This window comes from Vicugna pacos, chromosome X (assembly GCF_048564905.1).
Source record: "Vicugna pacos chromosome X, VicPac4, whole genome shotgun sequence".
NCBI classification, from domain to species: domain Eukaryota; kingdom Metazoa; phylum Chordata; class Mammalia; order Artiodactyla; family Camelidae; genus Vicugna; species Vicugna pacos.
The window spans coordinates 72,034,823-72,179,001 of NC_133023.1; the positions used below are offsets into that span (position 1 = coordinate 72,034,823).

General features: G+C 35.0%; 1 pseudogene; it reads right to left on the reverse strand.

The window, feature by feature from the left end:
* Positions 1–23,274: 23,274 nt before the first annotated feature.
* Positions 23,275–27,117, reverse strand: LOC102535766 (large ribosomal subunit protein uL11-like; annotated as a pseudogene).
* Positions 27,118–144,179: the final 117,062 nt, after the last annotated feature.

A 144,179-nucleotide genomic window follows, 5' to 3' on the forward strand; every position in this document is an offset into this window, starting at 1 on the left:
GAAAAAACAAAACCAATCTCTGACAATAAAAATCAGAATAGTGGTTTTCCAGGAGCAGTTCTGAGTGTGGTGAGAATTGACTAATTCAAGTGATCATGATGAGGTTTCCTGGAGTGATAGGAAATATTCTATATCTTGATTAGGGTATTTGTTATGCACTTGTATTCCTTAGTCAAAACTCTTTGAATTAAACATTTCAGGTCAATACATTTCACTTTATGAAAAATTTACCTCATGGGAAAAAATAAATAAAAACAATCCTGTGGTGTTTATAAAGATACAGACTTAAGTTCTAATTTTCTACCATATCCAAATAGATTTACTTTCAACAGATTTAAAATTAGGATACAAGTTTGTAAGTGTGTGTGTTTCTGTATTTTTGTGTACGTCTTCAACCTGAAAATGGAATTAGACTCCACACACTGTTCGACAGTTTTCTTTTATAGCTAAAACATATACACAGTGAACATATTTTCTGTTTCACTGCATTAAGTTCCACTTCACTCTTTTCAAAGAGCTGCATAGTATGTCATCATTTGTGTCTACAATATTTGATTTCACAGTTGCCAAACTAGTGGACATTTTAGATCATCTCTGTTTTTTGACAGAGACAAACATAGCTGCAGTAAAAATCCTTGCAAATTTCTTATTACATACCTGGTTTGGGTAGGATAAATTCATAGAAGTGGCATTGCTCAGTAGAAGATAATGCTTCTTAAAAATATTGAATGGTTATTGTCAAACTGCCCCTAATAGGATCATATCATTTTGCATTTTGACCAAAATATTAATAGTGCTCTTTTCCTCACACCTTAACTAGTACTAAATATTATTACAATTTAACATCTTCCCACTTTAGTAGGTGAAAAGTTTTATCTCTTTGTGATTTGCGTTTCTATTGTCAGTTAGAGAGATTGTGAACCATGGCTATATTTATTGAAGGTTTTAATTCTATGTATTGCCTGCTTTTCTTTTACTTTTTTCCCTATGTCTTTTGTCTTTTTCTGAATTGATTTGTAGGCGATATCTGTATATAGGGTTAGTATCTCTAATATACAATGTGTCATTTGCCTTCTGTTTATATGTAATATCTTTTGCTGGGTAGATGTTTTACAATTTTATGTAACCAAATATGCCATCCTTTACCTTTATGACATGTATGCTTTTTGTATCGTTATTAGGAAAGCCTTCTCCATTCTGATATTATAGATATTTCATATATATTAATATCTTATAGCCACAAATTATCCCCTTTTGAAAATACTTAGAAGCACCGTAAATGATTTAAGAAATCCTATGCTGAAGAACTGTTTAACTCTGTCATGATATTTTACATATATTTGGATTTTATAGCACTTAAAATGTACACACTTACATTTAAAGCATCTAGAATTACTTTTGCATACACAAGCATCTATTTTGTTTTTCCAAATGGATATTAAGGTGTATTAACAAAATGTATTGAATAGTCTGTTTCCAACTTTAAATAGAAGCATGGACCTATGTTTGAACTCTGTTTTTAAACAATGGTTTTCTCTGTTTCTGTGCCACATTTTCTAATATATACTGAAATACATTTTTTCTATTATGCTTTTTTTTTTCTATTAGAGTAAGTCTCACATAACTCTTTTACTTTACCAAAAATATTTTGCTTACTCTTCCAGAAGAAATCATAAAGGGTTTTTAAAAGGAAAATGTCTTTTAGAGTTTTGTAATTAATCCTTTATATTCATGCTTGATTTAGGAAGATGTCAGCTGGGACATAAAGACAGTTAAAACAGGTTTCTTCTTCTTTTTTTTTTTTGTATTGCATCAACTTAAATCATTACTATGTTGCTCTTTTTCTTCTATTAAATGTAGTGGAGAGAGCAGTGTGCCTTTTAGGTCTTTCTAAGGAAGAGCTGGAGGTTTTCTGTATCGTGGGAGACCCTCAGATTTAACTCCGCCACTCCAGTACTAATCAAGTGTTATCTTTTTTGAGCAACATCTTTATATAACACATTATGCTTTAGAGTGGGTTTTGTAAAAGGAACATACACTTAAGTTAACAAGAAGGAGAGATTCAGTGGCAATCACAGTTACCTGTCTGCCAAAAGAAAGGCTTCAGTGGAGGAAGTTGTAGGCATTTGACCTATGAAGTATTTCACATCTCTCTCATCAAACACCCCTCTCCATACTGTGGGTGAGATTAGGTGACTTGGAGTGTTGCAATAAAGCCAAATGATTATAGGATTTTAAAAATTATCTCTCCCAGATGTTCAGAGATTCAAGTGAGCAGAAGTAAGCACATAAACGAAATTGCAAGCAGAAGCAGCAATTATTCAAAATGAACTCCTCCGGATGGAGATGTAAAGAAGAGAGAATACGAAACGACTATCAAAGAAAGTTCCACAAAAGCTCTCAGAGGAGGCATTTTTGATAGCCAAACGAAGGAAACAAGTTGCCTAAATCGTAGGTCTAATTAAACCACCATCCCATAACCTCATCCTTTTGGCACAATTACTAGTCTATTCGATTTTAAGTTCCGAGTGAAGCCGAGTAATTTTTGAAGCTGTCATTCTCATATATTTGTACTACACTGAGCTCATAGTTAACATTCATAGATTTACTATTACTTTGTATATGTCCTCGACATTTCCCGAACATTCAGAAACTAATTTTATAATGTAAGAGGGTTGAGTGTGGAGATACACTATCAGCAATTAAGCAAAACAAAACAAAGTGGGTGTTACTACTGCCTGTCAATTTGATTTAATTAGACCTCTCCTGAGTTCCTTCAGATTTTCAAATACTTCATGCCAAAATCAGAAATAAGACAAACGCACAAAAAACCCAAGATGAAGGTCACGGGAGACATGTTGTTTTCATGCCTTGTTAGTAATGGGCAGACTGCTCCCTGCTACATTAGTGTTTCAGAAATATTAACCTATCTTCCAAGATAAAAAGGGAGGGTTTACATACCACATTCTATGGCCTTCCTCGAAATACTTAGTAGCACTCTAAATGCCTTATGAAGTCCTGTGTTAAAGAACTGTTTAACTTTGTCACGCAATGTTTCTCCTTTTTGAGAAACACATAGTTTTAGCTTCAGAACAAAGTTTGGGAAATCTTGTCACAGAGGCATGTATTATCCATATGCAAAGAAGCATTTTTTTTATTCATCTCCCAAACGGGAAGAGGTAAATCACTGATGTGAAAAAAAATAAAGCTCTCTAGAAAACATGAGCCGATTCTTAACATATACCAGGAAAATATTTTGTGGTTAATTGGGGGAATCATTTGAGTCTTATTTGATTCTAAGGCTAAGTGGGATGTAGCATGAAAGAGTGAAGGGCAATTTATTTTAAAAGTGGATCTCAATCGAAAGCAGTAGGAAAAAAATATGTAAGAGAGAGATGGGCTCTCATTACCTCATCTCATATAGCTAAAACAGTATTTCTCATCATTCTGAAAGAGGCACATTTTTTTCATTATCCATCACTGCAGCAGCCACTCTCTCCTGCACTACAGATAAGAACAACATTTTAAACAAATATCATTCCTGCTAACATACAGGTGCAAGTACATTAACCTCTCAGCTCTTAGGTAGTAGGAAAATATTTTCTCATTGTAAGTCTTAAAACACAGGCAGAGTTTTCCACAACTATGATATTAGCCTTAAAGCACTTTTACAAAAGTACCTTTTGTGATTCTTTGGGGGAAAAAATGATAATTACTAAATATATTAGCTGGAAAATATCTACTAAGTTCTAAATACGGCTGCATTCAAAGTGTATGCTGGGTTTCAAGAAAAAGCAAGATTTGGGGTGGAAAATATAGGAGTGAGAACAAGATTTTGGGGGGAATGTGTAGCTCAGTGGTAGAGTGAATGCTTAGCATGCACAAGGTCCTGGGTTCAATCCCCAGTACCTCCATTTAAAAAAAAATAAAGAAACAAAGACAAGATTTTGAATTTAGGAATGTGAGTGGGGGTGGGGTTGCCAAAGAAGATGCCATATTTTTGCCCTGATTCAAACACGAATTACAGGCTTCAATGAGATGAGAATTATTTAAGCAATTTTTTACACTCGGCTCGGCACAAGATAGTTGTTTTAGTTTTATATCGAATCCACCACACTCTAAAATTCCTACAATGGTAGCACCTCAAACTCCCCAGGTGAATTGTTCTTCTACAACACTGTCCTTGCCCTTAAGAATCATTGTCTAATATAACCCTTTTCCACAAAGGCAGGAATATAGGTTCCCGAGGTGAATCTGATGCAAACAAATCACAGAACTACTTTCAGGAGCACTTGAGGAACTTGTTCCGATTGACACAGAAATACTTTAGTGGATTCCTGAATTTCAAGTTATTCATTTAAGTGGCAATCCTGTGTTTGAAAATCCCCTTTGGGAATTCCAGATGAGAAAATTTTACTGCATAGACATAATACCCTTTCCATCACTCTTCCTGGAGGTCAGTCACAGTATCTTTTCTGAAGAAAAATCTTGCTTCAGTAATTGTTTCTTGTTTCTCATTTTGTATATAATGTTTAATTTTTAAAATATGTATATAATAAAAGTCTGATAGATCTCATAAAGTTTCTTTGGAGGGAGAAAAATGTAGACAAAAATAAATTAATATTAATAAACTTGATAAATTTTGTGAAGAGCCAAGTGAAATGTTTCCCAAAAGTATACACATTTCTTAGGCTCACCTAGATTTATAAAATTAAATGTTATCTGCTAGTCTCCCCAGAAACATCTACTGCAACATACTAAAACGTTCATATGGATTCTGAGGTAATATCTGATTAATGATTGCCACATAAAATGATACAACTGAAACGTAAAATGTAAAACACTATATTTCTCAATAAAGGAAGTTTTGAAGTGGGAGGAGAGGGGGCAGGGCACAACCACTGAAGGCATGACAGCCACTGAGAACAGGACAAACTGGCTAGAACCAAGATGGCGGAAAGTTTGACTTCCAGTAGACCTTGAGCCTCATGATGCACCCACAGGCACCATGACAGTTCCTAGGCTGACCATAAAAGGTCAGAAAGTGGGCGAGGGGGGCGTTTCCTGGAAATCCTTGCCCTTTCCCCAAAGCAGTTGGAATAATTCTCCTACTCATTAGCATATGAAATTACCAGGCCCATAAAACCCAACAACCCCGTACTTCACAGTCGCTCTCTGTCTTGCCTTCTCAGGCGGCCTGCACTCTGTCTATGGAGTGTGTATCTACTTTTACTTTTAACTAAACACCGCACCTCTCAGCTTCTCTCCCTCTCACCTCTCTGAGATGGCCCATAACTCTGCCTGTGGAGTGTGTATCTCCTAAGCCGCTTTCCCTTCTGAGTGAGACAGACTGTACTCTGTCTATGGAGTGTGTATGTCTCTAAATAAATTTGCTTTCACTTTACCATGCCTTGCTCTTGAATTCTTTTCTGCATGAGGCAAGAACCTATTCTCCCATAACAGTTTCAGTCAGTTTGCCTATAGTCAGAAATGATAGGTTTGGAGTGATAGCTTCTTAGAGAGTCTTCTGATCCCCAAGATATCTGGGCAAAAATGCATGTTGGTGCCTTTCTGAAAAGTACAGGGAAAATTATTAGTGGAATTAAGGTAATTTTCTATTGCTATTTAGACATGATGTTCTAGGAAGAGTGTTCAAAAATGGAAATAAACCCCAATTCTTCATCAACCTATTAATAGAATAAAATAACCTACTGAGGTAGAATAAAAGTAAGTCTACTAAATATTGTGTCTTATAGGACATAACAAAATGACGACAGGACATGAGCTTTATGTTTTGTTTTTCTGATATGGTGAAGAATTTTCAAAGAGCATTGATCTGATTGTGACTCAAAGTCCTTATTTGCGACTTACTTTGTCAAGAGTAGGGCAAAAGTTGTGAAACAGTTTTCTGCAAAAGCAACTGCATGATATAGCACTCAAATCTGCAAATTTTGCATTACAAACACTATAAGCACAGGCTACCTCAAGACAAAACAGAAACAAAAACAATAATGGGGAAATCAATAGTTTCGATCAGCGAAAGTTAACAAAAGAAAAAAAAAAGAAAATCAAATAGATTGAACTAATGTATTACTTCAGTTTTTAACAGATTACTAGGAAAATATATATGCATATGCACATACAAGTGTTCTATTCACCACACTTTGTTCTTCCTGGCTATTGATTTATATTGATTTTTTTTAGTGTTCATATGTACAATAAAATGTGCCTGAATTCCGGTATGTTTTGCATATTCAAAGCATGCAAGTAATTGAGAAATATAAATATCTAAGTCCAATGGAAGATCAAGTTATTAAGCAAACAAGGGCTGGTAAAGCAGCATTTGAGAATGCAGTTGAGGCCAGAATGGGACTTCCTGCCATTAAATTTCTCTCCACTGTCACTAGAAACCGCAACTGCTTATCACATACATGAGTCTCAGATCCCCAGGGCAGGAGGCTACCCTGAATGAGAAAGACAAATGAATCTTAGTGCAATCAAGTGTGTGTGGATTCTCTTTCCAATCTCACCAATAAAATCAATTACTCTGTCTTCCTTGGGATGGTCTTCATGAGGAGATTGAAAGAAAGAATGAAAGTTACCTTCCAAAACTGTAATTCTGTTGGAAATGGACACTACCCCATGGGAACGTGAAAAAGAGGTAATTGATGCTGGCAGAGATCCAGGTTCTGCCAATTAATACTGATGCCTGGAATTGAGACATAATGCTTTAAGCCTTTACTACTTAAAGTGTGGACAACAGACCAGCAGCACTGGCATCATAAGGGAGGTTGTTAGAAATGCATCATATCACTTCTCACCCAGGACCTACTGAATCAGGATCTGAATTTTAAGATTTTCAATTTGCAACACTGCCTTAATTAGAGGCATGATTCTCAAAGTTCACTGTGCATAATAATCACTCGGGGAGTTTAAAAAATACCAAACTGATATCTAGGTCTCACCCCCATGTACATAGTCCGTGGTGTATTGTAGATGAAAGCCACGCAGTAATTTGAAATAATTTTAGGTCATGGAGGCTGTTAAAAACTTCAATAATTTTCATCATATGTAACAAGAGCTTCAAAGTGGAATACAAGTCATATCTAATAGGCTGATTGCAGGATTCTAGAAAGACATAGGGATACGCAACAGAGGCAGGTGGGTTTCAGCTGTGACACAAGTGTGCTGCCAGAATGCTATCTGAAGGACAGTACAGAGAATTAGATATTGGTCCTCTGGCCAACCCTTTAGAGACTGATGTTTGATTATTCAGAAAATGAGAGGATGAAATAGAAGCAGAAATGGTGTGTTTGCGCACAATATCGTAAAAACTTTGGGAATGTTAGGGAATAGCCTAGGTATGTGTGTTATTAAGGAGTTTCTCCTTATTTTAGTAGAGCTTTTCAGCACATGGTGGCTTTTTCAGAGCGGGCCTTTCAGTGGCCATCATGAAGAAGCCATGTCAATAGCAGAAGGTGTTGAAAGAGTAGGAAACTAACAAAATGGCTTCCCAATGCTAAAGCTGTTTGCTGATTTATTCTGACAAAATTCTCCCAACTTTTTTTCTCTTTTCTCTGTCAAACCTCCATCTTTGCCTCACTTGCTTAACTGCTATGGTGCTAAACAGCCCCCAACTTTTCCATTACACTCACTGCTCCCTATACGTTCCTTACCCTGAATAGCTTTTCCTTTAACCCAGAAGCTGTATTCCAAGAAGATGGTCACCGGCTCATAGCCTTAGAAGAATGAACAGACCCTCCCAAGTTTCTCTGTGACCCCAGGTGGATTCATCAAGATTAAGAAGAATACAGCACCCTGAAAAATGCCCTGATTGTTGTCACTTTTCTGTTGTTCCACCCAGTTTTTCTATAAAACTTCAAGACCCCAACCCCAAGACGGATTCACAGTCTCCAAGGCACTTGCCTGCTGTGACTCCCCTTTGCCTGGCAAAGCAATAAATCTGCTGTTTTCTAATTATCCCCAAACTCTGCCTCCAAGTTTCAATTTGGCCACTGGGGTACAGAGGCCGGTTTTTTGGCAACAGCATCACCTGAAGCAATGACAAAGGCAAGATAGCTTCCATTTCCACTGGGGACATTCAGGGTGTAGGAAAACTGAAGGACCTCTATTGGAGCAGGGAATGATGACATGCATGTGACAAAAGCTGTGTCACTTTTAAAACTAAAATTCACCAGATTGAAAAAGAAGATCTATGTATCAAACTGTGCCATTTAAGATAACTCAATTTTTTCAAAAAAAACATAAACTATGGAATGTCAGGCTATAAACAGATGTATTTTGGAGAGTATTATTTTCTGATTCAAACTGAATCTAAACTATGGATTAAACCCTCTACTAAACCCTGTTTAGTTACTAAACAGTGGTAATCTAGCTTCTGCAGTGGAGTTAGTCTGTACTCTTATCTCCACTCTTCCGTGGTGATGTGGTTTCTCTAGTGACAACACAATCTTAATGATTGTTGTAATATAGACTCGCATGGCATCAAGCCTGAAGCAAGTGTCTTTCTGTTTTAAGGCTGAGTTCTCATTTGTTTTGTCCTCTAAATTCGGTAACTCCTCCCCTTGGCTCCCTCAAGGACTCTCCATTATTTACTCACCGACAGAGCAAAACTGACTAATAGACACTGAAGTCGCAGTACTGTCAACTCAGTTTAAGTCATTTCCATTCCTTTCTGTTAGTTCTTTTTGATGACATCTATCCAGAGAAAGTGGTTTTCCAGGTAGGATCATTCATCTTTCATCAAATAAAAAAATTTCCAACATATTAAGCATGAAATAAATACTAAAGGGTGGAGAGCATTTTATCTCATAGGACTCTCAAGGGATTAAGAAGTATATGTGGTGCAATAAACAAGAATTTAAAGACAATATAAAGTAAAAGAAAAAATACATAAACTTAGAACAGTTTAGCCTGCAGTATAAAAGTATTGTGAGCATAAAGGTAAATATTAGCTAATGAGTGAAAGGGCTGAAATAAATGTTTATATCTAATTAGATCTTTGTTGTAATCTGAAATTGTAATAAAAGATAACTAGTTGTAATAATGTCCTATCAGTGCCATAACAAATTACCTACTAATTTAGCAGCTTAAAACAACATTCATTAGTTAACTTGCTGTTCTATAAGTCAGAAGTCTGCCCCAGCATGGCTGGATTTTCTCCTCAGGGCTCATAATGTTCAAATCCTGGTGTTTTCCAGGGCTGAACTTCACATCCAGGGCTCAGAGTCTTCTAAGCTTACTGGTTGTTGGCAGAATTTCCTTCTTGTGTTGTCCGCATGGCATCTTTTGTCTCCAAGTCAATAATGACGTATTGAGCCATTCTCATTCTTCACATATCTCTAAATTCCCTTTATGCTTTTAATGGTTCATGAGATTACACTGGGCTCCCTTGGGTAACCCAAAATAATCTCCTGATTTTAAAATCAAATAATTACTAATTTAAATTACATCTTCAAATTCCCTTGTGCCATGTATTATAACCATAACTATGAGAGTAACATAAGGAATGAAATTCAAGAGGACCAAAATTCTACCTGTCACACTGGACAAATCTCAGTGCTGGCAAATATATCACGATAGTAGTATAATGTAATGATTGACAGGTTAAGTTCTGCAGGTCTAAGTCCAGGCTATGCCACTTCTTAGCTAATCTCTCTAAGCTTTATTTTCCTAACTTATAGAATGATGATAATAATAGAAACTAACTCATAATATTACTGCAAGGATTAAATCATAAATATATTTCAGCATCTGTCACATAGTGCATACCCAGTATATGTTAATTATCATTAGTATCACTTCTATTTTATTTTTCAGTATATTTTATTTAATTTTTTTCATGAAACTTACAAGTGCATGTGGAAAATGACATGTAATACAGATCAGATTGTAATGGAGAATCAGTTCACATCTCCATTCTCATTCCCCAAACTGTTTTTAATCAGTTCTGTTTTTAGTTATTTTGGTAGTTACCTCCATACTCTAAATGTATATATGTAATTATTCCTTGACACTATCTGTTGACTCCATGTTATGAAAAATAGAGATTTAGATCAATAGCACTACTCGTATCTCTTTTTTTCCCCCCTTCCAATTCCTGATAGTTTTGTTATTTATATTTCTTCTGTTGGTTACTTTGGTAATTCTTAATAAATATTTACTTCTTCTTATTTTCGCTTTAGACACTATAACTCCCCAAGATTAGAGCCCTAATCTTCTCTTTCATCACATCTTCCCACCTCAGATCTCACATTTTCTGTCAACTGTAATTTACTTTGCATTGTCTATATTGATGTTCATACTGATATCATTTACAGTCTACTTTGAAGTCATAATTAAATATTTGATTCTCTGTCTGAATCTGGATGCTAACTGAAAAACCAATAAACAGCCTTTATGATATCATGGTTATATAATTGTTATTTACTAGAGAGGCAAGTAATGTGATAGGGTTATATTTCCTTCTCTAGGGGCTCAATGTCATGACCTCTGTGCCACTCAAAGAAGCATATTACTCCTGCCTTTAATGAAGGGAGTTTACTCTTCATAATGTGGAATTATTATTTTGAAATGGAATTCATATATGATGTTGTAAAACTCATGGACAAACTTAACACTTTAATTATTGAATTGGCAAAAGTTGCTTTTTTCAATAACCATACTATGAAGCAAAAGTCATGTTAAGTACTATGAAAATATAGAATCTAAATTTTCTCACTAAACAATAAAGTTTAAGCCTCAATAAACGCAGTTAAAATTATACTTATTTCTTAGCTACCATTTGAATTCTGACATGATGGGTGTAATTTGTCATTTTGATAAAATGAGCAAGTAGCAGCGATCAAATGAACTATTTTTTAAAAGTCGATTTCTTCCTATTCCATTCTTGTTCATTCTTTGATTTCGTTTGAATGTTCTTTCTTCCACAGCATTTTTTTTTATTCAGGCTATGAGCATATTACAAAATAGACTGTCAACTTTTAATTTATGCAGTGAATTGAGCAACGAATTATTTAATACAGACAGAATTACTTTGTAATGTCACAGTGATGTACACAATGTTTCTTATGAAAATGCACACGGGTGAGGAAACAATAGTGCTGAACTACTAGCTAAATTCCAGGGCTATTTGCTATATTTGTCATACACCACAGAAAATAGGAAAAGCAAAAATGAATTTGTTCCCCCCAAACACAACATGAAAATGAAAATGACTTGGTTATGGTAAACTATATTTGTTTCTTTCAAGGCAGTGTTTCTTTCAAGTGTTTGTTCCTTTCAAGACAGTGGATCTGGAATTGTATATTATGAGAAGTGCATATTCAAAAATGAGGTAACCAAAGAGGTGTTCCCACCTAATCTCATTCATCTATGTGGCCCCATGGAAAATAAAGGGAAAATAATGGGAACACATGATCACTGGCTTATAAATATTTCTTTTGTAATGCTCAGTAAAAATTGAGCCAGAAAATATTTTGGTTGTGTCCAGTTCTGTGGTTGTTATGTAGACTATGATATATAGTTAGTTCTTTGTTAAGAGGAAAATGGCAAACTCGTCAATGATAAATTTGCTTATTGTCTAATTTATCTGCATCAAATGATTTTATATATAATAATTCAGAGTCAGCACAGTCACTTCTCTTCTCTGAATATGATAATAGTTTGCAAAAGCAAACCAACTAGCTAGCCAGCCATATGACCAAGGAGTGTAAGACTCCATTCTGGTGTTGGAGTCTTTATATTTTGTAGAGTAAAACTGCTGTAAAACTGTTGTATTTCTTTATATTTTGTACAAAACCTAAACCAAGCAATAACTTTTAAGAAAGAATTATACTAAAAACTCTTGTCTTAAATAAAAGCAGTGATTTCAACCAATGGATCTTGAGAAAGGAGATTATATCATTTTCATTATGTGAAAAATAGAAAGCAACACTATCATTCTGTTTTTTCAGTTCTAATTATGATTACGCAATTGAATTAGGAAAAACGGAAAGCCTCAATTAGCTCTGAAAACGGTGCTGTAGCGATCACAAATTCCCTGACAAACCTCTCCCTTTACTTTATTTTCAGAATAAGGTTCAGATACTAGCCTTAAAGTTGCCATCCAAATCTTGATGGAATAACGCTACTAACATTGCATAACTTTATAAAGAGATAACTCATTTTTTTTCTATTTAGTGCCTGCAAGAGCTAGTATGCTCCATTTCTAAGATGAGATGCTCTCATATGTTCTAAATAGAGTGATTTCAAGGAGAAGAACGACTAGTGTTGCCACAGATGTTTGTAGAATGTTAAATGTTGGTAATTAATGAAGAGAATAAGACCAATGCTGTGAACAAAAACACAAAACAAAACAAAACTCCCACTGTGATTGTTTCACCATTCATTACCCCAGGACACCAGCATCTCTTCTACAAGTTGTATTCCAGCATGGTGGGGATGGTGATTAAAGGGTCCATATGGTAGCAATATGGATACCCTGCTGAGCAACAGAGGAGTGAATTCTACAGGTCAAGTGATAAGTTTATTTTGTCATGGTGAATAACTTCAAACTTTGGAGTTTTCTAAACATTTAAATGAGTGAAGTAATATTTGATTTAAACAATACAGTCAAGGGCTTTGATTATTTTAAGAATAAATGTGAAAAGGCAATGCCTTTGTACACTGAAGTCATTTGTAATCTTGACTCAGTAATAAGTTTTTAATCAAAAACCTCAATTTAGCACCTGACTGTGCAGATCCCCATCCCCAGTGGTTTATACACATTACCAACATCATCAGCATAACCATCAAAACAAAATTGAAAGTGGGATATGGTCCCTATGTTTTAGAAAGTTTACAGACTATATTGGAAGCAAATACGATGAAATTAGACCAGATAAAGCAATATAGACACAAAAGCAAATATAATATAAACATTGAGGGGAAGTAGAGCCATGAAATGGGAGGACGTAACCCTGTTTATCTTCTTAGTGGCCGTCTCTCTGACACAACCCTCAAATCTCCATTTTGCATCCTGATTTCCCACCCTGTTTCTGTTCCCTTATGTCCTATTGCTCAAATAATCTCATTACTTCTGTTTTCCTTTGATACCAGAGCACTGCATCTGTATAGCCCTAACAGGGAAAGAACCTTACTCAATTCTTCATGCCACGTACTGGTTTTGCATGGTTTTCTCTTTCTCCGGCTAACAATCTGGGAAGATTTCTTTGACAAATTTTTCTCTATTCTTTCTAACACACAACAAATCCTTTTTTTTTTTTAATATTAAGGTCTCCTTCGCAACATCTCTTAAATTCATTCCATAATTTACATTTCCATGTTGACCACGCTAAGCCTCTCTTTCATGGCTGGATTAAGTCCAGCCTCTACATTCCTCAGATGATGTCACCTCCCTCTCCCTCATCCTCAATTTAAGAATTTGTACTGATTCCCTCTTGCCTACACTATCAGGTAGAAACACATAGCTTGGCATTCAAGGTCTTCCAATCCTGCTACAGTTGCTTCTCCACTGTTTTTAAAAATTTCTTTGCCACTCAAATAATTCCTCTAATCTAGGATATCTGAATTCCTTTGCATTTACACAGGTAGTTTATAAGATTTCAGATTTGTGCTTGCTCCTATGGTTCTCCTTGCTTGGGGTATCTGGCCTGCTAATCATGTTCTCTTAACTAAACTAGTTGAATGTGTTCATATTTATCCAAATTTAGCTGCACTATACAAGGCCCTTTCTCGATGAAACTTTCACCAACCCCGACACACCCTAAACATTCCTGTTCTTTATGTCCCGTCAACATTTAGATATGTAATTTATAGGCTGATTCCCCATCTTTATGGGGATTGTGTTACAAATCCCAGGAAGAGGAAAATCCTCCAATGATGTACCGAGACATAGTGACTAAGCTGAAGAGAGAGGGGATGTGGGATGCATAGGTCTACTTTTTCTCTTTGATCTCTTTTTCCTTCTTGCCCTCTTTTCCTCCTTTGCAAAGTAGGTTGTGGCACAGAGAGATGGTGCCACTGTCACCCGTCTGCTAGGTTATACTAGCAGTAATAGACCGAATGGAGAAGCCAAAATGGAAAGCCTGGTGGAGAGAGGTGGGTTGTGATTATTCTTAACCCGGAGAAAGTTGAGATTTGAAGACTTCAAACATTTGTTCGGAATTCTTAATGTGGTCTTTTTCAAAGGACAGCAGATTTTCAACACTGTTGACACTGCAAAGGAGACAGAATTTGTCTTTGTCACTCCCACTTCCTGTGTGGCTCTCCTCAGTCCCCGACTTCAGTGCCTGTATCTGCTTTCTAGCTATCCTTCAAAACACACCCCCACCATCTTTTCCACCCCAGTCAAAAATCCCAGTTTTTCAGAGCTACAAAGCCCTCAGTGAGGTGGTTACAATTAAGATATGAATGAGGCACAACCCTCCATTTGCATTTTATAAAAGGAGCTTGTTAACCCAAATGAGTCTCTAATTAGTAAAATGTGAAGGAGAGTTATTTTTGCACAAGTTTAATGGTGAAGAGTCTTCACATGTATCTTTGTCTATACATCCCTTCCCTTTTCCCTTAGATGGCTAAAGAATAATGTTCATGGGATCTCTGCAGGCAGATAGAACCTACTCTCACTGCCATCCTTAGGTTTGCAAAGCAGTTTCATTCTTAACTTGGGCACAATAAAATCTATTTTGAGAGCAATTATGGGTCGAATTGTAAATATTCTAAAAAGTGGACTTTTAATACTTTCTATTTTGTGGTTATTAATGATGTTTTATGTTTTCTTCAGTCATTTCATGTATTTTCTTACTCTCCCCTACAACAGGATGAAAATACTAAAGGAGAGGGCTATTCTATAAGTATGTGTGTGGTAGCATGTTGAGGGAAAGATGCAGAATCAAACATTTCCTGATTGGAATCCTAGCATCTGCCACTATTAGCTATATCATATGGTGATTTACTTAAGTCCGAAGAGTCTTATTTTACCAATCCATGAATCAGTGATAATATCATCATCAAACAGTTGTCACAGGGTTAAATAAAATAGTGTTGAAAGTCAAAGCAGAATGAGGTAACATGCCCTTACTAGGGATTCAATAAATGGTAGTATTCTCAATGTTCCCCTACCTCAAAGCAGTCATCATGTCTCCACAACCTCCCTCCAAAATCTCTCCTGCACTTTTGCAACCCTTCTTTTTTTCTCTCTCTTCTTTCTTGAGGAGACAGTGTGGTGCTGCAGAAAATATGTTGACCTTAGAAGCAAATATACCAGAGTGTGAATTCTAGGTATGCCATTTACCATTTGTGAATGGTGGAGAGCTGTAACATTAGTTCAATGATATCACCTAACAGAGTTGCTATAAGAAACACACACACACAACACACACACACACACACACACACACACTTCCTGGTACATAGCTGAAGTTCATAAATGGTAGTTATAATCATTGACATTACCTGGAGGCCCTTTCCTTTTTATGCTGCAGTTTCTTTGACAGTTTCTGCAGCCTTTGTGACTCTACTCTTTTCACCTCTAATCATCCTGCTTAAAACTCTTCAGTGGCTTCTATGACACCCAGAAGAAAATGCAAACTCTGTATCATGGCTTACGAGGCACTGCATGATCTGATCTTTGCCTACTTCTGCTGCATCGTCTCTTGCCACTCTCTTCTTTGCTATTTATGCTCTAGGCACAGAGACCTTCTTTTATTTTCAGCAATAAACTAAGCCATTTCCCTCCCTAGGGCCTTGGGAGACACCATTCCTTCTGGCTATAACACTACCCTTCCTCCTCGGTCCAGACCTTTGTGCATTCCTGGAGCTTCATCTTTCTGGTCTCATCATAAACACCCTCTTCCGGGATGTATACCTGATTGCTTAAACTATATTGAATATCTCTGTTATTTATTTCATTTTTTTCTCATATCAAAATATTATTTAATTTCATGACACTTCAGTTTTATAGCAATGCATTTTATCTTTGTTTTCTGTCTGTCTTCCCCTAGTACTGTTTCTCTGGCTGAAATTCCCATCATTGGTCTAAGTTTGAGTCACAGGGGACAAAGAGAAGTCTATTCAATCATCTTGACGGCAGATCTCAAAATATTTTAAGAAAAATATCCTGCCTTTCCTGAGTAGTCTCCTCTAGGCTGAATATCTCCTGTTCCACGAACTGCCTCTTTTTTGACATGGCTTTGTGTCTTTTCAGTACTTCTTCCACTGTTCCTTCCCCCCCAGCTCTTATCCAAATTCCATTCATCCATCAAGTACCAGCTCCTCCTAGAAATAATTCATTCCTATTCCTGTCTGCCCTAATCCCGCGACCCTCACATTTATAGAATATATATATTAATATGAGAAAGAAGGAATATTTTCCATATTTGATTTCAATGTTAAGAGTTCTAAAATGTAAGAGCTTGGTGGTTGCTTGGTGGTTTTTGCTGATTTAATGCTATGATGTTAAAACACCAGATGAATAGCTTAACGTTGCAATGAGAAGAGGAGAGCCATCAAACCAAATCAGAGTGATGTAGTGAAACTTATCAAAATAATGTCTTGACTTTTACGTTATTTCTTTCATATATTCATTCACCAGAATCGTCCACCTCTTTCTGTATCCAATTTAAAACTCCAGTTCCAAACAGAATTTAGTGGGAACTCAACTAGCTGTGAGAAAAGAATGGCTTCTGGGTACACAGCAATGTTCACAGATTATCTTGCTGACCTATTCATTATAGAGTTACCTAGGGGAATCCCACAATAAAACATATAAGACGATAATTTCATTGTACTTCATATGCTAAATGTAGTCTCCATGAGATACGCAGGAATACCTTAACAATATGTAAAGTGCAAAGAATTAGATGCCTCTCTTGTAACATGATTATTCTAAAAGAGCTGTTTAAAATCATGTTTTTCTTATATCCTACATCACTGTACCCAATTAGAAAATTTCCCTTTGTGTGATTGCATTCAAAATTTTGGTGTATCTCCTTTTCAACTGTCAACTCAAAGGACTTTGGTTAAAGCAATACTCCTAAAATTAGTTTTTAAAAATGCCATTTCCTCCATCAACTGACAGTAAAGGAAGGGAAATATTCATTTTCTTTTCAGTGGGCCTCTACCCTTCAAGTTATGAGAAAATTCAAAGCATTTCAGGGGATGCCTTCCATCTTCCCCTCCACTTCCCTCTCAATAGAATGAAGATACAGATAAGCAGGGGATTGGGAAATCTTTCCATATATTCACACACACGCACACACACACACATGTGCACACACACAGCAGAATATCTGATACACTCATAGATGACAGAGATCAAAAGGGATAAATATAAACTAAATTCAAACCATCTTATCCCTGCAGTTTCTTCAATGAGACAGTTCAAATTAGATTATTAAAATATTTATTTCTGCTTATAAAAATAGTAAGTCCATTGGAGAATATTATGAAAATATGAAGAAACACAGTCAACATATTAAAAAATCTATAGTTCCACCAAAGTTAACTAATATTCACAAACAACTGTATTCTACATGATTTTTAAGTGTCTTATGGACATACACTTAAAAAACATCAACAAATTAAGATCAACTGGTATTTTGTACTTCATAACATGTCTTTTTAAAAATCATTTAACAGTACATGGTGAGCATTTTTAGGTTGACGTTTTTAAAAGGATGATACGGAGGGAAATGAGTTGAAATTATACTCAAGATCTGATTCTAAAATTGACAAATCACAAGAAACTTAGTTTAGGATGTTTACCTTCCATAGGAATCTCAGGGTCGTGATAACTTCCCTATTCTTTTTTATTTATCACAGTACATAGTGAAGAATGTTAAATCCGATTAACCTTTTCACAAAACATTGACTGTAATTGGTGATTTCATCTGAGGGGTTACGGAAACACTATTTCAAGCTTCTCCTTTCTCTAACACACCCTGTACCTGGGTTGACAGTCAGTTGGTATGTGTGTCAGAACAATGGAAAATGAAACTAAAATTTATTTAAAATGAGTTTAAAGTGAAAATGAAATATACAATTTTATTTATGAAAATAAGTTGACTTAATGTTTCCTTTAGCAAAATCAGGTTTATAGTTTTGCTTATTTTTAGCAGAAGCTTTTTTTTAACAAAATTGTCTGATAACCTAGCATGTTTTACCTTTTAACTTCAGATCAAAAAAGAAAAAATCAGGAGGAATACATCCTTGCAATAATGTTTGATGCTTCATAAATTTTCCCAAAGAACTCTGATTCCTTTGAAGCTGAAACACTCTTTTTGCAGCATCTACTGTTAGAGCCTTGTAGCTTCTCTCTTCCAGCTCAGCCAGATCCTCATTTTGCCTTTGTTTGTCAGTAGTTTCGCAATAAGACTCATGCGGTTCTGCAACATAACATTCATTACATTTTGCATCTTTTGTAAGATCTGCAACCTCATCCTGCAACCAATTTGTATTATAGTTATACTATACGATCAGACATTTTCAATGCCTTACATTTAGCAGGAGACTGATTAATAAAGTGCTTGACAATTAAACCAAAACATTTTTAGCCAAGAATTTGCTACAGGCAGGGCTGATGTAAGATTGGATCCATTTAGATACTATCCAAGTTGGCTTTGTAATTGAAATACAAAAATTACATCAAGTCACTTTTAGTGTCAGAGAATGAGATATGAAATTTCAGTACATTCAATTTTATTTCATGTCTAAACAAATACATAATTTGTGGCAAAAGTTTATTCAACACTTACAAACGATAGAATAATGAGTATAAAAGATTACTTTTGGGCAAGATAAACGGAAGACCTAAAGGCTAAACAAAGAATGGTAATCTTGCCCTTAAGAAAATAGTTTGTTCTTTTCAAAATATGGTTGAAATTCTATTTCTAAGAACCAAATTGCATGTGTGTATAATGTTTTCAGTCCATCCCTCTTTTAATAAAATGTATCAGAAATTTATTCTGAGCAGTTACATGTATCTATGCAACCATTAATTAAAAGCCCTATGAAAATGCACACAAATACCTCAGTTTCACAAATAAAGGAGTGGAGAAATTAATAAAAAGATTTTATTGATGAATGACATTTCATGTAAGTCAAGCTCAAATGGTTTAATCCTGCAGTTGAGAGAAAAACCACAGATAGCCACAGGGGAAGTACAGCAGAGAACAAGGCAAATGCTTTACAGCTAAATCAAGCATCTCAAGCAAGTCATAGAAATACTAGCAAAATCAGATTAGCAATTACCATTCAATGTGGAAAGCCGCTAAAGAAGCAAAATTTAGAGCTCTGTATTTATTACATTAAGTCTTTGTGCCTCATCAGGCTTATTCCACCTCTAAAGTTCCATAAATAAGATTGATTGTTATTTTTCAAGTTAAAAAAAATCCATTCTCCTTTCCTTTAGCTTTATCTTTCGCTACTGAAGGAATCTGGGCATTACTTATATGAGCTTTAAGAAGGAATTTAGCATGGTTATCCCATTTTAGAGTGAAGTAAATGGGTTAATCACCATTGGAGGTCACAGATCTATGCATGCAATTATTTTGAAATGGTTCTGTTCTCCTGTAGCAGTACTATGGTGGTTAATTCTGTGTGTCAACGTGGCTGGGCCACAGGGTGCCCAGATATTGGATCAAAAATTATTCTTTCCCTGAGGGTGGTTAGGATGAGATTACCATATAAATCGGTGAAATCTGGGTAAAGCAGATTGTCCTCCAAAATGTAGGTGGGGCTCATCCAATTAGTTGAAGGCTTGAATAGAACAAAAAGACCAGCCTTCTTGGAGCAAGAGAGAATTCTTTAGCAGATTGCCTTCAGGCTTTATCTGCAACTGGCTGTTTCTGGATCTCTAGCAGATGGCCTTCAGACTGGAACTGGAACATCTATTCTCCTAGGTCTCCAGCTGGCTGGCTTTCAGACAAGAACTGCAGCAGTGGCTTTACTGGGTCTCCAACTCATTGACCCCACCCTTCAGATTTTGGACTTGCCAATGTACATAATCCTGTGAGCAAATTCCTTAGAATAAATCATATATATATCTCCTACTGGTCTTGAAGAAACCTGACTACCACACCTCCTCTCTCCCAAGTAGCCCTGGGTACAGAGGATGAAATCATTGAGTATTGACTCCTGTATGGACACTAGCTCGGTGACCAGATGCCTCTTCACCCAAGTCAAGCCAATTATTCTGTTCTCTTGGTTTTGACAATTCTATTTTTGAATCGTATAGTTATCTGGGTCATCCAAGCTTGCTATTACTGTTCCTTGTGGTGTCTCTGCCCATACGACTTACCATTTTGGAATTGGCTTTGTTTCCCTCTTCAGGTATCAAAAGTGTAGCTGGTTGTATTACTGCTTGGGTTTGTAGCACTTGCTATTAATCTCCATATACCATCGCTGTGTTTCTTCTTCTCTTTTTCCTTTCTACTTTTCTGATGCTTTCTATCATGTGCCTCTTTTAAACTTTTCCCATGTGTCTGTGCACTAAGAATAAGTTCCACGTTATGGTCTGTTGCTCCTTTTGCTACAACTTTTTGCCATGCAGCTTAACATTCTTACGTTCTTATTCTCATTTTGCACTTACTCTGTAGATCTAGGAAACTCCAGTGGGTACATCAGCCTGGCTCCTAGAAGGAAAACAAAATGAAAATGTCACTGAAAACCCTCCCTCCCTCCAGTGCTTCCTGTGCCTTTGTAGGGGAGCGAAATTTGCCCCTCCAAAATGTGTCTCTTTGGCCTGATGGCTAATTTAGGCTGATTATTTTTAAGAAACAGAAGCCTCAGGAAGTCTTTCATGTTACCTCCCCCTTAACTGCCTATCAGAATTTGGATAGAAGTCCTGTTCCTGGAATAGAGCTGCCACCAGAGATCTCTGTAAATAATATGGGCTAGGTGAGGGGAGCAGGGTTCACCCGCTGTGTCTGCTTGGCCCAGCAGACATTTGTTTTTCCATCTTCATGTATATTGCCCTCCTCCCCTTTAAAGTTCCAAAGCACTACTGCTCAACATCCTGTTTTGTCTTTTGCTGAGATGATATTTAAGGTGAGGGTTTCAGACATTTTGGTGAGTTACTAAGTTTTCTGAGCTTTTCCCATATATGTATATGTTATTAAACTTTTGTGTGATTATCTCCTGTTAATCTGTCCCATCAATTTAATTCTGAGACCAGACAGAGGAACCTCGAAGGGTTAAAGGAGACTTTCTTCCTCCAGACACCTTTACTTTATTTTATTTCATTTTATTTTTTATTTATTATTTTTTTATTGATGTGTACTTAGTTTACAATGTTGTGTTAGTTTCTGGTTCTGGTTCAATTATACTATATATATTCCTTTTTATATTCTTTTTCATTATAGGCTATTATAAGGTATTGAATATAGTTCCCTGTGCTATACAGTAGGACCTTACTGTTTATCTATTTTAAATATAGTAATTTGTATCTGCAAATCCCAAACTCTCAATTTATCCCTCCACCCCCCTCCTTCTTTCCCCCCTGGTAACCACAAGTTTGTTTTCTATGCCTGTGAGTCTGTTTCTGTTTTGTAAAGAAGTTCATTTGCAGACATCTTCACTTTAAAATGTCCACTTCTTAAAGATTCAATAGATAGCTTTGCTATATCAGTACTTTCTCCTTTGTTCGTTTAATGGCCATTTTGTGTGGGTTACTTCTGCGCAGTATAGGGTCGAAAATTAAGGTATACCATTGTTTTTTTATACTGGCAAAGGTATTTCCTTTGTTCTAGGCCTCAGTTTCTTTATATGCAAGATGAGAGATTAGCCTAAATATTCTCTAAGGAAACTTTCAAGTCTTGTGTTCTTTGGTTCCATGATTTTCACTATTCAGATATGTATGTATGTTTGGCGCAAAATTAATTTTATATTAGATATTATAGATCTTCACCCAGATTATTATCTTTGTTTAGATTTATCCAGATTTCGTGAAAGTATATGCTTGATTGTACACTGGAAGTGAACACCATAGAGGGGAGAGCAGAACTGAAAAATAGTAGCATAAAATGTACTAGCTCTTGGTTTTAAACTGTTTGCTCATCCTTGAGTTGATAAATTCGAGAAATCTCTGTATTATTAAATATAAACAGTTGCCATATTTCACAGGAGCAAAATGAACTATTTTCCTCCATAGTGTTTTAAGGAGGACATTTTCTAAGTACACTCTGAAATGCCAACTCTAGCTCTAATATGCTACAGGTCATGAGAATATAACTTAATATATCGGCGGATTTTGCACATTCCATAGTCACAATGATTCTTACACTCAGAATACATTTATTTCCTAAAGGCATTCTACCCCAACTTGCACATCTTCATGATAAACATACATTACTCAAAGAAAGACGCATGACTGAGTTTATTTTTTAAGCTTATATGTATCATATGGACTAGAAACACAATAAAGCTTACTTTAATCATTTTTAATTTTGAAGACCTCTTGATGAAAATGTATGAAAACTGCATACATTATGTTCATAATTTAATCTAATCATGCACATCGATGGCAGCAACATTCCCATATTTTTTTTAAATCTTCAGTTGCAGAGCATCGCGTAGGACTCCAAATCTTCTGTCAGTTTACTGCAACCAATAAAGATTAATGATAAACTATGAAAATGCATTTTATGGTCGTGAATAAGTTGAGCTTTGAAAAAGACTAGAATAATTCTCTCCCCCAAATACTCTTTTGCAGTGTGACCTTGAAATCCTAATCATCGAGGACTCTCTCACACAGAAGCACTAAACTGTGTAGACGACACAGTTTAACTGTGGTTTTTAATATTTCTGTCTCGTCAATGGAATCTTTTGTTGTATAAATCAAGGGAGGGTGCAAATCCTATGAGATTTAAAATTATACCCATTGGCTTTTTAAACAAGCATCTTAAGTAGAAAAGTCCTATTGCATTTATAAGATTTCAGAATAAAGTAGCCTGTGTATCATGCTAGCAGTGTGCAGGGCTGGGCTGAAAAGAGAAGCTGCTTTTTGCTGCGCTTGCTAAAGACAAAAAATACACGATATCACACTTTCTCACTTCATCATGGCCAAGTCATAAAAATGCATTTCAATACTTAGGGTTATTTATTCATCTACCATTACTAGTAGCTACTAAGGAAGATTTTAGGATATGGAATTCCAGGTTTTTTTCTGTTTTAGCATTTCTGAGATTTCCATAGCATCTTTTGGTGGTGGTGGTTGTCAGATAACCCTTTATTAAATCTTTTTCCTGGTAATTCTTAACTAGCTGAGCATTCCACCGCACCACTGTTGATGTCATCTCGATGTCCTGAGGGTGGCGGCCATCAACATTGCAGCCCACAGACTGGGCAGTCCCCAGGATCTCTTTAATGGTTCCAGAGAGTTCTCTAGCTAAATACCGGTGCTGCATCTGTTGGGCAATGTTGACCATCTCTTCAAAAATGATACTTCCACTGAGCTTAATGTTTTTCTGCTTCTTTCTGTCTCTTGGTGGTTCCTTGAGGGCTTTGATGATCAGAGCAGAGACAGAAGGTACAACTTCAAACTGGGCCTGTCTGTTCTGAATGGTCAGTTTCACTGTCATCCTCAGACCCTTCCAATCACCAGTTGCCTTGGTGATGTCATCACCAACCAGACTTTTTTGGAGACAAACCCAGGGGGCTGATCTTGGGGGCCATGGCAGATGTGGCAATGGTTTCCCCACCCGTGCACCTCATGTATATGACTTTGATCTCATTGGGGTGGAACTTAGGTGGCAGGTGGCAGATGAACCCAGATTCCAGACAATCAGAGATAGTTTCACCTTGGCTTCCTCCGAGCCAAAAGCCAAAAGCTCTATAACATCTTTTTTTTTTTAATCGGAGTACAGTCAGTTACAATGTGTTCATCTTTGGTGTACAGCACAATGTCCCAGTTATGCATATCCATATATATATTCATTTTCATATTTTTCCATTAAAGGTTAGTAGGACATACTGAACAGAGTTCCCTGCACTATACAAAAGAAACTTTTTAAAAATGTATTTTTATATATAGTGGCTAACATTTATAAATCTCAAACTCCCAAATTTATCCCCCCATAACATTTTTATAGCCCGTCAAAGCACTGTGGCAATCGTTTCATATAGTGAAAGGTTAATAACTTTTTAGCACATCTCCTTTGTTGAAATAAATGTTGTTGCCGGGATTTGTTTGTTTGTTTGTTTGTTTGTATATCTATTTGCAAAGTTTGGTTTGTGTTTGATTCTGAGGAAGTCAAGTTCTTGCTTTGGAAGTATCTAGATCTGCTCTGAACTAACAGAGCTATTTCATGGTGTCTAGAGATTTGTGAATATCTCTTCGTATCCGTCTTTACTATGCCTTCTGGACTCTTAAAGGAAGATTAGCATCTAGTTGAAGGTGAGTGTGGAATGATACTAATCAAAATCACTAGTCAGTTCCCTCCACAGAGTGATCACTCATGTACCGGATCAATATGGGGCCTCCGACTGTGAAATATGAATCTAATAAAAATAATTACTTCGTAACCTTTGATCTAGTGGGATGCTGCTAACCATCCTACAATGGACAGGCCAGCCTGCTACAACAAAGAACAATCCTTCCCATAGCGCCAGGAGTGCTGAGGTTGAGAAATTCTGCCTTAGAAAAAGGCTCACATCACCTGTTCAATGTGATCTGGTGTCTCCTGTGTGAAAACACTGTATTTTTCCTTAATATTTACTGAGCATATACCAGATACCTGGAAATATACTAAATAATTTACAAAAATCAGTTTATTTCATCCTCATATTAAACTTGGGGGGAAACCCAAGTTGAGGAGTCATATAATTTACGTGTATCACATATTTCCTAGGTGGTCTGGCTGAATCTGGGTTTGTGTTCTTAACACTGAGCTATACAAAATTCAAAGTGTGGTAGGGGTACTTCTTGTGGTACATGGCACCTTTTGAAAATCTGATGAAGGCTGTAGAACCTCTGTCCAGAAAATGAACATATGTTCAAACATATAAAATGTTGCATACAGCCTCCAGAAATTTCATCACACACCCTCATCCATCTATAGGTTCCTGGGTAAGACCTGGTCTAATAGGAGAGAAAGACAAGCAAACACATTGGTTTAAATAGGCTAGTGTTATGGATGCCAGCATTATGCCTGACTGAGAGTGAATATTCAATAAATATTTACTGGGTGAATCAGGAAATGTTTGTCAAGGGTGAGAAGCATGGAGAGAAGAGGGAGTACACAGAACTACTATTACCTAAGGAAATAAGAGCAACTTAGATAGTATTTTGTTTTGTTAGGACCTAATACAAATACAATTTTAACTGGGCATATGCCAAGAGTTCAAATGCTGGGAAAATCTCTATTAACAGTCAACTCTCTCCTGTGTCATCATACTTTATCTTATTTCCAGTGATTTGGACAGTGTTTTATTCTTATATTAAGCTATCCACTCCTTGTATTCAAGGACTCTCCAACTCGTCCTGATTTTTCTATACTGTGTGACCTTTTAGAATAGGTTCTTGCACATAGTGAGCACTAAATAATATTTGCTGAATTATTTAAGGACTAGAAAAATCTTAAACAACATTCAATATGGTGGTTTACACATCTTTTTTTTCTTGAGTAGCAGAACCTTCTTTAAATATGGGACATACTATGGAAGAAAAACATAAGAGATTAAACAAGAGAAGGAGAGAGAAATAAAAGCAACAGAAGAGATACAAGAGAGGGAGGGAAGAAAGGGGAGGAAGAATGGTGGGGGTGGAAAGAAAGAAAGAAGGACATGAAGATATGAGAATAAAATTGAGAGGAGATGAGAGACTTTGAATCCCAGCTCTGTGGAAGCTTGGGCAAGTCATTTAACATTTCTGTGTTTCAGTTGCCTTAATTTAAGCTGGAGATGATGATCTTAATATGTCATAGGACTGCGGAGGATTTTAAATATGTTAATACTTGTGAAGTGCTTAGAACAGGGCCTGACCTATAGGAAGTGCCTGTCATTATTGCTCTTATTCAGCTGTACTCACTTAGATGCTGTGGGTACACAGTCTAGCTTGCCAGGGACCTGGAAAAAACTAACCCTCCCCTCCTAGTCATTCTTCTAATTATTGCCAATCAGGGATATGAACTTGCATGGGACGAGTTCCGGTTTTTGCATGTTATCATACCATTACAGCTAATTGACTATCTGTTCATTTTCCAAAATGTCCCATTCTAGACAATACATTTGGCGATAATTCTACTTATGTGTATGGTGAAAACTGTGTCAGACTCAACACTTCAGATAACATTATACTCCTAAAAGTCAGAGAAGTAAAACCAGCACATATATTGTAATAAAGCTGCTCTGTCTTCTTAAATGTTTAGGAAAGGTTGATATGCCTTTAAACTAATTCCATTAAAGATGTTCCTTTCATGTAACTTTCAGAACAGAAGTGATAGTCCCAGGCCTTTTGCCTGCTTTTAAGAAGGACTGTACCCTGTGCTGTATAGTAGGACCTTGTTGTTTATCTATTTTATATGTAGTAGTTTATATCTGCTAACTGAATCACTATGCTGTACACCAGAAACTAACACAACATTGTGCATCAACTATACTTCAATAAAAGACTGTACCTAATAGCAACTCAAAGGGTCATTGAAACATGTATATCTATGTAACATTTATCATTTTCACTGATATAGTATATTTACTTCACTCTCCACACACACACACACACACACACACACACACACATACATGAGTTAAAGGGATTTTAAATTCACTTACTACTTTCCCATCACGAGATAAAAATTATTCATTCAACACATATGGAGATAATACTGATAAGGCCACCCTTTTGTGTGAGCATTCTCTTTCCTGAAATAAGTAGCTGCCATCCTCCTAATTTTTCTTGTAGAATTTATTTCCAATCCCTTAATCATTGTTTTCCTTCGGGCATCTTCCTACATCTTGCTTACATTGCTGAGCCCCAAAATAGACCCCACATTCCGATAAAGGTCTGAGCAAGGCTGAAGATAGAGTCAGGAATAACTTGTGATCATAAGAGGGTGAAAATGTTGCCAGCATTTCATAAAGTTCTCACTTTTCAGTCATGGTGGGCAAATGGATAAAGGACACGCAGAAACTTTCTTTATTTCGAGGAATACAAAACTGAGATGGTTCAGTTAATGCTGCAAAAATCCATCATTAAAATTACTTAAAAATCAGTCCCCATTTTCAGATGAGCAGAACCTAGGATGGCTCCGTGATTCCTGCCTCTCGGTGTTGACATCTTTGTGGAATTCTCTCCCCACTGAATGTTGCCAGGGCCTGTAACTTGATTACAACTTTTAGAATATGGCAAAATACATATCACGCCACTTTTGTGATGATTTAGGTTACATAAAATTCTGTTTTGCTAACAGACTTACTCTAGAGTTTCTTCATTGTTAGCTTTGGAGAAATAACCATTTTAGGAGGCCTGCATGGAATAGACTCTAGGATCTGAGAGTGGTTTCAAGCCAGTAACCAGGAAGAAGCCTCTACATCTACAAAAACAAACAAAATATGCCAACAATCTGAATGAGCTTGGAAGGGTATTTTCCTCCAGTTGGGGGTCCAGATGAGAATGTAGCCCTGGACACCTTGATTTCCAGTCTTGTGAGACCCTAAGCAGAAGGGACAGCTTAGTCCTTCCCAGACTCCGTGCCACAGAAACTGTGACAAAATACAATGTTATTCTGAGCCTCTGAATTTATGATTTTTAAAAAATTAAGCAATAAGTAATGGTGAATGTTACTGCCTGGGTCATAGTTATTGGTCAGATTGTTAATATCCATCAACAATCAGCAGATTTCTAGATTATTGCTGTGTTGGCACTTGTGTCCTAATTTTTTAATCACACTATTCCTACAAGGAGCCTAAAAGATGGTAAATTAAAAAGACAATGTTGACTTGGCAAATGTTGGAGGACATCAGCCATGACACAGCATTCTGTCAATTTGGCTCGAACAGTCATTAGGTACCAGAGGAAATTCTTAATGAGATTCTTAAGTATTTAAGAATCCTGTAGATGTTGTCTGCATCCCTGGTTGATCAGTTCCACATGGGTTTCAATCCTAGGGTAGGACTGTTTATAGTCAGACCTGTTCCCTATGTTATTCTTTGTCTAGATACTAATTAATGTATTTCTTTATCCTTGGTTGGCTTTTCCCTTCTAGTCTGGCTGCTATCTCCTCAACCATGTTCTTTCTACTTCCGAACTACCTTGAAGACCTGCACCCAGGTGAGAGAGAGAGAGAGAGAGAGAGAAAGAGAGATTTTTCACTGCTAATCACTAGGGGAAACACAAAAAGCAAGACAAAAAATATTGGACTGGGGAAGTGGTAATGTTTCCAAAACAAGTTCCTCTTCTATAATTTCTGACTGTCCTATTTTTTTTGTTTTGTGTTATAATTCAAATGCCACATAATGCACTCTTTCAAAGTGTACAATTCAGTGATGTTTTGTATATTCACAAAGTTAAGTAAACATCACCACAATCTAATTCTGAAACATTTTTTATCACCCCTCCAAAAAGAAACACCATACCTATTAGCCATAATTCTCTAACTTGCCTCACTTTCCCTCAGCCCCTGGCAACCACTAATCTACTCTGTCTCTGTGTATTTGCCTTTCCAAGATATTTCATATAAATGGAATTATTAAAAATGTGACTTTTCCTGTCTGCTTTCTTTCACTCAGCATAGTATTTCAAGATTCAGCCATATTGTAGCATGTATCATTACATCATTCTTTTTTATTGTCAAATAATATCCCACTGTATGGATGTGCCACATTTTAAAATTCATTAATTACTTGATAGATATTTGGATTGTGACTGTTATGAACAGTGCTATTGTAAATATTGTGTATGGATATTTGTTTAAATATCTGTTTACAATTCTTTTGGGTATACACCCAGGAGTGGTATTGATAGGCTATATGCTAATTCTATATTTACAGATTTTTTTTCTTTTTTTTTTTGAGGAACAGTCTGACAGCTTTCTGAGATGGTAAATGAAAGGATCTTTGGGTTCTCTCCATGTTTATTTAAGGATCCAGCACTCTAATTTTTTTTTACTCCCAAATTTTAATTTGGTGAGATCCATGTAGCCCCTTCCCAAGGCTGGAGAATAGGAAAATAAATGATATGCTTATTTTTCTCCTGAAACAATTAGTACTGCTGAGAAACTTTATCTTGGGTGATGCTCATTTCTTTAACATTCTACCTACTATAATCATATAATTTATTACACAAAGCGGGATACTTTGAGAGTGAAAGTTGGAGCTATTAAAGTGTTTCTAGGACAATGGTTGTAAACTAGTGCTATCCTCAGAAAATAATAAGTGCCCTCCTCTTGACTCTGACGCCTCAGAAAGGACAGTTGGGTGTTTTGTACATCTTGTTGTTCATAATTTGCTCCAACTGTGCATGTCTGCAATAGTTTTTGACCCCTTGTGATTTCCTTGTATCCTGTTGTTTGATCTGCATTACTGTCTAACAAAAACAAGAATTTGGAATCATTCCCTCAAACCCAGCAAAGCTGAAAAAGGTAAACGTTTGCCATGGAAACAACCACTTGAACATTCGGCATAGATTACCAAGGGTGAAATATTTTAGGCCTTTATTTGCTTCACTGCATGTGTGCCATTGAATTGGAGTGGGGTGCTTCCTGAGGAAGAGAGAAACATTTGGTAATCATTTTCTTACCAGGTCTTACGTGGAGTTTTTCATGGTGCTTTTCATATTTCAATTTAGCATTTACTAATTTTTAAAGCTGTTTTTGTCCAAAAATAACTTAGTCCTAGACAAGTACTAAATCCACTTCACCTCATGCAAGGCAGGGACTAAAAACTGACTTGCAGTAATAACCATAGATTTCAAGCATCTGTTTGTTTGTCTGCTTGTTTTCTTTCACTTTGGTACTGGAATCTAAATTAACCCCTCACTTCCCTAAACGGTATAAAAAATAATCTTCAGAATCTGAATAACATTTAAACCAGGACATTTTCATTTTTGTATCATTTAGCCATATAATTACCACAGACATTTATACACTTGAGCTAATGTGTGTTTGCCCTTAGGAAATACACTTATGTATGTATGTATGCATGTATACATGAATTCCTAATGAAGCTGGAGGCAGGAGTATTAGTTTTCCACTTTGCATTTTAGGACAGAAGAAGTTCACATTGTCAATTTCTGGAGTCCTTACTTAACCATGTGATTAGAAATGAGATATATCGATAGATAGATAGATAGACAGACAGACAGATAGATAGATAGATAGTTTTATATTCCTGGAGGAAAAAAAAAATCTGTCACCTAAAGTCACTTATTTACACAAATGATTTCATAGCACTAAGCAAGTATTTTCTTTCATTAGGGAGGCAATGAGAATGCTGAATAAGAGAGGAGGACCCTTTTTGATGCCTTTATACAAATCTTGTAACCTTGATATCATCTCTAAGCAGAAAGAAAAAATATTATGGAGGCTATTACTAACATTGTGTGGCATGGCTCATAGAAATCTTAAGATATTTTGTTTGTTTGTTTCTATATATGTTGAATTAGATATTAAATGAATCCATATATGAGAAATTACCATCCTTTTCTTCTGCAAGCTAGAAAGCTCAACTGGTAAAGCAATCCAGAAAATGCATTTCATCTTCCTGCCTCCCCAAATAACAAGGATGTTAGAAAAAGTAGCTGAAACTGGCCTCATTTAAGGGAAGAAAGTGCTCTTCAGAAATATGACAGAATTTCATCATTCCGCAACAGATAGGCAGACTCAGAGAGTTCAGTTGACAATATATGGAGGGAGAGAAAAACACATATGATTTGATCTCTTCTTTCTTATAATTGTCTCGTTTGCTTAGTTATTACTGCTAAACAATAGATACTGCTGTCTGATCTGATATAGATTAACTAAGAATTTAAACCAGTAATAAATACTTTTGGTTAGCTGTTTATCTAAAAGATAAATATTCTTGAAGGTAAATATTCTTTAAGAAAATATTCAGGAAAGAGGAATACATGATATTAGTGAAGCTGATAATGGTAATAATAATGATAATAATAACAACTAATTTCATTGAGTGCCTATAATGGGTCTAATATCATCTGAAGCACTATACATGCATAAATTTATTTAAAACTTACATCAAATTTATGAGAGGGTATAATTTCATAGATTCATCCATTTTATAGCTTGACAAATTGACTTGCCCATCTTCACCCAGCTTGTTCGTGGCAGATTTGGGATTCAAATTCAGAACAATTTTACTCTATTGCACCAGCCCTATGCAGAGTACATTCATGGAGCTATCTGAGACATTCCAGGTTAAGCATTCCTTCCAGACATAAAACTCCAATATACTAATGTATCCTTTTTTCATTTGAGGAACCTCGGTTATAAAGTTGGAAGATGATTAGGAAAACAGGAAAGAAACCACCAGGGTTACTTTTTGAGGACGAGATCAAGCAAATTTAAATGAAAGTTCTCCTTGAGGCAAATTCACCTCAGACTAGAATCGTGCTAGCTATATCTTCAGCCAAGAGTGGGCTTCAGATGACAAAAAAAGAAGGTGAATTGTAATTTGTGGTCTAACACTGAGCGTTTAGTCACTGGAGGAAAACTTGGGAAGCTGGTTTGGGTGCACAATGTTGTCAAGTCAACTGCAGCATATTCACATATTCATGATGATACCAAGTAAGCTCACTATTTTTAACATTCTGATTCTGTCACCATCTTTGTTTGAAGTTCTTCTTTGCTGACTTTTTAGCTGTTAAAATTGGCAAGCTACTTAGGCTGCCTAGGGTGTTATTTCAAATCAGCCCTTCCTATTTTATCAATAGCCTTTATTTCTATTATTAGTGTGGACTGCCATCCAGTGTTCAATTTGATTAATAACAACTAGCTCTTCTAGATTCAAGCACCTACAAATTCCAAATACTGCACTTAAAAAAAAAACAGTTAATACCAAGGTACATTTAGAAATAAATAGGTGGCCATGAGAGAGACCAAAGTCTAAAGTACAATCTCTGAAAGTCCTTGATATTATAAGCCAGACGAGGCTAAAAAGAGGGCTGAGGGAAAGGAAATACCAATACAGTGGTATATGTAGCCTACATTTTTATACTTGGATGCTCTTGAGAAAATTAAGTTTAATAACACTTCCGTGCTTCCCAATAAATTCACAGCCAAGATGTTATAAGACTTAAGATATAAACCGAGGGAAATGTCTTGGCAATTGAAAGCCAAGATTTAGCTCTTTTTTCACTTTCTTCTTTATAACCTTGAGCATTGTTGTTGTAGAGAAAGAACAGATTCAAAGATTTAGCATTACAATAAAACCTTTCTAAATCTGAATAATTGCTGGGTTGGAACACTTTGGATTTTTAAACAAACGTGGCTATTACAATGCACCCTCAGAAATTGGAATTACTTGAGATTGAATTTAAGCTGCATGCAAAGAAATGTAGAGCGCTTGGAGAAAGCATCCTCTCATGGATTTACCTAAAGAACATCTCTTTATATAAGGGGATTTAACGAGATCTCTTTGGGTCTTCTTTAAAGTAAATTCATCTTGCGTTTAAATGAGATGTTAGAGAGGATTTGAATTATAAGGCTTACAAAGCAGGGTAGTTTAGTAAATCAGGCTCTCAGATAAGTGATCATTGTATACATAAATCTGCACTGTGTTTCAAGTTCATATAACAATTTAACTTAGCTCTTTATAGTGTTTACAAATATAGGCCTTACTGTAATGAATAGATGAAACTTATACATGAGGAAAAACATCTGCTTTCAGGCTTATTTTTTTTTTTTTACTAATAGACTAAATATCTTAAACCATTTGTTCTTTTTAATGGGTTAAATATGCTTTGTAGTATTGCATAATATATTAATGGGTTTGATAAACTCTTTCTTAATGAGAGACAATGGAGAATGTGATTCAGTGTGTTGGTTCTGGAGTCAGACACACTGCCAGGGTCCAAATTATGGCTCTGTTTCTTACTGTGAATATCAGAAAAATTACTTAACTTCTTTGTGCTTCCATTTATTCATCTGATATATGAACCTTACCTCCTAAGGTTATTGTGACATTGAGTTAATTCACATACAGTTTTTAAAACAGTTACTGGCATGTAGTAAGTGTTTAATAAGTATTACTGGTTATTACCCATTTATGTAGAGCAAAGAACCACTTCAGCCCAAGTCAGAGTATGCCGTGTCGTGTGAAGTGACATGAAGTGAAACATAAAGACCATGTTAATTGGGTTTTCCTGTATACTATGGAACTGAAGGAAATCGATTCATTCTTTCTCTGAACATAAGATCTGTACAGAGAAGTACATGTGTAGCGCTAGAACCCACATTCACATCCAGAGCCAAATGTTGCTGGAGCATTACTGATGCTTGGCTTTATATGCATTGTCTCATTTAATTGTAATGTCAACTAAAAAAAAAAACAGGACAACCTAAAAGTTGAGAGTTACGTTTTATTTGGCGGACATTTCTGAGGACTTACGTCCAGGATGCAATCTCTCAGATCGCTCTGAGACACTGCTCCAAAGAGGTAGGGGAGGAGCTAAGATATATATAGGAGTTTTTGCCACAAAGATCAGGTAGTCAGAACCTCAAAAGATTACTGTTAATTAAAGAGAGCCAGATATCTCAAATTCAGGAATTTAGCGCTTTTCTATGTATGGGAAGGTGCAAATGTCTGGGCTCATTGAAATCATTCCTTTGATATGCACTGGCTATCTAGGGCCAGTATCCTGGTCTTTCCCATCCTGAGTTTCTTCAGGGGGCACCACTGTGGGTGGCAGAGGCTGGGCTGCCTGCTTGTCTGCATCCTGAGTTCCCTCAGCTCGCTTTCAGGGGTGCTGATAGTGGCTGATGACTTGATGGCCACAACAGCATCCTTTGTTTACTGATATGGCTGGCAGTATTTTTCACTCACAGTAACAATACCCCATATAAGGTAGATACTGTTACTGTTTACTACTACTATTATTCTCATTGTAAAGATTAAAAAAATTAGGTCCAAAGGGGTTAATTAAAAATTGCCTGAAGTCACACATAATAAATGACGGAGAGAGAAATTTAAACCGAACAGCCTGACTCCAGAGGCTGCCCTATTAGCCATTTGGCTTTAAAAGTAGCTATCATCATTATTATCAGTATGTCCTCCTACTATAAACTGAAACATTAAATAGCCATCGTCTTGGTTGCTATTTCTCTGCCTTCTAATTCTTAGTGACTTGCCAACATGAATCACAGTTCTATTCAGGTAATGAAGGCTTAAGCAATTTCATTACATACTGTTAAAATATGAATCTATCTAAGCATTCCATTAAAATCGACTCTGTCAGAGCATAAAGTGCGCTTCCTGGAAATCAGTATTGAGCTTTAGTTGAGAACTTTCACTCCCTAATCCAATTCATTTTCTTGGCCAGAATTGTCAGGAGAAACTACCAAATTTTCAATAGCTCCTTCAACCACAAAAATATTTAACTGCAACTATTTGTTCCATTCCTTAAGTGTTTTGTCTTTGGGATGGTTAGTTGTTTGAAATACTTTTGCTAGTAGGTCTATAGTATATATGTAATCATGTTACCAAACTCAGATCCAGCTGCTTGCTGCTCAGAAATCAATACTTTAGAGAGGCAATGTTGATAGAAAGGAAAGTTGCTTTTAATCAGCACGCTGGCAACCTGGGGAGATGGTGGACTCGGTGTCTCCCGAAGACCATCTCCAAAAATTCTGCTTGGCTGTGAAAATTTTAAAGGGAAAAAGGGAAGTAATCTCAGTTAATCATTGAGATGAGGGGGTCAGAGTCGTCGCATGCCCCACTGCATGCAGGCATGTGGATTTCTCGTGATCTTTTCCTAGATGCTGTCTTGTTCACGCAGTTTGTGTGTAAGATTACTGAAGGGGAAGCGAGGGATGAGATCTAGTCATCTGTTAATTACCTATACTCCATTTCTACTTCTTTGATCTATGGAGAAAACCAAGAGTTTAGGCAAGGTATTGTGTGATCAAGATTTGAAAGGTATGCTAGGGCTGGAGATGAGTAGAGCATTGGGGTGCCTGGTTTAAGGTTAGTAACAAGACAAAAGGGGTTTCCTGCTGAGGACGGTTTCCTGCAACAAGCTGCTTACAAATATAGCACTTGTTGAAAACAGGAATTGTTTTTCAGTATTTCTCTTCAAAGCCTCCTCTTTAACTTTCTTTTTTCTTTCTTTCTTTCCTTCACAGATCCATCATTTCTTAGTAACACTAACCTAAAACCTCAGAATCATTTTATTTCTGCCTTTTTAGCATCTCCTACAGCCAATCAGTTGTCAGATCCTGTAGTTTCTACTACCGTAAAATTTCTCAGATGTACCCTCTTCTTTCCAGTCTCACTGCAACCGCTCTATTTCATGTGTTCTTTATCCCTTGATTGAGCTACTGCCATTTCATGGGGTGTCTCTCTCTGTCAGTCAATTTTACTCATTACTTATATAGATTTAATTGTCCCAAAATACACTTTAAAAACAGTTTTTTTCTATTTTTATAAACAAATCAAACATTTTCAATGGCTTCCCATATCCTTTCCAGTCATTGTATACCTTTGACTCTGGTTTTCAAAATATAGCACCAGTGGTCCCAATGTACATTCAATAATCTATTCTTACAAAACTTTACTACATGATGTTGCTAACCATCCACCATGACTTCACTCCTCCAAACTTCTTCCACTGTGTGAAATGTCCCTCTCTGTTTCTGCATGTCAATTACCAATGCATCTTTCAAAATTCATCTAAAATGAAACTTCCACTGTGAAATTTTTCTCTTTCCCAAACAGGATATGATTTCTCTGTCTCCTAAATCATAATAGCAGACTGTATGTATAGAGTTTTTTATCTTTACAATCCTTTCATAAATTGTTCAGGGAATGTTTGTTGAATTGAGGAAATCTCAAATGTTAGGCGAAGGGGACCAATGTCTTACAAACAGCAATTTGTACAAACTATGCACGGACAATTAAGTACTACTTTGATGTTTACTTTTATTTTGATTATATGAACATTTTTATTCTTTTAAAGAATTAAACTATGACTTTCATAAGCTACATTGATGATAATCTTATTTATAATGTTGTAAATATATATAGTGCAAATTTAATTAATATGCATCAAGAAGCACCAATCAATGTCATCTGATTTAGAACTTAGTCCATTTTTTAATATATCTTTCCCCAAAGGCTTAATTATGGCATTTCCTCCAATGAAAAAATAGGCAAGTTGGTGACAAAATATGAAAGGATGGTAACTGAAATGTATGTAATACAGTTCACTTTACTGTGGGATGCTGTGAAAGACAAAGAAGTAGAAGGCTAAAAGAGACAAAAAAAAAAAAAAGAAATGAAACACATCATTTAGTATTGTGGAAAATTCTAGAAATCTAAATAACATATTGATCATATACGAATTCCAGGCTGTTAACCTTTAACACTAAAATACCCTCCTCAGTATTCAGTTGAGAATAGGTTTTCTGTTCAAAAGATTTCATGAATTACATCCAGGAGCTCTATCTACTGATTATTTTTGCTCTTTGATTGTAATGAGAGCTAGTCAAGCTCTGCAGATCCATGTCTGAGATTCCTTCACTGCAATGGCAGTCACCAGGTTCTCCCCAGGAGCAAAAGTAGACTGAGTTTGATTGGCTTTTTAAGCTCTGCCTAATTACCAGTCTCCTGAAACATTTTCAGTCGTTATGCATTCCTGACCAAGGCCAAGGAGGTCTGGAGAAGTATATTTCATGCTATTTAAAGAAAACATAAATTTTAATCAGAAACAGCAGTATCAGCAACTCTGCATAGAAGATGTTCACCTGTAGGCTTCAAAGGCTATTTCAAGAAGAAAAGCACAATGAAAAATTTAAAATAAACAGATAAGAGCTAACAAAGGTCACTAAAATTCTATCTCACGTTGCCATCTTAACTAGAAATCTTATTTAATACATAACTATAACCAATACTGTGTTCTTTCTTCTTAAAGAAATGAGGAACTCTTAGGCTTCTTGTGAAGGTCATGTGGGCCAAGATCTTTTTAATTTCAAATTTGGCTGCAATTCAAAAACTCATTCATGAGGAAACATAATTGACAGCTAAAATGGTGTGGTTCTGTTTGTGAACTTCATTGCTCTCTGGTTCTATTGAAGGATTCTTTTGCTGTAATATTCTCTCTCAAGAGGATAGTAGTGAAATTGAATTAAGTTGCGCCATCTGGGACTTGTGATATAAACTGAAGAGAATGCCATGTTAGGACTCAGGTGTGCATCATAGAATCTCATAATATAGTGCTTACAGAAGTTGTTGCAGAGTAAGCAGTGTCCTCTGGATGTGCACAGAAGTCATAAGGAATATAGCAAAGCAAGCTACAGAGTCATTTATTAAATCTACAGTTTAGGAGAGAACAGCACTAAAGGGTTTTACACTATTTAAAATCATTGGATTTTCTAGCAGTCCTACATAGGGGCTCTAAACTTGGTGATCAAGTTCAGAGGATCTCAAAGCAAAATAAGTTATCTCAACTTAATCTACCTTGAGGCAAGGGTAACAAAAAGAATGCATAGATGTAACCCTGTTTTATTCAAACATAACCTTCCTGTATATAGACTTGTAACCTTTTTTGGTTTAAAAAAAGACTATAGAAAAAAAGAGAATATTTTGTTCTGAGCACATGATAGAATAATAAAGAGCTTTGCTTAATTTTTTAAAGAAATACCTAATCTTCCTGTTACAAAATTTCAGACATACCATCTTACGTTTATTTCACTTACAAGTAAACGGTATCCATAAAAGGCTTTGGACAATAATGAATTTGAATATATTTTCACGTTCATTTATGTGTACTAAAATTATATTAACAGTGTCAATTTCAGTGACATATAAGATTAGCTTCAAATTGAACTGGTATAATAATCCTTATAATCCTGTTTAAAGAAGATGTTTAATTGAGATCACCAACTTAATCACTGACCACAAAGATAAAAGTTTCGTATTTGTTCATCTTCATTTTAATAAGAAGATAGAACAGTATAACAAAGCTCATTTAACTCAAAGCCCTATGCATAAAATTAAACACTTAAATTTGATTTTATTTGTTTAGAGGAGGGGACACATACAGATTAAATTTTGCATATGATGTGACTTTATCCTCTTTTTGTTTACTTAGTAACAGTCCAACAGAATCACGGCAGATCATCTCCCTTATGTTCCCCAATTAATCTTATCTATCTCTAGCATATTTCAAATATCTACTTTAGCTTTTGGAGTTACCATAAACATCTGTTTGTGTGCAATGCATGCATTAGACAAATAAAAGAGAAGAGCTGTCATGTCTTTCCTATACAAAAATAATCCCACTGGAAATAAATGGAATTTGTTTTATAACTGGCTAAGGGGCTGAACATATGGGAACGAGGAGGAAGAAAATTATAAGTTGGAGAAAAAATGCAAGCAAAATTGCAGTAGGAAAAATTTATGACACACTACGCTTTCATTCATCTCTGGGTCTTTGATTGGAACACTTTCCTTACCTGTCCCATTCCCGACCCCATTCCCTTTACCTGGCAAACTCTTGCTCATCCTCAGGTCTCAATTTGGGAGCCACTTGTTGAGAAGATTTGGCCCAGTAATTTGGTCCCATGGATGTTTGGTTTCCTCTGTTCATGTTCTTTGCCTTAAGATATATAATCTATACATATGATGACTATTACTCAATACAAAATAAAATTGACAGCAGCTAAAATAGTTGTTTTTGCATAGTAAGATTTATTACTGAGTATAAACTGAAGTTAAAACTTCAGTATTGATCCATGAAAAATTAAAGTTGGTAAACCAGGCTGAATACCACCAACAAAGGCTAATATTGCACACAGCTTAATTGTACTATATAAACAATGTACAAGATCTTAACATGGCTAAATAGAGCTTATCCTTGAAATTACTTTTCTATTAAAAATTCCTGCATGTGGATAAAATTTTTATTAAAATTGTAAGATTTCTAAACTTGAAGTCAGAATATCCTTTTGTCAAAACAATAAGGTCTGAACATCAACTCAACTAAAATACATTAGAATCCAACCTTTTATATATTTACCTCTTTGTTCGCAAAACACCTCATTGTCCTGTGATAGAATGTATCATAAGATTCTGCAGTTGCATGTTTATCTGTATACTATACTCAAATGTAAGCTTTTTGAAGGGAAGGACAGTGTTACCAATTTTTTTTCTCCACTATATCTTGAGCATTCTAGCAAAGTAACTGGCACATACCAAGCATTCAGTAAAGATTTTCTAAATGAATGACAGAATGAATGAATGAATGAATAAATCATCAATCAAAGAAAAAGTTCAGGGAACATTTGTAGCAAGACAAAAATTCAAGAGTTCAAGTGTAGTGGGTATAAGATGAGTTGAGAGGCTTGGAGGGAAGGGATGTACCAGGAAACAAGATTGGAAAGGGGTTTGGAAACAGTGTGCTGGGGCTTGAATGTCATTCTCATGAGTTTGGATATATTTTGTATGCATTGAGGAACTACTGAGTTTGGTTTTTGTTTTTTAAGAAGAGAGAAAAATGTTCAAAGGCATTATAGCAGGGATTGACAGAAGCTGTAGCCTATGGGCTAAATCCAACCTACTGGCTTTTGTAAATCAACTTTTACTGGAACCCAGCTGTGCTCACATGTTTTTGTATTGTCTGTTGCTCCTTTGGCACCTCAACAGCAGAGACGATCAGTTGCAACTGAGACTATGTGACCCACAAAGCCTAAAATATTTACTATCTGGCCTTTTCTAGAAGAAGTTTGCCAATTTCTGATCTTGTAGATCATCCCTTCCAAAACCAATAATTGAAAAGACAGACACAGATCCTGAAATATTGATCTTGCAAATTATTCAGTCATGAAGTGAAATTTGACTGCTCTTTTAATATTAAAATTTATGTAAAGTTAGGCTATCATAATCTGTGACTTCAACAACATGTATATCTGGGTGCTGGTGTTCAATTGTCTATAGTTTCCTCCAGTTATTTTTTCTACTTTATTTTGGTTAAGTTTATTTTTATATGCTTTTTAGTTCTGTTTGCGATTGTGATTTTTTTTTTTTTTTTTTTTTACTTTCCTTTGATTGTTTCTGGAAAGAAAACAGAAACTTAAGGATTTTTGTACAGTAGTCATGTGTCTGGCCAAAACATTGAACTCTGTTATTAATTATAGTAGATGTTATTTAATTTTCTTGAACTTTCTTGGTAAAAGATCATACTGTCTGCAAATAGTGACAGTTTAGTCCTTTCCTTTCCTATCTTTATACCTGACTTTTCTTTTTAATGCACAGCCTTAAATTCACCTGAGAAAATGAAAGATTGGGAAAAGTGGACTGTCTCAACACAAGAAGCTGGATGAATGCTAAAAAATTAACAAAATAAAATAAAAAGCAATTATTAATAAAAATAAAATATTAAAAATTTAACTGTGACCCTTCAATTTAGATATGGTTTTTTATTCATTTTCAAATGTATTGTTATTTCCATCAGGATGTACTCTTTAATTCTTGAATTATTTGGATATGTATGTGTGAGTATGTGTGTTTAATTTATGGATAGATGGCTTATTTTTGACTATCTTTATGTTATTGATATCTAGGATTTATTTAATTATGATCAGCAATTTTAGCATGTTTAACAGCACATTTCATTTAAAAATGTATATAGGTATAGGATTTTTAAAAATATTGTGCTTGAAACTCTTTCTTTAGGTCTGGAAAATTCTTGGCCATTATTTCTTCAAATGGTGTGTCATTTCCATTCCTATTATTCTCCCCTACTAGATTTCCTTTTATATAAATATTAAGATTAATGGAGCTGGTCTTCATGTCTCTTTACTTTTATTAATTATTTTCAATCTCTCCATTCCTTTCTGCCACATTATAGCAGAAGTTCTCAAGATATTGCAGCTCAATTTTGTTTATTTACTTTTTGCCCTTCGGAGATCTTTTGTCTCCTATTGAGCCCTTCTGTTGATGTTTTCAATTCAAAAATTTTCAAGGTCTTTAATCATTTTATAGCCATTTATTTTTGTCTCACAAATTTACTCCTTCATTTCGATGGGGATATTAAGTTCACTAATGTTAAGGTCCTTTTTGATATATATGTGTATGTTTCCTCAGGTTCAAGATTTGTGGAGTTGAGGTGATTCCATTTCCTAGGGTTAGTTTTCCTTAGATGTTTATTGCTAGATTTTGGATTCTTTTTCTGTGACATAATCCTCTTGTGTGTGTTCTAGGCTATGTTGGTGTTTCAGTGACTATGTTTGTTTCCCACAGTGATGTAGTGACGATACCTATCTAGAACCCTCTATGCTTCCTTCTGTTAGGGAGGGCACACCTTGTCTGCTCAACAGAGATTTTACTTTTGGTTTCCAACTGTGGAAATATTTTTATTGATTTTCTTTTATGACATCTGATTTTTATTTGGTTTTCATGTGGGTGAGAGACAGTAGATTTTAGTATGTCCCAGTATGTCATCTTGAAACTGGATGTCTCCAAGTGTCCATTTGCTATTGGATAATACCTCCTACTCAATGGAAAAAGATATTTTTTGTTTGTATAGATAATATTAGTCATTATCTTCAAGCTCAGGCAAGAAACATACCTTTATTTTTCTATAATTAAACAAAATCCAGTTTTAATGATCCATTTCCCAGGGTGATCATCATGTAAGGTCAATTTTTAAAAAATTCTTTCCACTTTTTCTTTCAGTTGTGTGTAATCGCTATGGAGTTCATATTTGAACAAGATAATCGGGGAAAATCTTTGGTATCATTTCTTCATGTTGGCATCTCTTGAGATCCCCAGTATCACTATTAAAACATATAGGTCACAGCTGCATTCTCTAAATTCCTTCACCACAAGGCTTCTTCACATGTTAGCTCTCGGTACCATGTCTGTGCTGCTTTTGGGGTTGTTTCTTATCACATTTTACCACAATATATTCTAAGACTTTCTTAAGCTATTCTCCCTCAAATAGAGGTCACTCACTGGTGAACTATGAGTTGCATCTAACCCATGGACCAATTTGTTTGGCTTACGTTGAGTTTTAAAAATTGAGACATTTAACAGAAGAAATCAGATTTCTGTCTTTTTCTATTAAATGGCAAGGGCAGGCATTTCAGTATGTACATACTGAGTATATATTCTTGTTTGACAACAGCTGACTGAATCTGAGTAGCTACTTCTACTTTAGATAGAACATATGATTTAAATTTAACATAGTCTTACCACACTTTAGTGTCTTAGGCGAGCTCACCTTACACATTTTTATTACCTTGCCTACCCCTCTATGTGTTTGAATTTGTGAACACTGGTCCAGATTCACAGTGCTGATGTATATTATTCCTGTTACAAGGTGTAAATGATAGAAAGCCTTGGTGTCTTGTTGCTTTTTCAGAATTTAACTGAGAAGAGTTACATATATTGCCTCTGCTCTTGAATTCCAACTCCACGTGGAATTTTGATCACTTATGTTGCATCTTGGTCCAAAATTAATCTGGGAAATAACAAAGAAGAAATCTCCATCCCAAGGACCATCTTGTGTCTTTCCCTCTGACTTTTAACCCTACTTCTTGTTTTCTTTTCTGATATGGAAAAAAAAAATAGTAGATTAGCAATCTAAATCTTCTGCGACTTGAGTCTTATGAAATTCTAGAATTTTAAAATTTGAAAACTTAAGTATTGCCTCTTTTTTTCTTCCTTCATTCCTGCTGTGCCATTCCTTTCCCTGAGGCAATGACGATAGAATTCTCCACCTAACAAGCAGCAGAATTAGAGAGAAAAACAATTACATAATGTTAGTACATCAAGAATGCTAGCCTGCCACAATTATACAACAAGGAATGAACAGGCCTTCAAGAAAATGATCAGTTATTTACTACAAAAATCTGCTCTGTAACATCTGAGTAAAATGCAGAGGCGGCACACAGATATACTCAAATCTAAACTGAATTCAGCTACTAATACTGGACCATAGTACAAACAATATATCAAATTAGATGGACTCAGAGTACACAAACGCAACTTGTTTTGAAGTCTTTTGACTTTGTGTGATAAGGACTGTTAGTGGACTACTTGAATTTCAAGAAGCAAGAAAAAGATTATGTGTTTTGTGTTCGAAGAGTGGTCTAAATAGGTACTAAACTTGGATGTCAGTCAGTCCCTCTTTCATACTTAGAAAGACTCTTCAACAATTGATTAAAAAAAATCGATGTACAAACACCTAGAGGATTTCAAGTTGTTAAGCAGCAAAGTCAAACCATGTTAAAGAGGATTGTTACTCTTTGACCTTTATGTGGGAAAATGATGCTGCAAGTTTATTTCTGAAGTAGTTTCAACATGCCTGGATACAAGATAGTAGCACCAACAGTAGTTACCATGCTGAACACCTAAAGGTAATTTCTGACAGTGCTACTTTGCAAGAATGCAGATATGACTTTTTGATAAAAGTTGGGAGAGGGCCTTTAATGCTTACGTCAGATGAATCCATGGAAAGACTACTCTTAACCATGTTTCCTTTATTCAGAGAGATGGCAATAATGGGTTTCCTTTTATTTATTGATGAATTCTGTCTTTCCAGTACACTGTAGCTTATGCCACTTCACTATATACAGGCTATTCTTTTAGTCCTCAGCATCAAAATCATTGATTCCAAACAGTCACCAGGTTTGCAACAGTTATTTTTCCTTAAAGTTTTGCATGTATTTTTCTCACTAAAAAGGTGTTCATTTTAGAAAATCTGGGGAAAACAGAAAAGTGCACAGCATATCACCTGTTGGTCTACCACCTGGGGATGACATTGTTAGCAGTTAGCGCATTTGTATCCAGTCCTTAATATATGCATAATATGTACATTTGCATGTATATGTGTGTGCTTATGTGTATATGTGTGTATACTACAAAACTGGGATCATATAAATGTATAGTTTTGTATCCTGCTCTTTTCACTAAATGTTATGTTGCATACTTTCATGTATTAAGACATGCTTAATAGCTGCAGTTTTCTGGAGTACGACTGTATCAAATAAACCCTATTGCTGACCAGTTAGCTTCTCTCCAGCCTTTTGATATTTTCCAAGTTTCCTTAATGAATATCCTTGTACACAAATATTTGCATTTCTGATTATCTCCTTAGGCTTAATATCAATAAATCAAACTGCTGGGACAATGGATATATTCATTTATAACGTCTGTGATATGTTTTTGCAATAATGTTATCATTGTATTCCTTTCCGCCATCTGTGAAAGGCCTATTTCATCAAATTCTTACCAAGATGAAGCATTTTCGATGCTTTCATCATTGTGTCTCTAATTGGAAAAAATATTTTCTAATTATAGTTTTATTTTGCATTTCTTTGGATAGTTGGTCTTATTTAATAGCCATTTGATTTCTTTCTTTTATGAATTTCCTGTTTATTGCTAAGAAAATCATTTTATAGCACTCCTCTCTCCCTCCCATTCTTAATATATGAGAAAGAGATAATACTACTTACTTCATAGTGTTTCGTGAATGAAAAATTACATATGAAATACTTAAAATAGTGGGTATCACGTAGTGTATTGAATGTTAGCCATTTTTATTATCGTTAATATTATTATCAAGTTATTCATCTTTTACCTTATTTGTAAGAAGTTTTCATATATTTAGAATGCTCACATTTTATCTGCATACTTCATATTTGTCAGATTGTTTAATTTGGTTTTATTTGTTTCCCCATGCTATTAAATCTATAGAACTTTTACCTTTCCATGAAGCCAAATCTGTTATCCAATGTATTTTGTTTTCTTTCATGTAGATGTACCATAAAGGATTAACCTCGAACAAAGGGAGGTTTGCACAAAGAGAGGTTTGGTCTTTGCTCCCGGGAGGTACTCTCTTAGTCCTTGGAATATCCTGCCTGATAAGGGTGTCTTTGCTTATTTGAGAACCTTAAGCCACACCAGATAGTCTATGCTAATAATATGATATATGGGGGAGGGGTGTGTGTACTCGAGCCATATGGTATCAGCTCAACCTCTGGAAGGGCTGAAGACTAAGGTCATTCATGCAGGCAGTCAGCCATGTCTACGTTTCTGGGGCCCCAGTAAAATCTCTGAATACCAAGGTTTGGGTGAGCTTCTGTGATTGACAGTGCTCCTTACATATTGTCACACATCATTCCTAGGAGAATACAGCAATGTCCACAGGACTCCACTGGGAGAGTATAGTGGGAAGCTCATGCCTGGAACTCTCCTGGACCTTGCCCTGTGAGCCTCTTTCTTTTTCTGATTTTAATCAGTAACCTTTCACTGGAATATTCTACATGTAATCATGAGTATAGTAGCCATTCCAAGTTCTGTGAGTCGTTTTAGTGAATCATTGAATCGATGGTAGTCTTGGGGAGCTCCAAACTTGTAATTGATGCCAGAAGTAAGGGTGATCTTAGAGACTCCTGAATTTTGGGGTAGAGAAATACCTTCTCCACCCTGAGACAAATACGTATTCACATATACCTGCATTGAAAGCATCGAAAATTCACATATACTTTCTTTCATTAATTTTTTCCATTAATTACATCTATCTCTTTAAGTTTCTTTTTCTATTTATTTTGGGACACTTTGTGAAGTAGAGACCTAAGTTTATTTTTGTTTAATGTATTTAATCAGTTTGCCAGCCCTGTCAATTGACTAAATCATTCCTTACTCACTGATATGAGATGCTTCAGTTAGCAAATACCTTTAGACTTTCTGTGCTATTCTATTGACCTATTTTTAGGGTGATCTCACATTATTTTACTTATTGTTACTTTATATCTATATATGTTATTTTTTGGTAGTGTGCACCACCCCTCATTACTGTTTTCCTGATGTCGATGATTATAATAATGACAACTCTAACTTTTACTATTTATTGGCTGCTTACTACGAGCCTAATACTTCTGTAAGTGCCTTACGTGTATTAGTATATTACATGCCTTCCAAATAGCATAATGAAGAAGGTTCTATTTTTTCCCCCATTCACAGATGAAGAAACACAGGCACAGGGAGGATAACTGACTTGGCAACGAGCACACAGCTCGTTATTGATAAAACAGATTCAAACCCCAGCAGTCTGCCTTCAGAGCGTTTGCTTTATATTGTCCTTGGATTTTCTTCCCTACTAATTCTCCCAGATGAATTTCTTTCCATAGCTCTTAGGGGCTTCCATGCAAATGTACTTCTTGATTTGAATAACTTCTACTAAAAGTTATCCATATACAGCCTGCCTGGCATCCAGGGGGCTTAAATAGTATTTACTTAGACTTGAGTGTTTTATCTTTCTAGGCACATACCCTTTCATTTGTTTGACTATTAGAATTAGGGCTAACCAGCTGCTGAATATTTACCAATTTGAGATGATTGCTCTCCCCGGCCCTATTACCCAAGGAAAAACGACCTCCATTTTTCTCCTGTGTTTAAAGAACTAAACTAAAGCTCAAAGGACATGACTACATATGCTCTAGCATTGTAATTCTATCAGACAAGTCCAAATCTATGTCATTGGCCATAAGGTTATGAAATGTTAAGACCCAGAGCTTCTATGCCGAGAGAACGGCATTAAAAAGAAAGTGTCAAGGCAGCATGCAAATGTGTGTGCATGGCCCCAGTGTGGTTCTGTGTAGGGTGGGAGGATGTTGAATTTCAGTTTGAATTCCTCGCAGGATGGTACTCTTCTCATAAAAAGGGGTGGGGTGGTTAAAACTGTTTCTGTCTTCACAGCACGAAGACAGAATGCAGCTGGCAGAGCAGTAGAAAGCTGATCCCTGCAGAGAGAGCAAAGATGGAGTGTGGGTTCAAAGGAGCTGCAATATTACATACTCAGAGTTCACAAATGAAGACTCAGTCCTTAAGAATGCACTTCAAGAAAGTGCATAAAGTGAGACTAAGGCTTAATAATCAGGGCTGTCTATCTAGGAAGATGTGGGAAATCTCAATGCAAACAAAGCCACAAGGGGCCAGGAATATTCAGGACACAGAGAAGATTTCAAGCAGACCAGAACCAGACACTTTCCCTACTTACACAAGTAAGGACAATTGCCAGAGAGATTCAGGTATCAGAACCCACTTATATATCCTTTATCCTGTATAGCTTGTTCAATGTAAGTATTCATAGCAGTTCACATTTATAATTGTTCTTATTACGAATGTGGGGCTCCTAGGTACTGAAGAACACGTCTAGCTATTGTAATATATAAAGAACTCCTCTAGGCATATAAAGATACCAGGATAAGGAAATAGAATCACAATGCTGCTGTCCAAAATGGGCAGGAACATATAATTAGGACCCCTTTCTCTCTTTCCTACTTGGGAAAATATTGACTGGATGTGCTACACATTGAACTAAAAATGCCTAATACATGTCACAGGGGTAGGTGTCCCTTTGTGAGGCACAATTTCCTTAACTTCTGCTCCTTCATCAATAAATATTCCTTTTTTTTTGGTAGATAAGCATTCATTCCATAGGATCTTTGCTTTGAGTTACAAATCCAGTTTTATTCCTCTTAAAATGGACATTGATCTACATCCTCTTGTGCACTTTAATACATTTTGCTAATGTGAATAATGCTGCTGTGAACATTGGTGTACAAAGGTATTTTCAAGTCCCTGCTCTCAATTATGTTGGGTATATACCTAGAAGTAGCATTACTAGATCATATAGTAATACTGTCTTTAATTTTCAAGGAATTGCCATACTATTTCAATAGAGAATGCACCATTTTAAATTCTCATCAGCAAAGCAGAAGGGTTTCGATTTCTCCACATCATCACCAATGCTTGTTATTTAAAAAATTTTTTTTCCTTGATAACTATCCTAATGGGTATGAAATGGCATCTCATTGTGGTTTTATTTTTTAAATTTTTTCCACTGTGGTTTTAATTTGCATTTCCCGAATGATTAGTGATGTTGAGCATATTTTCAGGTGCTTCTTGGCCATTTGTATGTTTTCTTTGCAGAAATGTCTATTCAAACTCTTTACCCATTTTTAAATTGGGTTGTGTATATGTTGTTGATGAGATCACATATTCTTTACCCATTCATCTGTTGCCAGACATTTAGGTTGTTTCCAGTCTTGGCTATTGTGAATAATGCTACAATAAACATGGGAAATCAGATATCTCTTCGGTATCCAGTTTTCACTTCCTTTGCTTATATACCCAGGAGTGCAATTGCTGGATCATATGGTAGTTCTAGTTTTAATTTTTTAAGGAAACTCTACATTGTTTTCCATTGTGGCTATACCAATTTACATTCCCAAAATAGTGCATAAGGGTTTCTTTTTTTCTACATCTTCACCAACACTTATCTCTTATCTTTTGATGATAGCCATTCTAAGAGCTGTGAGGTGATTATCTCACTGTTTTTTTGATTTGCATTTCCCTGATGATTAGTGATCATCACCTTTCATGTACCTATTTGCCATTTGTATGTCTCCTTTACAAAAATGTCTATTTAGCTCCTCTGTCCATTTTTAAATCGGATTGTTCACTTTTTCTGTTCTTCACATATACTTATATTAACTTCCTATCTGATACATGGTAAGTAAATATGTTCTAACAGTCTGTAGGTTACTGTTTCATTTTGTTGATTGTTTCTTTTGATGCACAGAAGCTTTTTAGCTTGATGTAGTCCCGCTTGTTAATTTTTGCTTTTGGTGTTTGTGCTTTCAGTGTCATATCCAAAATTTCATTGTCAAGACCAGAGTCAAGGAGCTCCTTCCCTGTGTTTTATTCTAGGAGTTTTGTCATGTCAGGTCTTATGTTTAAGGCTTTAATTCACATTTTTTGTTATTTTTTGTGAGTAGTATAACATAGGGGTCAAATTTCTTTTCTGCATGTGGTTATCCAGCTTCCCCAGCACCATTTGTTAGAGACTAGCCTTTTTCCCCATTGAGTATTCTTTGCTCCCATGTCAAATATTAGTTGACCATATATATGGGGGTTTGTTTCTGTGCTCTTGATCGTTTTCCACTGATCTAAGTGTCTATATTTTTATGCCAGTACAATACTGTTTTTATTACCATAGATTTGCAGTATAGTTGGAAATCAGGAAGTGCAATGCCTCCGACTTTGTTCTTCTTTCTCAGGATTGCTGGGACTATTTGGAATATTTTGTGGCACCATAAAAAATTTAGATTGTTTTTACTATTTATTTATATAAAAAATGCAATTAGAATTTTGTTAAGGACTGCATTGAATCTATAGATAGTTTTGGGTAGGATTGGCACTTTAACAATATCAATTCTTGTGATCCACGAATATGGGATTTTGTTTGTCTTCATCAATTTCTTGATGTCTTGTAGTATTAAGTATACAGATCTTTTACCTCCTGTATTACATTGATTCCTAAGTATTTTATTGTTTCAGATACTATCCTAAGTGGAATTATTTCTTTATGTCCTTTCCAGATATTTTGTTGTTAGTGTATAGAAGCACAACAGATCTATATATGTAGGATTTATATCCTGCAACTTTTGATTAGTTCTAGAAGTTTTGGTGGTATCTTTAGGATTTTCTGTATATAAGATTACATACTCTGTAAACAAAAGCAATTTTACTTCTTCCTTGTCAATTAGATGTCTTTTACTTCTTTGTCTTGCTTGATTGTTCTGGCTAGTATTTCCACGGCTATGTTGAACAGGAGTGGTAGAGTGGGAATCCTTGCATCCTAGGAATGAATTCTACTTGAAAATGGTATATGATCTTTTTAATGTATTATTGAATTTGGTTCGCTAATATTTTGTTTATAACTTTTACAATTATCTTCATCAGGGATAAGTGCCTGTAGTTTTTTTCTTTCTTGTTGTGGCCTTAGCTGATTTGATATCACTGTAATGCTGGCCTTGTAAAATAAATTTGGAAGTGTTCTTTTGTCTTTAGATTTTTGGAAAACTGAGAAAGACTCATATTAAATTATCTTGAAATAGTTAGAATTCACCAGTGAAATCATCTAATCCTGGGCTTTTCTTTGTTGGGGAGGGGTTTGGTTATGTATTCAATCTCCTTGCTTGTTATTAGTTTCTTCAGATTTTTTATTTATTTATGATTCTGTCTTGGTACTTTGGATGTTTCCAGGAATCCATTAATTTCTTTTAAGTTACTCAATTTGCTGTCATATAGTTGTTCATAGTAGTCACATAATCTTTTGCATTTCTGTGCTATCAATTGTAATGTCTCTTTCTTCATTTCTGATTTTACTTATTTGCATCTTCTCTCCTTTTTCATTACTTGGTGTGGCTAAAGGTTTTCAATTTTGTTTATCTTTTCAAAAAAGTAGCTCTTACTTCTGTTGTTCTTTTGTATTGTTTTTGGTGTTTATTCCTGCTCTGATTGTTATCTCCTTCTTTATGCTAATGTTGGGCTTCATTATTCTTTTTCTAGTTCCTTGAGGTATAAAGTTAGGTTGCTTATTTCAGATCTTTCTTTTTAGTTAATATAGATTTTTTTTATCCCTATAAACTTCCCTTAGGTTTGGTATCATTGGTTTCCATTTTCATTTGTTTTTATATATATTTTTTTTTCTTTTGATTTCTTTGACCCATTGGTTGTTTAGGAGTAGGTTGTTTAATTTCTATGTATCTACAAATTTCCAAGCTTTCCTCCTGTCGATGATTTCTTGTTTCATACTAGTGTGGTTAGGAAAGATACTTGGTATGATTTCAATGTTCTTAAATTGGCTAAGATTTGTTTGTGACCTATTGGATGATCTATCCTGGAGAACATTCCCTGAATGCTTGAGGAGAGCATATATTTTGCTCCTGTTGGGTGGAATTTCTATACAGATCTTTCAGGTGTGTTTGGTCTAAAGTATGGTTTGAATCCATTGTTTCTGCATTGATTTTCTGTCTGGATGATATATCCTTCTTGAAAGTGGAGTATTGAAGTTCCCTAGTATTATTGTATTGTTGTCTCTTTCACTTTTTAGATCAATTAGTATTTGCTTCATATATTTTAGTGTTTCAGTGTTGGGTGCATATATATTTATGATTGTTATATCCTCTTGAGGACTTGATCCCTTTTTTATTGAAGCTCCTTTATTATTGTAGTGCTTTGTATTTCTCCTTTCAGTTGTCAGTGAATTATCTCTGAGTGATAATAAATAATTTTATGGAAAGATTACCCTATTTATATGATAATTGATTTTATATAATAACCTCCTCAACACCTGTTTACTGGGAATTTTAGATTAAGTTGGCTCATTTATGGACTTGCATTTAATTTAATCACAACCTGAATATTTTAAGAACATTGATTAGAATAGTCTCTCTTTCAAAGTTTGTTTGCAATAAACATGAATTAAGCAGTGTCAGGTAAGTATAATTAAAAAAAGACACTGTTGTTTCACTTCAACTTAGCAAAGCTATTTCAGTGTTATAGAAGACTAAAAATATTTTTTATCTAAATTTTTTTTCTGAGTGTATGTATTTTACTAAATGCCTTCCTTTTAAAATGTCTATTTAAATAAGACAGTGATTATTTTATTAAGTTAAAAAGCCTAATAGTCAGAAAAAAATCTCCTTAATTTTGAGAAGCAAACTAATATTGTGCCATTTCTGGAAAGAAAGAAAAGAATCATTTCTTCTTTCCATATATTAGTCTAAAAAACATTTTAATTAATCTGTCTAGTATTACATGGAAAACATATTAATGGCCACTCCCTACAGTCTTGTTCAGTGAAACTTCAAATGTTTATTTGGCCATCTCTGACTTGACTTTACAATTATTTAATTTGGAGAAAGTCAGGGGTGAAATAAATGAAGTTAAAAAATGACTCTGTGTCCCAAACAATGCCAGACTCAAAGTCACATTCTCTGTTAAGAGCTCCTATCCACAATCTGTATTCATGTTTCAGGTACAGTCATTACTTAGTACCCACAAGGGTTCAATTCCAAGACCCCCTTTGAATACAAAAATCTGCAGAAGCCCAAGTGACAAAAAAAAATGGCAGTAGTATTTGCATATAACTTCAACACACCCTCCATATACTTTAAATCATCTCTAGATTACTTATAGTACCTAATACAATGTAAATGCTATGTAAATAGTTGCTGTGTTGCAGCAAGCTCAAGATTTTTTCTGGAACTTTCTGGAATTTTTCTTTTAACTATTTTCAATCAACAGTTGTCTAAATCTGTGGATGCACAACCCATGCATATGGAGGGCCTACTGCATTATGTATATGTGTGTGTGTGCACATGTGTGCACAAGTGTGTGTGTTTCATAAAGAGAAAGAGTTAGATGAAAGGCTAAACTGCAGGGCAGATCACGTTATCCTGCTGCTTGAGTGGAAGGTAGTTGTAATACAGATCAGGCAGAAAATTTTAAGAAAGGAAATGTTTTGGATTTTCAGCTTCTCTTTCCACATCTTTTCCTTCTATTTTTCTCTTTTTTTACCATTGCTATTTCTAGATTTCTTTTCTGTAATCTGCATTTGAATGTTCTATCTTAAAGTTTGTCTGCATAGAATCTTTAGCTTTCAAGAAGAGTTTATTCTTTATTTTTACATAGTCATAATTGCTTTACTCTAATTTCTAGTTGAACTGACCTACCTTCATTTGAAGTTCTTTTTAGTTTTGGCTCCATGGATGAATACTAACCGAACTCACACCACCAGTACCTTGCTTCAGTTACTGTTGACATTCTCCACTAAATATGATGTGTTTAATGTCCGTTGTAGATAATCATTCTTGCACTTTTTTATGTGTCATTATAAATATACATTTGTTTGTGATCAACCTCAGAGTAGAATAAAATAAAAAACATGGGAGTGGCATTGCACAGAGAAAAATCTATAGGTTAATATTAACAGAGATGTGTCATTAATCAGTCTTTTTGAAGCTGTGGAAGAGATTTAAAAATGATTATTTTACATTGTCAAATAACGGTCACCTTATTGAACAATTCCATTCCTTAAAGAGATAACTAACTCATTAGCATTTCTATTGGCTTAGCTAATGAAACTCTGAACTCTAATCTTCACATCAACCAAAAAAATCCCCACTATTTAGAAACATTGATTATTTTTAACAACCTGCATTATATCTACTATTTTGACTTTTTTTTTTTTTTTTTTTTTTTTTTTTTTTTTTTTTTTAGATTTTAGAGGGAACAAAACTGGTCAATGATTTCCATGAGATAAAGATTTTAAAAACCAAACAGCTTTTTAAACTTTAGGGCTAATATATAATTTCTTTGGTTTTGAGTTTGAAAATTGGGGCTCCATATAAATAACTCAACTCTGCTATGAAAAACATCTTGTATTCTGAAAGCCTTAGGCGTGTGGTTTATTATACATGCTCCTGTAACAGGGTAAACAAGAGAAAGACTGCCTCCCATTCTGTCATCCCTACAGGCAGTGACCTCCCTGTGCCCATGAGATAGCTGTTGTCAGGCTTCCCTGCAAAGAAGACTGGACAACAAATGCAGGTGCTGTTTTTCTCCCCCTTCTTTCTGATTCTGGTGTACTTTAAAATCTTTTCTTTAAAAATGTGTACAAATAACAAGCTCATCACTGAATTAATAGTTCTTGAGGCAGAGTGGGCTACCACCAACTGAAGAGTTTTGGGGGCCATTGTCTTGAAAGAAGGTACTTCTGTTACACAGTCTTCTTCAGGGTCATTAAGAAAAAAACTTGCCAAAAACTTGCTAACGCTGGTGTCTGATGGATTCAAGGCTTTATATGTCATGCACAGACAGTTGTAATTGGTTTTATTGTGCAATGTGATCAGTTATTTTAACATAGATTGCCCTATCATTTCCACACAATGAAACAGACTTCCTTTGTTTGGCATTCACACCTTATTTATGTCACTTTTAAAAATAATGAATCCTGTGTTCACAAATCTTATATGTGGTTTACATTAATTGCTGGGCTAAATACTCTATATTAACTTTCAAAAATGACTTTAGAAGAATTTCAGGAGAGTGTCATACTGAAATAATAAAGCTCAGAAATATTTTCAAGAAAACCTGTAGTTCTAGGTGTTATAATATCTTCCCCATGAGATAAGAAAACATGAAGACTGTGCGTGTCTGAATCTGAAAATGCTGTCATTATCCATAGGCTAAAATCTGATTTACTTTGCCTGCTACAAGGACACCTCACTATTTAGTTCCTGCTATTACCTAACAGAACCCTATATTTATTTTTTTATTTAAGTATTTATGCCATGCTAAACCTTACATTATTTACCAAACATACACTATTTTATGTCTGTACCTTTTTAGCATGCTGTTCCCTTTGCATGGAATAGTTTTGCCATATCTGATTCACCTGGTGAAGTCCCACCCAGTTCACAAAACTCCATTCAACCATTAACTGCTACCATAACTTCAAGTGAAATGTCTTAGTTTGGGTTCTTCCAAAAGAAAGTCCTTGGACAAAGATTCAAGGGAAAGTAGTTTATTTTGGTGATGATCCTGAGAAATTCTGGTAAGGAAGCAAAGAAATGAGACAGAGAGGGGAAAAAGAAGGGAAAGAAGTCATTAAACATGCATTGTCAACCAAGTTAGCATCAATGGCAGTCGGAACTTAATAGCACCAGGGAACCCTGAAAGCGAGTGTAGAATTTCAGAATATGAATGGAATTACACAAAATGCAACCATTTGTGTCTAGTATGTTTTTTTTCACTTAGCATGATTTCAAGGTTAGCCATGTTGTAGCATGTATCAGAATTTCATTTCTTTTGAAGGTTTAATCATCCATTGTATGTATATATATACCACATTTAGATTATCCTTTCAGCAGATGATGGCCATTTGGGTTGTTTCCATTTTGGAGGAGGCTATTTTGAATAATGCACTATGGATATTCATGTATGTGTTTTTGTGTGGACATGTGTTTTCAAATTTCTTGAGTATATACCTAAGAGTGGAATTGTTGGGTTATATGGTGACTATATATACATATATACGTATACATATATATATGAGTGTTTGAGGGATTGTCAGACTGTTTTGCAAAGCAGCTACACCATTTTACATTAACGTCAGCAATATATGGTGTTTTAAACTTCTCCACATACTTGCCAACAATTGTTAATGTCTGCCTTTTTTGTTTTAGTTATCCTAGTTTATTTGAATTGATATCACATTGTGGTTTTAAAATGACTAATGATATTGGGCATCTTTTCATGTCATTATTGGCCATCAGTATATCTTCTTGGAAAAATGTCTACTCCAGCTCTTTGCCCATTTTTGAATTGGATTATTGTCTTTATATTGTTGATTTATAAGAGTGCTTTATATAATCTGAATGCTAGTCTCTTAAAATATATGATTTGCAAACATTTTCTCTCATTTTGTAAGTTGTCTGAACTTTCTTGATAATATAATTTGCATCATAAAAGTTTTAATGACATCTAATTAATCTATTTTATCTTTTATTGCTTGTGCCTTTAATGGCATATTTAAGAAACCAATGCATATACAAGTCACATAGATTTATGCCTAAATTTTTTTCTCAGAGTTTTATAGTATTAGTTCTTATATTTATATCTTTGTTCCATTTTAAATAATTTTAAATTATCATGTTGTGAAGCAAGGGTCCAACATCATTCTCTGGCACGTTGATATGATCAGTTTTCCCTGCTCAATTTGTTGAAAATGAATTAAACATATTTAAGGGCTTATTTTTAGATTCTTGATAGTATTACATTGACCTATATGTCTGTACATATGCCAGTACTGTCTAGTCTTGATTGCTGTGGCACTCTAGTAAATTTTGAAATTGGAATGTGTGAATCCTCCAACTTTGTTCTTGTTTTTCAAGATTGTCTATTCTGGCTTTCTTGTATTTCAAATGAATTTTAGGATTAGGTTGTCGATTTCTGCAAAGAGATCAGTTGGACTTTTGATAGGGATTGTGTTGGATCTGTAGATCACTTTGGGAAGTATTGCCATATTAACAATATTAAATCTGATTCATAGCACAAGATGTATGTCCATCATTCAGGTCTTTTATTTCTTTCAATAATATTCTGTAGTTTTAGTGTACAAGTTAAATTTACTTCATTCTTTTAGAATATATTGTGAGTGGATTTTTTTCTTAATTTGTTTTACTGATTAATCATTGCTAATGTATAGAAATATAGATTTTAAAATAATGATATTGCTTCCTGCTAACTTGCTGAGCTCACTTATTAGTTCTAATAGCTTTTCAGTGGAGCCCTTAAGATTTCCTATTTCATTTGCAAATGGAGATCATTTTAATTCTTTCTCTACTATCTGGGTGCCTTTTATTTCTTTTTCTTGCCTAATAGCCCTGGCTAGAACCTTCTGTTCTATATATTTTTAAATGTTGAATAGAAATGATGAGGGTGAAACTGCTTGTTTTATTCCTGATTTTGGAGAAAGAGCTGTCAGTATTTTACCATTATAATGTGAACTGTTGGTTTTTCAAAGATGTCTTCACAGGTTGAGAAACTTCCCTTCTAGTAATGGTTTGTTGAGTGTTTGTTTTTATCATGAAATGGTGTTGGGTTTTGAGCAACTTGTCTGTTGACTGATTTTCCCCCGTGTGAGACAATCATGTGGTTTATGTCCTTTATTTTATTAATTGATATGTTATATTGATTTTAACATGCTGAACTTGAAATCCTGGGTCAAACTCCCTTGGTGATGGTATGTGATACTTTTTGTATGATGCTGGATTCAGTGTTCCAGTATTTTATTGAGCAGTCTTATGTCTATACTCATAAACTATTGTTCTGTAGTTTTCTTGTGATGCCTTTGTCTGGTTTTAGTATCAGGATGATACTGGCCTAAAAGAATACATTGAGAAGTGTTCTTTCCTTTTTCTTTTTTGTGAAGAGCCTTTAAGGGATTATTGTTTTCTTCTTTAAATGTTTTTTAGAATTTACCACAGAAGCCATCTGGACCTGGGTTCTTTAGTGAGAAGTTTTAAAGTACTGTTTCAATCATATTACTCGTTATAGGCTTATTCAGATTTTCTATTAATTCTTGAGTCAGTTTCAGTAATTTGTGTCTCCCTGGTAATTTACTTCTTTCAAGTAGATATTCCAATTTGTTCACAGTATTACCTTGTAATATACATATTTTTTGGTAAGATTTGTCATAATGGGTCCCTTGTCATTTCTAATTTTGGTAATTTGAATGTTTTCTATTTATTTGTCAGTCTAGGTAAAGGTTTGTCAATTTCATTTATCTTTTCTAAGAACCAACTTCTGGTTTTGTTGATTTTTTTTCCCATTGTTTTTCTATTTATTTGATTTTATTTCCTTTCTAATGTTTGTTATTCCATTCTTTCCACTTGCTTAGGGGTTAGTTCGCTATTGTTTTTCTAATTTATTAATGCTATTGATTTATGTCTTCTTATTTAAATATAAGTCCTTATAGCTACAAATCATTGCTTTAGTGGAATCCTGTGTTTTATTACACTGTGTCTACATTTTTATTCAACTCAGAGTAATTTCAAATTTCTCTTCTGACTTCTTAATTGACCTATTGGTTTATTCATATTGTTTTGTTTAATATCCATGTGCTTATGAATTTCCCACATTTTTTCTGAGTTTAATTTCCAATTTCACTTCTTTTTGGTTGTAGGATATACTCTGTAAGCTTTTTAAATGTATTAATGCTTTGTTCATAACCCAACATATGGTCTATCCTGGAGAATGTTCCACCCACACTTTGGAAGAATATGCTTTCTGCTATTGTTGAGTGGAGTATTCTCTAGGTATAATTTAGGGCCAGTTGTTCTATAGCATTTTTCAAGTCTTCTATTTTCTTCTTGATCTTCTAACTAGTTCCATCCATTGTCAAAAGTTGGATATTAAAGGCTCCAACTATTATTGTTAAATTTTCTATTTATCTCTTTAATTCTTGAAGCTTTTGCTTCATGTATTTTGGGACTGTTTTATGGTGATACATGTTTATCATTATTATATTTTCTTGATGTATGTATGCTCCCGCCATGACAAAATGTTTTTTGTCTCTAGTAAAAAAATTTTGTCATAAAGTCGGTGATGTGTAATATTAATGTAGTCACGTAGCTCTCTTTCGGTTGCTTTTTCCATGATATATCTTTTTCCATCCTTAGACTTTCAATCTATTTATGTCTTTGAATCCATTGTGTGTCTGTTGTAGACTGCGTATAGTTGGCTCACATTTATTTTCATCTATTCTTTCAATGTACACTTTTTAATTGAGATGCTTCTAATCCATTTACCTTTAATGTAACTACCAATAAAGTAGGGTTTATAGCTGAAATTTTGTTATTTGTTTTCTATATGCCTTATGTTCTTTTTGTTTCACCATTTCTGCATTACTTCTTTGTATTAAATAGGTATTTTCTAGCATACTATTTTAATTCTTTTGTCAGTTGTTTTACTATATTTTCTGAGTTTTTTAATGTGCTTGTCCTGGGAAATATAATTAGTATTTTAATTTGTAAAACTCTAGTTTAGATTAATACCAACTTAATTTCAGTCATATACAAATACTCTTCCTTTTTATAACTCCATTCACTCCCTCTTCCTTCATACAGCTATTGGCCTACAGATTACAACTTTATACATTGTGTCACCTTAGCACTGATTTATAATTAGTGCCTTATATAGTTGTCTTTCAAATCAAATAGAAGAAAAGTGTTCCAAATAAAAATATGTATTTATACTGTCCTTTATATTTATCTGTGAAGTTACCTTAATTGGTGTTCTTTATTTCTTCAGGTGGTTTTGAGTTATTGTTCAACCTTGTCTTTTCATTTCAGTCTAAGGGAATCCCTTTGATATTTCTTGGAGAGCTGGATTGCTAATGAAGAATTCTCTCTTTTCGTTTATCTGGGAATGACATAAGCTTTTCTTTATTTTGGAAACACGATTTGCTGGATATAGAATTTGTTTCTGTCTTTTCCCCCAAGCACTTTGAATATGTCCCATAGGTCTGTGAAACTCTGTTCATTTTTCTTCGTTTTTTTTCCTTTTGGCTCCTCAGTGTGCAATCTCAATTGAACTGTCATCAAATCTGCTGATTATTTTTCTGCCTGCTCAAAACAGTGTTTAATCGCTCTAGAGAATTTTGCATTTCAACTATTACAGTTGTCAATTCCAAAATGTATATATTTTTAAGTAACAATTTTTATCTATTTATTGATATTCTCTATTTGATGAGAAATAATTCTCAGAATTTTCTTTAGTTTTTTTAAACATTGTTTTCTTCATCTCTGAGCATTTTAAAAACAGCTAAATTAAGTCTATTCTAGTTAGTCAAGCCTATGGGCTTCTTTAGAGGCAGTTTCTATTGACCTTTTATCTTTCCCTGTATATGGGCTGTGCTACATTATTTCTTTGCATGTCTTAAATTTTTTGGTTGAAATTGGACACTTCAAATAAGGTGAAAGTTATGTAAATCACTATCACCCTTCCCAGGTTTTGTTGTTTCTGTTGTTGCTGTTTGTTTAGTGACTTTTTTCAACTAATTTTATTAAGTCTGTTTTCTTGTCATGTGTAATCACTGAAGTTTCAGCTCAGTTAGCTTAGTGCTTAGCTAATGACTACACAGAGATTCCTTAGATTTCTGGAACTAATAAAGTCTCCTAGTTTTTGTGAAGTTGCTGTGTGTGTGTTGAGACACAACTTTTAACACTCAGCCAGGCAGTTTACATGTTTGCCTTAGCCTTTACTTTCTGTTTGTTCAGAGCCTCAATGTTAGCTTGAGTTGATAGTTTAGGGTCTTGCCAATTTTATCCCGAGACTGTACATAGTCATGGTTGTGTGTACAGCCAATACATGTTTATGGCTGCCTAGGTCTCTGGAGTATATGAGATGAGAAATTTTCAAAGACATTTCATGTTCCAGTATTTCCTTGTAAGCTTTTAATTAGCTTATTGTTTTCCCCAACACTTACCCACTGCCTCAGCCAGCCATGATGGTTACCAATTGCCTCTGATTGTTTTTGACAAACACCCCAGTGGAAGCTTGCACTGGGCGAGCTCTGAATCACATCAAATATAAGAGCCTTGTGATTGGAGTCTTCCAGAAATCTGTTGGACAAGTAAAAAAATTCTTTTGGAATATGGTTTTAAAAGTGCTCCAGTTCCTTTCTGCCCTTTCTATCAGCTGTCAGGCTACTGGCTTTAATCATGATTTCAGGTTGTTAATTTTTAAGGCTATTACAGAGCTGAGGAATGAAATAGTAATAATGCAAGTTAAAACGTGACAGTTTGCTGTTCTTACTGATACTCAGGTGTTTTTCATGAATTAATGCTCACCAGATTGCTGCAACTCTTTGGCTAATTTCCAGAGTTCTGTAAAAGTTGATTCTGTCCATGTTTAACAGTGTTCTTGCTGCTTTTATGAAAGGGGGAATTTTGTAAGTTCTTACTCCACCATTTTTTGCTGACATCACGTTACCATTTCTTCTTGAGTCTGCTTTGATATGATAAAAATTTTCTAAGAATTGATGCATAAAGTTGTTCATAATTTCTTCTATTACTTTAAATCTTACCTGTGTCTGCAGTCATGTAGCCTTTTCCTTTCATAATACTGTTAATTTTTGCTGTCTTTTGGTTTGGTTTTTTTTCTCATTGATTTTGCAATTTTATTAGTTTGTTTTTTTAAAAAAATCTTTTAACTATTTGATCTTATCTATTGCATTTTTTGTTTTCTATTTTATTAATGTCTGCTATTATTTTCTTCATTTTATACCCTCTGCTTTCTTAGGTATTATTCTGTGTTTTTGTCTTTAATGGCTTTTATTAGATTCTCAGCTTATAAATTTCAGTATTTTTCATTTTTGATATACATACTATATCTAATAACTTAATCCCAAATATTGCTTTAAACTTTACTCCAAAAGTTTTGACAATTAATATTTTATCAGTTTAAATTATTTTTTATTAAATCAATGCATGAATTACTTTAACATGCAAAGTTTTTTCTTTTAAGTTATTTTTCATTGTTAGTTTCTAAGTAATTGTGATATTGTCAGAAAGTATCATTTTTGTGATTTCAATTCTTTGAAATTTGTGGATACTTAATTTTTGTCTCTATATTCTATCTTAGAATTTTTTGTGTGTGTGCATGAAAAGAGTAAGTTTCTTGCATCTACTGGGTAGAGATTTCTATATATATTTATTAAATTAACCTTGTTTTCTTTAATCTTATGTATCCTTACTAAATTTTTTATACTACTGGATAAAACTGTTATTTACATCATTGTTGACAATTTTTTTTTCTCTAAAGGGTCTGATAATAGATATTTTAGGTTTATGGTCTCTCTTACAACTAGCCAATTCTGCCACTGTAGCATGAAAGCAGCCAAAGATAAAACAAAGATAAAATAGACATGGCTGTTTTCCAATAAATCTTTGTTTACAACAGGCAGCAGGCTGAATTTGGCCTGTATGCCATAATTTCATGATCCCTTCTTTAAAAGAAGCACCTCTCATTATGATAGTGCCTAATTTTCCTAACATTTTGTCTATTTTTGTTTCATACACTTTATACCATAAAAAGGTACATATAAGTTTGGAGTCATCACATTTTTCTGCGGATTACACCTTACATTTCAATAAGTTAATGATCTCTTACTTCCAATAGTCTTTTCTTTGATGTATAATTTTTCTAATATTAGTATAGCTGCATCAATTTTCTTTAATCTTTTTTTAAAATCTTTTTTTTAATCTTTTCTTTTTAATTATTATTCAGAAAGTTTTAGTACAGAATGTATTTCAGCTTTTTGAATTTGTCGAGGATAATATTTATGCTTTATTCATTTTGGATCCCACCGTGGAACCTTCACTTTTTCTGTTATTATGTACACATCACATGGGATTCATTGTAGGACACTCAACGTTAGGCTGTATGTCAAAAACAAATATACAGTACAAATACATAAGTGAGTCCATTTATCATCATCCTTTAACAATGGAAGCCTTAATAGAATCAATTCTACAATCCTAGTACAACGATACCCCCAAACTTTGTTGAGCCAGCTTTCTGGTTCCTCACAATAATGTAGCTTACTTTAAAACCTACATTAAACAAATCAACAAATATTTTCATTCTGCTATACCTGTTGGATTATAATTTTTCCTGTTTATTCTCTTTAAATGTTTTTATTCTTTTTTATTGAAGTATAATAATTTTCAATATTTGTTTTAGGTGTACAACATATTGATTCAATGTTTTTATAGATTATACTTCATTAAAGTTATCCCAAAATAATGGCTGTATTTCCCTATGCTGTACAATATATCTTTATTGCTTTTCTGTTTTTTACATAGTAGTTTATATCTCTTAATCCCATACTCCTATCTTGCCCCACCCTCTTCCCTCTCCTTACTGGTAACCACTAGTTCATTTTCTATATCTCTGAGTCTGTTTCTGTTTTGTTATATACATTTGTTTTCTTTTTAGATTCCACATATAAGTGATAACATAGAGCACTTTTCCTACTCTGTCTGAGTTGTTTCACTTAGCATAATACTTTACAGGTCCATCCACATTGTTGTAAATGACAGAATTTCATTTGTGTTTCTGGCTGAGTAATATTTCATTTTGTATGTGTGTATGTATATATATATATCATGTTCTTTATCCATTCATCTGTTGAATGACACTTGGACTGCTTCCATATCTTGGGTATTGTTAATAATGCTAATACTGCTGTGAACATTGGGTAGCATGTATCATTTGGACTTACTCTTTTCATTTTCTTCAGCTGTATAACCAGAAGTGGAGTTACTGGATCATATATATGGTAGTTCTATTTTTAGTTTTTTGAGAAACCTCCATGCTGTTTTCCATAGTAACTGAACCAATTTACATTCTCATTAACAGTGGACAACCGTTCCCTTTTCTCCACACCTTTGCCAACATTTGTTATTTGTGGTCATTTCGATGAGAGCCATTCTGACAGGTGTGAGAGATCTCATTGTGATTTTGCTGTGCATTTCTCTGATGATTAGCAATATTAAGGACTTTTTCTTGTGCCTTTTGGCCATCTATATGTATTCATTGGAAAAAACCAGTCTATTCAGGTCTTCTGCCCATTTTTAATTGGGTTGTTCATCTTTTTGGTATTGAGTTGTATGAGGTGTTTATATATTTCGAATATTAACCCTTTATTGGTCATATCACTTGAAATATTTTTTCCCATTCAGTAGGTTGCCTTTTTTTGTTGAGGATTTCCTCTAACTTTAATTAGGTCCTATTTAAATAGTTTTGCTTTTATCAATTTTGTCTTAGGAGTCGGATCCAAAAAAAATATTGCTATGATCCATGGCAGAGTGTTTTGCCTATGTTCTCTTCTAGGAGTTTCATGGTTTCATATATTACATTTAGGTCTATATCTATTTTTCAAAACACCCACACTTTTATTTTTAATTTATTATTATTATTTTTTTAATGAAGGTACTGGGGATTGAACCCAGGACCCTGTGCATGCTAAGCACATGCTCTACTACTAAGCTATACCCACCTCCAGGTCTTTATGCATTTTGAGTTCACTTTTATACATGTTGTGAGGAAATGTTTTAATCTCATTCTTTTACATGTAGCTGTCCAGTTTTCCTAGCACCACTTATTGAAGAGATTATCTTGTCACCATTGTATATTCTTTCCTCTGTTATAGATTAATTGACCATAAGTGTGTGGATTTATTTCTGGGCTCTCTATTCTGTTCCACTGATCTATGTGTCTATTTTTGTGCCAGTATTGTGCTGTTTTGGTTAGTGTGATGCTGTTATATGGTCTGAAGTCAGGAAGTGTGATACGTCCTGTTTTGTTCTTTTTTCTCAAGATTGCTTTCAAGAGTCTGTGTCTTTTGTGATTCTATATAAATTTTGGAATTGTTTGTTCTAGTTCTGTGAAAAATGTCATGAATATTTTGACAGGGGTTGCACTGGATCTGTAGATTACTTTGAGTAGTATGGCCATTTTGATAATGTTGATTCTTCCAATCCAAGAGCACAAGATATCTTTCCATTTCTTTGTAACATCTTCAATTTCCTTCATCAATGTTTTACAGTTTTCAGAGTATAGGTAACCTCCTTGGTTAAGTTTATATCTAGGTGTTTTGTTGTTTTTGATGCAATAGAAATGTTTATGCCAGTTACAGAATTCTGGTTTTTGAAATAGGAAAAAAAAGTGAATGAAGGGCTACAATGACAAAATATCCTTCTTTCTTATGGGTGAGTTGTATTCCGATACATATGTATGCTGCATCTTCTTTATCCATTCATCTATTGATGTACACTTAGGATGCTTCCATATTTCGGCAATTATAAATAATGTTGCTGTTAATAGCGGGGTGTACGTATCTTTTTGAATTAATTCTTATTTTGTGGTTGGCTTTATTCCTTTGATAACTACGTAAGTTTAAAAAGCTAAAGCTCTAAACATTCTTAGAAACAATGAACAGTACATATATGTAAATTTTTAAAATATGTACAGTATATTGTGTATATGGATTTACTTGCAATATATTGTATATGTGCAGTCAAATTGTAACAATTCTACCTAATAAAACTGAAAAATAAAAAAACCAAAAAAACTAAAAAAGAAAACTTTAATTATGATAATGTCCCAGCTTACATGATTTGATCGCTTATATTTTAATTACATATTGTTCTCCCTTCTCTTTTTAAAAATCATAGAATGTATTATTATTTTTATTTTGTGCCATCAGTTTTTCTTCAGGTTCACATAAATTAACCTCATATTTATAATAATGTGCTTGAGATAATTTCTTTTCTGCCTAAAGTGAATCCTTTAGAATTTCCTATGGAGTCTTTTGTTTGCAAAAATCTCTATTTTTTATTGGTCTGCAGATATCTTTATTTACCCCTTGTTTTTGAAAGATTTTCAGTGGATATGTAAATTTAGTTTACTGTTATTTTCTCTCAGCATATTGATGATATTCTACAATCTTCTGGCTTTCATATTTGCTATTGAGAAATCGGCTATGTCTTTTTTAAAAAAATGATATTCTGTCTTTTTTCTGACTACTTTTAAGATCCTCTTTTTGTGTGGGGGGCAGTTTTACTCTGCTATATCCAATCATACATTTCTTTTAAAAATTTTTTTATTTTGCATAATTTCCTAACATATGCAAAGTAGAGATGATGATTTAATTAACCTCCATACATAAACACCATCACTATCATTTTATAAAATAAAATTAATATATCTAATAGATAAGTACTCTTTTATAAAAACGTAATGATAATAGCATTTTACACAAATTTTAATAATAATTTCTCAATATGTTCAAATATCCAATGAGTGTGAGTTTCTCAGATTGTCTTTGAAATGTGCCTTTTCTCTTAAACAGTTTATGTGACTTGGCATCAAATAGCAACCACATATATAATTGGCTGATATATTCCTTAAGTCTATTCTAATATATAGGTCCTCCTGTCCTTTTAAAATTTTCTTTACAATTTGTTTGTTCAATAAAGCAGGTTGTTCATACTTAGATTTTTCTGTAGTCTGAATTGTATATTTCCTTTAATTATCATGTTTGGGATTCACTGGGCTGCCTGAATCTGTAGATGATTATCTTTCATCAGTTTGGGGAAAATATCAGCAGTTATCTCTTTAAATATCTCTTTTGCCACATCTGCTCTTTCCTCACCTTCTAAAACTTTGACATTTTTATAGTAATCTCCAAGTCTTTTAGCCTCTCCTCCTTCCAAAGAAGATTTGGAATTGATTCTGCCAGGCACCTAGCTGGAAACATTACCAATTAGAGACAATTTAATTAAATTCCAAACTTGATTTTTTTTTGGATCACCCAAGTAGTGCCAAATTTAGGCTGCAAGGTCATATGAAAGTGGGGTTGTTATTATAAATTATCAGAAGAAATAGACTTTTTCTTTCAATCAACATGATTATTCAAGACAGGCAAGTTTCCTTTGTAGTCCCTGGGAGGTAGACGTTTATTTCTAGTACACACTTAATACTAAGGATGAAACACTTGGGAACCCCAACTTTATTTGGACTGGGAGGGATTATTGTATTAGACTCCAATCTCTGATGGTTCTAGGATTTATTCCTATACTTTTTTTTTTTCCCTATGAGTTACTGAAAACTAAAGCACAAGTTCCTCTGGTATGGCAAGTATCCCAGTAGCAGGCCAGTTTCAGTTCCCTGCTTCTCTCTCTGATTTTCTGCCTTTATTTTCTAGAATTCGAATATTCTTGATTTCTTACCAGTTCGTGGATGAGTTTAGGATTTTTTAAATAGCATATTTCATCTAGTTTATTTAGTTATTTTCAGAGAAATGTAGGTCAGGATGTGTGTGTGTGTGTGTATGAATGAAGAGTAAATGGTGAATGGTGGATGCTGGTCTTGCATATCAGCCTTTGCTTTGAAATGCCTTTTATCTTTCAAGGGATTGGCATTTTCTCTTGCTTTCAGTTGCCTGGATTGCCCTGTAATAAGCATCTCAGATACAAAATGTCACACAACTGTATCTACAGGGTTCTGTAAAATGCTCTGCATGAAAAATGGGTGAACGCATCACCCTACTGACAAAAATTCACTTCACAAATATCAATTTGCTCCCCATTGCTGTATTTTTGTGCCTTGATGCATATATAATAGATGTCTGCTTTAATGCTGAATCATATATATATACAGTTTTTCCTTTGGTGGTGGCTTTTTAAATCATACAGGTGCAAAACCTAGGGCTCCACTTCAAATCTTATTGTTATCATCCTTTCCAACAGTTCATTTGGTTCATTTATATTATCAAGCCTATACAAAAGAATTTATACTTCTTAAAAAGATTATGTGTTTCAAAATTTTCACATTGCTTCATTATACATCTCACATTTATCAGTTACGTGATCTTGAGTGAGTAACTTAACCACTGAGCTTTATTTTTCTTTTGTGTAAAATGGAAATATTAATCTTAGCAGACAATCGTTGAAGACTGTGCAGAGCACATGATAATGAGATATGCAAATGTGTTTTGTAAACTAAATTATTATGGTAATGCTAATACTACTAAACAGATCACTTTTCTATCTCCAGTTGGGCACCCTATTTAACAGAGTGTTCTCTTCCCGTATTAAATAGATTTTGGCAACATTTTAAAAATCAATGCTAGTTATTTAATTTTTTGCCACAATGGTCTGTATTCTTTCTTACATAACTAATGTTCTGGCCTAGATTTATATATTACCTTTCCATGTGAAAAGATCAATCAATAATTGTGAATTTTACAACAGATTCTAATCTACTGTATTTGAGTACATTCCATACAGTGAAAAATCACAATTATCTTCTTCAAGCATATAAAGTGCATAAAGATGACCAAACACCTACCTTGCATATCTCAGAAAGTTTATATTACTATTTACCAATTCTTTCCTTTTGGATTATATCTCTGGATTTCCAACTTACCTATGACATACTGTGAATTACCTTGAGCTTTGTTTTTGATGAGTATATTTATGTATCACTCTTAAAATATCAACCTTAAAGTTAAATTATCATGCTTATAATGAGTCCAATACCCCTATATGCTCACTCTGACAGATTATTCAAAGTGTTTTCTAATGATAAGGCACATTTCTAATTAAATACACAAATTTCTTTACAGAGCAGAACTGATGAGCTTGCTGAAGCAAAAATTAACAATTTTAAGATTGACCAAAACTGTGGTATATATTGACTGTGCCATGCATAATAAAACTTAAAATATTAGCTTAAACTAAGATGGAAAAATGAGAGAATCTCCTCATTGTGTTCCTACTTCCAAAATATAATACCTACAGGGTGATTTATTACTTCAAATAGTTTCACTTTGCTCCTATGCCTTTGGAAACATAAATACAATTCTGAAGCCTATCACTATTCAGAGTCTAGAAAATTATCAGTTATCTAATGAATCAAATATAGCTTTCAGAAGTGACAAGATAGGAATATTTAGTGTGATAATTTATTGAGCTCAAAATATACATGTTAAGAAAAGTGGAAGCACAGCTGACGTGCCTCGATCACGGTAGCTAAAAACGTCAAAAAAAATTGTAGATCTTTAAAGAATAAGCATAGCTTCAAGCTATGAAGTTAAAGAAAATAAAAAGGAATTCAATTGTATTTGAACACAATTTGAAGAGGGAGCAGTTTTACTCCATCCTGTTTTTAATAGTGGTTTAATCGATGAAGTCTCCTCTGTAAGTTGAAAAAAGTACCAAGCATGGCGTCAGTCAATTCAATTCAAATCAATTCAATTCAAGACATTTATTGAGAGTTTAGTATGTAAAATAGAGCTTTCCAGGAGTTGAGTGCTGCAGTGATGAATATGAGATAACTCTTAACGTCCAGGGCTCTAAACTAGTATGGAAGTCAGACAGGTACAGAAACCCCTCTCATTCATGAAAGGATAAAATGAATACAGTAATAGGGGCACAGAATATCATGGGAATATGGTGGAAGGAAAAATCAGTTCTGACTGAAATTTACCAGTTGTGAGTGAGAAATCAGCGGTGACTGATATATTCTTACCTCTATGTGATATAAATATCCTGAATAAAGCAATCAGGACCTAATATTCCAAACCGGAGGCACAATTAACACTCTTGTAAATTATTTTCCCATGTGTAGTTGCTGTGCGTACGTCATAAACATTTTACATTATCTGAAACATCAGGTAATGCTTATGGATAGATAGATCTCTGTGGGTGAAAAAATACAGGAAAAAAACCTAGATCCCATTTGCAAAATGCTAGACAAGAGCAACAGGTAGTTTTATTATAGAAACTGAAGCATGCTGTCATTTCAGACAATAATAATTCATATTTCTAGAAAATTAGACATGGAAGGACCTTAGAGATCATTCTTACATGAGGACTGAGACCCAGAGAGGTGAATTGATTTAGTGAAGGTGGCACGATGAGTTAGTGGGTTAGAATTAGAGTTAGTATCCCAGTTAGGTGCTGCCACCAAGCTGTTTTACATGAGCAAGGCAAGTGTGGTTAACGAAACAATTTAATATATTTCACAATTAATGATAATGATGAATTTTAAATGAAAAATTAAAGATTATTTCATATAAATAGAATTTCAACATTTAACTCAAACATTAAATTGTGTGGAGCAGAACATCAAAACTCTGAGACAGTACCTAAAAGTTATCTGTGTATTCTTATGGCAATTTGTTAGGAAGTATTTTTGAAAAATTTTAGTAGCATTTTGTAATATGTGCTGGCAGGTGTCTGATTAAACTGTCAAAAGAGGCCAGTTGAAGAAAGTATACAGAACTTGAGTTTCTGAAAAACTTGTAAAGAAATCCATACCTTTAAATTCAGTTATCTTCACCTAACCCTACAATTTAAATATATATATTTATTTAAAACTCTAGGCATTTATAGTTTCTGAATAAGAATGGGCACTGCCCAGTAAAACACAAGAAAGTGACATGTTTAAGGTCAAGCTTGCAAAAAAAGATGCTATTATGACTAGATTACTCAGAAGTAGTTTTCAAGGTAGACAAGATCTCAGTTCTCATGAAACTTATGTAACAATGAAGAGTAATAGGCAATAAGCGAACAAAAAAATATATTAGATAGTGATAAATGTTACACAGAAAATAAAAATAAGTTCCTTAAAAGTGTGAGTGTGCTACTTTAGATGGTTAGAATGTTTCTTTAAGAGTAATATTTGCATTAAGTTTTGGATGACAAGAAAGATATAGATTGATATACAGTCAGGGATCTAATCTTCTTGATGGGCCTCAAATAAAAAATAAATATAAGCAGTGCAGTATGGTTGCAGATATATGTCTTAATACACACCATCTAAGAATATGCTCTTTCTCTTTTATTAGAATGAGTCAGCCACTGAATATCTGTAAAGTGTCATTATTAGTCAACATGCCTTTTGACCTAAAAAATTACAATATATGAATTAAACTTTCACAGAAATAAAACAGACTGTTTGAAACCGGGGCTTAATTTTATCAGAAAAAATCAAAATTTTTATTATACATATTCCTATGAGATACTCATCCATTTTATTAATGGTCTATGGGAAATAATTTTAGAAAGAGAAAATACAGCGATCTAGTACTAAATTTCTTCATATTGAATTCATGTTGGTTTATATGTATGCTAAAGATATTGAAATACTCATAGATTAAAATGAACAGTTTTTTTTAAATGAAGGACTATTCAGAATCTTTGTTATGATAAAGTTTTGATAAATTTATTTGACTACTAGAAACACATACATGTTCAAGTCTGAGTCCTTAACATCTCCCAGAATAGTGTTCCATGGAACCCCAGATTAGCTGATACCGATGTGGTCCAACTAGTTCACCTAGCAGAAGTGGACATGGAGATTCACAGAAGTTATATAACTCACTTCATCTCTTAGCAACTGTAATAGTTTTTTTTAAATTGATGCTATAACAAATGTATGAGCTTAATGTAGCATCCATTTTTTGCATCAATTTATTATATCACAGTTTCTGTAGGTCAGAAGCCTAGGTAGGTTCAACTGGGATCTCTGCTTAGGGTTCTTACAAGACTGAAATCAATATGGGGGCAGATCTGGGCTCTTATCTAAAGCCTCAGTAGGAAAATATGCTTCCAAGTTTATTTGGGCCAATTGTAGAATTCATTCCCTGTGGTTGTAGAACTAAAGTCCTTATTTCTTTGCTGATTGCCAACTGGGACTGGCTCTTCATTCCTAGAGGCTGCACATATCCCTTCTAACATCTCTTCCATCTTCAAAGCAACAGCAGCACATCAAGTTCTTTTTGTGCTTTGAGTCTTTTCAACCTCCTTTTCTGCCAGAGAAAGCTCTCTGTTTTTAAGTACTAGTGTGATTACATTGGGCATACCTGGACAATTAATGATATTCCCACTATCTCAAGGTCAACTGTGGCATATAACAAAACAATTACAGGATGGATATCTCATCATATCCAGATGCTTCAGGGATTAGGGCAGGAAATCTTTGGGAGGCCATTTTAGAACTCTGCTTATCACAGCAGCAGAGCTGAAACTCAAATCAAAGTCTCTTTGCTATGAATCCAGTATTTTCTCTTACCCTGTTTGAAATCAGTAAATGGGCTTTTGCAAATATTTAAGTCACCGAATTAATATTGAAAGTGTAATTTATGTTACACTTAATATATTCTTAATATTTGCATATTTAATTTGAAGAATTGTGATCAACAGCATGTTATCTCTCAAAGAGTCTTGCTCTTTTATTATAAACAGATTTGTAAACAGATTATCAGTTCGTCATTTTTGATAATCACATTATGTTTTCTTTCTTATTTTAAGGAAAATGAAGTGGCATATTATTTGCATTACTGTAAGGAAAAGCAATTCCAATAATAACCACAATGCGTTTTATTCTTTTGTATGCATGAAAATTTAAAGTAATTAGTTTCTTTATCTGCTCCAGTAGAATTGCTAATGGATTAATTATTGTAAAATAAAAAGTAACATAATATAAGTGGTAATTAAGCACCCAAATGCTGCTCTATGCTCTATGATCATTTGCCAGACCACAGTAATTTTTATAATTTTCTTAATTAACAGTATTATTTTTGGATATAGTATTGCAGTTGTGAATTAGTTCTTCCATTAAAAATAATAATGAAGTTTTTATTATAGGTTTTAATATTTTTCTAAAGTGGAAAGTATCTTCTCCAAAGGAAACTGAAGGATAATTTTGCTAATAGACAAACAGAATTCTCAATCTCAAAGTAAAGTATAGTGAATGTCTCATAGTTTTTATCTGCTTAGCATTACTTCTACTTTTTCTGGTAACTCCAACCTCATTCTGTTGGGAAACTGTCCCTCCCCTGTGCCGTGGTTCTAATTATGTTGTCAAAATAGAATCTAATATCCAGGTCATAAGGATGACCATCTGACTGACCCACTCAGTCCCAATAATTTATAATAACCTATTTCCTTGGCCTCAATGATTTCCGCAAAGAAAGGCACCCAGGACAGTCAAAATCTTTTCCCCAAATTTTATAAGTGAATGCAGGGAAAGAAGACTTTCTTCTTTCTCTAGGGTTGCAGGCTTGAAGTGTATAATCCTGGAGCTGTGTGCAGATATATCATCTCCCCATTACCACACAGAGAAAACTTGTATTAAGTAGAAAAGAGGTGGGCCAACAAAAAGAGAAGTAGAGCTATGATATAGAAATAAATATAAAATGAGCAAATGGTAGACTGACAGAGAAACTTGACAGCGTGGTTTTATTCCCGAAAAATTTATTCTTTGACTTCTCAGTTACATGCGCCAATAAGTTACTTTTTGTTGTTGTTCATACGCGTTTCTAACGTGTAACCAAAAGATCATTGACTAGTACCATCAGGTGCATTTCTCTTAGTAAATCTATTTGGATGATCAGTTTGACTTTAAACCAAGAAAGACAATATCATTACTTTTACTTCTTTTCCACCATCATTTCTCACTTTGATTACTGCAGGAGATTCCAAACTGGTCTCTTTTTTTCCACTTTTGCCCCTACAGACTATTTTCAACATGGGAGCCATAAATCTCATTATGTTACTCCTCTGCTCAAACTCCTTTGATAGATGGTCATCTCTGTTGAGGTCTAAATTAAGTACACATTAAGGAACTGTAGATAAGTGGTTTAAAAAAACTTTAGTATGTGTCAGAATAATGAAGGGGAACTGCTGCAGTGCAGATTCCTAGACCCTTGCCAAGAAATTTTAAATCAAGAGATTTGACATGGTTTTCATATTCCATCCTATGGGCAACGATGAGCTATATATGGATGGAGAGGCTAAAAAGCATTTTACCAGCAAAAGTGTGGTGGCTTTTTACAAAAGCAATGGCTCAGCTTTGGAAATGACTTATTCCTTTCCAATAATTTATTGTTTGTAGCTAAATCTTTGTTGTATGCAGAATAAAATAACTTACTTTTAATTTTGATTCATGATAGGTTACCTTATATATACTTCTATTCTTTCATCCTTACCTGCAGTATTTTTTTGTTTTACATGTAGCTTTACTATGTATCCTTTTAACTCATCCTAGTTAACTTGATCTTCTCAGTCAACTACATGTCCAGTTGATTTTTTAATTTTTTTTTTAATGGAGGTAGTGGGGATTGAACCTAGGACCCTGTGCACGCTAAGCAGGCACTCTACCACTGAGCTATTACCCTCCCACCATGTCCAGTTGATTTTTGTCCTTAACTCCATTATGACTTTATATACTCAAGACTGAACTGAATCAACTTGTTGATTGATTATCCTCTTGCATGGCTTTCTTTAAGATAGTCAATTTCTACATTTGCGTGTCTCAATCACACTGCTTATCCACTTGTTTACCTAATTGTCTTGGCTTTTGATCCACTGTTGCTCCATCTATATCTAGATTCTGCACTAATAATTCTTCATTTATTCACAACTTTAAGAAAGCAATGCTGAAAAGTTAGGTTCTTTGGCCTTTTCAAAAACACACCAAAAAAATGGTAATTTGCATCTTTATTTTTATTTTACTGTTAAATTTATATAATTTTTAAACACAAATCTAGCTTTTTAATGAATTTTAACTCACTTCCACCTGAGTTATTTGAACAGCTTGTTTGATGGCTGTAACCAAGATCATTCTGTGTTTTAGAATACAGATAGCACACATAATTTTATTTAAACAATTTTCTAATGAGTATATTTAACGATGGAAAACCACATACCCCATGATTTTTGTGTAATTTAGCCTTCAGTATGCAAATTACATATAAACTATTATACAACCAAATAAATCATATCTACATGATGAAAATTATTCAAAGTGAAGCTACATCTTAATTATGTATTCATATTCCCCCAAAGTCATTCCAACCATTTCTGCAGAAATACATTATATGAGAGAATCCTTAATATAAAAGACTCAAAAATGGTCAATTTGGTATGTGCAAACATAGTTCTGAGGAGAGTTTTTTCAAATACCTTCTTACCTGGGCATTGTTTGGAAAAGTTGCTCAAGGTAAGTTAATATGGGAATAAGACTCATTGAAGACAAATCAGGAGACTTCACCTGTGAGTAGATCCAATGTATAAGTCCTTATCAGTTTATTATAATTCCAGAAAACTTTCCATAAAATTATAAAGAGATCCAATCTAAGCCTGAAGATGTTGCTCTTCCAGAAATATATACAAAACTATATTCCTAACCAAAGCATTATGTTGTGGGTAGAGCCCTATTTAGAGTAAGGGACACTCTAAAATGAGTGCTTATTTCTTTATACACATTTAAACAATGCTAACCTTAAAATCTTTTTTCTGCTGAGAATAGTTTGGAAGAACAGAGGTAAGGCAGAGCTAAGAGATTAGAAATCTACCCAATGTTGTGTAGCAGATGTAAGCACAGGTTCACAAATCACTGATGGTATGAACATGACCCCACTTTCCGTGCTTTCATAGGATACATTTCTGCTTGGAGCATAGAATCTCATTTTTGAGAGGTGGGAACAGTGACACTGGCCAGGGAACATACTGACTCATTGCATCAGCTGTCATAACGAGCCATATAAGTCTTGAAATCTTACTATTTCCTTCTTTAAAAATGGAGATTTCTTGGTGGGTTTTATATTTAGTGAGAGTGTCTTCCTCATGTTGTGTTAGTTGCTGATGTGCTTGGAGATGCTGGAACTGATTTTGAGTTGCACTCTTCCATTGGCTGCAAATACAGGCCAATTGCTTTGGGGAGCATTATCAAATGGTTAAGTGTAATATGCAAACCTACACTGTGGATATTTACCATTAGTTGCTTAACTATGATTGTGCCAGAGTGTGTCTTGTATAAATATGTGAATCCGATTCTTGTACTGGTTTATCAATTAAAATATACAGTGCAAAACTTACCATGTCAATTATAGCATCTCTAATTTCAAAGTCACTCTACATGTGGAAAATTAGTAAACATATATTTGAAAGAAAAAAATCCATGTAGAAAAGCATTGTCCTTTTTCTAGCTAAATACCAGCTAGATAATAATGTTAGGATAGACAAGTCACCTAGTTAATGCTTAGATTTTTCTAAGGGTGGTGTTTTGTTTGGCTTTCTTCTGTTTTAAAAATTCCATAGCATATTTAATAAATGTTTTTTATTATATATGTTTCCGAGGAACTATTTAAATGCTTCTAATTTTTTGTTGTTGTAACCTGCTGTTGTTGTAGCTGTAAACTGCTACAAGCAGTTCTTATTTCAGAGTAGTACACTCTGAACAATGCTTTGCCTATTATAATCATTTTACTATTTATTATATTTAAACAGGCAGCACAGAAACTGTTACTTTTTGAGCTTTCACATACTATCTTCTTCCTTTTAGAGAAGAGTTAACATCTTGGTTATTAGTGGATCCCAGACTCTTGCATAATATTTTATTAAATTCTGCTACACTGAGAAGCCCCAGATCTTGTCCAAATGACAGTCATTCTTTTAGAAGTCACTCCTATAAGTCATCTTAAGTAAAAATTATTTTATTCATCTATGAATTAAATAATTAATTTGACAAATACTTTTGACCAATTAATTGGTAGACAATACTAAGCTAAGTACTACTTATAAAAGATAAAATAAATGAAGCCTCTGCTTTCATAGACTTTACATTCTAATGTTCACTGCCTTGTCCCATTCATTAACATATAGAAATATAATTCCAGAAGCTTTATGCCATGTGAAATAACGGCATATCATTTTTAGTTTATTTACAATGCAAATATGCACTAGGTTTATACATTCTCTCCCTCATCTCCCTCTAATTCTTTCTCTATGAATAAACAAGAGTAAACTTTATAACATGTAAATCAGATGATGTCATTCGGCCTCTTCAAACTCAACATGCCATTTGAGTTTACCATGAACTTAGAAGTCCTAGTGGTCTATAGGAGCCCTTAAAGTTTTAGCCGCTGCTGCCTTTTCAGCCTCACCTCATGTCACTCTCTTACTTTATTTTTTGCCTGAGCCACAGTGACTTTTATGTTCCTTGACTATATACATGCTGGTCCTTCTGGCTGGGATGATGGTTCCCAGGCTTTTCACAAGCTTGGTTCCATTTAATAATCACCTCCTAGAAGCAGCCTTCTCTGAAGCAGCCTAGCTAGTCTCCACTGTTATGTTCTCTCTCAGCTCCTTTTATTAAATCACAAATGGTGATTTTCAATTCTGTATTTCTTGGTTGTTTGCTTATTATCTGCCTCCTCTACTAGACTAAGCTCATATGGGCAGGAGCAAGGTCTGTATCATTCATTATTGTGTATTTAGCACTTGGCACAGCACTGACACAAAGAGATTGTTCCATAAATAAATGAGTGAATGATTGAATGAATGAAGCCCATGGGATGCAGCCCTTCACTGTAACATTATAACATTTTTCTTCCCTATGGAATCATCTTAGACCCACATCAATTTGATTTTAGCACCTTTCTCAGGAACACAGTTCACTCTAAGTTGAAGAAATATCTACTTCAAAATTTACATGATTTTTATAAATGGTTCATGAGCCTGAATCCAAAAGTTATGCTGATATGGTGCAAAAATATTTTAAGTCCATGGATATTATTCATATATTGCTGAAAAATACAGAGTATGCTTTCTTCAACAAACCAGATTTAAATGAATCTGTATTTTTAAGATTATTTTTATGCATACAATCATTATAGTATCCACAAGGGTTCCAGAAATAACATGTTGCATGTGATTTAAATCTCTTTGGATTGGCGGGCCATAAGGGTTGCCTGAGCATAGACTAGTATTAAACAGTCATTGAGAAGGACTCACTCTTTTATTTCTGAAGATGGAACTAAGGTCTATAGTAAACGTCTTTGTGGCCTTAAGACATATCACTTCCAAGTAACATTTCCTAACTAGACATGCCTTCCATCACATCCTTCTGATAAAATAAATTTTCACATATTGAGATGTAGGAAAGTTACTCTGGCTTATACATGAGTTAAATTAAATGTTATGCTAACTAAAAATAGCCTGTTTGTGGCCTGTCAAACATACATTGTACATCTCCTTTAATTATTAAAGAAAAGGGCGCATTGACCAGAAGTAAAGAATGTCCATGTTAAAAATACAAATTTTACCTCTCTTCCCGGGACGCCAATGTTAGTCCTCCCTTGATAAGACTCCCTTCATGGGTACAAAGGCGCCATACTGACTCTCTACGTATGTACTGGTCTGTTCTTTTTTTTTTTTTTTTTTAATCTTAAAGAAATGTATCCCTGACTTGTTAATGTTTCTTTGTTTTGACAAGATATAAAACTGTGCTGGAAACCCTGCTTCTCCCAGCACCTCAGAGTGATCTGGGAAGCGGGCTTCTGGGCTAGTCCTCAGTTTGCCTCGAATAGACTTCTTTTCTGTTATTGATTGTTTATTGATTATTTTTGTCAACACTTCCTTTCATGATTTATAACCTTCTCTGTGCATGATTAGCACATAATTATGAGCTAGTTTATATTTTTGTCTGTTGGTTTATTTCTGTATGCTAGTCTGATCACCACAACTCGATTGTAAGCTCTTTAAAGGTGGAAAGCTGTCATGTCATATTTCTTCTGGATACCCCAAAGCTTCTGGCGTGATCCTGAGTACACAAAAAATGTAAAATGCCTACTTAGTTACTATATGGGTCGGTTGTGAATATTAATATTTTATGTATAGTTTTTCGACCTGCACACTCTTTAATACCTTAAGAATCCTCTACAAGAAGAAAAGTTATACATAAATAGGTAATTTATATTTTTTGATTTGGATCAAATATAATTTTTTCAAGTTTTATTTAAATAGAACCCAAATAGATGGCCCCTATTGGAATTTTAGGCCCTGGCCTTTCCAGGGAAGCTATTTCCCTCAGTCTATGTTCTAACTTCTATTTCTTTGCAATGTCAGGAACCCTATCTGAGTGATTTTGTAAGAAGGGGTCAGGGAAGTGAGGAGAAAAGCAAATTGAGTCTCCTGGCAATTTTGACCTCTTATATTTTCAATTCTTGTTATCCAACAGAAAGACACACAATTAACACTGAAATGATTGCCTGAAAGAAGGAGTTTAAAAAATCAGACTAGATTCCTTTATGTGCTACTTTCAGGGGCCAGACCGCAGAGATTTTCAGCACAAAATCTTATGCTATTCCCAGTCAATGAACCCCCTTCAACAGTATAGCCAATGTTGCCCTTTGATTCTTGTTTAAATGCAAAATTTGTTGTTTTTCCATGTGTTATCTAGTATAGTCCTTCTGTTAGATAGTTAGATAAGTGGGGGGACCGGGCAGAGAGGGAGGATGGTCCAGAAGATGGCGGTATGCCCACCTTCAGCATAAAGAGGCTTTACTTCCTCTAAATGAGTGCCAGCAACCAGTTAGAACCTGATGGTCACAACTGCATGATAGTGACAAGGACCTAACCAGACATGACCCAATGCTCACTGTAATATAATTAGCATTGCAGATTAAGCCCCGTGTGGATTTTTCTGTGTGCATCATGGGTAAAGACATGCAAAAAAGGGGATGAATGTGACTAAGCACTCCAGGAGCAAGAGCTGTCAATCAGTCAAGAGACCACCTCTAAGTGAGCGTTTAAGAGAGGAGACTAAACAAAGACCATTGCTCTCCGCCCTTGGCTCACCCTGCCTAACGTCTTGGAGGTGTACTTTCCCTTTGCTAATAAAACCTTCAAAATCTTTCACTGCACAACACTTCCGTCTCCCATCTGAATTCTTCTCTTCTGGGTAAGATAAGAACTGGGGTCTTTTTCGTTCCCCTTTTGGGGTAACATTCCCATAAGCTCTCTTGAGACAGGTATTATTGCCTCTATTTCAGCAAAAAGGAAAGTGCAGCTCAGAGAACTTGAGTAATTTGCCTTAGATAACACAGTAGTGGGGTTACTTGAGAACCTACACTTACTACAATTCCTGTGTTCTTTCTAAGATTTTATGTGTCCTTCCGAAACACACACACAAACAAAAAATATGGTAGGGGAAGAAATCTGAGATTGAGTATTGCAAATAAAGGCAGACGTAGAATTGTCACTGGGAAGAAGAAAAAGAGAAGGGAGAAATGTTACTTTTCAAATATTCATTTTTTGCACCTTAGAATATAATCATCTTCCACTTTAGTGGTCAGGACAAGTTGTTCTAAGGTCATTGCATGATGGGAATTTTCCCAATGTTGTGCATGGCCGGGTTTTTCTGCTGCTTTGCTCTATCAGAAACCTGTTTTGCTGCCTGCAGCAAATTTGTAAATGTATCATGAAATGTACAGGGTTAAAAAGTACTACATTTATTGCCCAAGACAACTAAGCAAGACCGAATGAGCCCAGGGTAGTTCTGAGAAATGACCTAGGCACTTTCCAGTTTTGGTTGAAAGTTAAAATCCTCACTAAAAGAAAGCTCTACAGAAGGTCAGAGTTTGTTTATTGTTTTCTTCCCCTCTCCTCTTTTTCCCTGAGACCTAAAAGGTGCACGAGAAGAAGCAGCATTTTATTAAAGTGTGCCCTGAATCAGCAGGATGTGGACGAGATTAACACACTGATGAACAAACTTCAACTAATCCCATTCTAAATATACAAAAGCAAGCCATGAACAGCTTTAGACAAAAAAAATTTTAAGCATTACAAGGATCGTTAATACTGTTGTGCAATTAAAATGTCAGTAGTTAATGCCAACCTTGGGGAGGAAATTGATTGGTTTAATAGTTTCCCAAGGTGACAACAGTCATCTGCAATCCAGTAGTGAACTCTAATGTGAACTGCCTGCAAGAGAAGGAAACAACATAATAGAGGTCATTCTTTAATTGCTTTCTAACTTAAAGTGACAGTAAAAACAAGCACAATGTAGAGCATTTCTAAATCTCTTGCAACATAAACAGTCCTTTGAACTATTTAAACTAATAGAGGACATAAGACATGTCAATTATAAGGATAGTTAGGAATTCAGAATAGAGAATTTGTAAATAGTCATTTCCTCGTAGGCATTTTAAAGTGCAGAGCATAGAGTATTAATCAGATGATGTCTAAGTGTAACCAATTAAATATTTGCTAGGACACTGTCTTCAAAGACCTTGCCAGTAAACCAGGAAGACAGTTAAATAAATCCAATCTGCAAATGAGGATAAAGGCTTGAGAGGTTATAGTTTTTCAGGACCTGAATTCTATTTGTGTATTTAGCCATCAAACATTATCTCAAAGTTTCAATGTTACATTTGAACTGACTTTAACCTGAAACCCTCTATCTTGGCATGACACTACATAGCGTGACCTCTGCTAACCTTCTCATTTCCAGTTTACATGGCATAACGGTCAAGACCACAGGCGTCAGAGTCAAATAAATTAGGGTTTTGGTCTCACCTCCAATATTTATTAGCTATGTGCCAGGCACTGTGTTAAGCAATTCATGTGCTTTATCCTAATTTTTCCATCAAATTAAAAAGTAAATCCTTTGAATCACTCATTTTCAATGTGGAAATGAAGGCTCAGAGGGCCAAAGGAATGACCCAAGATCATACAGCTGTTCAAAATAAATCCAGGATTCTAATCAAGATGTATTTTCACCCACCACTCATAATTTAGTTTTTGACATTTGTAGAGATGCCACTAGTGCCCTGTCCAAAACCCCAGAAAACAATTTCTAGACCCATTAAGGGCTTCCAGTATCTCTCTGCTTGAGGGCATTTTCTGGCCAAGGGGCCTTCAAGGGACAGCAGTCATACCAGTTTGATAAATGATACAGATTAGGGTCCATGTGGAGAAATAAAGGATTTTCCACTGTAAATGATATGGAGGGGCCTGAACTGCCTTGCCAGGGCACTGAGGAAGAAGTTAGAAGGCTAAGAAATTTGGGTGTGCTAGAAGGGATGAACTATGGAAGACCACAGAACCTACCATCTGAACATCTTCCTCACGAGGGCCCAGAGGACACTGTCTTCACCAAAGTAGGAAAGAATAATTTGGCTTATCCCAGGAGACTGGAATGAGTAAGATTTGAAGACTGAAGGCCATGAAACTGGAGAGAAATGAATGTGGCTGTGTAACCGAGCGGGACCCTATGGGGTCTTCCAAGGTCAAATCTTTCCCCCACATCCTCTGCTACAGCTCCTCTCTGAAGTAGCCAGGTAATAGTATCTCATGCATATTCCCTGAGTTTTTCAGATGCTAAAAACCACCACCAAAGGGAAGAAATTAACTACCTGATAATCAAGAGCATGTGGCCCCCAGATATTTTGGCTCCTAGGGGTAGATAGTGTTGACCGCCCTGTTACCTCCACATCAACCAGAGAATTGTGCACGAGCTGATCATGGACCCTGCAAACCCCTGCCCTTCCGCTCCTTTACTTGGCCTTTAAATATGCTCAGCTGAAACCCTTTGAGGAATTTGGGGTTTTCTTGGGCACAAGCCACCCCATCCTCCTTGCTTGGCCCTCCAGTAAACCTTTCTCTGCTCCAAACTCTGATGTTTTGGTTTGTTTGTCCTCGTGGTGCATCGGGCACATAAGCGTGCATTTGGCAATAGCCGAGCCTACACTATGTGCTGCTCTTTGTCTCAAGTCAGTGCACACCTGAACTCATCCACTACAGAGGAGGCATTGAGCAACCAAGTGAACAGAATGACTGTTTCAGTGGATTATTTCTAGTTTATCTTCTCCGCCACCCCAATGCTTATAGACATGAGATAATCAATACAATAATCATGGTATATTAGTCTCCTAGGTCTGTCTTTAAAAAATCACCACAAACTTGGTGGCTTAAAATAATGGAAATTTATTTTCTCACAGTTAAGGAGGCCAGAAGTTCAAAATCAAGATGTAGACTGGATTGCACTCCCTCCCAAGTCTCTGGGGAAGAATTAATTTTATGCCTCCCTTGTGGCTTTGGGTGACTGCTGGCAATCCTTGGCCTTCCTTGGTTTGTTGCTGCATTACTCCAGTCTCTGCCTCCATCTTCACATTGCCTCCTCCTCTCCTGTCTCTCTCTCTTGTGTGTCTCTTATAAGCACACTTGTCATTGGATTCAGGACCCACCCAGATAATACATGTTGATCGCCTCATCTCCATTTCCTTAATTACATATGAAAAGATCATTTTTCCAAATAATGTAACATTTATAGGTTCCAGGGAGTTGATGTGGGTATATCTTTTGGGGGGTACCATACAACAACTACACATGGTAACAAAATTGGCAATTATGCATAGGCTCAGTAGCCTGGATTCCCTCTCACCAAGGCGAATCTACCTACTTCTACTGCTAAATATCTGATCTGTAAACAACAAAGACTGAAACTGGGTTCTTGATATAGTACTGTTACCTTAAAAGGGGAAGGGAAAAACCTTGGTTCTTGTCTTACGGGAAAGAGAAGAATTCAGATGGGAGATGGAAGCATTGTGTAGTGAAAGATTTTAAAAGTTTTATTTAGCAAAGGGAAAGTACACCTCCAAGAACAGGAGGCAGGCTGATCCAAGGGCAGATGGCAGTGATCTTTGTTTGCCTTTTCTGTCTTATACCCTCGCTTAGAGGTGGTCTCTTGACTGATTGACGGCTCTTGCCCCTGGAGTGCTTAGTCATGCCCATCTTTTGCACATGTCCTTACCCATGATGCATACATAAAAACCCATGGGGGGGGCAAACCACAATGCTAATTATATTACAATGAACATTGGGTCATGTCTGGTTAGGTCCTTGTCACTACCGCATAGTTATTGCCATTGGGTTCTAACCAGTTTCTTGCTGGCACTCATTTAGAGGAAGTAAAGCCCCTTTATGCTGAAGGTGGGCATACTCCCGTCTTCCTGACCATCCTCCCTCCCCTCTACTTTATCTGCCCAGTGCTCCCACTTATCTAACTACTTAACAGTACCACCCCTCAAAGAGACGAATCAGCCACATAGTGGGATGTTGATTACATACAACTCTTTCGACGAGAGGATAGTCCTTACTAAGAATGAGAAACATTCTTGGTGTGGGTGTGCCTTTATCTGTTCATACACTGTTTCTGCTAGCACCACTTCTCAGGAACCCACAGAATGTCAGGTTTACCCACGCTGGGTCTCATGTAATATCACGTTGCAACAAGGGACCTACTTTTTAGCAAAAATGTCACCAGAGTTAGCACACGATCACAGAATGCATTCCTCATACTATATATTACATCACCAGAAGCTGCCAGCCTGATGGAACATGGAAACGGTCTCTTGATGGTACAGCTAAGGTACTAGGTTGAAAATGACAATCTCAGAAGTTGATGTGTTCTTCTTTGGAATGCAATATATCCCATAAGCAAGTGTAAATTTTAGTCCACTATTCCCCCAAAGATAGAACACAACAGTTTAGGAACAAAGTGGTAGAAGTAGAAACGGCACACTCATCAGCATTCCCGGTGACCCACTTGAGGAATTTGGGATTACTTTTCCAGTAACTTTAGGCTCTATGATTCCTGATTCCCACAGAAGCAGCTTCTACTAGTGAACACAGGAAGAGGCCCATGAAGTCTAAATGTATGGCCGAAACAGGTCTCTTTGGGTTCCTTCCACAAGTAGAACAGTAGGGAAAGAAAAGTGTTACAATACTAGTAGTGGTAATTGAACCTAATTTCACAAAGAACTATGATTTCAGCTCCATAATGTGTGCTTCTATTGTGCTTTTATTCTGACTATTAATAGTAAAAGAGAAATTGTAACAATGAGGGACTGATAAGGGCAAGGTATCTGGAAGGCTTAGATCATTCAGAGGTGAAAGTCTAGGTCATTCAACTTGGCAAACAACTCAGACCAGTAGGAATGCATGCTGACAGTAAGGGAAATGAAATCTAGAATTTGTGGTAAAGCAAAAGAATATCAGGAAAAATTATAATATCAAGTACTAATGCTTGTCCCAACTTGGACACCACCATAAAGGATCAGTGATGGGACAGAGCAGACTTTGGGTGAGGCATGAGTGAATATGAGTGGTGCAAGGGTAGAACTGTAGCAAATTCTATCTTTACACTTCCTATTTAGACCGCCCTGGAGACAGCCTGGAAACAATAGATGAAGTCCTTCATTTCTATGACTGAGGACATTTTCTGGCTCCACTTCTAATTCTGATTTTCTTGCTATTTCTACCACATCTGCAGTTACTTCCTCCACTGAAGTCTTGAATCCCTCAAAGTCATCCATGAGGGTTAGAATCAACTTCTTCCAATGAATCATAAATTTTCTTATCAGCATCTAGAATAATGGATCATTTCCAGAAGGTTTTCCATTGTCTTTGCTCTGATCCATCAGAGGAGTCATTATCTATGACACTATAGCTTTACAAAATGTATTTCTTAAATAATGACACTTGAAAGTAGAAATTACTCCTCGATCCATGGGCTGCAAAGTGGATGCTGTGTTAGCAGGCATGAAAACAATATTAATCTCATTGTACATCTCCATCAGAGCTCTCGGGTGACCATGTGCATTGTCAATTAGCAGTTATATTTTGAAAGCAATTATTTTTTTTTCCTGAGGAGTAGGTCTCAACAGTGGGCTTAAACTATTCAGTAAACCATATTATAAATAGATGTGCTGCCATCAAGGCTTAGTTCCATTTAAAGAGCATAGGCAGAGTGGATTTAACATAATTCTCAAGGGCCCTATGATTTTCAGAATGATCAATGAGCATTGGCTTCAACTTAAAGTCACCAGGTGCATTAGTCCCTAACAAGAGAGTCAGCCTGTCTTTTGAAGCTTTGAAGCTAAGTATTGAATTCTCTCTAGCTATGAAAGTCCTAGGTGGCATCTTCTTCTGATATAAGGCTATTTTGTCTATGTTATAAATCTTTTGTTTAGTGTAGCCACCTTCATTAATTATCTCATCCAGATCTTCTGGATGACTTGCTGTAGCTTCTACATCTGCACTTGCTGCTTCACCTTGAACTTTTATGTTATGGAGATGGCTTCTTTACTTAAACCTTATGAATAAACATCTGTTAGTGTCAAACTTGCCTTAGCCTTCGCAGAATGGAAGAGAGGTAGAGCCTTGCTCTGGATTAGGCTTTGGCTTAAGGGAATGTTGTGGATGGTTTGATCTATCCGGACCACTAAAACTTTTCTTCAGATCAGCAATAAGGATGTGCTGCTTTCTTATCCTTCATGTGTTCATTGGAGTGGCACTTTTAATTTTCTTCAAGAACTTTTTCTTTGCACTCACAACTTGGTTAACTGTTTGATGCAAGAGGAGTAGGTTTCAGACTATCTTGGCTTTCCACATGCCTTCCTCACTAAGCTTAATTTTTTCTAACTTATGATTTAAAGTGAGAGATGTACAACTTTTCCTTCACTTGACCCTTTACAGGTCATTATAGGTTTATTAATTGACCTAATCTCAATATTGTTGTGTCTCAGGGAGACTTGAGGAAAGGAAGAGAGACTGGGGAACAGATGGCTGTTGGAATAGTCAGAACACACACGTTTATTAAGTTTGCTGTCTAATATGGGTGCAGTTTGTGGCAACCCAAAATAATTATAATAGTAACAACAAAGATCACTGATCACAGATCACCACAAAAAAAAATAATAATGAAAAAATTAAATATTGCAAGAATTATCAAAATGTGACACAGAGACAAGAAATAAGCAAATGCTGTTAGAAAAATGGCATTGATTGACTTGCTCAATGCAGGGTTGCCACAAATCTTCAACTTGTAAAAACCACAGTATCTGTGAAGTGCAATAAAGAGAAGTGTAATAAAATGAGGTATGCCAGCAGGAATGGCTATATTAATAACAGATAAAGTAGACATCAGAGCAAAGAAAATTATTACAGACAAAGAGGGACATTACATAATGATAAAAGGATCAATATATCAGGAAGACAAGATCTGAAATGTGTGTACAGCAAACAATGAAGGTTCAAAATAGATGAAGCAAAGCTTGATAGAACTGAAAGCAGAAATAGATACATCCACAATTACAGATGATGACTTAAACACCCAACTCTCTGCAATTAATAGAACTACTAGAGAGAAAAACCAGCAAGAATATAAAAGAGCTCAGCAACAGCATCAAATAACAGAATCTTATTGATGTTTAGACAATAGTCCACTCAACAACAGAATACACATTTGTATATGATTTCTTTGTCCATAATGAAATCAAACTAGAAATCACTAGCAGAAAGGCAAAAGGAAAATCTCCAAAACCTTGGAAATTAAACAAAACAATCCTAAACAATGCAAGGAAATACACTATATTTATTAAGTACATTAGGAAAATTCCTACAGAATTAAGAAAACAATAAAGACAAGAGGAGATAGCAATGAAATTAAAAACAGGAAAACAATAGAGAAAATCGATGCAATAAAAGTTGATTCTTTAAAAAATGGACAAACTTCTAGCAACATCAACAAATATGAAAAGAGAGATGACATAAATCATAAATATCAGTAACGAAGAAAGGGATACCACTGTAGATCCTGCAGTCATTAAGATAATAACAAGCATACCAACAAATTAGTCAATGTGTAAGAAATGATTAAATTCCTAAAATCGTACAATCTCCCAAGACTAAAACATGAAGAAGTAGAAAATCTGAACAGACCAATCACTAGTAAAGAGACAGAATTAGTAATTTAAAAACACTCCAAAAAAAAGCCCAGGACCACATGGCTTCACCAATGAATTCTATCAAACATTCAAAGATTTAACACCAATTATTCTCAAACTCTTCCAAAACATTGAATAGCAGGGAGCATCTCCAAACTTATTATACAAAGCCAGTATTACCCTGATATCAAAATCAGACAAGAGTACCAAAAGAAAGGACAACTACAGATCATTATCTATGATGAGCATAGAAGCAAAATCTTCAACAAAAATCCTCAAAAATATTAGCCAACTGTGTTCAACAATATATTACAGGATCATATACCATGATCAAGTGGGATTTATTCCAGGTTGAAAGGATAGTTCAACATCCTCAAACCAATCAATGTGATTCACCATATTAATAAAATGAAGGGTTAAAATCACATGATCACCTCAATGTAAGCAGGAAAATATTTGAGAAGATTCAACATCCATTTATGATAAAAACTCCCAACAAAGTGAGTATAGAGGGAATATACTTCAATATAATAAAAGCCATGTATGATAAGCCCACAGCTAACATTATACTCAATGGTGAAATACTGAATGCTTTTCCTCCTAAGATCAGGAACAAGTTCTACTCTTGCCACTTTTAGTCAACATAATATTGGAAGTCCTAAACAGAACAATTAGGCAAGAAAAAGAAATAAAAGGAATCCAAATTGGAAAGAAAGAAGTAAAAGTATTGCTATGTGCAGATTAAACGATACTATATATAGAAAAACCCTAAAGACTCAACCACAAAGTTATTAGAACTAATAAATGAATTCAGTAAAGTTGCAGGATAAAAAAATCAATAGACACAAGTCTGTTGCATTTCTTTTTTTTTTTTACATTTTTTATTGATTCATAATCATTTTACAGTGTTGTGTCAAATTCCAGTGTTCAGCACAATTTTTCAGTCATTCATGTACATATACACACTCATTGTCACATTTTTTTCTCTGTGATTTATCATAACATTTTGTGTATATTTCCCTGTGCTATACAGTGTAATCTTGTTTATCTATTCTATAATTTTGAAATCCCAGTCTATCCCTTCCCACCCTCTACCCCCCCTCCCCCGGTAACCACAAGTCTGTATTCTCTGTCCATGAGTCTATTTCTGTCCTGTATTTATGCTTTGTTTTTGTTTGTTTTTGTTTTTTAGATTCCACATATGAGCGATCTCATATGGTATTTTTCTTTCTCTTTCTGGCTTACTTCACTTAGAATGACATTCTCTAGGATCATCCATGTTGCTGCAAATGGCATTATGTTGTCGGTTTTTATGGCTGAGTAGTATTCCATTGTATAAATATACCACCTCTTCTTTATCCAGTCACCTGTTGATGGACATTTAGGTTGTTTCCATGTTTTGGCTATTGTAAATAGTGCTGCTATGAACATTGGGGTGCAGGTGTCGTTCTGAAGTAGATTTCCTTCTGGGTACAAGCCCAGGAGTGGGATTCCTGGGTCATATGGTAAGTCTATTCCTAGTCTTTTGAGGAATCTCCACACTGTTTTCCATAGTGGCTGCACCAAACTGCATTCCCACCAGCAGTGTAGGAGGGTTCCCCTTTCTCCACAGCCTCTCCAGCATTTGTCATTTTTGGATTTTTGAATGACGGCCATTCTGACTGGTGTGAGGTGATACCTCATTGTAGTTTTGATTTGCATTTCTCTGATAATTAGTGATACTGAACATTTTTTCATGTGCTTTTTGATCATTTGTATGTCTTCCTTGGAGAGTTGCTTGTTTAGGTCTTCTGCCTATTTTTGGACTGGGTTGTTTATTTTTTTCTTATTGAGTCTTATGAGCTGCTTATATATTTTGGAGATCAAGCCTTTGTCGGTTTCACTTGCAAAAATTTTCTCCCATTCCATAGGTTTTCTTCTTGTTTTATTTCTGGTTTCCTTTGCTCTGCAGAAGCTTGTAAGTTTCGTTAGGTCCCATTTGTTTATTGTTGCATTTCTATATACTAATAACAAACTATCAGAAAGAGAAATTAAGAAAACAATACCACTTACAACTGTATCAAAAAGAATAAAATACCTAGGCATACATTTAACCAAGGAGGTGAAAGACCTGTACACTGAAAACTATGAGATAATGAGGAAAGAAATTGAAATAAATGGCAAAATATTCTGGGCTCATGGATTGGAAGAATTAGTATTGTTTAAATGTTCATTCAACCCAAAGCAATGTACATATTCAATGCAACTTCTATCAAAATGCCAATGAAAGTTTTTACAGAAATAAAACAAATCACAGGGAAATATATACAAGATCTTATGGTAGCTCACAGAGAAAGGAATGTGACAATGAGTATATATGTGTTCATGTATAATTGAAAAATTGGGCTCTACACTGGAATTTGACACAACATTGTAAAATGATTATAAATCAATAAAAAATGTTAAAAAAAAGAAAAAAACCAAATCATCCTAAAATGTGTATGGGACCAAAAAAGACCCTGAATAGTCAAAGAAATCTTGAGAAAAAAGAACAAAGCTGGACGTACCATGCTTCCTGACTTCAAACTATAGTGCAAAGCTACAGTAATCAAAACAATGTTGTACTGGCATAAAAAAGATACATAGATCAATAGAAGAGACTAGAGATCCCATAAATAAACCCACACACTTATTGAAATTAATCTATGACAAAGGAGGCGGGAATATACAATGGGGAAAAGACCATCCCTTCAACAGTGGTGCTGGGAAAACCAGATAGCAACATGTAAATAAATGAAACTGCACCACACACAAAAAATTAACTCAAAAATGATTTGGTTGTAAGACCTGAAGCCACATAACTCCTAGAAGAAAATATAGGTGGTAAACTCCTTGAAATTGGTCTTGGTGATGAATTATTGCATTTGACATCAAAAGCAAAGGCAACAAAAGCAAAAATTAACAAGTGGGGCTGTATCAAACTATAAATCTTCTGCATAACAAAGGAAACCATAAGCAAAATGAAAAGACAACCTACTAATGGGAGAAGATATTTGCAAATCATATATCTGATAAAGGGTTAATAAACAAAAGATATAAAGAACTTACACAACTTAATATCAAAAAAAGCACATCTTGATAAAAAATGGTCAGAGGACCTGAGTAAATATTTTTCCAAAGAAAGGCATACAGTTGGCCAATAGGCAGGTGAAAAGATACTCAACATCTCTAATCATCAGGGAAATGGAAATCAAAGTAATAATGAGATCTCACCTCATACCTATCAAAATGGCAATTATTAAAAAGATAGGACATAATGTGTTGGTGAAGATGTGGAGAAAAGGAAACCCTTGTGCATTGTTGGTACAAATGTAAATTGGCACAGCCACCATGAAAAACAGTACAGAGGTTCCTCAAAATATTAAAAATAGGACCATGATATAATCCAGCAATTTCACTTCTGGGTATTTATCTGAAGGAAATGAAAACATTTATCTTGAAAAGAAATATGCACTCCCAAGTTCAATGCAGCATTATTTACAATAGCTAAGATATGTAAACAACCTAAGTGTCTATGACAGATGAATGGATAAAGAAAATGTGATATATATATACACATATATACATACACACACACACACACATACATTCAGCTATGTAACTAACTAAACTTTAATAAAAAAAAGAATAAAATCTTTCCATTTGCGACAACGTAGTTGGACCCTGAGGATGTCATGCTAAGTGAAATAAGTCAGGCAGAGAAAGACAAGAACCATATGATCTCACTTATATATGGAATATAAAACCAAAACAATAAACTCATAGATAAGGAAAATAGATTGGTGGTTGCCATAGGCAGGGGGATAGGTGTGTGGGTGAAATGCATGAAGGGGGTCAAAAGGTACAAATCTTCAATTATAAAATAAAAATATCACAGAGATATAATGCACAGCATGGCAACTATAATTAATTGTAATGTATTGCATATTTGTGAATTGCTCTAAGAGTAAATATTAAACACTGTCAGCACAAGAAAAAAAAATCTGTAACTATGTACAGTGACCAATGTTAACTAGACTTATGGTGATAATTTTGCTATATATACAAATGTTGAATCATTACGTTGTACATTCTGTGACAATTATAGTGTTGTATGTCAATTATATCTCAATACCACCACATTTTTCTAATCTATTATTAAAAATATTTTCATAAAAAGGCACTGCACATGTGATACCATTTATATGTGGAATCTAAAAAATAATAAAAATGCATCTGTATACAAAACAGAAGCAGACTAACAGATAGAAAAAAACAAACTTATGGTTACCAGAGGAAATAGAGAGGCAGAGAGGGAGAGACAAATTAGGACTATGAGATTAACAAACTATTACACATAAAACAGATAAATAGCAGTGACTTACTGTATAGCACAGGGAATTATATTCAATATCTTATAATAATCTATAATGGAATATAATTGGAAAAATATAACCGAATCACTTTGCTGCACACCTGAAGCTAACACAATATTGTAAATCAACTATACTCCAATTTGAAAAAAAAAACCACTGCACATCTGTACTTACCTTCTTCCTATTATTATTCTGCCTAATTTCTGAATGAACAGATAACACAATGAAGCAGAAAAAATAATAAATAATAACAAGGGAATAGCACAAACAACTTTATTTTCATAAATTTGACAACTTTGAATTCTTTGAAAACCACAAACTACCAAATTTCACAAAGATAAAATAGTCAACCTAAGTAGTCTTGTAACCATTAATAAAATTGAAATTGTAATTTAAATGTTCTCAAAAAAGAAATCTCTAGGCCAAGATAATTTCACTGGAGAATTCTATCAAACATTTAAAAAAGAATCATCATCTATTATACACAAGTTCTTCCAGAAAATGAAAGAGAAGGGAATAGTTTCCAATATATTTTATGAGGCTACTTTTACCGTGATTCCAAAATTAGACAAACAGTGCAAAAAGAACTATAGACCAATATCCCAAAATTAATAACATATTAACCTTTATAATCATTGCAAAGACAATGAAATACTTAAATACACATTTAAAATATATATAGGATCTATATACTGAAAACGATATATGCTGATGAAAAAAAAATCAAAGAAGTCCTAAATAAATTGAGAGACATACCATGTTCATGTGTTGGAAGGCTCAACATTGTAAAGCTGTCAATTCTACCCATACTTATCTGCATTTATACAATTCCTATCACAATCCCAGAATGTTTTTCTGTAGTTGCACACAACTTTATTATAAAATTTTTATAAAAGACATAGGCTCTAGAACTGCTCAAACAATCCTGAAAAAGAAGGAAAATGTGGACAAAAATATTCAACTTGGTATTAAGTCCTATTATATAGCTACAATAATCAAAATAATGTGATACAATGAAGTGATAGATGCATAGGTCAATGGAACAGAATAGAATATCCAGAAGTAGACCCACACAATGGTGCAAGAGCAGTTCCATGGATGAAGGGTAGGCCTCTCAATCAATGGTGTGAAGAAACTGGACATCACTGGGGAGAAATTAAACATCTACCTAAACCTCAAATCTAACACAAATTTAAGTCAAAATGGATCATGAACTTAAATAAAAAATGCAATACTATAAAACTTTTAGGAAGAGAAGTATGAGAAAAATCAGGATCTAAGGACAGCAAGGCATTCTTAGAATTGACACCAAAAGCACAATTCATAAAAAGAAAAATTTATAAAATAGATTTCATAAAAATTAAAAACTGACATTTCACCTAAGTGAATGTAATGATGGCAAATAAGCACATTAAAAGATGTTAAAAATCATTAGCCATTAGGGAATGCAAATAAAAATCACAAGTAGATGTCATGACACACTGATAAGAATGGTCAAAGTGAAATATATTTATATATATAGTATTAGTAAACAAAAGAGAAAAGACAAATCTCCCATGAAGAATTTCAAATATTTTATTTTGATACTCTGCCCTATATGAATTCATAAGAATCTCTTAAAAATACTTAGAAATTGCTGTTGGAAACCCAGTGGTGGATAATTAAAACAATGAAGTTTGTGGTGACCATCATTTTTTAAATGAAATTGAGTAGAATAGAAAATATCAGAGTGCATTGTTCATAGCAGGTGTAAGAATTGCTTGGTTAAAATTTTTGTTTCTTTTTAGTACACGTGTATATATATGGATTGAAAAGTAAAATTCATTTCTTACTGAGAATTTTGGTCAACTAAATTTGAAAGCCAGTTCTTGAAGATGTTCTTCCATCAGAGGATAGATATAGAACCAAATGATGAGTAGACATCATGCTCTGAAATCACATAAAACTATCAAGAGAGATGTCAAGTTAGCAGTTGATATCAAGATTCTTATTTTAGTGCTGTTCATTGCAGGAATTGCCTGGAAATTGCTGAGGAATATATAGAGCTCATCTGTACTGATTTTTCACTCATCATCCCAACTTGCTGGTGATTGCATTTTTTTCTGTCTTTTATTTCTAGATATCTAGAAAGAATTATGTCAACAAACATTCACTGAAACACTTTTCATGATTACTCAGAGCAATCTTGGTACCATAATCCTGGCATCTCCATTTATTCTTCCCAAGAAATATGAGAGTGCTCATAAATGGAGAAAGTAACCATACATATATGAAAATATTTAAATCAGATCAAAGCTTAGGAGCCCATTATTGAAGAAACCTATGCTGGGAGGTTAAAATATCAACTTTAATTAGTCCCATGACCCTCATATTTATGATCATCTTTAGAAGCAGAATGCAAGACTTGTATATCTTAAACATCATGCTCAGTAGAATTAATAGTTAAAAATGCTAAAGTTATCCATGCTGGTTTCTGATAACATATAATATTATTTAATGTGAGAAAGCTAGAAAGAATAGATACGGAACTTTTCTTTTTTTTTTTTTAGAGGACTAGGGGCAGTACTTCCAGGAAGCCAGCTGTTCCCAAGCACATAATGAGGAGTTTTACAGATAGTAAAGACCTAATTTCATGATTAAGAGTCAGAAGTTAGCAATTGCCAGAAGATTAGAGTATGCAGACTTAAAAGAAGAGATGTTTTTAGTATGAACAGATAAACTAAGTAATAAAATTTGGAGGACAAAAATGACAGAAAGACCAAAGAAGATATACAGAGGGCAAATAAGCATATGACAAGAAGCTCCACATCATATACCATTAAGGAATCACAAATTAAAACAACAATGAGGTGCCACTATATGCCTATTAAAATGGTCAAAATCCAGAACACTGACAACACCAAATGCTGGTGAGGATGTCGAGCAACAGGAACTCTCATTCATTGCTGGTGGGAATGTGACATGACCTAGCCACTTTGAAAGTCAGTTGGGCAGTTTGTTACAAAACTAAACACACTCTTACCAGATGGTCCAGCAACTGCACTCCTTGGTACTTACCAAACTAGTTGTAAACTTATGTCCACGTAAAAACCTGCACAGGGAGGCTGATAGCCACTTCATTTGTAATTGCCAAAACCTAGGAGCAACCAAGATGTTCTTCAGTAGTGCGTGGATAAACTGGAAAATATTACTCAGCTCTAAGGAGAAACGAGCTATCTAGCCATGAAAAGATAGGGAGGAGACTTAAGTGCATGTTACTAAGTGAAATAAAACTAATCTGAAAAGGCTAAATACTCCATGTCTCTAACTCTATGACATTCTGCAAAAAAAGAATAGGAGACATTAAAAAGGTTAGTGGTGGCAGGTATTGGGGGATAGGGAGTGATGAATAGGTGGAGCATATTTTTAGGGCTGTGAAACCATTCTTTATGCTACTCTGGTGGTAGATAGATGTCATCATATATTTTTCCAAAATCATAGAATGTACAACATTTAGAATGATCCCTAATGTAAACTAGGGACTTTGAGTAATAATAATGTTTATCCATTGTTTCAAATGTACCATTTTGGTGCAGGATGTTGATAACAGGGAAAGCTGTACATGTGTCGGGGCGAGATTTAGATGGGAACTCTGTACTTTCTGCATAATTTTTCTGTTCACCTAAAATGGCTCTAAAGAATACTTCAGAGAATACTTTGTGCTCAGGTAGTTTAATTAGCAAAACAATATATAGGATACAATGGAGTAGATGGACGATTCAGTGAGGGCTTGCTGAACAAAACTTGCAAAGTTTCTAAAGAAAGTGCATTTGTAACAGTTTGTCATAGGAGCAGTAACTTCCTCAGAGTGTAGTAAATAAAATTTGAGTTAATTATGGAGGCAACCTGTAAATCTCCATGAGACAGAGAGCCCAGAAGATTAAGATACAGAACAAATGAGAATATGATCTCATTATCCCTGGTTATCCCTGGTTACAGCAAGTACCAACTGCTTAGTGAGGAGCAATTAGCAGTCAAAACTAAATTCATTCCTGAACCTTACATCTGCAATTTGCTGTTTATGCTTAATGAAACTGCTTAGAAATTTTGATTTTAGGTTGATCCACTCTGTGGTCATGTTATACCCCAAAATACCTATATGTTTTATGTATTTATTTATTTAATTGAAGTATAGTCAGTTTACAATGTGTCAATTTCTGTTGTACAGCATGATGTTTCAGTCATACATATATATACATATATTTGGTTTCATATTCTTTTTCATTATAGGTTACTACAAGATATTAAATATAATTTCCCATGCTATACAGTAGGTCCTTGTTGTTTATCTGTTTTATATATATTAGTTTATATCTGCAAATCTCAGACTCCCAATTTATCCCTTCCTACCTCCTTTCCTCCCTTTACTTTACTTTTTGTTTGTTTTGGGGGGGAGGTAATTAGGTTTATTTATTTATTTTTAGAGGAGGTACTGGGGATTGAACCCAGAACCTCATGCATGCTAAACATGCTCGCCACCACTTGAGCTATACCCTCCCCCCCTTTTACTTTAAATCTTAACAAAAATAAACAATCAAGCATTAGCAAAAATCAGAAGTACCTGAATATGGGTGAATTCTCTCAATCATCTGATTACTGGGTTAATGCAGGGACAGACTGCCTAGCTGTATTCTGGCCTACAGATGAGATGGGTGAGTGGAGGCTATAAAACTGATGTCCTCAACGTAGGTGTTTCAATCTACAGCACTTATTTCAACAATGGATTACTGTTTTGCTTAGAAATCAGTATATCGTGAGACTGTGCTAAAAAAATAGACATGTTTGAAAAAACGCAGTACTCTTAAAAAAAATATCATTCCCAGTATTCAGTATGCTCTCAATTCACAATGCTCTCAAAGGTGTCTTAAGATGTTTCAGTTATTTCCAAACAAGAGACTGCTAGGAGCAGAAAATAAGGGCATCATACTGCAACAGAACACATAATAAGTATCAATGACTCTCCAAATATTTAACATGAAATCAAACGTTGATTCAGTTACCACAGCTATTAACAAGTAAGAGTAGGTGCTATTATGCCTGAGCCTAAATCCTTTTCGATCTAGGAAAAGATAAAATTAAATTCAGTTTAACAACCATCATTTATTGTGCTTCCTAGATGACACAATGCAAAGGTTGTGAGGTGAATACAAAGATGGATAAAACATAGTCCCTATATTTGATCAAAGATGTCACAACACAATCGAGTTGGCCCATGATATTCATTCTCTGTAGCTCTAGGTCTAATCTGTTTGGCTGATACAACAAAGGGGAGCAACACTCCCTCCCACAAACAGGAATACATTAGGAATACATTTGTGGGAGGGAGTGTTGCTTCCCTTTGTTGTATCAGCCAGTAACTTCAAACGTATCATCCTGAAAACAACACTCAAAGGTATTGGAAGGATTTTTGGCCAATGTAAGAAGAACTGATTCTCTCTCTCTCTCTCTTTTTTTTTTTTAATGAACGTACTGGGGATTGAACCCAGGACCTCAAGCATGCTACACATGTGCCCTACCACTGAGCTATACCCCTACCCTGGGAGGGCTGATTTTAAACTATAGCATGTATGTTAGTGATATCTACTTTTTAGACACTGTTATTCCAGTACGTAGCAATAATTTCAACGTACACCATTGTCCTTTGCCTTGTTAACTGCTTTGTGGCATCCAACACGTAAACACATTAGCCTGTCAAAGATCCAAAAATAGCAAAATTAAAACCACCAAATCAATAAATAGTCGTTAGCAAGTCTTTATTCTGCATATAAGAACAGTTCATGAACCAGTAGCTTTCAAATTCAAAACTGATATGAAGCCGAGGAGCATGACATTACAGGATGGCTTATAAAGTGAAAATCAGGAAGTTGTTTAATCTTTACAATGACTGGTTATTACAATGAGTGTTTCCAGACTGCAGGGAATTGGTTAAAAATGATTATCTTATGCCATTTTTAGGAAGATGATTTAAGTTTTCTTTATGATTATTAGAGGCATTTATTAAAAAAATAGCTTGTTTCACTATATTCATGAAATAAACTACATTTAGTTTTGCTCTTGAGGTTTAAATGGTTTTATCTGCTCAGGAAATTTTCGAGTCTGGTCTTTGTTGTGTATTTAGTTTTAACAAGCTCAAACAATTCAATATTTTGCTTTATCCTTGACATTGAGTCATTTCCTGTTTTGAGAATTTTCAAAGCTTGTTTTTTACAAAAAAGTTTGCATGTGCTAAGGTAACGTGATTGTCAACTTTAGCAAGAATATACCTTAGAAATAAAAACATCACTTCTGTAACGATGGTGTTAGGAACTACGTAGACTCCCTCTCCAGCAAAACTACAATCTAACTGGTAAAAATTATAGAAAACGGTCATTTAAATTCTCTGGAAACTGCCCTAAGGGCATACGGAGAAACATTGTTTCAAGAAAATTTACTAAATCTCGGTAAGAAGAACATGAATCTCTGACATCTGAGCCATGACCTGCCCCATCACTCACCACCCCATGTCTAGCTACCAGGTGTTTAGGTGATCTGTTAGGACAAGGAGTCAAAATGAAAGTAATAAGCCTTTATTCACTTACAGTAAGAGTGCAGATGAGAGGCAAAGAAAAATAGTCCTGGCTCCTTAACGTTCCATTTTTCCCCAGGGAGCCTGCACAGGGTGAGCGTCAAGTCAGATGGCAGGCCGTGTAGGTAGGAGAATCATCTCACTGCCAAGGAGCCCTGAATAAAATGCTCCTAATGTTTTATGGACCTTGAGATCTAGGGCTTAGGAGAGGGAAGGCTGGGAGTGAGTCAGATGCCAAAAGTACTGAGTCAGTAAAGGGAAAACTGTCTTAGCCAAAGTTCCCTGATAAGGAAGTCTCAGCAGAGGGGCCTGAAACGTGCCTCAGTGGAGGTCCCCAGATAAGGAAGCCTCTGAAAGGAGGCACCTTGGCTGGGGATGCAGATATCTATACGAGCTTGGCTGGCCCAGGGGTGGCTTTAGTCCTTGACTGCATCTCTCTCCAGAGACTGTAATGTACTGGCTCTGCACCGAGTCTGAGGGGTGCAGGGGGAGAGTAGCTTTCCCCCTTGCGGTCTGCTAAGCAAAGCCTTTGTGATTGTCTATAGTTGGCTCTGAAAGATGACACATGGATTTTGATCTGTAGCTGGACTCCTCAATCTACACCTCTGTACTTGAGCTAAGACCTTAGTCTTGTTACCCCAAAAAGGGAAGGGGGGAAACCTCAGTTCTTGTTTTACCTGGAAGAGGAGAATTCAGATGGGAGACAGAAGCATTGTGCAGTGAAAGATTTTAAAGGATTTATTAGCAAAGGGAAAGTACACCTCCAAGAATGAGAGGTGGGCTGATTCAAGGGCAGATAGCAATTGTCTTTGCCCCTTCTCTTACACCCTCGCTTAAAGGTAGTCTCGACTGATTGACGGCTCTTGCTTAGTCATGCTCGGCCCCTTTTGCGCATGTTCTCACCCATGATGCACACAGAAAAACCCATGGGGAGGTGCCTAAACTGCAGTGTTAATTATATTACACTGAGCATTGGGTCATGTCTGGTTAAGTCCTTGTCACTATCACGCAGTTGTGGCCATCAGGTTCTGTTAGGCAGTTAGAAGTGAGCACTGGGCAGGGGGAGAGGAAGGGGAAAGGAACAACCCAGAAAATAACACTACACCTACACTCAGGATAAGGGACTCCAGAAAGTTTTACTTTCTCTAAATGAGGGCCAGCAGAAAAAGCCAGCTAAAATCAAAACGCTGCAGCTGTGCATAAGAGAAAGACCTGGCATAACTTGATGCAATGGACCTGCCCCAAAGGGGATGGGCATGCCAGAGCATAAGGAACCTGAGTTTTCATTCACCCTGAGCACAAGGAACCTGAGCTGTCAATCAGCCTGATCACTCAAAGAACCTGAGCCATAAATCAAGCAATCAATCACGAAAACGCCCCTAAGCCAGGATATAAAATAGGAAAACAAAGGATTGGCGCCATTTTTCCTCTCTTGGATTGGCCCGCTCCCAGCTCTCAGAAGTGTACTATCTTTTACTACCTTTTTATTTTACTAATAAAAATCTTGTTTATATCATGCTTTCTGTCTCTTGTTAAAAATTCGTTTTTTTTCAGGTGACTGAGAACCGAGGTAATTTTTATTTCCCTTTTCCCAGTAACAGTTCTAACCACTTTATTGCAAGCACTCATTTAGAGGAAATAAAGCCCCTTTATGCTGAAGGTGGACATACCACCATCTTCGAGACCATCCTCCCTCTCCTCCACCTTATCTGCCAGGTGCCTCCACTTGTCTAACTACCTAACAGTCTGGGCATGTGCAGTCAAGAAGACAGGCTCTCCCTCTTTCTTCCAGTCTGGAGCTCCAGTTCAACCCTCGGAGAGGCTAGCTGCAAGCATTTTTCATTCCCTGTCCTGGAGTCCCATATTGCAGAAACACTTTTTCAAGTAGGCAGGCACAGCAAGCTGAGAATATTGTGGACCGCTTCCTCAGCTTGCTTATAAGGGCGAAGGTTCCATGCCAGAAGGCACAAGCCAAGAACAGGCAGAGCTGTCATCCACTCCCCACCACGCCTACTTGCAGAGTTAAGCTGTCACTCCTGGAAGTGAGGGACCCCAGTCTCAGTTCCTATGCAGTGGTGCAGGATTTATGATGAGGAAGAAAGCAGACCCTAAGGACGGAGAGCACTAAATCTCTGCCAAAGGGGATAGACCTTATTTGGAACGTGAAGAACTCCATGCCTAAGGGCAGTGTTTAAAATAGGGGAGATTTTGATGAAGAATCATCATTACCTTGGAGACTTGTAATACCATTGTATGAGCAAAATCACAGAGCAACCAAACTTTTAATAGTTAATACACCCTCTATTACTCTTAAAGGTGTCTGATTTTGGAAAATAAATTATATGATAGCCTTAACTTTAAGGCTAATAAGTGTTATACATACATGTTTCCGTATAAAGCTGGGCATTATAGGTTCAATGCAGAAAGCCTGGGTAGAATAGAAGCGTCACGACCTTGAACTTCCCTTAGCACAGAGTTAATGCAGTCACATGGGATACGGAGTCAGCCATACGTATTAGGAGGATGATAGAAGTTTAGAGGTGATGTCTCAGACAAAAATTAACCTTGGAGTCTGTGGTGAAACTTAAATTCGTTAAACCTAATTGTTGAAAGTTAGAACCTCTGGGCTTTATATTAAGGCCCACGGAAGTAAAATGTTTCAACAATAATATAGTCATTGGCTAATGCATTTAAAACTCAGCATTATGTCAATATCAAGCAAAATTGTTCATGAAGATAACTTTGGCAGAATTTTCTTAAAAATCTGGCTTACGATATCATGGCTTTGTCGTATATAATTTAATATTATTCTAGGCAATCCTAATTATAAAATAGATGAAATGACAAATATTTGATTTATTTGAGGCCATTCCATCTGGCATTAAAAAAAATTCTACGATGTAAAAAGTATCTGTGCAAATATGGTGTTTTAACTTTGAAGCAGTTTAAATAGGATTCTTTAGCTGCAGGACTTCTCAGTGAGTTAACATGCTAATATTATACATTATAAATCCCCAAGAGAAGGATTTAGTAAGAACCATTTCCCATCTGACAAAACAACCCTTTACTCTTTTATTTCTTTGTCCTGTATAGTAATAAAATATCCTGTCAGTTACAATTAAAAGCTAAATCTCATACAGGTATTCCTAATCCAAAATTGGCAAAACTGGGATAAGACCTAATTTCAAGAAGCAAAGAAAATTCATGCACAATAATTTTAAACTACATTATGTGACTGGTCTTGTCCAATGTACCTCGTCTAAGTAATGCTTTCTCTATTTGGCCCAACCTCACTTTTTAAAAGTCACTTACTCAACCAGCCATTACAATAATGTTTTAAGATCTGGATTTTTACGAAATGCATGAAATGTGTACAGAGATTGCGTCAAGGCTGAGAAGGAGGTGTTACGCTTTGTGTTGGGGTCTATCTTTCCTACTTTAACCATTCATTTGGACAGTGCAGGTGGACGCTTGGTTATCCTGACAGATGGGCAGAACAGAGTGAGAAGGAATTTAGGAGAGCTAACGATGCTTAGAAATCTAGTCAGGTTAGCGGTTGAAATCAGAAAAGGCTGTCAATCTTTCAGACTCAAAATTTGTTTCAAATCATTACCCTGGATGACCATGACTGCCCTGGGTGCTGAACACTGAGTTTCTTCAGCAGAGCTGCGGGGATAGTCTAATTGGCCACAGAAAGGATATACTTCTCTACACTTTCAGGCATTTCTTTTGTCCTTGTTTTTAGCCAGCCGACTTCATCTGGCCTTGGAATAGCTGTTTGAGGATCATTCACTATCTTGGAATGTCTGTGTTGGAAGGGTTATTGACTCAAAGTTTGTAGGTTGCCTGAAGGTTGGTTTGTTTGTTTTTTCAACTTTCTTGTTTTTAAGCCTCAGGCTCTAAGCCTCCTCCCTGTTGATCAAGTCCTATTTGTTAAGATTAAGAAGGGCTTACAAGAAATGTGAATCAGATCGCTCCTGAGCATCAGTGGGGCATATTTGTAAATCTATGGTGGAATAAGAAAGAAATCATAAAACAGGGCTATATTCTTGTTTGTTCTGGGTGATAATGCAGAACTGCAGCCACCCACTGTCTTTCTTATACTTTTTTTTAAAAGCAGAAAGAAAGGTCAAACCCATGTAACTAAATGTTTTAATTAAGGTTGTAAGTTTCCCTAAAGGACTGAGCTACATGAATTTATTCTCAATTTCTCCTTGAAAATACAATAAAATCCTTATACTTTCCCCTGCGTTTATTTATGTGCATTTTTACTGTACTTGTGTGTATTATCTACTCTGTCCTTCACTCTAAATTAAACCATAAAAGTTTGACTTCATAAAAATGTCTATTCAGTCCTAACACAGAAATTTAAATGGGGGAAAACCCCCATAAACAGTGATTTCTCATGGGCTGGCATGTCATTGCAAAAGTACATGTTTAGAATGTGTAGTCTTTTGAAATGCATTGATAGATCCCTAGCAGTTTTATTTATTGTCACATGAACGAATTTCATTTTCAGCTCTAACATATTGAATTCTTTCAAATTGTAATACACAAATGAAATTCAAATACCTTTCAACTTAAGAGACATCTTTTGAAGCCCTTCCTTCATTCTGTATTGCCATTTACTTTTCTTTGTTAAGTTCCTTGAATGCAAGTTGTATGACTAAAGCATTAATTTTTTTGGCGTAATAATGATAGCAATTTTAAGTGGAGTTATACATTTGATTTACAAGAAGTTGCTAATGTGTTCAATCCAATTATGCATCCAAATATAAAAACCAATTATTAGGTAAAATTAATTTTTTAAGGAGCACCTTTCAGCAGTTTCATAATATTTGACAGAAGGATGCACAAACTGTTGGTTAAAAAGTGATGAAGTTACAGTCATCTGAAATGAAACTAGTGATAAGATATATTACTTTAAAAGGAATTATTTTGTCAGATTACACTTAACACTGTGTTTTTTAAAAATGAGTTACTCAAGTCTTAAAATGTAAGTAAATTTCTGGGTAATATGGCAACTCAAACATGTCCTTATGAAACACTACAAGGAAGTTTGAATTCACAAGGACAAAGGGAATAGAAAAGGAGGTAACAGGCAACAGCATTTTAGAAGCACTGACAGAATTTTGATGGATAGAATGTAACTAGATAAATAGTAACTGACTCAACAGGGTGTGGAAAGCTGAAACCTAAGTGCTACAGGAAAGAAACTGATGAGAAACACATGCAGTTGTGCCTTGTTGACCAACAATGCTGCAAGCTTTCCCCATTATTGCCTCTTTCTTTAGTGTATTTAGCCAAAAACCTGGGTCCACAAAATCATAAATATCATTATTTCAGCATTAAAAGTATTTTTCTTATTCAACTCAGTGATTTATCTTAATCATTTGTAGAGAGGAAAGTTAATCCATTTGGCAGGACAGCTGAAAACCCATTTCATCTGGTATAAGGTACTGGTGTCTTTTTTCCGTAGACAAAATCAAGGTAGACTCTCCTCAGCGGTTTTAAACTTCTGTTGTCTGGATTATTCTTTGTTATTGAAAACAGAATCACGGTTAACCAGACTGATTCAGCTCTGAGTGACAAAGGTAGATTAAGTCTAATCAAAGATGCTTCCTAAGGCCCCTCCTGCACCTCCCCTCCCCCACAAAAATGGGAACCATATGGTTTCTGGAACACACAGTACAAAGCCTAAAATCTTTCCAGCTGTCCTCGGGGAAAGCCAAGCACTTCTGCTTTTCTAGTAACCTTCAAGATACTGTAGATAGAAAAGATAGTTAAATTTCTAAATATCGGTTAAAAAAATAAATTGCATGAGAGTTTAATAGAAGATTTCAACAGCAGAAATTCTATCACATACAGACGCAGGAATGCAGACAATGTGGTAAGGAGTGAAAACAGCATAAGTTGATAAAGGAAGTATATCTGAAATGTGCAAAATGGTTTCATGAGATTTGGTGGCAGGATGAGAAACTTTGCCTACGTAAAAACGATCTCTTTTAGTTCTACATTTCCTTCAGCTCCCATCCTAACTCCACCTAGTCAGAGCCAAAGTCTCCACCACTCCTCAAGTGAATATAATTTGATTTCTGCCCTTATCATTCAATTTCAACTTCTCCTCTTGAGGTCATTAGTGACTTTGTGTCTCCATCTTGCTTGACTTCTCAGCACTATTTGATTCTTCTGATGACACTTTACATTATGAAAGATTCTTGTCCCTTTTGTCCCTTGGCTTCCTCACAAAAAGCAAACAGAACAACCCCTCTTTTATAGCTTTAGAGAGTTTTCTTTTTCCCAAACTGGCCACTCTTTTTCTATCTTCTTTGCAGGCTCATTTACTCTATCCATTAATCAAATATTGCAGTTCACCCACTTTGAATCCCAGGCCCTCTTATTCTCTCATTTTATATTCTCTCAGGCCAACTCATCTAGGCCTGAAACTGTACTGACCATTCATATGGTGTCAACTCTCAAATCTTTATCTTCATCACATGACTTTCTTCTACAGTCCATAATTATGAATCCGTTTATCTAACTGACGTATCTTCTAGGTTGTTTCCAAGTGTATGTGTTTACATAACTGAATCACTATGCTGCGCACCTGAAATTAACACAACGTTGTAAATCAACTCTACTTCAATTAAAAAAAAATGGCACCTAAAAACAAAAATAAAACTGCTAGCTATACATTTTTTAATTATGTGCAAAGTCTATATGTTAAAATCTACAACACACAGATAAAAGAAATTCAAAAGTTTACATAAATACAAACATATAACATTTTCATGGAAAGAAAAACTCAATATTATTAAGATGTCAGTTCTCCCTAAAGTGAACTCTAGATGTTATGCAATCCCAATCAAATTCCAATCAGAAAATTTTTTAACTGAAATAAAATTTGATTCAAAAATCACATGGAAAGGCAGAGAAAGCAGAATGGCCAAAACAATTTGAAAAGAAAAGAACAAAGTCTGGGGGCTCTTACTATCTGATTTTAGGCTACAGTAATCAAGACAATGTGATATTGACAAAGTAACTGACACCCATATCAGTGGAACAGAGCAGAAAGCCAAGAAATAAACTCAAACATATATGTATTTAAAAGATGCAAAGGCAATTCAATCAATAAGTTACTATTTTCATTAAAAGTCAATGGAAAAAATTAAATATCCCTATTCAAAAAAAAGTAAGCAAAGGTAGATCTACACCTCACACCATATACAAATGTTACCTCAAAAATGGACCCCAGCTACAAAGCATGTAGAAAAATAAAAAACACAGGCAACAGTATTTGAGGCCTTGATTAGATTTATGAGTTATAATAGCAAACACATGATTCATTAATGAAAATATAAATTACTTTTGATCAACATTAAAACTTCTTTTCAAAAGACACTGCAAAAGAAAAGTGAAAAAGAGAATATTTGCAAATCACATATCAAACACAGAACATATTACCAGAACATATAAAGAATGCTCAACATACAATAATAATTTTTTTAAAGCAAATAAAAAGTGGATAAAAATTTGAATAGACACTTCACCAAGTAAGGTGTATGGATGGCAAACTACCACATAAAAGAAGTGCAACACTATTAGAGTATAACTCTGAAGGCTAGATACTGTATGATACCATTTATATAACATTTTTGTAAAAGGCAAAACTATAAGAATAGAAAAAGATCAGTGGTTGTCAGAGGCTCGGGTGTTGAGAAGGGTTGGTTACAAAGGTATACAATAGGGTTGTTCACCTTGATGAAACTTCTATACCTTGACTTTGGCTTGGGTTGCACAATTACATGCACCTTTCAAGTTGTTAGAACTGCAGACTAAAAAGGTTGAATTTTACTCAATATAAATTATGCCTCAATAAATAAGACTTTAAAAAATAATGCAATATTACAAAAAAAAAAACCAAACCAAAACCCCAAATCTGACATTCAATCAATGCAGTTCAGTCATGTCTCAAACACTATTAAGGCACTTTTAGAAGGAAGGATTATCTTCTTTCATTCAGCATGTAAAAAACATTTTCACCTCCTGCCTTTATTCTATTTTCTTTTTTTTTTACATTTTTTATTGATTCATAATCATTTTACAGTGTTGTGTCAAGTTCCAGTGTTCAGCACAATTTTTCAGTCATTTATGGACATATACACACTCATTGTCACATTTTTTTCTCTGTGATTTATCATAACATTTTGTGTATATTTCCCTGTGCTATACAGTGTAATCTTGTTTATCTATTCTACAATTTTGAAATCCCAGTCTATCCCTTCCCACCCTCTACCCCCCACCCCCGGTAACCACAAGTCTGTATTCTCTGTCCATGAGTCTATTTCTGTCCTGTATTTATGCTTTGTTTTTGTTTGTTTTTGTTTTTTAGATTCCACATATGAGCGATCTCATATGGTATTTTTCTTTCTCTTTCTGGCTTACTTCACTTAGAATGACAGAATATCATACGAGAATATTATGAAAAACTATATGGAACCAAACTGGATAACCTAGAGGAGATGGACAAGTTTCTGGAAACATACTGTCCACCAAAACTGAATCAAGAAGAAACTGAACACTTGAACAATCCGATCACTAGAAAGGAAATAGAAATAGCAATTAAAAACCTCCCTACAAATAAAAGTCCAGGACCGGATGGCTTCACCAGGGAATTCTACCAAACATACAAAGAAGAACTCATACCAGTCCTTCTAAAACTCTTCCAGACGATTGAAAAGGAGGGAATACTCCCAAACTCATTCTATGAAGCCACCATCACCTTGATACCAAAACCAGGCAAAGACACTACAAAAAAAGAGAATTATAGGCCAATATCACTGATGAACATAGACGCCAAAATCCTCACCAAAATTTTAGCAAATAGAATCCAACAACACATAAAAAAGATTATACATCATGACCAAGTGGGGTTCATCCCAGGGACACAAGGCTGGTTCAACATACGCAAATCAATCAATGTAATACATCACATCAACAAGAGGAAGGACAAAAACCACATGATCATCTCAATCGATGCAGAAAAAGCATTTGATAAAATTCAACACCCATTTATGATAAAAACTCTCACCAAAGTGGGTATAGAGGGAACATATCTCAACATAATAAAAGCTATATATGACAAACCTATAGCCAGCATAGTTCTCAATGGTGAAAAACTCTATTTTCTTAATTAGAATAGAAATAAAAATTTAAGAGAAGTTTCAAGTTGTTTAAATATAAAAAGTACTTTCTTCTCAAACACTTTGGATCTCTGTCTAAGCTAAGAGGCAGCTATATCTTTAAGAAGTTTGTTGGCAAATCATAGATAAAAGTGTATATGGAAGCTCTGAGTGATTTGATTTATAAAACAAGGCAAGCTGAATTTGCAGCCCCTTTCCTCTGCGTTTTGAAAGAATTTATTATTGTTTGGATAAACACACCTTTGCCCTCATAGGGTCATTTCTGTTTGGTCTCTATGGGCTACAGATTGCACATTTCATTCTCTCAGCAAACCATGACTTGTTTTAAGAACAGTCAATAAGAGCTACCATTTCATCTCATTTCTGCCACACCAGTCTTACCACTTTCTCTCTCTTTCAATGTAATTAAAAGATTTCTCTTGATGCAGTTCAAAATAATGCAGTAACAAATAAAAAATATAAGTTTACTATATGAAAACTGAAATCCCATGAACAAAGGTATAATTCATAAACATTTTTGTAAAGTCCACACAAATGAAGTATTGCATATCGTAGTATTTCCAAATGATGTCCTGGAAACAAATTCAAATCAATAGATATTCTCTGAGAATTAAATATATATTATATATATGTGGCTTTGCCCTGTGAGTTTTGGGAAACAAAGATAATTAGTATATTTTCCTAACCCATATGGGTGATTACTATAACAGACAACAAACCTGACAGAATTATAATGACAAGATGTCTTTTTTATTTCACAGCCTTCACATATTACATCTTCTGTTAGCATCCAAGACTTTCCCTTCATCACACTTATTATAGCCATACTAAATTTCTTTTAGTTTTACAAATATGTTGTACTCTTTTTGCCTTACAGCCTTCATATAAGTGGTTCTCTCTGGCTAGATCTCTACTCACCACTCCCACCCCCAGTACCAGTCCCATGTTGCTAAATCCTACTGAACTTTTATTCCAACTCACTCTCCTAAAATGTGGCTTCTTGAGGGAACATTTTTATTGCCAGAATAGGTTAGCTCCCCTGTTATACATTTACATAGCTAATGCTTCCCTTTCTTTTAAACATGCATCTCACTTGTAATGATTTGTTAAATGACTGTAGTAATTGTTGATACATATTTGTTGAATGAAAGAATAAATAAATGAGTGTACAAAAAGGAATATTCTCCTAATTGCTGTGGAAGTTTAAGGAGTAGGAATATGTCAAGTAAAGAACTGAAAATTTATGAGACGTAAGAAGAAATTTATGAACAAAGGCATAAAGCAATAAACAAATATAGGAGATGTTTGGAAAGCAGCTACCAGAAAAAATTTTTCTGGCAAACAGCATTCTAAGTAGAAAAATGGTGACATCTAAGGGTGAAATTTAGATTAGAGGCAGGGTCTGCATGATCTTGAATGCTGTGATAAACCATGTAAGATTTTCATTTAGTTTGAAAAGTAATGGGAGGCCCTATAATGAGGTAGGAAATGATATGATCAAGGTTGCAAATTAGGAAAAAAATGATTGTAGGATTGGTTAGATCTGGGGAAATGTCAATTTATACTGTTACTGTGTTTTTCACTCCAACTGTATAACTCAGATTTCACACAGGTTATAGAAGTTAGGAACAGGCCATCACATTAGTCACTCACTGATGACTGTGCTACTGCTATTAATTATAGCGAACATTCATTGAGCACTTACTTAGATGCTCAGCACTATTGTATGAGCTGTATGTGTATGACAAAATTAAATCTTAAAATTTTTTTAAACCATCTTTTGAGGTATAATCTATTATTATCCCCCATATTTCAGATGAGGAAAATGAGGCTCTGAGAAGTTATTTAACTTGCCCAAGGTATGCAGGAGATGTGAGGGTATATTGAGATCCCTTGCTTTTTTTGGGGGGTGGGGTGGAAAGTCACATGATTTGATAAAGGCTAATGTTATCTGCTAGACACAGGGAAAGCAAGCTTTATCCTGGGAATGAGAATGAGTGGTTACTACCATTCCATGCTTCTAGAATGAATGACACTTTCTGATTTACTTAATATCCCATTAGGATGCATAGACTATTGATACTGAGGGCTTATTCACTGTTTTATTTTCGCTTGGCTACTTGCTGGGTATATACTAGGGAGTACCAAGCACAGTTTTAACTTTTTTCTTATAATCCACAATTACTGCCATGTGTCTGGCATTACACAATCCTGATAGAATACCAATGATTAAGTACATGCTTATTTACAGTTAGTTATGTTTCATAATCAAGGCCTTATATTCACTTGCAGATATAATAACTTTTAGACAAGTGTTCCTAAAATGCACTGGAGAATATTAATGGGTCTCTGATGCATGTTTGTGCAAATAATCGAATTGATTTAACAAACACTAGGCTAAATAAAAATGACTCAGATTTCTTTACATCATAACTTCTCAGAAATCTTTACTATGTAAATATATACATATATTTTTGCACAAATGAATGAAATGCTGGTGTTTAGAGAGACTTAAGAAATGTTGTGGAATTTAACTTTCTTAGATCATTGATCTTTGAAAAAACATTTTCAAGAAATCAGTGAATGTATAAACAAAACTGTAATAGTTTGAGAAGCAGAGGCAGTAATATAGCATGATTTGGAGAAATAACTGAAAGCAGAAACAATAATATTTTGTTACTGCTGTTGTGGTTGTTACTGATATTGTTTTAAAACTAAAGAGACATTATCGTATTTGAAGGTCAAGAAGCAGCTACCACTTGAGGACAGACTAAAAATACAGTGGGTGAGTGGGCAGGCAGGCAGATAATTGGTGGCTAAAAGTTAGGAAATAATAATAAGAATGTGATCAAGAGTATACAAGGAAAGGGGGGAGGGTAGAGCTCAGTGGTAGAGTGCGTGCTTAGCATGTACAAGGTCAATCCCCAGTAGCTCCATAATAAATAAATTAGATAAATAAACCTAATTACCACCCCCTCCAAAAAACAAAACAAAACAAAGTACACAAGAAAGAGTGGAGGTGCAGTTCCTAAAACAACAATAAAAACTCACATTTATTCACTACATATTGTATGTTAAGTATTGTTTATTTAGATGTTATTTCATGTCTTTATATATTATTTCATTTTATTTTCATGGCACCCTTATGACGTGGTGTATCAGCTGACTCTTCGGCAAGCACACAGTGATGGAGTTAAGACTGCAAAGAGTTTATTGGGGGATAAGGCCTGTAAAATGGCAAAGCAGAAAAGGTAGGATCGGGCAGGGAAAGCTTTCAGAGTATAACGTTGATTGTAATACAGATGCTGCCCCAAAAAGGTGAGGGAAAAGACCCCAGTTCTTGTCATACCTGAAAGATAAGATTACAGATGGGAGACGGAGAGCACTGTGCAGCGGAAGATTTTTAAAGGATTCATTTAGGAAAGGAAAAGTACATCTCTAAGACTAGGAGGCAGGCTGATCCAAGGGAGGAAAAAGCAATGGTCTTTGTTTTCCCCTTCTCTCATACCCTCGTGTAGAGGTGGTCTTCTGATTGATTGATGGCTCTTGCCCCTGGAGTGCTTAGCCATGTTTGTCCCCTTTGGGCATGTCCTTACCCATGATGCACACAGAAAAACCCATGGTGGGGGAACCTAAACCGCAACACTAATTATATTACAATGAACATTCGGTCATGTTCGGTTAGGTCCTTGTCGCTACCAAGCAGTTGTGGCCATTGGGTTCTAACTGCTTTTTTGCTGGCACTCATTTAGAGGAAGTAAAGCCCTTTATGCTGAAGGCGGGCATAACAACATCTTCCAGACCATCCTCTCTCCCCTCCACCTATGTGCCCAGTGCCCCCACTTATCTAACTACCTAACACAGATATGCCTATGAAAGGAACTGAAAAGGACAGAGGAAGCCAGATTAGGTAAGGGAAAACACAGATAATGTGTAGATGTGACAAAGCCTTGGCTGACCCAATGAGGAACTCCTGATCGAAGATTGCTGATTGCAGGAGTCTCATGTTGGTTAGAAATGGCCAGTCTCTAGTATGTTGACATACTTGGTCATTGGCTAAAGGGTTTTCACAAAGAATGTGGCCTCACATGAAAATCAGAGGCAGATCCTGAGGGCATTAATAGCTGAAGGCTGTCAGTAAAATGTACTCTTTTAATTGAACCTTTTTTTTCCCTTGAAGGGGTATCCAAACCACACCGTTCCATGGCTGCTACAGCTGCTCACCTCTATGGCTGCTACAGCTAAATACAATTATTACCTTTTTTTTTTTTAAGATCAGGAAATTGAAGCTTAGACCTCTTTACAAATTGCCTAAGATCACACAGCAGGTAGGTGGCATAGCTAGAATTCAAACTGAGAAGTTTAGGTACTTAAACTACTTTACCTGTAAGTCAGCAGGGAAGGCAAGAGAGAGCAGGTGACGGCACAAAGATGTTGAGCACATAGAAAGGAAGTTAGAGTATCTACGTGTGAAAACCACTTAGAAGAACAAACAAAACCTAAAGAAAATGTAACTGATTTGTCATAGCCACAATGACAAATGAGACAATGAATAAAATAAAATGATTTTGAAACATGATTAGCATATTTTCACCATACTTTTTGTGTCATCATTTAATTCCATACTTGGACTTTTTTCAATAATTGAGGCTCAAAGGCTAATATTAGGGGGTAAATAACCACTACACTTTTTCTGAATAATGCTGTAGTTGCCCCATTTCACCCAAGCAATGGTAAAGATTCAGTTTTTAGTTTCTGTTCTCAAATGATACAGTAAATCAAATTATTTCACTCTTTACCATGAAGTTTCTTATATAGACCACAGCACTAAATGACTAAAGCGCTGTACACTCATGGCGAGGGAAATGCAAGCTTAATGGTCTAGGGCAGCTCAATTTAATGCATGTATAGGGCACTTTCACTTCTGTAGGCTACAGTAGACATGCTTTTACCTTATTCCTTCAACTAATCACAGCTAACCCCCCTGGATATTAAAATCAAAGAAACTGAAGAGGATTCTGAAAGGTTAAAAAAAAAAAAAGACAGATCAGCGAGGAAACTTGGGACACGAGGAAGGACATGGTAGTAAGTTCCCTGGGTTTTCTTTTTGTCTCATGTATGTTAGACAAGCTGGCAACCCAGAAATGGCTATGGGCACTGATCAAAAACAAAAAGCGAAAGCAAAAGAAAGAAACAAAACAATAAAAGCCTTCTTTCTCTAGCCAAAGGACCAGGAAAGGGCCTGCCTAGAAGGGAAGAAAATTTTAAGAGAATAATTTCTCTACTTTAGCAGAATGTCACGGAAGAACTGTGGCTCTACTCAACCACACCAGCAAAAGCCCAATGGGGAACTTAGACTTCCAAACCTGCCAGGTTGTATGGAGGTGCCCCAACCCAAGGCCAGGGTGGTGTCAGACAAGGCTGTGCAGGAAGGTAGGACTTTCACTTAACCAACTAATAAAGATGTTTTCTCCCCACCATGGTATGAGTGGAGACCAAGTGGGGATCCTGGATTTCTCCTTCCTGTCAGCTGTAACGAATATTCCTCTTCTCAAATGTCAACAAAGGCTGAGTGGGGACCTTGAATTTCTACTCTGAACTGGCAATAATGAGGTAGTCTCCCCACTCTCATGCCCAAATGCCAGAGCAGTGTCAGAGAACCAGAAAAAACAGATTTAAATAAGATTCATAGTCTTATAACCCAATGTCTATCCCAAATGTCTAGATTTCTATAGTAAATCACTCATCATACCAGTAAATCATACATCATACCAAACTGAATCAAAGAACCAATCAATAGAAGCCAGGACCAGGATGACAGAGGGGTTAGAACTATCAAATTTTAAAGCTTTCATAATGAAAATGCTTCAGTGGGCAATTATGAACACACTTGAAATAAATTGGAAAAAAGAGGCTTATTAATGAAATAGAATATATAAAGAGAAACCAAATGGAAATTTTAGAACTAAAAAATATACTTCCATAATAAAAAATTTAGTGGATGGGCTTAATAGCAGAGAGGGAAGACAGAGGAAAGAATCAATAAACTGGAAGACAGAAACAATAAAAATTACCTAACATAAATAATAGAGAGAAAATTGACTGAAAAAAGTGAAAAAAAAAAAAACTCAGGGATTTGTGGAACTATAACAAAAGATCTGGCATTTTTTTTTATCAGAATCCCAAACGAGAGTAGAAAGTGGGCAGGGCAATAAAAGTAATTGAGGAAATTATAGTTGCATACTCCCCAAATGTGGCAAAAGACATGATTCTACAGATTCAAGAAGCTAAGTGAATCAGAAATATAAGCCAAAGTACATCTATATCAAAACATATAGTCAATCATTTGAAAACTAAAAATAGAGGAAAAAATATATAGCAGTGAGAGAGAAACAAAACTTCATGTATAGGGAAAAAACAAATTTGAGTGAAAGTGAATCTCACATTTAATACTGTGAAGACCAAAGGAAATGGCACCATAGGGTTCAGGTCATGAAAGAGAAGGTCTGTCAATCTGGAATTCTAGATTCAGTGAAAACATCCTTCAGAAAATGAAAGAGAAATAAAAGTATTATAAGATGACAGTTTCAGGAAGGTTTACATGAAGAGCAGTAATGAGGGACACCTACATCTTCCAGGCAAGGTGCTATCAGCAGACACCTGGTGGAGGTCCAAAACTTCCACCAATTCTCAGCAGTAATGAGAAGCCCTGGCCCCCTGGTTATCAATGGGTGTGGAATAGGGAATTTAGAATCTGATACCAACCTGGTAGAAAAGAGGTGAAAGTTTCCACTTCCCCTTCCAAGTGATGTAACAGGAGGCCAGCTATATCAAAAGATTTAAAGAAGGTCCAGAGTCTCATAATTCCCCAGATGCTCAAGTTTCCATTGGAAATCATTTATCAGATATCATGGAGGCAGGGGAAAGTGGCATAATATTCAAATACTGAAAGGAAAGGACTGTCAACAAAAATTCTATATCCAGTGAAAAGAACTGTCAGGAATGAAGGAGCTGTCTAGATATTTTCAAATAAAGAAAAAAAAAAAAGAAAATCTGTTATCAACTGATCTACCTTAAAGGAATGATAAAGGAAATTCTTTAATCAGAAAGTAGAAAAATAAGGAACCTTGGACCATTAGGAAGGAAGAAAAAACATGGTAAAAAAAATATATATATATGGGCAAATAAACACTTTCCTTCTCTTCTTACTGTTTTAAAACCATGCTTGAAGTTTGAAGGAAACATCGTATCACTATCTGATGTGGCTCTAAATGTATAGAGATGAAACATTTCAGACAATTATATTATAAGTGGAAGATAGCAAAGAAACAGAAAGGGAGGTATTTCTTGCTCTTTTATAAGGGCACTAATCCCATTATGGGGCTCCACTCTGGTCGCCTTTTATCTAAACCTAATTACCATTTAAAGGTTCTCCTTCCAAATACCATCTCATTGAGGGTTAAGGTTTTGACACATAAATTTTGGGGGGACACAAACATGCCATCCATAACACTAAATATATACTATACCCATTCCACCAGTTTGCCAGAAGCCTACATGTTTTTGTGCTCTTTGCTGAGTAACCCATAACAACAAATTTCAGAAACTCTTTTACATTCTGAAGAGAATAGACAAATCAAGAAGTATAACTATGTTGCAATAAAATATAAGTAATATACGGTGCATCTTCTTTATCCATTCATTTATTGATGTGCACTTAGGACGCTTCCATATCTTGGCAATTATAAATAACGTTGCTGTTAATAGCAGGGCGTGTGCATCTTTTTGAATTAAATCTTATTTTGTCGTTGGTTTTATTCCTTTGATAACTACATAACTTTAAAAAGCTAAAGCTCTAAACATTCTTAGAAACGATGAACAGTACATATGTGTACATTAAAAAATATGTGCAGTATATTGTGTATATGTATTTACATGCAATATATTGTATATGTGCAGTCAAATTGTAACAATTCTACCTAATAAAACTGAAAAATGAAAAAAATTTTTAAATGGTAAAAATAATAAAAAATAAATAAAATATAAGTAAAACTAAAGCAGTAAACTGTAATGACATGAGGAAGTCAGTGATTAATAACCCTGCTTTTCTGGTTTAATCCAATTACAGCTTCACCAGAGAATTTTACCCCAAAGCAGTAATTATCATTGAGCACATAGTCTATGATAATTACAACTTGATTGAACAATGGCAACTTCCATCTAAAAACGTTTTATAAACCTATTAATGCAAGTGCATTTACAGAGGCTTGTGGTTAAATAATGAAAATACTCTTTAACCTTTTGACTACTTTGTTGTTGTGGGTATGCTGATTATAAAACATCAAATTTCTAGGACACCAAATAAAGACCCCTATTTATAATGCTAAAAAATTTCTTTTGCTACTTCTTTATATTTGTGCAAAGCAATAAATAACATGCTGCTTACCAAAGTATTCACTGAAAAGGAAACAGAACAGCAGTCAAATGTTTGCCTGCTGTTCAAAGGATTGTGGGATTACCCATTGGACTTCAGAGGAGGCTGGGAGCATTTTAACTATGTCAGGCTGCTGAGAGATTTCAGAACAGGGACCAGTGTACAGTCGGGCAGATTTGTCAAAGCATATTCGTACCACATGCAGTGAGGGGCACTGTTTGCAGTATACACATCAAAATTTATTTATAACAATTTCATAGCAGATGAATATAGGATGTCACAATTACTATTACCTAATTCACAAAAGGCATCATTTGGGATGCTCTTGGCTCTATTAAAAGAGGTGATGTTTTTGGAAGTAAAACATCTGTAGGTCCATCCTTCAGAATTAAAAACATAAAATAAAAGACTAGTTGTATTGGTCAGGTTGGTTTTTTCGTGATAGTGGTGATAATAGAAGTTGAATAGACTTGGGCTTGCTTAATCAATATAGGTCTTGGTTAGAAAGATATTGGGAAGACCACATATTTCAGGGATTCGTATACTGGTTTAGCTTGGTTTATTTTCCTGTCTCATGGCCAAGACAAGCAGGGAATATTAATTAACAGTCATCCAAAAACTATCAGAGTGAGACTCTGCAAAAGTAAATTCCTGTTACTAGAAGAAAGAGGACTAAGTTAAGACATCAGAAACAATAGATATTTATTATATTAGCTTTGCAGATTATTTTAGGAAATCTGTTGAATTAAGATTTACTATTTTCTCCTATGTGAATGATGCTTTTTCTCTTTGTAGCCACTTTGATCTTACAGTGTGACTTGGCCAATCTCAAATCCTGACAGATGACCTTCCATGGATTCTTTATCATTTATTCCATATTTGTGAACACCTATAGTGGTCCCAGTACCTGGATAGAGGGACCAAGCAATGTATCATTGTAGTTAGAACATGGGTTCATTAGGCTGTTACATTATTCTTATTTCACATTCTAGTCCTACTTCTTCAGAGTAGTTTTATTCAAATGAAATTTTCTGTGTCTCTTGTTTGAGACAAGGGGAAATTACGTATGATGACACAGGTAATTTTAGAGATGGATGGTATAGAAAAGTAGATGGTCTTCATACTAGGTGGCTCTTATTTCTCTTTAAAGTCGGAAGTGAAACATAAGGCTTATTAGTTGTTGACCTTGGGCAAATTAAATTATTTCCTTCACTGAGCCTCAGTTTCCTCAAATGTAAGATGTGAATAACACCAGTCTAGTAGGGTTGTTTGGAATATGAAAGAATGGAAATAAACTAACATGGCGTTAAATAGGCCCTTACTCTATTGTGACTTTCATTATCATCATCACCACTTAGCATCATGAGGTCATTTCCCAAGAGAGAGGGCTGAAGGTAGGAGGCTTATGGAGACTGTTAAGGTTTGCAATCACTGAGGACAGTGGGAATAAGAATCAATTTTTAGTAAGTAAAATGGTAATAACAGTAAGACTCCAGATAAGTTTGAAAAAAATGAGCAATCTCACAAACACATACACATGAGTATGTATGTTCCAATCATCCTTCTATGATTTTTTTTATAGCAATAGTATGTTGACCAGGACCAGGACCATGGAGCAAGTATGATTGGAGTAAACTTTTCCCAGATCTACCCTCCCATTACCAATTGCCAGAAATATTTACAGAAGGAAGAGTACCAAAGAGAAAGAAGCATGGTATTTAGAAAACAAAATGATATTGGAGTTCAATGATCACTGCTAATTACTAGTTGGATGACCTTAGAGAAATCATTTAACATCTCTGAGTTTACTATCCTCATTTGTGTAATGGTAATTAATACTTCTACTCACAATGTTGTAAGGACTTAATAAGATAATGAAGCTTATCATTTTGTAAGTATTTAAATTATACTATGCTTTGTGCCAACTGCTATATGAATATTGCTTCATAAAAGCCTAAGCACAAGCCTATGAAATTGAGACTTTTCACTATCCCTCTTACACGTATGGGAAAATACATGTGCAGATATTAAGGAGAGCCCATACTCTTGACTACTAAGTGTACCCTTCGTGATTATAGAATATATTAAATATTTTATTTACGATTCTAGCAACTCATATAGGATACATTTTTGGAAATAGAATTATAGATACTTATGTCTGTTACTCCTTTTCTTTGATTAGAATATCACTCCCCATCCTTTTTTGGACACATCCAGTCAATTCTATCAAAGGATTATTTTAAGTAATATTTGGTCTATATAAAAACACTGAAACAAGTTAGTCATTTGGGGGTTTTAAATTCAAATAAATTATTTTGATGTTCATTCTTTGATATAAAACTATTTCTTTAATACAGAAGGATTTGTAAAGGTTTCAGAACCTTGGAAGCTTTTACATCAAACATTCACTTGTCTTTTCCTTGGTGTCCTGCCCTGCTCTAGGGGCTGGTGGTTAACCTGTAGAGAGAGCATATGCTTACTTAGACTCCTTAAACTGTCTACTCATTTTACATGTAATATTTCCACTAACACTTACAGCAATACCATGAACCAGGTGGGATTTTTATCCCAGTTTTATAGAAGAGGAAACTATGTTAAGAGTGTTAATTTGCTCAAGATGACATAGCTAGTGAATGGTAGAGCCAGTATTTCAGCTCAAGCCATCCAGCTCATTTAAACCCTCTTAACCACTGTATTGTATTCTCTCACAAAGTGACCTTTTTAATAAGTAGAATCCCTAGCTTTTGTTTTGTTAATGAAGACTTCAACTCTGTGAGATGGAAAATATATTTAGAGTTCCTAAACTGAGAAGGGATAGTAAGAATCAGTTAGTTTTGTTATGTGGCTCCATTCAGTGAATTTTGTTTTGTTTCTACCTAAGATCATTGATTAGCACAAAGATCATACTTAAGTGTTTGTGATCAGTTTGTTTGTTTTAAAAAGTTAAGAGTTTCAAGGGCTTGATTTTCTAGCAAATGATGAAAGTTTCAGAGGAGTGGTTCTCATTTCTGACTGCACATTAGAATTACCTGGAGAACCTCAAAAAAATACAAATTTCTTGGCCCAACCCCCAGAAATTCTAATTTAATAGGTCTGGGATAGGGCCCAGGAAAAAGTATTTTTTTAAAAGCTTCTTAGGTGATTCTAATATGTAGCCAGAAATTGAAATCAGTGGTTTGGGAGCCTTTATCTCATCTTAGAAGACAGTTATCTGGAACACAAGTGAGTACAATCTTTATTTCCAGGCTCAAGAATAGTCAGATGATCAAAATTGTAATATTCAATGTGTTAGATTCTTTAGATGTGCAATTTTCTCAAAATGTACAAGCAAACCAAAAATGGAACACGTCAGAGGAGGGCAAAATCTTACTGTTCTCATTCTTTGGCATAGTCAAGGCTAACTCTTAACGAAAGTTTGTATTTCTCTTTCTTTTCTCTAGGGAACTACCTTGATCCTTAATAATACACTCATAGTTCCTCTACTGGGGTTACCTGCTACAGTGGATTGAATGGTGGCTCTCCAAAATATCTGAATCTCTGGAACTCGTGAATGTTACTTTATTTGGAAAAAGGATCTCTATGGTGCTAATTAAGTTAAGGATCTTAAAGTGTGATTATCCAGAATTATACAGATAGGCTCTAAATGCGCAAAGACAAGTGCCCTTATAAATAACAGAAGAGAAAACACACAACAGAGCAGAAACGATTTGAAGATAGAGCAGGGAGATATGGCTAAAAGCTGAGGAAGCCAGAAACCAGGAGAATCTGAAAAAGACAAAGAACGGATACTCTCCCATGGAGCCCCAGAGGGCGTCAGTTCTATTGACACTTTGATTTTGGATTTCCAAACTCCAGAACTCTGAGAGAACATTTCTGTCATTTTAAGCCATCTACTGTTTGGTAGGGGTTTTGTTTTTGTTTTTTAATGACATCCTCGGGAAACTAATATAGATGTTAGTATCAGGAAGCTGGGTGCTGCTATAACATTTGGTAGAAATATGGATGTTAAAGATGTTTCTTGTGAGGAGCTGAGAAGGAAGTAAGGAACACAATGGAGGACACTTTTATTATCTTAGAGAAAACATATAGTGTCATAAATAGAATCTTGGTAGAAATATGAACATTAAGTGTATTACTGATGGGGGCTCAGACGAAAATGAAGTACACATTTTTGGAAACTAGAGGAAAAGTGATCATTGTCATAAAGTGTCAGAAAATTTGTCTGACTTGTTTTACACAGATCTTCATAAAGCAGAACTTGTAATCAGTGAACTTGGATGTTTGGCTGATATGTTCAAGCAGAGTGTTGATGTTGTATCCTGGTTTCTCCTTGCTGCTTATAATAAAATATGAGGAAAGAGTTAACTTGAGGAAGGAACTGTTAAGCAAGAAGAGCCAAACAATTGATGATTTAGGAGGTTCTTGACCTCTCCAGATAGAAAAGGATACTAAAATTAGGAAATTCATGCTGAGAAAGTGTTCTCTGGAGAGAAGGCCAAGATTTGGCTGGACAACCTTTTGTTGAGGTGATTGAGTATGTGACATGGATACACGCAACTGTCTCAGCAGAAGCCAGGAATACAGATGGCGTTATCTAAGAAAGATATGTGGAGGGCCCTCTTGTCCAATGGTGTGGAATTCCATGACATACAGGAGACCCACAAGATTTTTGAGAATAATATATTGGCAGAAATACTGCTAGCTTGGACAGAAAGTAACAGAGGCAAGATAAAATTTTAGAGGAAGTCTTTGGACTTCCAAATGTATGCAGGCAGGAATCAGACTGTTAAAGCTACTTGGCTGTAAATATGTCCTACTCTACAAGAAAAAGGAAGAATGACTGTGAGGGCAGAGCCACAGGCATAGAGGCAGAGGACAAGTCACAAGTGCAGACATAGAAGCCTACAGGACAACTAGGACCCCAGGGGGTGGAGCACAGAACAACAGAGAATTATTCTCATACCTTAAAAACCTCTTAGAATTTGTCCTGATGGATTTCAGACTTGTTTGAACCATGACTCCTTTATTCTTTTCATTTTATCCCTATTAAAATGGAAATGTCTATAACTGTTCTCCTATTCCTGTCCTACCATTTTATCATGGGAGCAGATAACTTGCTTTCTTGCTTCATAGGTCCACAGATGGAGAGAATCATACCCAGAGATTCACCCATAGCTATTTTACATGATCTAAATTATAAGGCTTGGAACTTTTAAATTGATGATATTTAGATGAGATTTTTGGATTTAGGGTTGTTGCTGTAATGGGTTGAGACATTAAGGGATGTTGGAATGGGATGAACGTATTCTACATATGGGACAGGCATGAATTTGGTGGGGGGTTTGGTTATACTCTAATGGGTTGAATGGTGGCACCTCTAAAGATACGTGTCCGACAGAATCCCTGGAACCTGGGAGAGTTACTTTATTTGGAGAAGGGTCTTTGCAGATGTAATTAAGTGTCGTGATCAGGCAGTCATCCGGGTTATCCAGATAGGTATTAAATACAATGACAAATGTCTTTATAAGAGACAAAAGAGAAGAAGACAGACACACAGAGGGGAAAGAAATGTGAAGATGAAAGTGAGAGATGCTCTCACAAACTAAGTAAGCTGACAACTACCAGAAGCCAGAAGAGGCAGGGAACAGATTCTCACCTAGAGCTACACAGGGAGTGCAGTCCTGCCAACACCCTGACTTTGGACTTCTTGACTGCATAATTGTGAGGATAAATTTCTGGATTTTTAATCAACCCAGTTTGTGGTAGTTTGTTATGACAGCCTCAGGACATTAATACATCTGGAAATAGGGATTCAGGTTTTTTCAGTATATTGCAATCTCATTTCAAAGACCATAGGTGAGGTACTCTCTCTCCCTCTCCCTCCCTCCCCACTCTCCTTGAGACAGTTTAGTTAATGTAAACTAGAATAATGCAGACATGAAAATTAATATTGGCCAAAGCTCAGCACTAACAGAAATAGAAAATAGACCCTAGCATATTAAGAATTTGGGAGAAATCATTGAGAATGTTCTAAAGATAATCTATTATGTGTATATATATATATTTTTTTTTTTTCATGATAAGCAGCATCAGTAGGGAAAAACATTCTATTCATAGGAAAAATATGCATGTTTCTTTCCATAGTCTAGTGATTAAAGAGAGCAGTTAAATAAGACATGTTAGGGACCAAGAAACAGATTTTGCAGATACACATAGATTTTAGGTTAAATCATACATTTTAGTATTTGTTAGCAAGGTTTTAAAATACACTTAGCTATTATTTTTTTCCTTACACTATATAATTCTGTATTCAAATGTCTTGAATTTACTAATTCACTAGTATTCTTTTAAAGTTCTTTAAGAGCAGAGAGCTGAATTAATAATTCTCCTCAGCTCATGACATATTATCATCACTGGCCCATGCAAGACCCTCCTTTTCTTTATTATTCACTTATTCTCTTTCACTCTCGTAGCCCACTCGATTTCTCTTTCCAATTCAGATAGCATTTTAATGCGTTTTAATTTGGGAGCTATCACCATTTTAGGAAGTTTCATGATCACAGTTTAGATATGTGTTTTTGTTCATGTTTATGTGTTCCAATCATATATTGATTATGTTGGTATTCTATTGGGATTATTTCTGCCTACTATGCTTTTGTGTCTGTGCTCTTAATTTTAAATCACAACTCTGAAGTGCAGGGATTTTTGTCTATATCTCATTCTCTGTTTAGAACTTAGCACAGATATTCACACTGTCAGGGACTTAATGCTCTTTTTGGTGACAATCTTAGGCTTTCAATCTATTACTTAAATTTGGGACTTCAAAGTAGAAAAAAATTCAAAGAAGTTTTTCAGATAACATCACTTCTACAATAGTGGCCTAATCTCTTATTATCTAACATTCAGTTTTTAATTTGACAGAGTCTAGAGGGTTCCCCGGAGACTTCTGAGTAAATGAAATGAGGGGTTAATTAGTGATAATAGAAGATCCTATGAAAATCCAATTTGAATAAATTTAATTCACTCTTCCTAGGGAACAAGATAGATGATGTCTGGAAACTTGATTTGTAAGTGATCCATATCAGTGGATAATGCACATCTATTTTAGCCTTTATTTTGAAATAATTTAAATTTACAAAGTGTTCTAAGGATGAAATAGAGCATTTCTGTGTACCTTTTACCCAGCTTTTGCTAAGGATAATGTCTTCTATTACCATGGTACTTTTATTAAAACTAGAATTTAACCTTGCTATAACACTATTAACTAAAGAACAGAGTATATTTAGAATTCAGTTTGCCCACGAATATCCTTTTCTGTGTTCTAGAACCTAATGCAATGTACTAGGTGACATTTAGTCATCATGTCTCCTCAGATCTCTTGGCAGTTCCTCAGTCTTTCTTTATAATGACTTTGACACTTTTGAAGAGGCAGGTATTTTGAGAAATGTTTCTCAATTAAAGTTTGGCTGATGTTTTCTCATGATTATTTTTAAGTGACAGATTTTAGGGACGAAGACTACAGAGGTGATATGTTCTTATTGCAGTATATCAGGGGGTTCATGCTATCAACAATCTGACCCTGATCATTTGATTAAGGTAGTGTTGGCCAGGTTTCCTCACTTCAAAGTTACTGTTGTTCTCTTTGTCTTTAATAAATATTTATTTGTGAGGAGATACTTCAAGACTATGCAAATATTCTATTTCTTCTCAAAATTTAATTCCTTAAATTTAGCATACATCCATTGATTCTGTATGTGACAATTATTAATGTGTTTTTTTTTATTGAAGTACGTACAGTCAGTTACAATGTGTCAATTTCTGGTGTACAGCATAATGTCTCAGTCATGCATATATATACATATATTTGTTTTCATATTCTTTTTCATTATAGGCTATTACAAGATATTGAATTTAGTTCTCTGTGCTATACAGAAGAAATTTGTTTTATTTATCTATTTATATATATAGTGGTTATCATTACAAATCTCAAAATCCTGAATTTATCCTTTTCCACTCCCTTTCCTCTGGTAACCATAAGATTGTTTACTATGTCTGAGTCTGTTTCCGTTTTATAGATAAGTTCATTGTAAAATGAACTCTTTCTTCTTTTCTTCTTTTTAGATTCCACATATGAGTGATATCATATCATATTTTTCCTTCTCTTTCTGGCTTAGTTCATTTAGAATAATGATCTCCAGGTTCATTCATGTTGTTGCAAATGGCATTATTTTATTCTTTTCTTCTTATGACTGAGTAGTATCCCATTATATAAATGTACCACAGTTTCTTTATCCAGTCATCTGTTGATGGACATTTAGGTTGCTTCCATGTCTTGGCTAGTGTATGTAGTGCTGCTATGTAATGTGGTGTTCTAATGGTGATGTTCTTTTCTTTCTTTCTTTCTTTTCTTTTTTCTTTTTTTTTGATGGTAAGAACCCTTAACATGAGATCAACCCTCTTAACCAATATTTAAGTGTGCAATACAGTACAGTTAACTATAGGCAAATCTCTAGAACTTACTCATCTTGCATAACTGAAACTTTATGCCCATTGAGCAGCAACTCCCCATTTCCCCCTCTACATAGCCTCTGGCAACCAACATTCTACTCTGTTTCTTTTTTAAATTCCAGTTTTATTGAAATATAATTGACATACAGCACTGTATAAGGGGGTCTTAAGGCAGTAGGCTTGTTGGTGGGTGGGGCTGTGTCCCCACCCAGCTAGTTGCTGGCCTGAGGCACACTAGTACTGGTGAGGAAAGGTTGGTGGGCAGGGACAGGTCCCAGAGTTAGTAAGGTAAAGGGAGTATTTTGAAATGGCACTTGCCAGCACCAGTGTCCTCGTGGTAGAATGAGCTCCCCCAAATGGCTGCCACCAGTGACTATGTCCCCAGTATGAGCTACTGTTGCCTCCTGCCTCTACAGGAGGCTCTCCAAGATCAGCATGTGGGTCTGACCCAAGCTCCTTTCAAATTCCTGCTTCTGCCTTGGGTCTTGGAGCATGTGAGATTTTGTGTGTACCCTTTAAAAATGGAGTCTCTATTTCCCATAGCTCTCTGAGTCTCCCGGAAGTAAGCCCCAGTGGCTTTTGAGGCCAAATGTTCTGGGGGCTCATCTTTTTGGTTCAGGACCCCTGGGCTCAGGAGGTCTGATGTGGGACTCAGACCCTTTGCTCCTTGGGGAGAACATCTGCAATTAGAATTAGCTTCCCATTTGTGGGTCACCTACTCAGCAGGATGGGTGTTGATTATGCTGCATCTCTGCCTTTTCTACCCATCTTGTTGTGGTTTCTTTTTTATAGTTGCAGAAGATCTTTTCTGCTAATCTTTTGTTTGTTTGTTTGTTTTTCCCTCAGCAATAGTTGCTCTGTAAATAGTTGTAATTTTGGTATGCCCATGGGAGTAGGTGAGCTCAGGGTCTTCTACTCTGCCATCTTGGCCACTCCCTCTCTACTCTCTGTTTCTATGTGTTTGACTATTTTAGATACCTCATATAAATGGAACCATGCAGCTTTTGTCTTCCTGTGACTGGCTTATTTCACTTGGCATAATGTCCTCGATGTTCATCATGTTGTCACATATAGCAAAATTTCCTTCTTTTAAAAGGTTGAATAATATTCCATTGTATGTATGTATAATATGTTCTTTACCCATTCATGTGTCGATAGACATTTATGTTACTTCCATATGTTGGCTGTTTAAATAGTGCTGCAGTGAACATCAGAATGCAGATATTGTTTTGAGATCCTGATTTTAAATATTTTGCATATTTACTCAGAAGCAGGATAACTGGATCATAAGGTACTTCTATTTTTAGTTTTTTGAGGAGCCTCCATAATGTTATTTCTATAATTCCCATTAATGATGTACAAGGGTTCCACTTGTTCCACAATCATACTAACATTTGTTCTTTTGCCTTTTTGATAATAGCCATTCTAACAGATGTGAGATGATGTATTATGGTTTTGGTTTGCATTTCCTTGATGATTAATGATGCTGATCATCTTTTAATATACCTGTTGGCCATTTGTATGCCTTCTCTGGAGAAATCTCTATTCGAGAACTTAACTTATTTTTTAATTGGAGCATTTTTTGTTTTGCTACAGAATTGTGTTTCTTATGTATTTTGGATACTCACCATTGTCAGACATGGTTTGTAAATATTTCCTCCCATTTCCTTAGTTGTCTTTTTACTATGTTGATTGTTTTCTTTGCTTATGCAGAAGCTTTTTAGTTTGATGAAGTCCCATTACTCTATATTTCCTTTTGTTGCATTTTTTGAGTTTTGTTTTTATTTGTTGCTTTTAGTGTTATATCCTAGAAGTTACTGTCAAAACCAATGTTTTGAAGCTTTTCCCGTTTTCTTCTGGGAGTTTTGCAGTTTCATATCTACTTTTAAGTCTTTAATCCATTTTGAGTTGATTTTTGAGCATGATGTAAGGGTCCAATTTCATTGAAAAGATCTCACATGTAGAAAATGCTGAAGATTCCACACACAAAAAACTGTTAGAACTAATAAAAGAATTCAGTAAGTTTTTAGGATACAAAATCAACATACAAAAATCAGTTGTGTTTTTAAACAATAACAATGACCTATCTGAAAAGAAAATTAAGAAAATAATCCCATTTACAATAGCATTAAAAGAATAAAATACTTAGGAATAAACTTAACCAAGACGTAAGAGATCTGTGCACTGAAAATTATGAGGCATTGATGGAAGAATTTGAGGACACAAATAAATGGAACAACATCTTATGTTCATGTGTTGGAAGACTTAATGTTGTTAAAATGTCCATATTACCAAAGCGATCTACAGATTCAATACAACCCCTATCAAAACCCCAATAGCATTTTTTCAGAAATAGAAAAAAAAATCTAAAATTCACATGTAACCACAAGAGACTCCAAATAGCCAAAGCAATTTTGAGAAAGAATATAGCTGGGGGAGCCACACTTCCGGATTTCAAACTAAGTTATAAAGCTACAGTAATCAAAACAGTATACTGACATAAAAACAGACATATAAATTAATGGAACAGAATAGCGAGCCCAGAAATACACTTATCCACATATGGTCAACTGGACTTTGACTAGGGTACCAGGAATACACATGGGGAAAGAATAGTTTCTTCAACAAATAGTGTAAGAAGACTGGGTATTCATACGCAAATTCACTGGGGATTTTTCAGTTCTCTCATTTGTTGTACATTTATAAATTGGAATTCTTCTCTAAGAAAATTTGTCCATTCTTCTCTATTTATGTATTTATTAAATCATTTATTATATCAGTATGGACTCAAAGATATTTATTTCATTCTTGGATCTAAAAAGTAATATTATCATTTATTTTACTGCTGATATGGTTCCAACTTTGGCTATTTGGAGTTCTTTTCAGTTTGTTCTTTTGCTCTTTTTACATGCCCCCATCTTTATTTTATTTTTTTGTTGTGGGAGAGAACATTTCCTTACTTTCCAGTATCACAAGATACTCCAGGCATACCTTGTATTTTCTGTGCCCCAGCCCTGGAATTAATCAATTCTCATTGGAGTCTTGATTCCTTTTATTCAAGAATGGCATTTACAAATAATATTTGGGCACTAGGTGTCTTCACTGATACTAAAATGTCACTTATTTTACTCCTTTTCAGTGAATAATATTATGAAATATGTATGTAAACTAACTATGCATATGCTCATCTATATTCATTACTCTTTGTACACATCTTAAAATATTTATAATTCAATATTGAGAGCTTCAGCTTCAATACAGCAATACAATGTTTACTCCTACTTTCATCTTTTCCTTATGTACAAACTTTCTCTGACAGGAAAAGCCGGCTCTCATTATCTAAGGTATATTTACACCTTCTTTCAATCCTTATGTAAAAATAAATTAGTTTAGAATTTTCAATCCATACCATTGTAAGAAACAAATTTACCAACTATAGTACAATGTTCATTTACAATTCTTGTTATCTTTAGCCAGACAGTATCCAGTCAAAACACTATGTTAAACAAGTTACTTAGGTCAGCTTCTCTGCCTTCCACATCCAACAGTGAGGTTGCCATATATTTGTAATACAGTTTAATTATTTTGTAATAGTCTGAAATCCATTCCCCCATATATTTTCTACTTGATGGTTAATAATTTATACACAGTAAATTTCACTCTTTGTAATGTACAATCATGTGCATGTTGGAAAAAGCATAAATTATGTATTCACCACTATAGTTCCATACAAAATAGTTCCATTACACCCAAAATTCCTTCATGCTGTCTTCTTACAGTGTCACTGCTACTCCCACTCCAGAATTCTTAGCAACTAATAATATGTTTTCCACTTCTCTCTCTATATTTTTTAAATTTATTTTTTCTTGAGGTAAATTTTCTTATTACATTATATAAGCTTCATGCGTACAAAATTATATTTCTACTTCTGTATTCACTACACTGTGCTGACCACCAAAAATTTACTTTCCATTCATCACCATACAGTTGGTCCCCTTTACCCATTTCACCCTCCCTCCCCTACCCTTTCCCCTCAGGTAGCCACTAGTCTGTTCTCTGTATCTGCATGTTTGCTTGTTAGGTTTGATTTGTTCACTTATTTTGGGGTTTTTTGTTTGTTTGTACATTTTTTATATTCCACATATGAACAAAATCATACTGTATTTGTCTTTCTCCCATCTGGCTTATTTCACTTAGCATGGTATCTTCAAGGTCCACCAATGTTGCCGCAAATGGCAAGATTTCATCTTTTTATGACTGAGTAGTATTCCATTGTAAATATATACCATATCTTCTTTATCCATTCATCCATTGATGGACACTTAGGTTGTTTCCATGCCTAGCCATTGTAAATAATGCTGCAATGAACACAGGGGTGCATATATCTTTTCAAGTTAGCACTTTTTTATTCCTTGGGTAAATACCCAGAAGTGTATCATATGGTAGTTCTATTCTTTATTTTTGGAGGAACCTCCATGCTAGTTTTTATAGTGGCTTCACGACTTTATCTTCTCACCAACAGGTTATGAGGGTTTCCTTTTCTCCATATCCTTGACAACACTTATTATTTCTTACCTTTTTGATAATAGTCATTCTAACAGGCAAGATATATCACATTGTGATTTTTATTTGCATTTCCCTAGTAATTAGTGATGTTGAACACATTTTCATTTTTCTCTTTTTTAATTGAAGATAGTTGATATGTAATATTATATATGTTACATGTATAAAATATAGTGATTCACAATTTTTAAAGATTATATTCCATTTATAGTTGTAAAATACTTGCTATATTCCCCATGTTGTACAATATATCCTTGTAGCTTATTTTATACCTAACAGTTTGTACATTTAATCCCCTACCCCTATATTGCTCCTCCTTCCTTCCCTCTCCCCACTGATAACCACTACTTTCTACTCTACATCTGTGAGTCTGCTTCATTTTTTGTTATATTCACTAGTTGGTTGTTTTTTTAGGCTCCACACACAAATGATATCATACAGTAGTTGTCTTTCTCTGTCTGACTTATTTCACTTAGCATAATGTCTTCCAAGTCCATCCATGTTGCTGTAAATGGCAAAAGTTCATCGTTTTTCATGGCTGAGTAATATTCCCCCTTCTGTGTCTGTGTGTGTGTGTGTGTGTGTGTGTGTGTGTTTATACCACATTTTCTTTATCCATTCATCTATTGATGGACACTTAGGTTGCTTCCATATCTTGGCAATTGTAAACAATGCTTCTATGAACATTGGAGTGCATGTATCTTTTCAAATGACTATTTTTATTTCTTTCAGATATATTCTTGGGTGATATTTTTTATCTTTCAGTATTTTGAATATGTTATTCTACTCCCTCCTGGTCTGTAGAGCTTCTGCTGAGAAATCTGCTGATAAGTTTAATGGAGATCCTTTGTAGGTTACCATCCCTTTTTCCCTGGCTGCCTTTAAAATTCTTTTTGTCATTGAGTTTTGACAACTTTAACACAACATGTCTTAGAGAAAGTCTTTTTGCATTGAAGTAATAAGGTGTTCTCTTAACTTCATGAACTTGTATATCCACTTTCTTCTCCAGGTTTGGGACGTCCTCAGCTATTATTTCTTTAAATAAGCTCTCTACTCCCTTCTCCCTCTCCTCTCCTTCTGGGAGACCCATTACACTAATGTCACTTTTTCTAACAGTGTCAGCTCTCATTAGATTTCCTCATATTTAAAAATATCTTATTTCTCTTTCTTCTTATACTTGTATCATTTCTGTATTTCCATCTTTGAAGTCACTTATTCTTTCTTCCACATGGTGTGCTCAATTTCTAGTGCTTTCTAATGCATTCTTCATCTCATTTGTTGAGTTCTTTAGCTCCAGACTTTTTGATTTGTTCTTTTTTAAAGTTTCATTTTCTTTAGTAAAATATTTCTTCGGTTCATTAATTTTACTCCTGAACTCATTGAACTGCTTTTCTGACTTTTTGTAGCTGGTTGAATTTCATCATGACAGCTATTTTGAATTTTCTATCAGTTAGATTACAATATTCTGTGACTTTAAGTCTCTAGAGAATTGTTCTTTTCTTTTTGTAGAATAGTGTTAGCGTGGTTCTTCATGGTGCTTGATGAGTTTTTCCTCTGCTATTGCACTAGAATTAGTTAACACTTGATTCTAATGATTCAACCGATTAGAAATTAGAGGCCTTTTTTAAAAACTTGAAGTACAGTCAGTTATTTTATTTCCCAGTAGGCAGCTCTATAGCTCAAGTTTTTGCTTCTCTTATCTGAGCTGCTGCTTGTTGTATTTGAAAGTCAGCACATTCCATTCTTCACTGCCTCTGTCAGAGGTGTCTCCCCATGCCCTCTTTATCATTTCTTTTGGCTCTGGAGTTGTTGATGTCCTGCTACTGGCACTGTTGCTAGGGTTGCCACCTAGGGCACCAGGATAATGGGCTTTTTCTGCCATGTCCAGCATGCCCTGATTTACGGGTTTTTGTGTCGTTGGGAAAGGGGGTGGGTGGAGGGTATAGGAGTCAGGATTTCATGGGTGCCTCTGCTGTGTCTGGTGTTGTAAGGTTTGCAGTGAGGGGGCAGGGAGCCAGAGATGTGGGCTCTTCCATGGCTGGAGTAATGGGGTTCTAGGCTCCACTGACACTGCTGCCCAGTTACCTGTGGCTGTGGGCACCACTGTGACCAGGAGGCCAGAGTCTTGTGTGCTGCCTACCCTACTGCTACTGATTTCTCTGGGGCTGTGGGCTCAGCTGCCTCAGTCAGACGGCCAGGAGTGCAGGCACCATCTCTGCTATTTCCCCAGTTCTGACTCCTCTATGTGTTCCAGCACATACGCCTTTAGGTGTACATGTATGTGGAATTCTCTCATGTCCTGATGATTTGGGCAGAGGCCCCTTTGTTGACTTGTGAATGTTTTACTGGTTGTAGATTGAAGAAGAGAGACAAAGAAAGCATCTCATTCTTCCATGATGCTGACATCCTCCATGTCTATATTTTTGTCTTTTCTAGAGTGTCATATATATTAAATCATACAATATGTAGCCTTTCTAGTCTGGCTTTTTTCACTTAACATAATTCATTTTTAGATTAATTCAAGTTGTTGCATGAATCAATAGTTCATTCTTTTTATTCCCGAGTATTATCCTGTTGTGTGACTGTATCATAATTTATCCATTCATTGGTTGTTTTTATGTATGGGGGTTATGACTAGCATGCCATAATCGCTAACATAAGGTTTTAGTGTAAACAAAGGTTTTTATTTCTCTTGGGTAGAGATATAAAAGTGAGATCATTGAGTTATATGGAAGGTATATGTTTAAAGAAACATCCAAGCTTTTTTTCAAAGTAGCTGTGACATTTTGCCTTTTCATCAGCAGTGAAGAAGGGTTCCAGTTGCTTTGCCTTTCTGCATGTTGTACACCTTGAATGGCTGAAAATATAATCCTGCAATTTGGTGCAAATTCTTAATCTTTGCATAAATTATACATGAGAATGGGTACCTGGTACAAATTACATATACATACACTCAACTATTTAATTATTGTCAAAAACGTATATGGCTGCATTGAATAGATCAATCTTGGGAGGATTTTGCATCTCTGAATTATTCACTTTGGAGGTGTATGTATGAATTACACTCACTCTTCCTTGGGAATGATGCTAGGTGGACTTTCCAGAGTGACAAAAAATTCTTCCACTTTCAAATGTATGTATATAAAATGTAACTGAAAGCTACTTATGCAATCAGAGTTGTAGAGAAAATCTAATAAAGATTACATAGCCATAAATACTTGTATTCTCTCATCTTTATAGGTAGTGGATCATTACTTGGAAAAATATGATTAACTATGTTTAGACTAATTCTGAAAGGAAAAGCATGAAGAAAAACCCAGCATTTTTTCTAATGGATAGTTAATACAGTGTACATATTTTCTACTTTAATGTATCAAGTTAATTATAATGGAAGGCACAAGTGAATTTATAAACTAAGAAACAGTATTTGTAATGTTAATGCATGTATTACCAGGAAATCATAGTGATACAATCTTACGTGAAATATATGATTTCCTTACCTTTAGCCAAACATTTAACTGTTCACATTCTATACACAATTACATAGGGCTTAATAATATTTAATGTGAAATATTTAGGATAGTGTGTTGGACTTACACAGAGCTATAAAATTGCATGAAATACTTGGCTCGCTGTTAAATTTATTTTTTTAACTTGTGAATAAAATGAGACTTTATGTAGAGGATTTGTTTCTATGATGAAATAAATATTGAATTAAAGCTTGTCTATATAACTTTATGAAGTTTGTATTCTGAAGCAATATATAAATAAACATTTATCCTTCATCAAATTGTGATTTTTCTTAGCAATTTGGGTTGATTTTTTTTATGGTTCCCCAGTAATTTCATCTAAAATAAATTCTACTTAGTCCCATAAGAATTCAATTATATATATATATATATATAATATATTCAATTATATGGAGCTAAAATACACAGTGGAAATCAATAGTCCCTACAAATATTCCAGTTTTTCAGAAGCTTGACATTGAACTGCCACCTGCTGAGATTCCATAATAGAATTTTTTGAGGGATTATATGTGTGAAGAGAAACATAATGTTTAAAAGAGAATGTAAAATAAACATTTAAAACATGCATATTATCAATTTATTAAATGTAAATAGAAACAAAGTTACCCATATTTTGTTAAATGAATAAAATATTAAAGGTTATGTTTTTAAAACCACAGAAAAATAATTTTACATTTTTGAATTATGCTAACATTAGAGAGAAATAAACAGAATGTTACTTTCAACCTTAAAGTGGACCAAGTGTTTTGAATATGAAATATAGGATATATTATATATAATGTTGGTCTATATACAAATCTATATTTGACTCAGCATGTAGCCAAAATACATAAACTTATTGGTGCAATATACCATAATACATCATGGGTGTATGTATGTCTCCCTCCAAATTTCTTTTATTAATAAATACAGGCCTTTATTATTTTTTCCTATCATTATTATTATTGATTATATTGATTATATTTTAATCTTATATTATTTAATCAATTTCATAACACTAGATACATAAGTTGTCTAATTTTTGCTTTGATAACAAATATTGCTTTTTATTTTCATATATAATATTCTCCACTTGTTAAATAACTTATTTCAATTAAGTCTTTCCTTATAGATCATTGTAATCCATTCTTTCCTTATGGTTACATTCCATAGAAATGTAAAGACCTACTTCCTCCTGTACCAATATTTGCAATGTAAAATTACTTATTTTAAATTGAAAAATAGTTGATTTACAATGTTGTGTTAGTTTCTGGTGTACTGTATAGTGATTCAGTTATACATACATATATATTATTTTTCATATTCTTTTTCATTATAAGTTTTTATAAGAAATTGAATACAGTTCCCTGTACTATACAGTAGGATCTTGTTATCTATTTTACAAATAGTAGTTTGCATCTGCTACTCCCAAACTCCTAATTTATCCCTCATCCCCGCTTTCCCCTCTGAAAACCATAAGTTTGTTTCCTATGTCTGTGAGTCTGTTTCTTTTTTGTTAATTTGTGTCTTTTTTTAGATTCCACATGTAAGTATATATTTGTCTTTCTCTATCTGACTTACTTCACTTAGTATGATAATCTCTAGGTCCATCCATGTTGCTGTAAATGGCATTATTTCATTCTTTTTAATAGCTGAGTAGTATTCCATTGTGTATATGCATCACATCTTTATACAATCACCTGTTGGTGGACATATAGGTTGTTCCCATGTCTCTGCTATTGTAAACAGTGCTGCTATGAACACTGGAGTGCCTGTATCTTTTCAAATTATATTTTCTCTAGATATATGACCAGGAGTGTTGGACCACTGTTTGGTCCAATAAACAGTGTAGGAGGGTTCCATTTTCTCCATACCCTCTCCAGCATTTATTGTTTGTGGACTTTTTAATGATGGTCATTCTCACTGGTGTGAGGTGATGCCTTATTGTAGTTTTAATTTGCATTTCTCTGATAATTAGCAATGTTGAGCATCTTTTCATGTGCCTATTGGCCATCTGTATGTCTTCTTTGGAAAAATGTCTATTTAGGTGTTCTGCCCATTTTTTGATTGAGTTGTAGCACAGGGAACTATATTCAATCTCTTGCAGTAACTTACAGTGAAAAAGAATATGAAAATGAATATATGAATGTTCATGTATGAATGAAGCATTGTGCAGTACACCAGAAATTGATACAAAATTATAAACTGACTATACTTCAACAACAACAAAAATATAAATTGCATCAGAAAAATTAAATACGTAGGAATAAACCTGACCAAGGAAGTGAAAGACTTATACACTGAGAACTATAAAATATTGGTAAAGGGAATTGAAGATTATTTAAAGAAATGGACAGATAGCCTATGCTCTTTGATTAGAAGAATTAATATTGTTAAAATGGCCATACTTCCCAAAGCAATCTACAGATTTAATGCAATCCCTATCAAACTACACATGACATTTTTCAAAGAATCAGAACAAATAATTTTAAAATTTATGTGGATCCACAAAAGACTTAGAATTGCCAAAACAAAATCTGAAGAAAAAGAACAAAGCTGGAGGCATAACCTTTCCAGACTTGAGACAATACTACAAAGCTACAGTAATCAAAACAGCATAGTATTGGCATAAAAAAAGATATATGGATCAGTGGAACAGAATAGACAGCCCATAGATAAACCTACACCTACAGTCAATTAACCTTTGACAAAGGAGGTAAAGATATACAATGGGGAAAAGACAGTATCTTCAGCAAGTGGTGTTTGGAAAACCAGATAGCTGCATAAAAATCAATGAAGTCAGAACACTTCTTCATACCATACACAAAAATAAACTCAAAATGGATTAAAGACTTAAACATATGACAGAACACCATAAATCTCCTAGAAGACAACATAGGCAAATATTCTGTGACATAAATCATAGCAATGTTTTCCTAGGCCAGTCTACCCAGGCAACAGAAATAAAAGGGAAAACAAACAAATGGAACCTAATCAAACTTATAAGCTTTCGCACAGCAGAGGAAACCACAAACAAAATGAAAAGACAGTCTACGGACTGGCAGAAAATATTTGCAAATGATGCAACTGACAAGGGCTTAATATCCAAAATTATACAACTAGCCCATAGAACTCAACAACAACAACAACAACAACAACAAAACCATATCTGACTTTAAAACATATTTTTAATTCTTATGTAAATTTTCAGTCAGAACATTCATCTACTCCTAATATAGTATGAGGCATAAATATTACTGAGGTACAAAACAGAATGGTAAATCCTCACTTACTGAGACTGCTAGACTCTCAAAATAGAAATTTGTTTTATTTTATTTTAAACGCTTTTGTAGAAATAAATCATTTTAAACATTTTTTCCCTACCTTTGAGGAAAAAAATCAAAATTTAAGAAATTTTGCTCTTTTAATGATTTCTATATTAAGGAACATAAAAGTGAGTCAGTTTTGTATGAGATCATTCTAAAAACCAAATCAAAGTCAGGATCACAAAATAGTGTAGTTATTTCTTTTTTTCCTTGGTAGAAAATGGGAGGCCAGGTCAAGGTGATCTAACTCAGAATTAAGATCCTCTCTCACCAGAGTGAGATCATGGAGAGAAGAACTGTTATGTTAATGGCATCTATCGTAAGTCCAGTTGGCACAAGATTTCTTAAAACATTTTTTCTTCTAATTTTTAAATATATAATGATATTAGCAACAACAGTATAACAGTGAGATTTGGGAGCAGGGAAACAGATGTTCATTGACAGAAGAATGAATACATTTCAGTTTATCTGTATGATAGAATAATATTCAACAGTGAAAATGAATTAGCTATACCTATAGATGTGAATGTGGACACTTCTCACAAACATTATTTTGAGTGAAAAAGTTGTCGATTAAATAAATGGAACTATATTCCATTTCTGAAAAGTTCAAAAACATGTAATATGAGTAATATTTTGCAATATGAAGTAACAGGGTAAAACTAGAATAGGAAAATTCAGGTTAGTGTTTGGAGTTGGAGGGAGGGAGATATGACTGATGACTGGAGAGTAGATAATGATGTTTCTAAGGTATTGATCATGATTTACTTGTTAACTTGGCTGGTGGGTATATCGTTGTATTAACTAAGGTAAAAGTGAAACTTCTGTACTGTGACTCTTAGAGCTAGATGTTAATTTACCTTCCACAAAACAGTTCAAAGGCAGCCAGGGCAACATGTGGTCCAAGGTCGTCTCAGTCCTTGCCATTTCAATCACCTTTTTCAGTGCTATTTCTTCCTTCCTGCAGAATCAAGTTTTCATCTAATAACATTTCCCTTTGCCCTGAATGACATCCTTTACTATTTCTTGTGAGGAAAGTCAGTAGGAGGTAAATTTTCTCATCTTTAATTTATACCCCTGCTTTAGAGGGGTAATTATACCAGACATACAATTATGACCTTCATTGTTTTTAAAGAAACAGAATTTTTATCCTTGTGCTCCTATGCACAATTATTTGCCCCCTCATTGTCTTCTCTGAACATTTTCTCACTCTGGTTTTCAGCATTTATCCTGTTTAGGGGATCACTGAGCATCTTGGATTGCTAAATTTGTGTTTTTCATTAAATTTGTCAAGTTTGTGGCCATTTTGCTTTCACATATTTGTTCTGAAACAATCTCATTCTTTTCTCCTTTATGACTCTTATTACATGTAGGTTAGATTATTTCATATTTTCTCACAAGTCCCTGTGACTGTTAATTTTTCTCCATTTTTTTTTGGTTCTCTGTTCTTCAGATTGAATAATTTCTATTAATTTGTCTTTGAGCTCACTAACTCCTCCTTCTGTCATTTCCAACCTTCTGCTAAACTGACCCACTTTCATATTCATTTCAATTATTACAGTATTCAGTTCTAGTATTTCCACGATTAGTATATTTTTTCTATTTATCTGACGAAAGTTCCCTATCTACTCATCAAAGATTATATATTCTTTGGAGTAACATCAGGAAGATGGCAGGCCAGGAGGTCCCAGTGCTCTTTCCCTGACAAAAACAATGAATAAATAGACATCTACCAATAAAAATACATTTTAGAGAGCTCCAGAGTATAATAAAGAAGTTACAACAACCTAGTGGAGCACAAAAAATGAAGATGGCCTCATAGAAAAGCATAGGAAGCATTTTAGCCACATCCCCCAGTCTGGCATGGCTTGGCAGCAAGAGAGCCTCCCTCAGTTAGGAGGAGAGGAAGAGGATGCCTGCAGACCTCCTCACCATCACCATGGATTCCCACAGTTTTTGCTACTGAAAACTCCCTCAGCCTTTGCCAGCACTGTCTACAGCTAATAAACCTGCATTCTCCCAGAGAGGGAGTCACTGCTGCTCTTTCCCAGGTCTGGAGTCATCAATGCCACCCCATGTCCAGTCCTGACATCCTGCACACATGCCCTGGATATCATCTCTGCAGCTACTCCATGTACACCTGCGCTCCAGACACTAGAACCACTGCTCTGGTGAAAGTAACTACACCCTAGACTCTGGCACCACAGCTTCTGTGCGCATGCTCACACCCTGGACACAGGCACCATCACTGCTCTGAGTGCACTCATGCTCCAGCCCTCAGGGCTGCCATTGCTGTGTGCGCATGCATGTCCTAGCCTCTTAGCTGCAACATCCAAGTCACTGAAGAAGTAAACAAGCAAACAAGAACAATAAGAAGCCCCAGGGAAGGGGAAGGGGAATAAGCATTAAGAATTGTTACAATGCATTGTTTAAATGTCTAGTTTATAAAAAATGACAAGGCATACAAAGAAACAGGAAAGTGAAATGATACAATTTTCAGCTAAACTACTGAAATGGATTAAAGAAGAAACAGAAAAAAAGAAGGGACATATAAGTAGTAAAGAGATTGAATTAGTAGCAAAAAAAGCCTTCCCCAAGGAAAAGCTCAGGCACAAATGGCTTGTTGAATTCTACCAAACTTTTAAAGGAGAATTATTACCACTTTTTTTTTTAACAAACTCTTGCTAAAAACAGATGAGGAGGGAATTTTTTCAACTGGTCACGTCAGGCCAACATTATCCTGGTATCAAAGTCAGACAAAACGTCACAAGAAAAGAAAACTGCAGACCAGTATCTTTATGTATAAACTCAATACGACTCAAAAAATGCTAGAAAACCAAATCCAGCCATATATAAAATGATTATACACCATGACCAAGTGAGATTTGTCCAAGGGATGTTAAGGTTGATTTAACATTTGAAAAACAACTATATAATACACAGTATCAATAAAATAAGTAATTTTAAAACCACATGATCATTTCGATAGACACAGAAGATCATTTGGCAAACTTTCATGTTAAAAACATTTAATACAATAAGAACAGAATGAACTTCCTCAACCTGATAGAAGACATCTATGAAAATTTCACAGCTAGCATTATACTTAATGGTAAAAAACGGAAAGCTTGCCTTCTAAAATCAGAAACAAGACAAGGGTGTCTGCTCTAACCTCCTCTATTCAATTTTATAATCAAAGTTCTAGCTACAGCAATGGTAACTTTATGACAATTTTATCTTTATTAAAAAGCATAATATATATATCTTATATTAAGAAGTCTATTTTTCAGAAGGATACAAACTACTGATTCTAACTCAAGAAGAAATGGAAAATCTAAGTATATTTATAACTGAAGAAATTGAATTAGTAATGTAAAATTTTCCCACAAACAAAAGCCTTGGAGAAGATAGCTTTATTGCTGAATTTACCAAAAAGTTAAAAAAAATTACTACCCGTTTGTCACAAAATCTTGCAATAAATAGGATGGAATACTTTCCAACTCATTCTATGAGTCCAGTATTATCTTGATTTTAAAACCAGACAAAGATATCACAAGAAAAGAAAACTACAGACGAATATCCACTATGAAGAATAAATGCAAAAATTCTCAGTTAAATGCTAGTCAACTGAATCTCGTAACAGATATAAAGGATTTTTCATCATGATCAAGTGGGATTTGTCCCACAAATGCAAGGCTTTTTTATTATTCAAAAATCAAACAATGCAATGTATCATAATAATAGAATAAAGGACAAAAATCAAGTGATCAATTCAACAGTTGCAGAAAAAGCATTTGATAAAGTCTAACACTCTTTCATGATAAGAACACTCAACCAAGTAGGAACAGAAAGTAACTTCACACTGATACCTGTCATCAACAAAAATCCCACTGGTAATGTTATACTTAATGGCAAAGCATTGAATGCTTTCTTCTTAGTTTCAGGAATAAGACAAGGATGCCTGCCTGCTTCTGCTACTTCTATTCAGCATTGTACTGCAGGCTGTAGCCGGAAAAATTAGATAAGAAAATGAAATAAAAGCATATGGATTGGAAAGGAAGAAGTAAAACTATTTTCATTTGCAGGTTATTTTTATACAGAAAAATCAAAGGAATCCACTTAATAAAAACTATTAGAAATTATAACAAGATTGCAGGATACAAGATCATTATACAATAAATTTAGACATATATTGAAAGCTCTACCTTTCATATTTTTAACAATACAAGGATATCTGCTGCCTTTCCATTCTACATTGCACTGGAGGTGCTAACCACTGAAGTAGGGCAAGAAAAATAAAAGGCATGAGGATTGGAAAAAGGACGATACACAATTCTTATTTATAAATTCTATTATAATTAATAAGATTTTGCCAAGGTTGCTGGATAAAAATCAATGTAAGTTGTAAAGTTAAGTGCCAACAACAAACAAAATATGAAACTTAAAAGATAGAACCTAGATAGTATTCAGATGTCAATCACCAATGAATATATCTTTAAATGTAAAAATTTCTAGAAGGGAAAATGTACACTTTTATTAGTAAAAGTTAAAGACATAAATTAATGGAGAGATATACCATATATTTACCAGGAAGTCTCAGTACTATAAAGATGTCAACTGTTTCCCACATTGATCTATAAATTCAACACAATGCCATGTATCATTCTAACAGAACTCTTTGGAGAAACAAAAATCTGATTCTAAAATTCAACAGGATATGCCATGGGTCAAAAGTAACCAAATGTTTATCACAAAAGAGAACTATATGGAAATTTTACCTTATTATGTACCAAGATCCATTATAAAACTACAGTAATTAAGATAGTGTGATAATTACACAGAGATAGACAGATCACTGGGACAGAACAGAGCTCTACCCAGAAGCATATACTTAACTTACATATGTGGACACTCATATATGGTACATTTGGAATACAAACTAGTGGGAAACTAGTGGGAAGCAAATGTATTTTTTTCAATAATTGCATTCAGAATAATTTAGAAATTCATATATACATAAAAAGGACCCCAGATTTTAACCTTGAATGTTGTTTGCTGGTTTCTGTTGTGAAAGAGTTGGATTTAATGCCAGCTAAAATTCATCATGATCCAAGATTTTCAAGCTAATAATCAGTGGACCTGTTTTCAAAGAAGAATGCAAGCGGGGTTTTTCACATAGATTCTGGATATGTTTTTATTTGTTCTATACTGCAATTATAATATTGTTTATTACTTGGCAGTGTTTTGATAGCTTTGTTCTCTGGCCATAACCCTTTCTCCTTTGTAAAGACAATGACTGTTACCAGCATTAGGCTTTTTACTCACTGGATTGATGTGCTTGCATGAAGCAAACAAGATATCAGCTTTCATACGAGAAAAATTTTCAAGGAGTAGAATTGCCAGGGATCCTTGTGAGGTTTTAGAAATGGAGGAACCACCTGACTGTAATATCATTTGAAACTTACAAATCTTTGGGGCTTTGGACATTTTAAAGACTCTTGAGCAGTTTTCAATAGAAATAAACTCTGGCTTTAAAAAAAAGGACCCCAACATGTAATCAATCTCAGCAATCAAGTCCAGGTAGATTAAAGTCCCAAATCTGAAATGTAAAATTTTAAAAGGTTTAGATGATAAAAAATAATTTCTTCATGATCTCAAGACAAGTAAGAATTTCTTAAACAAGACATCCACACCCATAATACAAGATGTTGTTAGAATCACCCTCATTGAAATCAAGAACTTCTGTTTATCAAATTAAATCATAAAATGAGTAAATGACTAGTCCAAGCTAGGTGGGGTTATTTGTAACATATAAAGTCAACAAAGGGCTAATATGGAAAATATATAAGTAACTCTTGGAAAGAAAAAGAGGCAATTCAGTAGAAATATGGGCAAAACTCTTGGAATCAATATTTCAAAAAAAAAGGAAATCCAAATAGCCAATAAATTAGGGAAAATTTACTCAAATTCATAAATAATCAGGCAAATACCGATTAAATCTAACAGAAAACAGCACTGTGCTTCCACTAGATTGGTAAAAACTATGAAGTCTGTCTATATCAAATATTAACAGGAAACTCAAATATTAAGCAGTACAGAGAGCTTTCATACAGCAATGATTGGCTTATAAATTGGTACAAACACAATGTGAGATAACTTGTTATTAATTAATTTTTCTCAAAAATATGCAGATTCTGTTACCCAGTCATGCCACTCTGAAGAAAACATTTTGAAGAACTCTCTTACATGTGCACAGGGAAACATGTATTAGTATCTTCATAGCATCATTGTTCACGAAAGGCAAAATGGTGATGGAAGACATTTTCACCTATTGAGGTATGAGGAAGCCATTTTGGCTTATACATGATTTGGCCTCAACCGGGCAGCTTGACTTATGGTGAGTTAAACATACATTGTACATCTATTTTAACCATTAAAGAAAAGAATGCATTATCCAGATTGTTTAGAATGTCCATTTTGAAGACAGGGATAAATGCCTCCCTTCCTATGATGCCTATGCTAGGACTCCTTTGAAGATAAGGTTTCTTTCCCAGATGCCAAAGCCATGCTGACTCATTGTGTACATGCTAATCCATCTCTTTTGAAACCTTGAAGGAATGAAACCATATAATATTTGATGCTCTTTGTTCTGATAAGATATAAAACTTTGCTGAAAACCACACTTCTCCAGAGCAGTGTCTCACAGTTACTGAGAGACTGTCTCCTGGGCATATAGTCTGACCCTGAATAAAACTAAACTCACAACTCTCCTGTGAATTTTTCTTCCAGTCAACAATGGAAGTAATCCAAATATCCATCAATAGCACAATTGACAAACAGAACATTATAGACCAATGGAAATAGAACTGAAGCTATTAGAATATGGGTGAATTTCATAAGCGCAATGCTGAGCAAAATAAGACAAACACAAAATAATGCATAATGTGTGATTCCATTTATATACATTTCAAATATAGAAAAATAAACTAGGTTATTTAGTGACGCTTACATAGGTGTTTAAACTGTCATGAGAGAAAGGGCATGAGTGTTATGAAGGTTGGGATTCCTGCTCCCTCTAAGTGGGAGGGAGGTTTATTTGGAGGAGTGGGGGTGAATTGGAAGCTTTTGCAGTACTGACAATGTTCTGTTTCTTGACCGGGGGTGGTTACATCAGTTTTCACTTTAGAAATGTTCTTTAAGTTGAACATATACGTTGTATGCCCTCTGCTGTCCATATGCTATATCTTAACACACACACACACCCCCCCCTCAAAAAGAAGCAGATATCTGGCATTAAATTAACATTCTTGCTAGACAAGTCTGAAATAAAGCTGAATTACATTGCCACACTAAAAAATTAAGACAAACAGAGACCTAGTTGGGGAAAATTAATTGCTACTTCAAAGTATAAACTTATCTTAATTTTTGCAGTTATAAATTGTGGCTTGGAAATTCATGTTTCACGATATAGCAATGTCTAAAGTTCCACTGTAAGATTTTAGTGTATGAAGGGGAAATTAAACAAGTAAAATACATGACATTAAAAAATTGTATACACTGCATTGTGTTTTTGCAATGTATTAGAAAAAGCCTCACGAGGAGAGGGGTAGGGAATGAGACTTTATTTATATCAAGACTTTCCGGCTTTAAATATTCCTTGTAGACATTGACTATCATAACCACTAGTTTTAGCCCAGCCCAATTCTTGGCAGAATAAGAACACTATTTTGTTCAGGGGCAACAGACTTATTCTAGCTGCCCTAAGGTCAGAACTACAATATTCTCCTCTCCCTGACTATAATTATTACCATTGCTCAGAGACTGCGTAAGTAGTCTCTGATACTCCATCTCTGTTACAGCCAGAGGAAGATCAAGTGAAGTTGTTTTTCACAGCAGGTGTTCAGAGATCTATGGATTGGCTTCATTGTAGCAACAGGTAACATTATGCTATGGGTATTTTTCTCAAAAGAAATTTTATGTTTTTCATCATCAGATTTTAAATGAAAACTACAGACCAATCTTTATTTGCTAAAAAAATACAAATACCCTTGCCTACAAAATTTGGTAATCAGTAATGTGTTCAAAGTAAACAAAACATTTTAACAAGAAATATTGAGTATCTTAGTAGCTTTTCAGACTTCACTACTCCAAATCTTTATTCCTTAGTATATATCAAATGACATGTGATAAAATGATTATTTTATGTAACATCTTCTTACTTAAATGAGAATGTCCCTTGAGACATCCGATTTGTGGTTTTATCTATGATAATCATTATTGCTATATTCAATATAAGATTAAATGATATATTTTGCATAATTTAGAAGTTAGGAAATTATGCTACCATATGAATGTATCTATGCCTTATGTAGTTTGGCTTTTGCTCAGTATCTCAAATAATTTTTAAATTTAAATGTATATGACTATAGGAAATGTCTTCAACTGAAATAGATTTTATTTTTCTTTACCATTCAGAAGCTTAATTGACATATTTTATTAACAAAATTTAATAATAATGTGTTTCAGCTTTATAGACAAGGCTACATTATATAAGTAAAGAAAACGTGAGACTAACACTACACCAATAGAAAATTCAACAACCAATTTGATTTAGGAGAAGGTTTACTCATATTGAAATGGGTTTAGAACGTGAGACATTAATGATTACCCACATTTCTGGTTTCAGGACTCCTTTAAATTCTTGAAAATACTGAGGAAAGATGAGACGGACATACTTGTCTCTATTTCTCCCACAATGTGCAAGTAAAGCCCTTGGACATTTAAAACAAACATAAGAAGACTCTGAAAGATGAGAAGGAAATGGCAGAAGAACTAGAAACTTTGTACCCAAAGAGGGATTTATGGTAAGTTTCCAGGCTTTTCTTGTTGCCTCCTACATCCCAGACTCAGAATTGGAGAACCTAGCAATCTGGAAATGAC